Source organism: Pleurodeles waltl, chromosome 11 (assembly GCF_031143425.1).
Source record: "Pleurodeles waltl isolate 20211129_DDA chromosome 11, aPleWal1.hap1.20221129, whole genome shotgun sequence".
In the NCBI taxonomy this organism is placed as follows: Eukaryota; Metazoa; Chordata; class Amphibia; order Caudata; family Salamandridae; genus Pleurodeles; species Pleurodeles waltl.
The window spans coordinates 284,899,459-285,043,637 of NC_090450.1; the positions used below are offsets into that span (position 1 = coordinate 284,899,459).

Genomic DNA, 144,179 nt, shown 5'->3' on the forward strand with positions numbered 1-144,179 from the left:
TGTGCATCTACGCATGAGTATGTGTCCACTTGGGTAAAGCACAGTACAGAGAAGATACTGGTTTCCATTTAGGCGATCCAGGCCGTGCTGAAGGAGCAGGGAGTGGTGGAGATTTACACAAGACAGATTTGTGGATTGCTGCTTTTGCAGGAGCTGGGTGGAAGACACATGGGGAGAAGGAAGAGCCAGGCTCTTTGGTGCACTTCAATAAGAGCTCTTTGATTCTGTGAGGAGGTCACTGGGCAAAGGGACATGGACATATCTGATGAAGGAGATGAGGTTGATGAGAGAATCATAAAGAGTAGGTCTGGCCCCCTTTGGCAACCTTTTGAAGTACATATCACTGAGCATGACATCCAGGTGGGAACTGCTTGTCACCCCCTTTGCCTGTGTTTGGGGCTATCAGGATTAGAGACTGTCCTGCTGTGTTAAACTACTCTCTGGGAGAAGAGCACAACAAAGGATGTAGCACTTTAAAATGAGCACAGAACACTAACTTCAAAAATTGAGACACTAAATCATGAGTATGTCTGGAAATGGATTATTAAAAAGGGAGTTGAGACTCCCAAATTATCAAATTGAAATTGCTAGCGCAGGTTTTTAATAGAGATTATTAATGAGTGTTTATGTATTCTGAATAATAAGTTTGGGTAGGAAATAAAATAACGTAGAAAAATAATGCATGCATTTGAAAATGTGATCACGAAGAATGGCCACCAACATTAATGAAACATACAAATCAATGATTAAATAATATGGAATGTTGAATATGTATTAGTCTAATGCAGTAATGTGTCATATTAAGGGTTATGCAGTACGCTTTAGCTTCATTAATTGTAGGCCTTAACTTAGCGAGTGTCTTGGCCTACTTGCCAGGCCTCATGTAAAAGCTGTATTTCTTAGCGTTTAATAAAATGGCTGATCAAGTGAGATAAACTGTGAATTTCTATTGTATTGTTTAAATGTGCTCATAACGGAATCTTCTCGGGTGAACCGACTGCTAGGAGATGATGTTCCTGCTAATGCAACATTTTATGTGTAATGTGTGTGAGTCTGACTTTCCCAGGACAAGAACAATGAAGATACTGACTAGAGTAGAGGCTGCAACAATATTGTTACCTGACAAACCGGATGATGAGGACCTCTCAAGACAAACCAATCAACGATATGTGAACGTAGTAATAATATAATTCATAGATTTGGGATTTTAGTTTTATAACTTTAGAATGTGTTGTAGTTCAAGCTTTGATTAGATTACATTTCTTCTGCCGCTTTGGACAACCAGTATTGTTTCTGTATGTGTTTCATTTGATATTGAGATTAATCTACATGACCTTAGCATTGTTAAAATAGGGAAATAAATATTCCAAACTTTTACTAAAAGGTGTGGTTATTCATGACTGAAAGGTCATGGTGCGTGACAATTACTGACTCTAATGATTATTGATTTATTGATTACTAATGATTATTGACTATTGTGTAGTTGTTATTGATTATGTACTTGATCTATGGTGAGAACATCCAAAAGCAATGTGACCACAGCACACAGAAATAAATAGTCCAATCGCGTAGCAAGGATTTGTATCCCTGGTGATGTAGTTGAAGTTCGAGAGAACAAAAACGTGAAGATCCCGAATCTGTTGTGAAAAGTGTCTTTATTTGTAGGCACAGTTAGCCAAAGGATTGTGCATTCATCAAGATACAGCCAACATGTGTTTCGTCACTCAGGTGACTTCATCAAGGCTGGGCAATCCGGCCAGAGAGGCAAATCACGGAAGAACCCTACGGTAAGGCAGGTGGGCCTTAGTTGATAGGTGGAAATCTTGTAAAGTAGGGCTTAAAATAGGGGGTAGTACCCAGACAGCAACAGGTGTGGTGGGTCCAAGTGGTAACCACGTAAGGTTGAAGAATGAAGAAGGCCCTGATAAGCCTGAAGTCAAAACCCTTAGAACAGGGCCAGAGCAGTGAAGCAGTCAGTAAAGAGCGCGTATGGTGAGAACATCTTAATTGCGAGTCAAAAGATTCACCAACCTATTTGCGTCCCCTTGTAAGTTTACTTATTAAGGTCAGACGCGCTAACAAAGTTGCACATCAGTAAGGAGAAACTCAACATGAGCTCTGCCTGTTGTGTTCAGGACTGGGGAATACTGTTCTGCTTTCCTCCTATCTCATAGAGGGAGCGAGGTCCAGTGGGGATCCTGGTGCATTGATCCCAGGGGTGGAGTGTGAGATTCTGGTCTGTCAGGACTGTCGCACCAAGTGAGCTGCCATCCCATACACCAAATCTAATCACCCCATTTCCAGGTGAGTCCCACATTGTAAACTAAGAGCTACTGCCTTTGGTCCTGTGCTGTGAGAGATGGAGGGTCATTGCCCAGTACAGCACTGTGACCCAACAGGGATCGTTACCTTGTTCATATCAACTGTGACACCTGTGTGCCAGATGGGGACTGTGGTAAATGGAAAAGAGGTCCGGACCCTGGGGGCCCATCAGAGATGGGCACCCACTGCCGTAAGAGATGGGAGGACATTCGTCGCTGCAGCAAGAAGACGGCGGAGGCTCAGCTGGGGATGGCCTCCCAACGTGGGAGGGGTGCCCGTCGCACCATGACCCCCCTGATGTTCCGGATCCTGGCGGTGGCCTACACGGAGTTGGATGGGCGCTTGAGGGCATCACAGTAGACAAAAGGGGGTGAGTACAACCTCATTCTGCTGACTTTGCCTGCAGTGGAGGTGTCTGGGTGGGGGAGGTGGGCTGTGGGTGTCCCTAGGCCAGGGCGAGTTAGGTAGGCAAGGACCCTCCGTAATGTAGGCCATATGGCACTCTACCCCACCACAGCAGAGTGCCAAGTCGAGGTACAGTTGTCCCTGTGGCATCCATGTGCGCAGATGTCCACCATAGCCATGTAGGCCATATCCCAGAAATTGCATGTGCAGAGGGCAGGAGCACTGCGTAATGCAGGGGGCTGCTGCATCTGTCTTGTCCACCAACGGTAGTGGTAATCCATGCACTAAAACTCTCTTTCTTCTGTCTCCCCCCTTTTTTCTGCTCTCCCTGCCCTTTTGTACATCAACATCAACAGGCGGAGGTACAGTGGCACCGGAGCACGAGGGAGCTGCATCCCACATGGCCATGGAGGGCCACACCACGGACTCTGAATGCACCAGTGGGACGGAGGGCGAGGGGAGCTTCACGTCGGCCACCGGATCACCAAGCAGCGACACGGACTCATTCGCCGATGGGGGCTCCCTTGGGGTGGCGGCACCATCTGTGCCCCCCACCTCTACAGGTACAGCTGCCACCTCCCCTACCAGCACCGCCCTCCCAGCAGCCCCTCAGTGTTCGCCCCGTGCCCGCTCACCCAGGAGGGTGGGCATCACCTTCGCCCAGGCACCTCAGGCCCTGCCCCAGTCACCCCTGCTGCCCTCAGTGAGGAGGCCATTGACCTCTTCAGGTCACTCAATGTTGGGCAGTCTACCATTGTGAATGCCATCCAGGGTGTAGAACGAGAGTTGCAACACGGTAATGCATTCATGGAGAATGAAGAAGGCCCTGATAAGCCTGAAGTCAAAACCCTTAGAACAGGGCCAGAGCAGTGAAGCAGTCAGTAAAGAGCGCGTATGGTGAGAACATCTTAATTGCGAGTCAAAAGATTCACCAACCTATTTGCGTCCCCTTGTAAGTTTACTTATTAAGGTCAGACGCGCTAACAAAGTTGCACATCAGTAAGGAGAAACTCAACATGAGCTCTGCCTGTTGTGTTCAGGACTGGGGAATACTGTTCTGCTTTCCTCCTATCTCATAGAGGGAGCGAGGTCCAGTGGGGATCCTGGTGCATTGATCCCAGGGGTGGAGTGTGAGATTCTGGTCTGTCAGGACTGTCGCACCAAGTGAGCTGCCATCCCATACACCAAATCTAATCACCCCATTTCCAGGTGAGTCCCACATTGTAAACTAAGAGCTACTGCCTTTGGTCCTGTGCTGTGAGAGATGGAGGGTCATTGCCCAGTACAGCACTGTGACCCAACAGGGATCGTTACCTTGTTCATATCAACTGTGACACCTGTGTGCCAGATGGGGACTGTGGTAAATGGAAAAGAGGTCCGGACCCTGGGGGCCCATCAGAGATGGGCACCCACTGCCGTAAGAGATGGGAGGACATTCGTCGCTGCAGCAAGAAGACGGCGGAGGCTCAGCTGGGGATGGCCTCCCAACGTGGGAGGGGTGCCCGTCGCACCATGACCCCCCTGATGTTCCGGATCCTGGCGGTGGCCTACACGGAGTTGGATGGGCGCTTGAGGGCATCACAGTAGACAAAAGGGGGTGAGTACAACCTCATTCTGCTGACTTTGCCTGCAGTGGAGGTGTCTGGGTGGGGGAGGTGGGCTGTGGGTGTCCCTAGGCCAGGGCGAGTTAGGTAGGCAAGGACCCTCCGTAATGTAGGCCATATGGCACTCTACCCCACCACAGCAGAGTGCCAAGTCGAGGTACAGTTGTCCCTGTGGCATCCATGTGCGCAGATGTCCACCATAGCCATGTAGGCCATATCCCAGAAATTGCATGTGCAGAGGGCAGGAGCACTGCGTAATGCAGGGGGCTGCTGCATCTGTCTTGTCCACCAACGGTAGTGGTAATCCATGCACTAAAACTCTCTTTCTTCTGTCTCCCCCCTTTTTTCTGCTCTCCCTGCCCTTTTGTACATCAACATCAACAGGCGGAGGTACAGTGGCACCGGAGCACGAGGGAGCTGCATCCCACATGGCCATGGAGGGCCACACCACGGACTCTGAATGCACCAGTGGGACGGAGGGCGAGGGGAGCTTCACGTCGGCCACCGGATCACCAAGCAGCGACACAGACTCATTCGCCGATGGGGGCTCCCTTGGGGTGGCGGCACCATCTGTGCCCCCCACCTCTACAGGTACAGCTGCCACCTCCCCTACCAGCACCGCCCTCCCAGCAGCCCCTCAGTGTTCGCCCCGTGCCCGCTCACCCAGGAGGGTGGGCATCACCTTCGCCCAGGCACCTCAGGCCCTGCCCCAGTCACCCCTGCTGCCCTCAGTGAGGAGGCCATTGACCTCTTCAGGTCACTCAATGTTGGGCAGTCTACCATTGTGAATGCCATCCAGGGTGTAGAACGAGAGTTGCAACACGGTAATGCATTCATGGAGGGCATTCATTCTGGTCAGGCTGTCCTTCAGCGAACCCTGCAATCTCTGGCCTCAGCACTGATGGCAGCCATTGTCCTTGTGTCTAGCCTCCCCCCTCCAACTTCCTCCACCCAGACCCAATCTCCTGTACCCCAGCCCATCCCAAGCACACCTACAGACCAGCATGCACACAAGTCAACACACACAAGTAGCTCAAGCAAACATAGGCACCACACAACCCACAGGCACTCACGCAAGCCTCACCCACGTACAGACACAGCAACATCCACTGCCTCCACTGTGTCCCCCTCCTCCTCTTCTCCCTCCTCCCTCCCAGTGTCGTCTACACACACACCTGCATGCACCACATCTACAGGCACCATGAATCGCACAAGGAGACCCAGCACCACAAGCCGCTCACCTGCATTCACCACCTCCACTCCCATTTACACGTCCCCTGTGTCCTCTCCCAGTGTGTCTGTGACGCCCCCTCCCAAAGTACACAAACGCCGGCAATCACTCACCCAACATCCATCCACCTCACGACAGCCTCCAGTACCTGCACCTGCACCCAAAACAGCTAAAGTGACACCTCCTACAACCACCTCCTCTTCCTCCACTCCCAGACCCCCTCCACCTACCCATCCCAGTGTTCCTCAGAAACTGTCCCTCTGTAAAGTTGACCTTTTTGCCCCCACCCCCCCTCCAATTCATCAGTCCCGTCGTAGCGCCTCAGCCAAAAAGCCTCGAATACCAGTGGTGCCTGTTCAAGGTTTGTGGAGTGCACCGGCCACCAGGGCAGGCAGTATGACCCGGAGCCAAGGCACTAGCAGCCCACCCCTTGTAAAGGGTCTAAAATTGGAGAGTGGACGACGGGACCGTGTTAATACTCCTGGTTTGAAAACAACTGACATGGGTTCCAAGGGGATTGGAGAGTCAGCTGTGACTCCACCAAAGGTGGGGAAGGGCCAGAGGAAGTCTGCCCAGCCTGTTGTGAGTGTCATGGCGGAGAAGTGCGCCATCATTTCCGGTGGTCGAGACACAACCGGCAGCACCGTTGTCACTGGTCCAGAGACCACCGCCAGAGTCACAGCCCAGGAGGGCACAAGTATCGTCACTGGTCCAGAGACCACCGCCGGAGTCACAGCCCAGGAGGGCACAAGTATCGTCACTGGTCCAGAGACCACCGCCAGAGTCACAGCCCAGGAGGGCACAAGTATCGTCACTGGTCAGGAGACCACCGCCAGAGTCACAGCCCAGGAGGGCACAAGTATCGTCACTGGTCAGGAGACCACCGACACCGCCGGAGTCAGTGCCCTGGAGGGCCCCGGCTGCCACAGCCCCGCTGGCCAATGATGGAACGTCATGCCACACACCAATGCCCAGTGTAGAGAACGTCATGCCACACACCAATGCCCAGTGTAGAGAACGTCTTGCCACACACCAATGTCCGTATCAGAACCGCCATGTCAAAGCACCGCTGAACAGGGCAAAGACCGCCATGGCAAAGCACCGCTGAACAGGGCAAAGACCGCCATGGCAAAGCACCGCTGAACAGGGCAAAGACCGCCATGGCAAAGCACCGCTGAACAGGGCAAAGACCGCAATGGTGAAGATCGCTGAACAGGGCAAAGACCGCCATGGCAAAGCACCGCTGAACAGGGCAAAGACCGCAATGGTGAAGACCGCTGAACAGGGCAAAGACCGCCATGCAAAGCACCGCTGATCAGGGCAAAGACCCCCATGGCAAAGCACCGCTGAACAGGGCAAAGACCGCAATGGTGTAGACCGCTGAACAGAGCAAAGACCGCCATGGCAAAGCACTGCTGAACAGGGCAAAGACCGCCATGGCAAAGTACCGCTGAACAGGGCAAAGACCGCCATGGCAAAGCACCGCTGAACAGTCCTGAACCGCCATTGCAAAACACTGCTTAACAGGGCATGCACCGGGTAGGAATGAATGGACCGCCACATCAGGCATCCTTATCCCATGTGCAGCTGGGACAGTGACAGGACAGGAAATTTCACGGGGAGACTCATCCAGTCTGGGCACCAATACCAGTGGAGACCTGAATCTACTTGAGACACTGTGGCTTTGCACTCCCCAGGATGGCACAGTGGGCCAACCACCCACTGTAGAGACTTGAGAGACTGTGGCTTTGCACTCCCCAGGATACATCAATGGGCATGGAGCCCGGTCGTGGATCTGGCTTTGCAGTCATCCGGCTGAGGTGCCCCCACTTCCCTTTCCCCTGAGGTGCCTGTAGTATTTCTATCTGATGCCCCAGCAGTGTTCTCTCCGATTGTGGTCAGGTATCCTTTGTGGGCCTCGCCCATGCATTTTTGGAGTGTTGGTGCACGGACATTGTTATGTACATATCTGCACTACTTCTCGTATTGTAAATAATTATGAGCATTTGGAGTTCCGGCTCCATGGAGTCCTCGTTCTTTGTGGGATGTGTTCAGGTGAGCGTTTTCCCATAGCAAAAGCTGTTTCCGCCGTGTTTTTATCCACGGTGAATCCGCCCCGGAAAAGGTGGCAGATTGGCGGGTTGTAATACTGTGGGCGGTACTTTGTCTTCCGCCTGTCTGTTGGCGGTGACCGCCGCGCTGCTTGTCTGTACCGCCGTGGCGGTCGGAGTGTTAAAGTGGCTGTCTTTGTTGGCGGTTTCCGCCACGGTCATAATTCCCTTTTTTTGTCCGCCGGCCTGTTTGCGGTATTTCTGCAGCTTTAACACCGTCCGCCAGGGTTGTAATGACCACCTTTATATTTATTTTCTCTCTTTCTCATATTAAGGGTTATGGAGCAGGGATTCAGCATATTACAGACCAGAGGGCTGATTTCACAGCAGAATGGGCTGCCTCAATCCATCCATGAAAGTATCCATGGTCTCACATTCTTCTCTCAGGACAGCTGCGAGCCTGAAGTGCCCCCAGACCACCACAATCTAGAGAAATGAGCAGCAGCTGTTCAAAAACTGCTCCGTGTTTCTCTATGCAGGCAGCAACCTGCCTGCACTTTTCAGAGGGCTTAGAGATCTGCTTGCAGGCTGGTGCAGTAAGTCACTAGACCCGCCTGCAAAGGAATGTCAGGGGAGGTCCATAGGACTCCTTTACAACCCTTTACAGGGCTGCCTTTAGAAGGCACACTGAAAGTAAGTCACCATTTTGTGGCACACTGAAAGTGGCCTTCTAAAGACATGTTTGCCTCTGCACCATTATCAGTAATACAGCACGTGTGCAGAAGCAAAGGGATTCCCTCATTTACATGGGGCCACGCTCCCAGGCAAATGAGGGAACGCCCTCTAATGATAACTTTGATACTATATGTGGACCAGCACTATCTGTACTACAGAAGGGGCTGCACAAGCATTTGCAGCTCCTTCTGTAATACTAAAGTGCCCCGGGTGCGCACAAAGAAGGAACAAACGACCGCTGCGCCCCCAGGGCATTTGTGTAATACAGCAACAGGGCACAATAGGCGTTTGCACCCACTTTGTGTGCCCCCGGAGCACTTTGGTATTACTTCTACTCAACATTCAAAAAGTTGTTGACCAAGTATTGAAATATAAGATTTGTTTTGCTTAAAATGAGTATTGCCATGAAAGTGAAGAAGAGCTTCTTCTGTTATCACGTCAGACATGGCTCTATACCTGCTCTTTTCTTTCTGTGCATACAATTCCACCAAAATCCTACCAAATGAAACGATTTGGTCTCATCCTACAATGTTCTGTATTTTTCTGCGTTTTTTATCGTGAGCTTCTCCCACAAATAAATAAACACCCAAACGGAACATTACTAGACATCTAGCCAGTTCTAATTATGTTTTTGTTGATTGTTAAGTCACAATGTATAAAAAAGTTGGGAATTTGGATTAAGGTGCAGAATCTCTCAGCTGTCAAAAAAATGCAACTTTGCGTTTGGACTTTATGTTGATCTTTATCATTTCTAAAATGTTCTATACAGGCACCCAAGTATTTTGAATGTATTCAGTTGTTTTAAGGAAAAAAGTTCATTACATTTTAGGAGCCTAAATGAAAATTGTGCAGTTAGAAAATTCAGTTTGACCTTCATATATTGAAACTGCAGATAGGTTTAGAACGGAAAAGAAAACAAAAAACAAGGTTATTGCAGTAAAGAAGTATAAATTACAAAAAGTCTCATAAATCTATCCTGATAAACCTCCTGAGCTCACATTGGCTCAAAGCATACATAATTGAAAAATATAGCATTCGGTGTAAAGGAAAATGAATTAACACTTAAAGTTAGTAAGCATTTTTCTTAATAAAAAATATTCTTTGCTAGAGTATTTTAGAGGTATTAATAGCTGATTATTTATGGACATTGTTTATTTTTTATAAATGCAAAAGGTTAGGGTGACCAGATGTTCAGGGAGAAACCCGGGATGGATACAGACTTAGAAATAGGACTAAGGGGGTCATTATGACCCGGGCGGAAGGCGGAGAACCGGCGGTAAGACCGCCAACAGGCTGGCGGTCTTACTTTGTGGAATTATGACCATGGCCATCCGTCGGTTCTCCGTTCCGCCCGCCAGGGCGGAGACGACCGCTGGGCTGGAGACCTGGGTCTACAGCCCGGCAGACGTCACTAGACCGCCGGCGGTATTTGGACCCGGCTTACTGCCGTGGATTTCCAGCGGTTTGAACCGCCTTGAAATCCATGGTGGTAAGCACTATCAGTGCCAGGGAATTCCTTCCCTGGCACTGATAGGGGTCTCCCCCACCCCCCACCTCCACCTGACTCCCTCCCCTACATCCCACCACACCTGCCACCCCCCAAAGGTGGCAGGGCCCCCCTCCCCACCCCGACCCCCAACATCACATCACCCATACCCACACGACACGCACGCAGGCACCACCTACACACTTACACGCACACACACCGACATACATGCCAACATCCACACACACAGTTAGACACGCACACCCACTTTCAAACATACACACACACATCCATACAGACATACCCATAGACATACACGCACTCATTCCCATACACACAACACCCCCGCAAGCTTACACGCACTCACACACCCCCTCTACATACACACACGCACACCCCCATGCACCCACACAACACCCCCCCACCCCCCTCCCCCTCACGGTCGATCGACTTACCTGGTCCGACGATCCTCCGGGAGGGGACGGGAGCCATGGGGGCAGCTCCGCTGACACCACACCGCCAACAGAACACCGCCACAGGACGTGATTCGCTGGGCGGTGTTCTGTTGGCGTGGCGGTGGAAGTGGAGCAACCTCCACTTCCCCGCCTTCCGCCAGTATGGCTGTTGGCGGCTCTCCGTCCGTAAAAGGACAGAGAGCTGCCAACGGTCATAATAGGCTGAGCGGCAAACCGCCACCACTGGCGGTCTTCCGCACGGCGGTCCCTCAGCGGTCTTCAAAAAAGACCGCTGAGGTCAAAATGACCCCCTAAATGTCCTATGTGTGTCCCAAAACGGGTTTTTATCACTCATTTTCCTAAAGGGTCTTTAGACACACCTACAGCCGGAACCACTGAACAGAATTACACCAAATTTGGCACAAAGCTAGATCGTGGTGCGCAGATTGTGCTTTTTGAGATAGGTGTACATTTGTTCAGTAGTTTCTGAGATATTAAAGGTTAAAAAATATAGATATATAGGGACACAGAGGATCCGCAGATTTAACTGTCCTTGTGCAGTGATTGGCTGCCAACACTTCAAACAGGAAGTGTTGACGGGCATTTTGAGCCTCAGCTTCAGCCAAGCCAAAAAAAAGAAAAAGAAGAAAAGTGGGCAGGATACATGAACCCTAACACCCTAACGTCCTAGCCTTAGTGGTACCACACCAAGGCAAAAAAGCTTTTTTTTTTTTAAATCCACAGTGATATTTGTGAATATTTGTGAATTCCATGAATTTCACTGTGTGGCCCCCCTGTGCCCTGGGGACCACGGCCTCCCCAGAACAAGATACAATTGTAATAATAGGGGGGTCAGGCAGACCCCATAGGGCCCCTGGGACGGCCACCTCTCCGGGGCTAACTTTTCATAGTATGCAGGGAACACGTGGACCCCTCGTGCCCCGGAGACCACCACCATCCTAAGGGCAAAATACTGTTAAATTGTCTGTGATCTTAGCCCCGTGATCTGTGTGCCTGCTGCCTGCCTCTCCCTCCTTTTCACTACTCTTCCTTCTCAGCCCTGTCGTCCGCATGCCTACTGCCTGCCTGTCTTTCCTTCTTACCTCTTTCTCCAGGCTCTCATCCCTGTGGTCTGCGTGCCTGCTGCCTGCCTGTCCCTCCTTCTCACAGCTTTCTCTGGGCTTTCAGCTCTAACTATAACTCATGCCCTAAGGTAGCTATAAATAGTGCCCTCACATTGCACGGTTTTTTTGTCGAAAATCTGACTGCAAATATTACAGTGATATTATCAATGATGTTATCAAAGATGCCATGAGTGCCGTAATTTGTGGAGTAATCAACAGTGCATGTCAAGGGCACGAGTAATAGTTACCTTAGGGCACGAGTTAGAATTACTTGAGCTATCGCTAACTATAACTGGTGAATTTCTAAGGTTTTGTACTGTTAGACCTGACAGCCTTAGGGTGGTCATCCCACAACTTTTTGCCTGCCTCCCTCTACTTTTCTGTCTTTGTTTTTGCTGGTTTTGGGACTAACCTGTGCTAAAGTGCATCAACTCTCTCCCCAAACATGGTAACATTGGTTCCTACCCAATTGGCATATTTAATTTACTGCATGTGCCCAGGGCCTGTAAATTGAATACTAGTAGTGGGCCTGCAGCACTGATAGTGCCACCCACATAGGTGGCCACTTAACCATGTCTTAGGCCTGCCATACCAAGGCTTGTATGTACAGTTTCACTACCACTTCGACTTGGCTATGTAGGTAAAAGGCAGGACACATACTATGGCCCTCATTCTGACCCTGGCGGTCGGCGGAGAGACGGCGGTCGGACCGCGAACAGACCGGCGGTATTAAAAATGGCATTCTGACCGCGGCGGTCCCCGCCGCGACCGACCGCCACTTCTCCACTCCGACCGCCACGGCGGTCATGACCGCGGGGCTGGAGTTTGCGCACTCCGGCCCGGCGGTCGTCCCAAGACCGCCAAGGGTATTATGACCCTGCCTACCGCCGCGGTTTCTTGCGGGCGGGAACCGCCGTGCGAACCATGGCGGTAAGCACTATCGGGGCCAGGGAATTCCTTCCCTGGCACTGATAGGGGTCTCCCCCACCCCCCACTACCCACCCGAGTCCTCCCCCCACACCCTCCACCCCCCTGCCACCCCCCAGAGGTGGTACGAACCCCCTCCCCACCCCCACCCCGACATGCACATACATGCACCCCGACATGCACACACCCCCAACATGCACATATACACACCCCCTACACACACATACACAACGGGGACACATACCCGCACACATACATGCAGACATGCGCACCTGCCGAACAGCACACATTACCCATAGACACAGCAGCACCCCCCGCCCGCATACACGCACTCACACACCCCCTCTACACACTCACACGCACACCCCCATGCACGCCCACATCACACAACACCCCCCCACCCCCTCCCCTCACGGACAGTCAACTTACCTTGTGCGTTGGTCCTCCGGGAGGCGACGGGAGCCATGGGGAGGTGACCGCCAACAGAAGACCGCCAACAGAAGACCGCCACACAGAAATGTGGGTCGTAATTCTGTGGGCGGTGTTCTGCTGGCATGGCGGTGGAGGTTGACCAGTCTCCACTTTCCCGCCGACCGCCAGTGTGGCTGCTGGCGGTTTTCCGGCGGAACGCTCCCAGCGGTCAGAATGCGCACAGCGGCATACCGCCGCGGTCGGCGGTCTTCACCGCGGCGGTAACTCGGCGGTCTTGCGAAAAGACCGCCAAGGTCAGAATGAGGGCCTATGTGTTTTCTATGTCCTGGTAGTGAAAAACTCATAAATTCGTTTTCTACTACTGTGAGGCCTGCTCCTCTCAATGACTAGCATTAAAACTGTCCTCATATACCTTTAAGTGGTAGATTCTGATCTGGAAGGAGTTGTCCTGTCATATTTAGTACTGCCATAATGGTCATCAAAAATCTACTGCCAGAATGGTAATAGAAAATCCTGCTTACTGGAGAAGTTGGATTTAATATTACAATTTTAGAAATAACACTTTTTGAAAGTGGGCATTTCTCTGCGCTTACTACCATCTGTGTCTTAGAACCCTGTCTCCAGGCCACATCTGGTCTGTGCTGGTTGACAGCTCCCCTTGAGCATTCCACCCAGACAGCCATAAACACAGGACACTCAGCCTCATCTGCATTCATCTGCAACCTGAATGGGTCTTCCTGGGCTGGAAGGGTGGAGGGGCTCTCGCCTACATTTTAAAGGCCAGTGGCCTGCCCTCACACAAAGGACTGACAACCTCCCATAGGGATTCTGGCAGACAGAGCTGGGCTGAAAGGGGAACTTGTACACTTCAAAACCACTCTTTGAAGTTTCCCCCACTTCAAAGGCATTTTTGAGTATATAAACTGGATCTCTGACCCCATCAAATCAGACACGTCTGAATCTACACCTGAACTCTGTCAGAGGAATTGTCTATCTGCCCAAAGGGCTCATCTGGACTGCTTTGCTGAGAAGGACTGCTGCTTGTTACCCTGATGCCCTGCTGGCTTCTGTCTTTGCTGGAAGGACCCTTCGTTTCCCAAAAGTGCTCTCCAAGGGCTTGGATTGAGCTTGCCTCTTGTTTTGAAGTCTCAGGGATAGCAATGACTTCACCTACTAGGGTTTAACAAGTTTTCTGACTTCAGCGATGCCAGGTACATCTTCAGCGATGCCAGCATTGATGCAGCTTGCTCCCGCTCCGTGGACATTGCAGCATGCGATGACCACTACCAACGTTGCTGCGACACAACTGATGTCACACAGGGTCATCGCGACACATCACGTCTTGACCGACTGGATCCATCGACCCCTCAGGGTCCCAAGGAACTGACACCTCACCACCGAAACTGTACCAGCTCCCCCTGCAACTGGATGGAGCCGACATCTTGCCTATCAGTGTGGAACCAATGCCCCATCTCCCTGAACGCTGTAAGGGACAGGCGCCACACTGGCACCATGGACACCTCATCTCCCCGACTCTGTGCAATCTCTTTGTTTCTTCATTTAAAAAAAAAGACTGTACCTGGGGGTCCGTGCGACTCAGTGACTGGCTCCTGTGGCATCAGATTATTGGGAACGACTCTGACAACGATGCAGTGATAGTCCCAGTTGGAGTTACTGTGTTTCTAAGCGCTATAGTGGGATTTAATCTTAAAAAATTCATAACTTTGCTTGTGTACATTGGATTTTCATTGTTTTGACCTTATTTTATTCAGATAAATAACTATTTTTCTAAACCTGTGTGGTGTGTTTTTGCACTGTGTTGCTGCATGAGTTATTGCACAAATACTTTAAACATTGCCTTCTCAGTTAGGCCTAACTGCTCTAGACCAAGCTACCAGAGGGTGAACACAGGATAATTCAGGTTGTGTTGTGGCTTACCCTAACCAGGAAGGTGGTCCCTACTTAGGCAAGGGTGTATAACTCTGCCAACTAGAGACACAATTTCCAACACGTACATTTAAAATGTGAGCCTGACTATAACATTCCTGTACTATGTTTTTTTAAATTATATTTCCTAACTATAACGTTCCTGTCACGTTTGTTTTTTTCAGTGAATTTCAGTTTTTTTAGTGTATAGTAATTCTCATTACTATAGGTTAACCCAACCACAGCCGTGGCAGCCGTTGGCCACAAGCCTGCCGGGCCCTGATGCCAACCCCCTATAAACACCCAACCTTGAACGATGCACGGCCTTCGCCTGTGCACAGCGCAGGTTGCCAGAAAGGCCTGGCTTGCAGTCAGACACTGCGACCAACCCCCCTAACCACCCATATGCTGTGCACAGCCCTATGGCTGTGAATGGTGAAAGTTGGCCACGTCCTCTTAGAGGTCAGAATAGGTGTGAGAGGTTTATCTGGGGGGTGAGAGTGGCTGTGAGAGTGTCTGTCTGGGTGTGAGAATACATACATCAGTTTTTTATTGGGTGCCTCAGTGTGTGCGTGGGTCTGTGAATGGGTGGATGAGGTTGTCAGTGGGTCTGTGAATGGGTGTGTGAGTTTGAGTGGGTCTGTGAGTGGGTGAATTACTGTCTGAGTGGGTCTGTGAGTGGGTGTGTGAGGGTCTTACTGGGGCTTTGAGTGGGTGCAGGAGGTTCTGAGTGGGTCTGTGTGTGGGTGTGTAAGTGTCTGAGTAGGTGTGTGAGTGGGAGAAAGAGACTGAAAGAGAGCGAGAGAGAGAGAGGATCAGATGGAGAGAGAGAGCAAGTTTTTTTAGGCTTTGATGTATGATATACTTAGAATGAGATATTTCTGCACAATTTAAAAAGAAAAATGTATTTATTTAAAAAGAGTAAGATCGTCTTCGGAGGCTCTACCGCGGTCCCTCCATGTTTTTCAATTCATTTTATAAGAAGCCCTTTATGGGCTGTCAGGGAGCGCAGGGGGAACCTCAAGGCCTCCCCCATGGCCCCTGGACGTTTTTTTTTAGAATTTGCCCTTTCGGGCTATCAGGGACCATAGAGGGGGACTCCCAACCACCATACCCCCCCACCCAGCACCCCCCCCCCCCGCGGTTCCTAGAGATTTTTTTTTTTATTTGCCCTCATGGGCTACCTGGAACCATGGGGAAAGCCTCAAGGCCTTGCTGGAGCAAACTTTCATCTCTGTTCTCTGCACCCATATCTGCATGCAGGTAGCAGAGATGAAAGGTCAGGTTTTTGATAGCGGGGTCTGTTTTAAGAGGTTCCACTGTCAAAAACCGAAATGTTTGCTTGGCTGCAACTTCAAAGCTAAAGCTGCAGCCAAGCCACAACAAACAGCTATGTCCAGGGGGTGGGCACTCCGAGACATAACAGGACCCAGCCCTGGGGGATTGCGGTCCACAGGGCCGTCAGTGGCTCCACGAGGGAGCCGTGCAGCCCTCCTCCAACATGTCAGAAGGACCCCACATAATATTTACAGCCCTGGGAAGGTGCTGTTCTCTGGAGTTGCTGGGGGTGCACCCCCTGCATAAGTATGAACAGCCCCTGGGTGGTGGCTATCCCAGGGGCAGCTGGAAGGGGCCAGACTGCCCCCCCTGCATTATTCAGCAAATGTCCCAGAACTTGGCCTACCCAGCAGCTTTATGATAATGAAGCCCTGGAGCACGCCCTTCTTTTTTTTATTTTTACATCAGATCTGCAAATTTACCATGTCTACGGTCATAAAATTGAAAAAAAATGCTTTTTAGCCCTGGGGTGTCCCTTTGGTACCCCACCACCAGGGCTAAGGGGTCAGGTTGTCTGTATTTTGGCATCTTTTCTTTTTTCCAAGCTTTTTCCTAGGACTTGGTTAAAGAGTCCCATGATGGCTGGCAACACTTCCTGGTTGTAGTGTTGACAGCCAATCAAATCTTTGCACGAGATCAGGAGGGTCGCAAATCCTTGGATCCCTATATATACAATTTTTTCCCCATTCATTTCTCAGAAAGTACTGAATAGGATTACATCAAAATAACAAAAGGTCACTTTCTGGACCAGGACCTCCCTTTCTGCCACATTTGGTGTAATTCTGTCCAGTAGTTTCAGCGATATTGCTGTTCAAACTCCCTATGGAAAAATGAATGGGGAAAACGTGTTTTGGGACCCTCCCTTTTTCTCAGGCCAAGACCTCGCTAAGTTAGGGTCTACAATTAATAAAGCTAATACATAATGCATAACCCTTAATATGGCAGATTACTAAATTAATCAAACATAAGCTCAACATTTCATATTAATAAGCCATTAATAAGTATACTTCGTGAACGTTGGCGGTCACTCTAGTGGGTGCACCTTCAAATGCATGCATTATTTTTCTCTAAGTTAACACATTTTCTATGCAAATCCAACACTCAAAGTACATGAATATTCATTATTAAAATTCATTACAATTCTGCATTAACACTTACATAGAAAGGTTTTTGGTCAGCAGTCGTCATTCAGTGGTCTGTTAAATTGCCACTCACCTTTTCCTTCAGCTCACACAATGTTCAGGTGGGACAATAGATCTGTTCATTTTTCCCTTTAGCTTCCTTCACTGATAAACCTGATTCAAAGTGTGCTTTTTAATTTGAGTTTTTTTTTATATAAACTTTAAATATCAGTTAGTTATATAATTTTTCTTTTTAAAGGTATAAACTATTTAGATGACATTGTAACATTGTATCTGCCTGCCATTTATGTGTTTGATTAGCTGGGGATTAATTCTTGTCTCCTTTACGAATAATAATAAAATGCATGACTGACCGAAAGGTTTTCCTATGAAAACATCACCGGTAAAACAGCCGAATCAGTGAATGTTTAAGTTAGAAAAGCTTAATGCCCTCATATGGTGGCCACGTTTAGGGGGCCAATTGTTTTCTTTCTTTTTGGCACATTATTGCAATAAAAAATAGAAAATTAGCAAGCACACCAGCCCACCAAGGCCAGAACATTTAGCTTTTCCAGTGCCTTTTATTGTTACAAAGGCCTACCAAGACTTAAATCAGTGCAAATGGCGGATAATAGGAAGGAACACAATTTTTCTTTGTTTACTTAATTTTATGTTGTTTCTTTTTGTTTACTTTTTGTTTGATATCAGCTGCATGGGGGAAATTGCAGCAGTGGTTTTTAAATGGGTATAACAGGACACCCATAGGGGCATATTTATACTTTTTTTGCGCCGAATTTGCAAAGTAGGCATTCTTGTGCAATGAATGAATCTATGGCCCTAGCGCCATATTTATCCCCAATGCTAAAATCACGCACGGGAGGAAGGAGGGGTCAAAAAATGGTGCACAGCTTGCTGTGCACCATTTTTTAAGCGTGGGTCAGGGCAGGCGTTAGGGTACCTATGGGCCTATTTCCATGGTGGAACACCATGGAATAAGCCCACAGGTGCCCTCCCCAGGCCCCAGGGACATCCCCACCCACACCAAAGGGACAGCGGAGGTAAGTATAAGTAAGTACAGGTAAGTATTTTCTTTTAAAATTGCCATTGGGGGCCCTGAACTGGGCCCCCCTACATGACACTGGGTGCAATGGCCATGCCCAGGGGACCCTCGTACCCTGCGCTGGCCATTGGGGTGGTGGACATGACTCCTTTCTTTTCTAAGACAGGAGTCATGTGGTATGGATGGTTTTGCATCAGAAAATGACTCTAGGCAGGTTAGAGTAATTTTTTTTACTCTAACATGCCTAACGTCATTTTTTGGTGCACAAACCCCTTCTTGCATACCGCCAGCCCCAAAGGACTAACGTCCTTTTTTTTTACGCTAACCTACCCTTTGCACCGGCTTGCACCATTCCATGAATATGGTGCCCGGCTGGTGCACAGAAACGGTGCAAGTCAGTGCTAAACTTTTTGGTGCAAAACTGCATTAGTGTAGTTTTTCACCAAAAAGTATAAATCATGGCCTTAGTTTCTGTAAAACAGAGGCATAACGCAGGCCCTTACAGCTCCTGTGGCACCACAGGGGGTCCTACCCTTCCGGGGATCCACAAAACATCAGAGGGCACCTTCCAGCAGAAGACCTGTGAATATATGTGGGATAGAAAGACTGAGGGTCCCCTCATCACATTCTGCAGGGGAGACCCATAATTTTGTGTTACACCACTGGTTTAAAAATATATGCAGTGTGGAAAGACTGCTTTGCCGGCGTCTTGAGCATGGTGCAGGACACCCACAAATTTAGATTTAGAGTTTTCAGTGCAGAAGCCCCCTACGATTTGCAGTATTGAAGTGTTGTGTAGGAGGTCACCCATGATAGGGCCATCCTAATGGTGGTGAAATACGGTGCTAGCTCTTGTGTCAGAGATTGTTTTTCTTTTTCCTTTTTGTTTAAAGGACATCATGTTTCTAAAACAGCTGCCGGGAGACAAATATAATCCACTTTCATTATTTATCTAAGGTAAATTAGTGTTCTTTGTTTGGTGCTTTTATAACTTTTTTTAAATCCTTTGCTGCCAGGCCTTTTCACCCTCAGATGCCAGGCCTGTTTTTTGGCTATTTGGGGCAGTTCGCGCTTAGGCCCTCATAACTTTCTGTCCACATACCCACGCCAAATTTGCATCATTTTTTCCAACATCCTAGGGATTCTAGAGGTACCCAGAGTTTGTGGGTTCCCCTGGAGGACACTAAGAAATTAGCCAAAATACAGTGGAAATTGCAGAAGAAGGCTTGTGTTTTTTTCCCTGAAAATGGCATCAACAAAGGGACTGCGGTGCTAAAATCACCATCTTCCAAGCTTCAGGATCAGGCAGACTCAAATCAGAAAATCACACTTTTCAACACAATTTTGGCATTTTACTGGGACATACCCCATTTCTACTATTTCTTGTGCTTTTAGCTTCCTTCCAGTTAGTCACAGAAATGGATGTGAAACCAATGCTGGATCCCAAAAAGATAAACATTTCTGAAAAGTAGATAAAATTCTGAATTCAGCAATGGGTCATTTGTGTAGAGCCTACAAGGTTTTCCTACAGAAAATAACAGGTGAAATAAAACAATATTGAAATTGGGGTAAAAAAAGCAATTTTTCTCCTCATTTCACGCTGTAACTTTTTCCTGCGATGTCATATTTTCAAAAGTAACATAACGTTACGTCTGCTGGACTCTTCTGGTTGCGGGATATATAGGGCTTGTAGGTTCATTAAGAGCCCTAGGTAACCAGAGCCAATAAAGTAGCTGCACCTTGCAATGGGTTTTCATTGAATGCCCGGTATACAGCAATTAATTTGTTGAAATATAAAGAGTAAAAAATAGGTATTAAAGAAACCTTTGTATTTCCTAAATAAGCACAAGATAAGGTATTGAGAAGCAGTGGTTATTTGCACATCTCTGAATTCCAGGGTGCCCATACTAGCATGTGAATTACAGGGCATTTTTCAAATAGATGTCTTTTTTACACACTGTCTTACATTTGGAAGGGGAAAATGTAGAGAAAGTCAAGGGGCAATAACACTTGTTCTGCTATTCTATGTTCCCCCAAGTCTCCCGATACAAATGGCACTTCACTTGCATGGGTAGGCCTAATGCCCGCAACAAGAAACTCAACATGAATACATCACATTTTACATTGAAATCTGATGTGTTTTTTGGAAAGTGCCTAGCTGTGGATTTTGGCCTCTAGCTCAGCCGGCACCTAGGGAAACCTACCAAACCTGTGCATTTGTTAAAACTAGACACCTAGGGAAATCCAGGATGGGGTGCCTTGTTGGACTCTGATCAGGTCCTGTTACCTATCATCCTCTTCAAAACTCAAAATTTGGCACAAAAAACACCTTTTCCTCTCATTTCGGTGACAGAAAGTTCTGGAATCTGAGAGGAGACACACATTTCCTTCCACCCAGTGTTTCTCCATGTCTCCATATAAAAATGGTACCTCACTTGTGTGGGTAGCCCTAGTGCCCGTGACAGGAAATGCCCCAAAACACAAAACAGACACATCACATTTTCCCAAAGAAAACTGACCTGTTTTTTGCAATGTGCCTAGCTGTGGATTTTGGCCTCTAGCTCATCTGGCACCTAGGAAAACCTACCAGACCTGTGCATTTTTTAAACTAGACACCTGGGGGAATCCAAGATGGGGTGACTGGTGCCGCTCTCACCAGGTTTTGTTACCCAGAATCCTTTGAAAACCTCAAAATTTGGCAAAGAGAAACACTTTTTCCACACATTTCGGTGACAGAAAGTTCTGAGATCTGAGAGGAGCCACAAATGTCCTTCCTCCCAGCATCCCCCCAAGTCCCCCGATACAAATGGTACCTCACTTGTGTGGGTTGGCCTAGTGCCCCCGAAAGGAAATGCCCTAAAACACTATGTGGGCACATCAAAATTATCAAATACCAAAATACCTGTTTGCGGGTGGAGGGGCACCTGTATTTTTGCTCCTTCTCCTTACGTTGACCAGATGGGGTGGCTAAGGATAGGGCTGATTAGTTTCTTTGCAAGTCTAGGTGAAGCTTTTTACAATTCTACAGCTATGTATTTGCACTTACTCACAGAGTCCCTGGAATGTCCCCGGGACATGTATAGTACTACCAGTCCAACAGTCACCCTGAACCAGACGTGTATTCCACAGACAGGCAAGAAAAAGCCCACTTTCTAAAAGTGGCAATTCAAACTTACAATCTAAAAGTCAACTTCACCAAAAGATGTATTTTTAAATTGTAAGTTCAGAGACACCAAACTCCACATCTCTCTCCGCTCCCAATGGGAAAATAGAATTAAAATATATTAAAGGCAATCCCCATATTAACCTATGGGAGGGATAGTCCTTGCAAAAGTGAAAAACATATTTAGCAGTATTTCACTATCAGGACATGTAAAACACAACAGAACATATGCTATCTTTTAAATACACTGCAACCTGCCCATGGGGCTGCCCTGGGCCTACCTTAGGGGTGACTTACATGTGGTAAAAGGGAAGGTTTGGGCCTAGCAAGTGGGTACACTTGCCGGGACAACATGGCAGTTTGAAACTGCAAACAAAGTCACTGCAATAGTAGGCCTGGGACATGTTTACTGGGATATTCCTGTGGGGGGGGCAATCAGTGCAGCAAGCCCACTAGTAGCATTTAATTTACAGAACCTGCGCACACATGGTGCTCTATCTTAGGGACTTACAAGTAAATCAAATATACCAATCATGGATAAACCAATCACCAATTTCATTTAGACAAAGAACACTTGCACTTTAGCACTGGTAGTATGTCCAGAGTCCTAAAGCCAGCAAAAACGAAATTCAGCACAGGACCATAAACAGGAGGTCAGAAGCCAAAAAGACAGGGGAAACCCTGCAGAAAGGGCCATTTACAACAAGGCTTCACTCAGGAGAGCCAGGAACAGAGCTAGGAGGAACAGAGGGCAAGGAACAAGGAGACCAGGGCCTGGAGAACCACGAAGAGCAGGAAGACCATGACCTGGTATCGCAGGACCAGGGTTTTGAGGTTCAGGGATGGGCTAACATGACGTGGCCTAGCCCAAGAGGCCCTAATAAGCAGGATCAGGGCCAGTGACACAGTACTAGATGGACTAAGAGGAGAGGGACTATAACCAGGAGGATTAGCCTGCCCCGGTAACCTGTTACTGACTCTCATTTTCCTTTGGTGATTCGGTATTAGTAAGGAGCATGTAAACGGCATCCCTTCCTAATAGCGAGTCGCAGTGGGTGTATGAATGTTTTGCAATCTAGAATACGGTCAAAAAACATTCATATTTTACCGAATCCTTGAAGCAGGCGGTAGCCCATTTGCGAATAGGAAGGGGTCAACATTTTTTGAGGATGGGCAGTGGTCCTACAGAGCACTGCCTACTCTAAAAAAATGAAAAGAAAACTTTTCATTTTTGAAATGCATCTCATTTTCCTTTAAGGAAAACAGGCTGCATTTTTTTAAAAACTGCTTTGTTTAAAAAGCAGTCACAGACATGGCCCCCTGCATGCTACCATCACTGTGTGTGCTGGTCATTCTCAATGGGTCGCAAAATGCAGGTCCTTTGCGACCCATTTGGGAATTGCAAACAGTGTCTCAGACACAGTTGTACATCAGTGTTTGTGACATACAGTTTGTGAGTCGCAAAAAAACACAAATTGCGAGTCGTAAACACTGAGGGTCGTACACCTGGTCCCATTTGAGGAGAGCCAGTCATTCTGTATAAAGTTTCCCTGAAACCTTCTCCACATTTAACTACCAAGTTGCTTTAAAAAGTGCTTTTTTTCATACTTTTGGTATCAATCGTTAGAAAAGGAAACCTTAGTACTTAAAAAAAGGCCTCAAATCTCTTTGTGAAGTCATGGACTCACTTTTACAGAAGTACTACTGGCATAAAAACAATTTGCCACGCAAAACCGAGCGCCAAACAAACTATGAAACTGGTGCCAGATGCTTCTAAGCTGCTTGAAAATGCAAAATATTCTACTACTCATTTTAACAGTTCCCAGAGTTCCTTAGATGCAAACTAGTACGACAGCCTATCACGTTTTTTTTTAACTGGGCCTTACAAATGGTTATGACAGACCTCTGAATCTCATTTATTAAACGTAGGAGGTTGGCTGTGACAGGGTGGGTGAGAACTGCCCATTCAACATGCTTTCTTTGTCAAGGTTCAAAGTTAAGTGATAGAAAGTAAGGTGATGTCATGTTTTGTTTATGTTCACAAAAGACAGTCACACCAGTCCATGCAAACCGGGAAGTCAGTTTGGCTGGTTCCAAATAAAATATGGCAAAACCTGCTTCCTGGGAGTGCTAAAACTGTATTTTACAATATAGCTTGGAAATATAAATACAAACATTTAATCACCCTATGCAGACTAATTTGTATTTACATTAAACCAAAAAATCTCTTTTAGTCCTCAGTCTCTTATCTTTCTCTATGTGGCACTCTCTTGTCTTTCTTTGTATTTTTTACTCACTCCTTTATCCAGCGAGCTTTAACTGCCTCTTAAACATCCCAAAAATATCCTGTAAAATATAGGGTTTACTGTTTTTGCAACCTTACTTCCAATAACATGAGGATAAATGTAAGGCCCATATTTACAAGTGGCCTGCATCGCCGGTGGTCACTTTTTGTGATGCACCGGAGGGGCAGCCTGCTGACCCATATGTACAAGGCCACACAAAGTGACTTTGCATGGCGTTTTAGATATGGAGTAAGGCAGCGCAGCGCAAGTCACTGCATTGTCTTAATTTGCTTCAGGGAGGCAGTTCCATGGGTGCTGCGTGGGTGTTCTTAAGCAACATCTCTGGATTTTGACGCATTCCCAAATTTACAAGGTTTCTTAAACCTGGGAATGCGTCAAAAGCATACACCACCCCAAGGGGGGGTGTAAGAGTGATGCAACGGGGAGAAATATCTCCCCAGTTTTTTCCTCTTTCTATGAGCACTGCATTCTGCAGCACACCTAGAAGGAGGAAATCACCTCCATTGATTGTTTTTTTGCAAGAAGGTGTCCTTTCCTGCATAAAAACAATTATCCCCACAATGGAGGCACCCTTGCACCATGGTGCAAGAGTGCCTGCGTTAGCGCTTGCAGGGGTCTGTGCGCCAGCGTAAGGGAAGAGGACATTAATGCGCTGGATCTTGTAGATAAGGTGCATTTCTGCCCTTTCCCGGTGGCGCAGGGCAGCGCAGCAAGGCACTTGCTGATACGCCCTGTGTCACGGACCTTGTAAAGATGGCCGTAAAGGTATATGAATCACTTGAAACATACTCACAGGTGGTAATCATTTGTGTGCACTGGAAGGTGGGGTTGAAATTCTCAACTCACAGTTTCATACTTGGCAACTATGATTCACAGCATGAGTCATACCAGCTCATACCAGGCTAGTCATAGGTATCCAGGAACGTAGCTTCAGGGTGGGTGTTTGAGGTGTCACACCCCACTCATAAATGTATTTTCTGGTAAAAGCTAGGTACAGGTGCTTTCAGTCGGGTAGGGTGAGGTGTCTGTCAGGATTCACCAGCCGTATTTACACACACACAGACAAAAACGCTCACACATTCTCTCCCTCTCTATTTTGAAAGTCCTCAAAAATGTTGATTATTTTACAAAATATTGTGTTTTCTCTCCCTTAGTACCACTACCAATCTGCATTTGTCTAGCTTACCACTTCCTCGTTAGCCCCTCTCATGGGCCCTGCTTGTCGTAAAATGTATTTTAACATTGTATGCCATTGTGATTGTTGGAAAATCTGCAGCTCACAGCCCCCAGTCTTATTGACCAAGTTAGAGATCCATGAAACTGAGTGGTTGATCTGGGCTGCCTATGGTGTAAATAAAGTAAATTGGCCATAGGCACGCCAACCTTAGCCAAGACTGTCAGACAGATGTAAGAATTAAGGATTTCTTTTATATGTGATGGCCTACAGCATCCCGGTGAATGTAAGGTTGCAGTGGGGTAATTTTATTATGGGAAAGCGAAAGGCATGTGATCCACATGATTCTAACAACCGCAGAAAATTCGTAGCCTCCTTTCATAGTCATATCAAATGCAGTATTTTATATACGTGCCAAGATTTCAATAGTGGATATGAAAGACTGTCTCAGAATGCAGTGTGCTTTAAGTCAGATAGCTAAAACATGATCTGAGCAACCAGTGGAAGACACTGCTTTCATAGAAGTTTTTAAGACATTTCCCCTCAGAAATGTCTTTCCAGATCTCAGGCTACTCTTAAACTAGACTGGTATCACAATGACCATCACTAAAAGGAATTGCTTGACATTTCTCTAGTTGATGAAATACCTAGATAGCGCTGACCAGTGCATGTTTGTGGATCATGTTAGAGACACAAGAAAAACTATTCTTCAAATATGTGTAAAAGCATTAACAAACTGAGGGCCAGATTTACTAGAAACTTATGGGGTGTGGGGCTGCACCAAAGTTTGCAGCGTTGCGCACCATCATTTTCAAAATGCAGGGAAGCGCCATATTTACTAGAATACAGTGCACCCCTGTGTTTCCCATTGCGCTAAATCTGCTGCCGTGAGCCACCACAGCCACCCTTGCGCCATGGTGCAAAGATGGCTGCGTTGGGGGGGGATTGTTTTTGTGCAGGAAGGGACACCTTCCTGCACAAAAGCAATCTTAATTGACGATTTGCCCTTCGTACTCATACCGCAGAATGTAGCACAAATAGAAAGAGCAAAAAACAAGGAGAAATGAAACATTTCTCCTCGTTGTGCCACTCTCATGCGACTCTTGGTGTGGCAGTAAATTTTGGGGCTGCCTCTGGTTTACGAAAAATTGGAAATCTGAGGCAGCATCAAAATGCAATGGGTGTTGCTGTGGTACACCCCCAGCAACACCCATTGCACACCCCTTCCACGCAAAGTGCTGTGTGTGAAGGGACAGTAGGTACAAGGTGGCATTAAGCCACAAAAAGTGGCTTATCACCATCTTGTAAGTACGTCTCAGGGCATTGCGCCACCAGAGCGTCACAAAAAGTGATGCTCGAGTGGTGATAGGGCCTTGTTAATCTGGCCCTAAAATAATTAGCTAACTGATATTCCTTTTGTTACCAGAGTATCTGTACTTGTTGAAAAAAGCACTCGTCTGGTGTAGGGAACGTTATTTAAATGCAATTAGAATACAATAATAATCATAATAATACAATACATGATTCTAGTCTGGACTGGTATGGTATGGAGTTTTGAAGGTAAGTTTTAAGCTGCCAGTCCATCGTTAGTTAAAGTTATGTGAACTGATCTCGAGCTGTCATCGTGAAACACATTAACAACATGGTACATATGGTTTAATTGTTAGTATTCTGATATTAGTAAGATTGTTAGTTTCATGATCCACTGTGGGTTACCTGTACCTAGCCATGAAAATAGGCACAGGTTTTCTGAAAAATAATTTTTGGCCAGTGATGACTATCTGGTTCAAACCAGGAATTTATTTGAGTGGTTGGAGGGTAAAAATAAGCTAGTAAAAATGTCAAATTTTTTCTTTAAATTTTAAAGTCGCGATCACTCCGTCAAATGAGGGAAAATACTTGATTTCTATGTCCGCGCCACAGTAACGGTAACTATGTTGCAGCAAAATAAAATTGGCCCTCCTGGTCACTTCACAACAGCATGAGAAATCAAATCAATAATAACCTGAATAAATAATTTCTTAACCACCTGAGGACATGCAGGATGACAGATTAATTGAAGGTCTGCAACAACTTTATACTAGATGCATGACATATCGAATTGTATAACCTACAAATCATATGGAACTGTGTGGTAAACAACATCACAAATGGATATTCCAAATATAGGACAATGGACCTCATTAAGAGTTTGGCATAGAGAGGTGTTCCTGCACTGCCAAACTTCCAGTATCCCAACTCTTTTGGGATAAATGGGAAGTGCCAGGATTACATGGATGAAGTATTCATTGGTACCACCTGGTTTGACCTGGCGTCTGGTCCGCCAAGGGGTCACTAGTCACAATGACTGTCATTTACCCTATTCAGGGTGGGCCTGGTTCCAATGTGAGAGAGAAAACTCCATGCACATTTAAGCTATTTTGACTTTGCTCAGTGATGAGTTTTCAAGTGATTAGAAATTTGAGCATTCATTAAAGCACTCAGTAACCATAGGTCGAGGCAGGAAGGAGAGAGATGGAATGGCTATTAGAAGAAATATTGAGGTCCAGAGAGGGATTTTTTAAAGAACAGGAATGACTAATGGCAGTTTCCAGGACTTGGGAATGGAGCCTCGAACAAGAGACTAAGGGTCAAATTTATACAAGTATTGTGTCACCCTAGCACAGTGCATGGGGTGCAAGGATGATGCAATATAAAGTCAGATTTATCAAGCCACACAAGGCCACCTTGTGTGGCCTTGAGTGGCATGATAAATCCTGAGTAACTCAAGGTAGCGCAAATCTCTGCCTCGGGACGTGTTTCGTGGGTGCTATGGGGGTGCCCCACGCATTCACCCATGGATTTTGACGCATTCTCAGATTTGCCATTGGTGGTAGACCTGGGAATTCATCATAATGCTATGCCTCCCCAGGGGAGAAGAAATATCTTTATTTCTCCTCGTGTTTTCCTCTTTCTCTTAGTGCTTCATTCTGCAACACATGTAGAAAGAGGAAAAAACCCTTAGGATTGCTTCTGTGCAGGAAGTTGTCCCAGAGTAGGCACCCTTGCACCATGAGGCAAGGGTGCCTGCTTTGGCTCTAGGCAACCAAGAGGGCGTCAACGCAAGGAAAGGACAAGAGTGCACCGTGATGTAATGTTAAATACAGCGCATTCCTGCTCTTTCTCTTTCACGCAGCGCAACGCAGCAAGGTGTCTTGCTGCGTTGCACTGCATGAAAGTTTGAAAAATCTGGCCCTCATTACCAATACAGGTAAAATGTGGAGCAATAAGATGGGTCAACTATTTAGAATATTAATGTGGCATGGATAAAGTAGTGAGCCTGAGAAGAGAGACGTCAGTTTGCTTGAAACAAAGTCAACAATAAGTAAGGATAAAAAAGTGAACTGGTTTGTAGCTGGTGGAATCAGTGAAGAAGTTGTCAAGATGGTGTAATCAAAAGAGGGGAAAAGAGGGAAGCAATAGAAAAAATGGAATAACGACTTTTCTCCTACCAAAAAAATTGAACGATTGGAATACAATGATTGAGTAGGGATACAAGAAGACTTACAGATAACTGATAGTGATATACAATTGAAAATATTGAAGAATTATTTCATGTTATTTGCCAGTTGATACAACTAGAGTATTAGTTATGTTGATGTAGCGAATCAAATATTTTGTCATGCAATACAGGGCATGAAAAATAGGGAGGGGGTGCTGTCGGTACAGATAAACATTAAAAGTCACTTTGGTGTGATATTGGAGCACAAGGAACGAGCCATGCCAACTTTTCAGGCTTATGACTTACAACGCAACAGATTATCATTTGGAATGATCGTTCATTTTTATTAGGTGCATAGTTTGAAAATCTGACATGACTCCTTGCCCTAAGTATCCGTGTTGGAAAACCCTTCGGGAAGGAGTACAGAGTGAGTTTACGGGACATTAGTTGCTGTGGCGAGATGTGCTATAACTTACTGTTGTTGGTCTCAGCTGACATGTCGTGTGGACATATTTTGCGAATATTAATTCTGCAAGTAGCTTAACTCCATCTTGCTCAATATACAAACACAAACCTAACGAAACATATAAAGCAGGGTTCCACCAAAAGATGTGTTTCTAGGTGTGAGTTCAGTTTGTGAAGACGATCACCTCACACAAAATTTCTGAATTCATAATTCCAAAGGTGCTCATATGAAATTCAAAATGAATGTGGCATACATCACTCATTCTGAAAGCAATTGACAATCCTTATGTTGAAACAAGATAGGGTCTACCAAATATCCATGAATGTCAGTTAAGGGTAGCAGTTGCTACGCCTGAATCTGAGCTTGCTCATCCTGTGTCTGCGGCCAGCAAGGCTGCAGCAGGAAGAGAGGAAGCGAAGATAAAGAGGGCCCTTGAACCTTTACCTTGAAGCTTTGTTTACTTTCTGAGTTCCCGATGCCTCTCCTGGAAGCTCAGTAGCAAATAGGAGGCCATCTAGGACCTGGGAATATAACTAGTGGTCAAACCTAAGATGTCATTCAGGGCAAAGAGTACTTGATGTCATTTTGGCTGCTCTTTGCATTTTGGTAAATCGATGTCCATGCAAATATCCCTTAGACAATGGTGCTCCTTACTGTCCTTGCTGGTGCTCAGTACTGTTCTGGTATGGTATCAGACACCTCTGTTTATTTGCATGTCATTTGCAAAAGCCATTCATTGGATTATACATCCACGCTAGCTGTACAAAGCTTACCAAGTGTCTCTATTTCTATTTGTGAACAGTTTTGTTGCGAACCTATAAGGTACAAATTCACTTTAGCTTCACATGATTTATACGTGTTTGAGTTTACCTGAACTCAACAAACTTTCCAAACATGTGTCAACAAACTTCCCAGGCATTTGTTAACCATTTAAGAAATTAGACCATCTAGAACCTCTAGCGACAAAGGCAATTTGTGCTGTCAATCAACTGTTGATGGAGTAAAAGGAAAGACTAGAGCGGGAGAAAGGTGAGCAAACACACACCTCCGTGTAATTTGAAAAGAGATAGGCGTCTCATGGTACCAGCAGCTTTGCTTATCTCATAAAGTTAGATAAAACGGCTGGGCGAGTCAGATTCTCAGTATCACGGTAAGTCGTTATTGTGACGTGTGCTACGCCGCACAGTAAAAATCCTTCTTGTCATAGCTTGAACATTCAGACCAGCACCACAACCCAGAACATTGACATCCTGCGGATAAGAGCTTCGGGAAATCAGAAGAGGACCTTTTCCTGTAGGAATGTCGGTGACACTATGCCAGACCCTGGGCTTCCTCGTTTCTGCACTTGGAACAGCGGGAATAGTGGCTTCCACTGTAATGAACCAGTGGAGCACCCAAGACATGTACAACAATCCAGTGACTGCGGTGTTTAACTATCAAGGTCTCTGGCAGACCTGTGTGCAGGAGAGTTCTGGCTTCACGGAGTGCCGTGCCTACTTCACCATCCTGGGCCTGCCAGGTAAGGGTGTACTGACAATGAGACGTCACTGTGGGGGTGGAGACACTTCAACTGATAGGGAGGGGCGACTCAGGTTGAAGGTAACATATTTTGGTTCCTTAGTTGAAAGAGCCATACTAGAATAGAAAGCATAGAATATCCTATAGAGGGATAATGCCTCATACAGCATTGGATCTCTCTGGGATGAATGATACAGTCACATTTTTTCAGAAAGCATACCAATTTTACCATTGTCTTGGCTCACCAAAGTTTGAGAAGCAACCCCAAAAAGAATATGACATTTTTGTGTATTTTTGTTCCAACCTTCAAATGTATCATTGGGATTGCACATTGATCTTATCTATCCTTATAGCTTTCCGTAGCTTTCTTCATAAGTTGTGACTTTTATCTGAGTGATTTTCCAGTGACCACTATAAAAAGATTGGCTTCATGCTCATATTATATAGACCATAGAGTAGAGGCTCAGTGGGTATGACTGTAGCCATCACCAACCTGGACAGCACTTGATGCTATGACATGGATGTCACATGCACAAATACCAAATGCAAAATAGCCAGCCCACCCAAAAACAGTTGAAAAAGTTAACTACTGAAAGTGTATAATATTTGTCACATGGATGCATGGAAAATTAGCAGACATCCATTGTGGTCAAGAAACTGTTGAAACCAGACATCCAAAATAAACAGTGGCTAATGGTAGACTTCATCGACCCCAAACACTTAGCACTGTTCATTGTAGAACACAACATAACTGTAATTAATATTGCATGATAGAAATATTGAGTCCTAAATATCTTCCCTTTAGGTGAGGATTGTCTGTTATTAATACCACTGAGATTACATTTTTGTAACTGATATTTAGGATGTGATATTTATTACAAATGATCTATTGACTACGATATTCTGCTACCATACCTCATACCGCACCTACCTAGAACTCTCCTCTCACATTTTTCTTCTCTATATATAATTGTTTGTATGACTTCACACATGTGATGGTCAGTGCATAATTTGAGCAGGTTATTGCAGCGGGCCCACATTTTTGTAAACAGGACTTATTTCTCCTCATCAGCCTTTGGCCTAGAACAAGAGAGATAAAGGCCACAAAGGGGAAATAAGGAGGAAAAACAGTGACAAAGGGAGAATGTGTGGTTGGAAAAGAACCTGCTACAGTGAGATGGAAAAACAGGTGAAAAAAGTCTTGGTATTCAGTGTACCGACGTTCGGCAGTGATGCAGCAGAATTCTTAGGAGAACTTTGGGCTTAAGCATTTATTTTACAAATGAAGCACTGGGTATATTGTAACTGTGACAAGAAGATTGTTTAACTTGTGGGAAAACATTTTCCAGTGTCACAGAAAGCATCTTCTTCCTGGGAAAAAATAATTACATTGTAATGGATTTAATGAAATTATACTTAGCAAAGTGACCAACATTTTAACAGTCCTTAGAAGCAAAACTTGATAAAGAGGATCTACACTGACTTCTGATAGTAACACACATAGGGTCTGATTACCAGTTCCTCCTAGTATTCCGTCCCAAGGATAAACTCCTACTTATCCATCGGTCAGAATTATGACTTTGAAGGCATTTAACGTATCCAATAATTATTAGATGCATTAAATAAATCAACATTTGTTAAATTTCGGCTGGTCAAACCTGCCAATATTTAACAGGGGAAAACATACAGAGGCATATTTATACTCTGTTTGCACCGAATTAGCATCTTTTTTTTTACTCTAATTCGGTGCAAAACTACCTCCATATTTATACTTTGGTGCTAGACTTGTGTTTATGGAGTTAAAGCCATTTTTTGGAAGTGGAGACCTAACTTGCCTTAATCAGATGCAAGGTAGGCGTTCTCATACATAAAATGACTCTATGGCCTTAATGCCAAATTTAGTGGCATATTTATACTCTGGTGCATATTTATACTCTGTTTGCACCGAATTAGCGTCTCTAATTCGGTGCAAAACTAACTCCATATTTATACTTTGGTGCTAGACCGGCACCAAGGCCCTGATTTATACTTTTTTTGAGCCGCATTAACGTCATTTTTTGATGCAAAAGTGGTGTAAACTTACAGAATATTGGCCCTTATTTATACTTTTTGCTGCAAAACTGCACTAACTCAGTTTTGCACCAAAAAGTTTAGCACCTGCTTGCACCATTTCTGTCACCAGCGGGCACCATAAATTTGGCGCTAGACGGGGGTAGCACCAAAGTATAAATGTGGAGTTCGTTTTGCACCGAATTAGAGTAAAAAAAAATTACGCTAAATCAGTGCAAACAGAGTATAAATATGCCCCTTAGCGTACAAAAATGACGCTAATCTGGTTAGAGTAATTTATTTTGACTCTAACCTGCCTAATGTCATTTTTTTTACGCTAGCCTACCCTTTGCACTGGCTTGCACCATTCCATAAATATGGTGCCCAGCTGGTGCTGAAAAATGGTGCAAGCCGGTGCAAAACTGCGTTAGTGCAGTTTGCACCAAAAAGTATAAATAAGGCCCACAGTATTTAACGTATTATGCAGTTTTTGGTGCGTTAAGCACAATATTTCCCATGAACTGGTAATAGGTGATATTTAAAGCACCCGATAAATAAAGCACCTCTTGATATCATTATTTGTCGAGGGTGATAAATAACGCCCTAACTCCTAATCAGGCCCATAGATTTTTCTGTCATATAGTTTTCAATTGACAAGCAAATGTTGACTGAAAATGTAAATCTTTCCCTCCACAGGAAAAAAGGTTTACATTTAGAGCTCGCAGTTTTATGATCTTTACATATCCATCTGCATCCGTATTTGTTTATGTTATGCTCGTTATATCTGCAGGTATTGATAATTTTGTGTTTTGTAAAAAAAAATTGAACGGCAATATATGCTTTCTCCATTATTTATGCCGATGAATGTGTGCTAGTTTATGGAAGCCTAATTCGTTTTAATGCCAGAAGAGGCCATACCTAAGCATTGTGGTACAAATATATATACATCTGCAGCAGTTAAAAAAGCTTCAGTAGGAAACATCCTCCTCTTGTTTTTTAACTACCCCGCATGTCATAATTAATAATCACTCAAATAAGCCTTATTTTCAGTTTTTAAAAATACATACAATTAATTGTTTTCTCTCTCGGTTTTTATCAGTTAAAATCAGAAAATAGATTCACATTAGGTAGAGAATGGAGGCCTTGGAAGTGGAGCTAGAAAAGGTCATTTATGTGACAGGCAAGTTTCCTAATTGTGTGACTCACTGGCTGTAGATGCATTTCTCAGCTATAGGTGCAACTGAGAAATTAGAAGATGAAAGCATGAACTCAGGGTGTTCAGAGATTGGCGGCAGTGCGTAATTTGTAAAAGAATAATTGCAGGGGCCCAAAGCTTTTCGTAGAATCCTGTCACTGGTGCGGCCACAAGTCAGGGCTACTGAATGCCAAAGGTGTCTTGATTCCACTCATGCCTCTTCTTTTCACCAGCATACCCTATCTGCTGCTTTATTTCACTCTTGCAGGTTCTTTATCATCCCTACTTTAACCTGTTGTCACTATTTTCCTGTCGTTTTCCTACTCCTTTCTTTCCCCCATTAGTGTCTTTCTCTCTTTTGATCTGGAGCAAGGTTTGAGTATGAGAAATAAGTCCTGGTCCCCAGAAATAAATGCTCATGTGCCCCACCTGTAATTACCATTCAAAATAGGCACTGGGGGGAGGGTGTTAGCTTCTTTGTTGTGAATTTTCTAAAGATTCACTGCAAATCTCGATTCTTTGAAAGATTTTTTTAAGGTTTCTTTCTCAAGCATGATTATGAAATGAATAGGCCAGAAAGAATTTCATAGAATTCTATCCCTCAAAACAAAACAAACATGAAAAATGTCGAGCGAAGCAGATTTTGAGTGGGATAAGTGTGGTAACACGGTTGTCTGCTTAAAGGTAACCACTACGTGCTTCTGCTCAAGCCCAGGGGAAAATGTGGGGAGCTGCCCATTGCACCAGGAACATTGCTGCTGGAAGAAGAGAACACTCTTTGTGAATTAATCCGACACGAAATCACGAGACTGTTCACATTCTGCAGAATTACAGCAACCTTTGCACAGGAGCTAGAAATTTGGTCAAAAGTTATCTCTTCTAAGTACAAATGCATTTAAACATTTTGCAATTCTGGGCAACCTTTTACTATTTACAGAAATGTTTTAAATATCTTTGTGTCGATGGATTTCTTTCTTTAAAAAATGCATACATTTTGTAACTATTGAAGAAAAATCAACTTTTTAACCCAATCGCCCAGCTGACAAAAAGCCAATGAGTCATTGATCTCAATTAGGAGTCTCCAGAGGTAGGAGGTGCTACCTGCGGCTTTGCACCACTAGAACTTCCTTTGATTCCCCTGGTTTTAGTTGTGATTAAGGGAGAGACAGGAACAGAAAGGAGACAGAGCTGTTTATCCTATTTGATTTCTGTAGTTTGCACTTACTCTATCCGATATACTTCTTTATCCGAGTTGGCTAGTAATTATGATTCACCTAGTAATGTGGGCTGCCAGCGGAAAGGAGACAGCAAGGCCCATATTTATACTTTTTGATGCAAAACTGGGCAAACACAGTTTTGCATCTAAAAATATAGCGCAGGCTTGCGTCATTCCAGAGCGCCAGCCGGGAACCAAATCTATGGAATGCCGCAAGCCGGCGCAAAGGGTATGAGAGAAGGGGGTTTTGCACCAAAAAATGACGTTAGTCTGGGTAGAGGCAAGAAAAATGGCTCTAACCAGCATAGCGTCATTTTCTGACGCAAAACCATCCATACCACATGACTCCTGTCTTGGAACAGACAGGAGTTATGCCCACTGCCCCAATGGCCAGCACAGGAGACCAGTGTCCCCTGGGCATGGCCATTGCACCCTGTGACATGCAGGGGGCCCCAAGTTGGGCCACCATTGGCACTTTAATTTAAAAAAAATACCTATACTTACCTGGGATGGGGTACCCCATCCTTTGGTGTCCCTCTGGTGTGGGTGGGGGTGTTCCTGGGGCTTGAAGAGGGCACCTGTGGACCCATTCCGTAGTGTTCAACCATGGAAATGGGTCCACAGGTCCCCTAATGTCTGGTCTGACACAGGCATTAAATAATGGTGTAAAGCAAACTTTGCACCATCATTTAGCACCTCCTCCCACCCATGCATCATTTTAGTATGGGGGATAAATATGGGGCTATGGGGTTAGTACCATTTTGTAGATGAGAACGCCCACCTTACATCTCATTGACGCAAGATAGGTTCACACATCTAAAAAATGGTGCAGACTCCAATATTTTGACGTTAGATGCGTCTAACGTCAAAATATAAATATGGAGTTCGTTTTGCACTGAATTTGCGTCAAAGAAAATGACACAAATTCAGTGCAAATGTATATAAATATGCCCCCAAGTCCCTTGGGAACAATATAGGACAGGAGTATTTCTCTCAGGGATTTCGCCAGCTAAAACAACAAAAAAGGTTCTGGTGAGACTCTTGGAGAAAATAAGGAATGACACGGGGAATCAGTTTTGAAATTGCCTTATGTTATTCCTCGTTTCAAATGTAAATTCACGTAATTGTCAGGAACTAATGCATACATACTGCATTGTGACAGTAATACCACACCCAAAATTACCGTGCCTTCTGTACAAGGCCACTTGTAATGGGCTCTGAGCAGGAAAACCGGATGCTGTTAAAGAGGCTAATGTTGGCACAAGTTCCACTATGTGATGTCATCAGTGGACAACCAGTGCCTGATGCCACTTCCTCTACCCCTGGCATATATTAAATCACCATTCGATGGACTTATTATTAAACGTCAACGGCTGACAGTTCTGGGTGGCTGTTTTGACTCTTAAAAATTATGTATCTGGTTTCTGCAGAGTAAGATATTGGCTTCTCATTTGGGGATAACAACATTGGAGGGATATTTTCATTTTCAATGATCCTGAGAGGTCATATTGCCCCACGGATATTCAGTATCGTTTCACATCCAATAGCTTGATACTCGTAGCAGTAGTTATGCAATACATAAACAAGGAACAAAGGTTGCATTACTGTTCAATGATTCAGTCATGTTTTGCCACTAATCTGAGGGAAAGTTAGATGCGTTCAGCAAAATTTCTGGTCCAGAGAAGCTTATTTTGGCACAGCTAGGTCTATGACTGTCTGAATTATCCAGCACGTATGTTGAGTGGATGAAGAGCCTCTTCCTAACGACATTTTGTTGGCTGTTTCCTACGTTTATGACAAGTAGTGACAGAGCCAATTGGTCTGGCATTAGCTGTCAGCCTTTTGACTTTGTCAGTTAGAGTTGGGCAAACCAACAAATTAACAAGGAGAGCCGAACCAGAACCGAACCAAGGGCCTGGCTCTGCTCTTAGAGCCCGTGCATGAGTTAAGCTGCGAAAATATTTGCTGTGAAAAACATAAAACAAACTTCATATAGAATATGATTGGGTCGCTAGAAAATTTTAAAAAAGTGTTTTTCTATAACATATGGAAGCGTTCATATAAATAAGGCATATTATATCACTGCACTAAGAAGTATTTATAAACAGTGATAGTTTTGTTCACCTGGTAGTCTGAACTCACATATTTGAAAGTGTTTTTATAAACAATAATGAAGGAAAAATAGTTTCAGTGAAATGAAAAATTTCCCTAAGATCACACAATTTAAGCCTGGGGAAGCTGTGATCTATCCAGGTTTTCTGGTTTCACTTTGTACAAATCAGCCTGTAAATTGGTATATATTTGTCTTTCCTTATGTTAAGGCTTTGTTTTTACCTCCTAATTAAAATTTCAAAATCTAGGGCAAACTTGATCAGAAGGTATTGAATCATTTTATGTGAGCACCAGTTACCTAACACAAGGTAACATACAAGAGATTAAGTGATTTGCCTAGAATAACATTACGTTGAGCCAACGTCGAGACTCAAACCTAGTTACCCAGTTCCACAGTCTGCAGCTCTGATTGTAACACATTCCTAGGTATAGGGAGGGAAGTAGGCAGAAGCTACGTGAAAGCTTGGCTCGTTATGAGATCTAGGTTCCAACAGGACCTTGAGCTGAGCCAGAGTTAGGCTTCAGGATCCAGCCTTGTGTAAAGTTTCATTCACTCGTTCACCTCTATAGTCAATGAATGTTTTGCCATGGGTTTTCCAAAACTTTAATATTTAGGAAGCTACCAGGACCTCAGCAAACTAAAAATAATAGTGTGTAAAAGCAAAAATGTTGTTGATCACAATAACATTTGTGCCATGTGGCCCCTATCATGGAAGGGCCTACTTTGTGTGCTCCTTGTGAAAGGGCAAAATGTTGTCATTCGCAATGAATTTAGTCAAAGGCTCAACTGGGCTTCCCCGTGCTGTATAGTATAGTGGGTGGAAGATAAATATAAACGGCGCAATGAGAGACGAATGGCTGGAAAGGCAAGCTGAAAACCTGCATGTAAAAATCATATGTACTATTTAAGTCAAATCAACATGTCTTGGTTCACACCAGACTAAAGAATCATCTGCTGTAGTGTGTTCAAAGAAATACTCTATTCTAGGCAATCTAGACCAAGGTCCTCCAAACCTTTATGTAACAAGAGCTACTTATAATAAAGTACAATTGTCCCCAGCTACTAATGTTAGTGATGTAGTAGTGACCACGCCATTCAAGATTGCCAGCGGTGAGCACATCGATGCATTAGGTAGGATTGCCAACAGTAAAGCAATGGCATTTTTAGTTTAGAATCTCTCTAAATGGGCAGTACATAACAGAAGTAGCTGCAATGCCCCTGCCATCAAGGTAATAATGTGAGTAATAAATCTCTCCAACTCGAATAATAGTTTTAAAAACATTTTGAATATTCAACCATTTTTCTCCAAACAACACTGTATAAGTAGCGAAAATACACACATTTTCTTTCAGAAGATATTTTTTTTTTATTTGGTATACATATAACAATTCATCCAACAAAACCTTCTATTGTAGTCCGAGCTGCACACAGGAGAGCTACTCACAGGATGATGTAGAGCTTCTAGTAGCTCATGAGCTACTGGTTGGAGATGCCTGATCTATATAGCAGCAGTTTGTTTCATTTGGAACAAATACATTGGCTACATCATATTAACTCGAAATGCTGCGAGTTAAGGAAGAATGTTGGTTTGAAGCTTAACTTTGATTTTAAAAACGGTTTTGGTCAGGAATCACCATATCCTCAGCTAGGCTCATATTCATAACATGACCCCTAGTTGTTGTAAGATATATTATGCGCATCTAGGTTGATCACAAAAACATTTAGGTGCGCAAACGGATGTGTAGCCATAGAAATGGGAGAAACAAAGCTGCGCTTGTACAAACGGAGGTGCAGACACCGATGTTTGCACGGGCACAGGTTGTTCATGGTACGGCCCTGTCCTTTATGAACTAACTGAAAACAAACTGGGACCTTTGCCTGCTCCATTAGCGGCTCTCATCTGCCTCACTGAACAGAAATTGCACGTTGCACATATTGCCTCAGGTGAAAATTCTCAAAGCAAAATCCACCTAGACTTTCCTTTTCAAGTGAGATAAGTCCACCCTAATGCACACCAACCCGTTTGAAAGGGCTCATTTCTCTCCGGCTCGTAACTTTGTTAAATAAATACCACAACGCTCAGCAGAATATATTCAATATCTGCCAAGGTGAGCAACTACAAGGTTTGCCGCCCCATCAGAAAGGTTAGGATGGAAGTCGGGCAAAATGATTCCATTTTTGTTTTCTCAGGCAAGCACCTCTTGCCTCACATAAGCATCCAATACTTCAGAGCCTGAGTTAAGAAAAGTGGTGCTGCACCCAGTGCAGCACCACATTTCTTGAGCACCTTAGTGTCACCCTAATACAACCATGTGTTCGCCGTATCTAAGATACGGTCACCATGGTGGTAGTTAGGGGAACTACAGGCAAAATTTATGACGCTAGTTCGGAGCTTTGCAGGATTAGGATCAAAAATGTTAACGATAATCCTGTAAAGCCCATTGAGGCCCATTGTAAACAGTGGTGTGCCTCCTTTTAACGCCTGCTTCGAGCAGGCGTTAAAAGTGGCAAAAATAAATTACACAAAGAAATCTCTTAGATTTCTTTTTGCCATTTTTTTCGGCCCCCTAAAAGGGGAATGCCCCCTTTGCATACATTATGCCTGGCACAGGCATAATGGGACATAAAGATTTACAAAGTAGCGCAATGCATGCATTGTGCCACTTTGTAAATTTGGTGCAGCGATTTTGGCCTCATTGGGCCACATTAGCATTAAAAATTAATTATGCTAATGTGGCGCAAGGAGACGCTAGAGCCTCTTAAGTCAGCCCCTTACTGGGAAAAGGTAAAAGAGAGCAAACAATGTTTGGGGCAATCTCATCTGACCCACAGACTCCGTATTCTATGGGACCAGAAGTGCGTTTGTCTTTTGGTCGCACTATTCAATCCATGAAATGATGAGGCAGTGGAATTCTGCTTGCTTTTGAAAGTCCTTCTGTTGATTTATGGTGTAATGCTTTTACACCCCCTTAGCAGTCCACAGTTCTCCTGATGTAACATTTATCCTTCTCCAGCAAGAACACATGGTGTCACATCCAGCTGTGCTTTTCGACGGGCTCAGCTGGCTATTTGCTGAAACCCTGTGTTTAGGTTAAGCACACAAGCACTCTGACGTATTGTGATCTATTTGTGGGCTTTTAACCATGTCCACTGTATGCCCATCACTATCACTCATTCATTGGCTTGCCTTTCAAAAATCTCTTGTTATCACTGGTAAAGGCCTTATGTTTGTCCTTCCTTTGGGCAGTTTTTTAGGACCTAGGCCATCAACCCTGTTACATGGAAAATTGCACGTTTTCCAATTCATTTGACTGCAAGAAAACGTATTTTTCCTTTTTTGTCTCTCCTTTGCGCTCATGCTCATGGCAGCCATGGCGCTTTGAATCGGTTTGCTTACGTCAACTGTTTTACTTTTACTTTTCAATTTATGTGGCCAGGAAAGTCCAGTTAGGAAATTACAACGCTAAAAGCTCTAACTCAAGCAAACGTGAGACCCATTGCATTGCAAATGCTTATTTTTTCTTATTGTTTGCATGTCATACAGATTACCCACTGTCACAACTCTTACCAAGTCTGAACAACCCCCTTCTGCCATAAAAGTGAAACAGAAGATGATAGGCCAGAATTCTGAATTGACCAATCAATGAGAAAAATCTCAGGTTTTCTAGGTAGCCAATCAGCTAACTGTTGCATGCATTGCTGGAATACCACGGTTTTTGCTGTTGTTTAGGTGCTGATTTATCCAAGTAATTTGGTGATATGTCATAGAAAAGTAATCATTGATGCATTTTACGGAATACGCACAACAAGGAGAAATCGTTTTCAATTTCAGATTAGCTAGGATATGAAGTGTGATTTAATATCATCAACTCACAGATTCCGGACAGACAATGGCACATTTGTAGAGGGGTGTGTCATGCCATGGTTTTTTGCACCATCACCATTTTTACCCATACATGTCTACGAGTTATTCTATCAAAAGGATTGAACATTGGATTTCTAAAGCCTCCTCGTGTGGTCGATACTTTAAGGAAGCATTTCATGTGTATGCACCCACGGAAGCAGACAGCAATCCTGTCAGTTTTAATCCCACCGAGAACACACATTTCGAGTTTATTTTGAATCCAGTTAATGTGTCTGAATGTAGACAAGAAATGGGTATGAAAAGACGAAGCATTACTGCTTGAGTGGAAAAACATAATCATTTTCAGTGTGAGAAGAAAGAACAAGTAATGCATGATAAAAAAAACAAAAATAAGGAGGAGAGAAGGAACGTGAGAAAGGGAAATAATTTATCAACACTCAAGAAACAGAAAAAAAGGAATGTTGATCAAGCCCACAGTTTTGGTCTCTGGAATCGGTTGGTCATTACCTGTTTCAGGTTGTTAATCGTCCCAAGATGTTCCCTATCAAAAGAGGTTTTTTCCTCTTTGATTACGTGGTTCAAATATCTGACCTCTAAAGAAATCTGGAAGTGTAGGATACCGTCTGTTACAGGGTTGATTATGCATACTTTATACACAAGTTTCAAGGCCTACGTCCACATGATACTGCATCAAACCTTTCTTTTAGTAATGCCAAGCATTCCACCAGAAGCCAGGTGACTCAATTTTACTAATTTGTGCATAATAGTGCTTAATAAATTATTAGTGTCATTTAAAAGTAGAATATTCTATATCAGATGATATAGATATTTTCAGGTTCCCGATACCCCTTTGGGGGTTGCAACATTTGCCTTTTTTACAATGCTCTTATCTGCTATAATTGGTGTCTTCTCTGGGCTCTTTGATTGCGGAGCAGTCGTCGGCCCAATGATAGAGTTTTGGCTGGTATTGGTCTGTTTGTGTGGTTTGTCATTAGTAAGAGACACGAGCAACAGAAGGTGAAGGTGAGGAACCAACAAAAGGACCAGTCAGTTTCAAGGCTTGCTGAAGCTTTTCTGTCGATCCAGACCAACCGATCTAGGTGTGACATGTATCTCTCTCAAATTGGACTTAGTAAGCCTTGTCAGCACAGCCACTGATTTTAAGAATGGTTTCAGGGGTTTTCATCTCTGAACCCCTAATCTCCTAAATGTGCTTTCCAGAGATGTGCCCATCTTTACATTTGGTCATCTCTTTTTGAGTCTTGTGCTCCACTATAAGACTAATGATCTCACACTTCTGTGACTCTATAAGGGCCCATTGTTCACAATTAATCAACTGTGACACCTGGAAGACTGGTAACCAGTAATCTTCCCTCCAATTCGGATTTATTTTCATCCCCTAATGGATTCAGGTGCTTATCCACCAGTGGGTCGAGCTGCGATAGGTCTTGCCTGTGGCGTCCTCCTTTTATAAATAGGGAGACTCCTCCTGTGATCTAATCTGTGGAGTTTGGACCTGTTTGTGAATCCTCATCTGGTCATTTTGCCTCAGTGCAATACTCACCTCACTACAGTACGGTGGTTTGCATTAGAAAACTATTGTTTAAGGGCATTGTGATTGACCATGACTGTGAGGTGGATGCATGGATGCCTGCATCCACTGTGTGCCCATGCATCTGAGTTCCATAAAGGGTTGGCCTGACTCTCCAACCTCAGCTACCATCTCCTATTGCTGCTTCTAAACATGACATATCCAGCAAGTTAATGTAAAGATGAGAGTTGCCTCTCTGGCTCGTGTGATTGGTGTACTGCTGAACAACCTCTGGAGGGAGTGGTAGAACTTAGGAAAAGGAATGGCCTTGCCAGATAGGTGTAGTTTTCCTCTGCCAACCTCATCTCAAGGATTAGCATCTTCCTGTGGAGAGAGGGATTTGGCTGAATGGACAAGGAACTCAAAAGATTTGGCCACACCATTTTAGCTGGCTCATAAACACTGAGACTACTTCTTCCCAAAGTAATTTGGTAATGTGGGTCGATGTATTACTTAAGGCTTTGTATGTGTGGTGGTTAGAAATGGGGTCTCTAGTTAGCAGTGGTTTGCACTCTGTCCAAGTAGGGACGCTCACTCTAGTCAGAGTAAGGGAGCCACACAGCTAAAATAACCCCTGCTCACCCCTTTGGTAGCTTGGCTCAAGCAGTCAGGCTTATCTCAAAGGCAATGTGTAAAGTATGTGTGCACACACACACAGTAACACAGTGATCACACCACAAAAGCATTCCACACCAGTTTAGCAAAATAGCCAATATTTATCTGAATAAAACAAGACCAAATTAGAAAAATCGGGGAAATCATGATGTCATTGACAGAGTTGTTCTCAACAGTCTGGAACTACTCGCAATGGAATGCAGGCCGGTCATGGAGACTCATGGGCCCCAGGCACAGTACCTTTGGTAAATGATTGAACCCATGGGGCTGACGTAGGTCTACCTTAGGGGTGGCTTACATGTAGTAAAAGAGAATGTTTGGTCTTGGCAAGTGGGTGCACTTGCCAGGTCAAATTGGCAGTTCCAAACTGCTCACACAGACACTGCAATGGCAGGTCTGAGACATGTTTACGGGGATACTCATGTGGGTGGCACAATCAGTGCCCCAGGCTCACTAGTAGCATTTGATTTTCGGGCCCTGGGCACCTCTCGTGCACTTTACTAGGGACTTACTAGTAAATCAAATAAGCCTGTCATTGAGAAACCCATCACCCATACAATGTAGAAAGAGAAAACTTGCACTTTAGCACGTTCAGCAGTGGTAAAGTGCCCAGAGTCCTAAAGCCAACAAAAACAGGTCAGACAAAATAGGATGAAGGAGGCAAAATGATTGGGAATAAACCTGCAAAAAGGGCCAAGTCCAGCAGTGATAGTTTGTGGTCCTTGAATGAGTCTTGAGACAATAGAGCACATAGGTTTCTCTCTGGTGGTGCTTTTGGCCACTGTGCCATTACATATACTAATCGTGACAGGCAGTGGTGGTATAGTCTTGTGCTTCCCCACATGCTTTCCATGTTCTATATCCAGGTATCACTGCATGGTGGCAGGTAAGGCCCAATGCCACTGAAACTTTTTATAACAGGTTCCTTTGGTTAATCTCCACTTAAGGGAGAGGACATTTTTGCATCTGATTGTTGAAAGGTGCAACTCGACTCTCAGAAACCCCTCTGACCCAACAGGGCACCTAAAAGGCCCCATTTATTTTTATGGTGATTGATTTGGCATGACTTTGTTTAGTAAGGTATTGGCTGCATAAGCATGCGCCCAATCCTTTGCTTTGATGGTCGGAGTTTGTCACCTTATGTGGACTAGAGATGTGGATTTTTCAAGCAGATAAATGCTGGACTAAACTCTTGCATATTTGGGACCGTAATAATGGCTGGTTGTATAAGCTTTTATGGGGTTGTGAGCGAGGCACAAATAAGGATGTGATCACTTCATTGGCAAGAGGAGGGCATCACTGCTGGGTGTATTGGTTATTGTGATTCTTGTAATTCATTCAGGTATCAATTCGAGTCACTCCTGGTTGCCACCACAAGGTATATCGGATTATTATTATTATTACTAAGTGATTTTTTTAAACGATCTGTTTGCATATTTTCTGCTACACAACGCACTTTATAATGTATTTCCCCTTGGCCTTTTTGTATCCGTACTTATTTATCACATGGTGGCTTTAATGTTTTTTTTTTTTTTAAACGACACACAACTACATTGAATTTCCTCTTGCTTTGTTTTCAAGTCGTAGAGAGAGAGAACTGCTGTGTCCTGAGTCATATCAGCATGAGGGCATTTTAAGGTTTACCACAGGAAATGGATGACTCTAACCTTCACTGTGATAAAGTACTTTTATCAACATGAGGTGTAGCTGGGACATTAAGTTAAGGAAGAAGAATTTAACTTCGTTTGGTTCCATGATTCAGAATATAGCATCCGATAAGAGGGCTTAGTCAGCATAGGCTGGGAACTAAAGACTGTTTCCCATTATATTGTAGGTGACAATGAGGAACAATATGACAAGATGTGTGCCGTACAGAGACTGTATTTACAATTAAATCGATATTAAATATCACCATGATGTGTAAACGCAGCCATCCCACCTTGTCGACCGTGGATGTGGTAGAATCCGAACAACTGAGATAGTTCAGTAATTTAAACATTGACTTTCACTTCATTTGTGGTTTCAGTGTGAGATTCTTGGGATGCTGATCCAAAATATTAACACAAAAAACCTACATCGATTTAGGAAGAGACATAACCAACCATCCAGAAATCAAACAGACGAGGGAGCAGATGCGGAAGACAATTTTTGTATCACTAATTTGAGCTGTTTTCAGACACAAGTTGGATCCTAGTAATCCAAAAGCGCTAGAAGACCATTCCTGAACTCTGGCCACCCACCATTGCTATTGGACTTTGAGGTACTTCTCTGGAGCTATAATCCTTGCAATGGTCATATAACGATACTCCGACTTCCATGAGATGTCTGTGTTTATTAGATGCTGCTTTTTGCCTGTTGGGTCATGTGCTATCAAATCATAGTGAGAAAAGAGGTGGGCAAATAAAGGGTGAAACCAAAAAAATCCACTGATGTCAACAGCTCTCGGTTGATAACAATGTAATACGCCATCATGAGACTAAGAGGAGGGTCAGGCTTGTGATAGGCTAACAGGGGACAAAAGTGATCAGGCGAAACTAAGCAACCGGAAAAAAATTCCAGCTGGGGCCGAAACTGTATTATCTTATGAAAACAGAGTGAATAAACAGAAGGAGAACTGGTGATAAGCACAGTTGCCCTTCCTGAGGCAAAGCCAAGGTGGCCATTTGCATTCTCCAGACTCATAGTTTCTGACTTGTGCTTGCTGCTCGTGAAGGACAGGCATGTCGGTAACCATGTGCCAGACCCTGGGCTTCGTGGTGTCTACCATTGGGTTTGCTGGTATTATCGCCGCCACAGGAATTGACATGTGGAGCACCCAAGACCTCTATGATAATCCAGTGACAGCCACCTTCCAGTATCAGGGTCTGTGGAGGAGCTGCGTGAGGCAGAGTTCAGGATTCACCGAGTGCCGGCCATACTTCACCATCCTGGGACTGCCAGGTAGGAGCTTGGCATCAATAAAATTCAGTATTCTAAGGAGCCAGCAGCATTCAATTTGAATTAGGTTTACGAGTATCTACAGAGACAGGACATCATTGACCACTGATAAATAAAAATAAATGTGACAAAAAAGGTTAGTATGGGGAATTTAAAAAATAAACATATAGAGTATTTGATTTTGGAAGCAAGCTACTGTTAAAAAAGGGCACAAACTTTTGGAAGAGAAAATGAAGGGTGGAAAAATAATAGGTTTAATATTTTTATATTTTAGGACATCGCTATCGCAAATTTGGTAAAACCACTGTATGCCTCCTGAGGTTAAACTCATGTTGCAGTCTTGGGGGACTGGATTAGGAGATGCTGAAACAAGTCCATGCATAGGATGCTCTGGTTATTCTGGCGTATCATTTTAACTGTGAAATCAGCAGTGTGTCAGCCTTTACGGCAGAATTACTGAGATTATTGTTCATGGTGACCTCTGTAAAGCTAAAGTACATCTTCACGAGCCTACCAACATTAGCAATTTTGCAGTGCATCCAAAGGACAAAGGGACTAGCCCTGGTCGCTCTTTCCCCATGTCCTTCTGATTCTACACATCTACTGTATAACCGTTTCCCTCCTTTTCTATGTCACCTTAAATCACAGCCTCCCACTCCCTCCAGTCCAATGTCCCTCTCTGATTTTAATTCCCCTCACATCCATTTTCTCCTTTATAACGTATGCTCATTCTCCATGTTTTTACTATTCTTTGCATTTCCTCACTCACCTTTACATTCTGAAAAATCTGCATTCGTTTTCCAAATCCGTAACTCACTTACAATCTCCGTCTGTTTTTCCTCTCACCTTCATCCCTCTTTACTCCTTGTCTTTTTCATTCGTGTCTTTCTTCTCCTCTTCGTTTGACTTCCTCTTCGTCACTCCTTTTTCAACACGTTTTTACACATATCCATGTAGCTGTCCTCTTTAGTTTTACTAACAATTAATCTTTAATGACTCTCTTTCCTAGTGTCACCTAATCATTTTCCTCCATCTTGTTTCCACTCTCCCCCTCCTCCACCCTGACACCTGCCCAATATATCTCTCTCTCTGTTTCTCTCTCTAAAGTATCCTGTTATGAGTAAAAGATGTTAGCTGTATCAAAAAATATTGCTTATCTGTAACGCCCTTACCCACATAGCTTTTTTTGTATCCTCTTGTAGTTTTCATTTGTAAGATTACCAAGGCATTACAGAAGCCATGTTGATTTATTAATTATATAGAGCACGGCTCAGACACAGTGGTAAATAGATTGCAGATTGTGAGCGATGTGCATTTAAACAAATAAGTACAAATAGGTACACATGTAGTAATGAGAATGTTACAAAATACAGTCAAGGTTTCCATCTTTGGTATTGCATGTTATGCAGACATTAAGTTAAACACTGCACATAATATTGACTTACAGCGTCAAAGGGCAGCATGATGTCAGAGAATATTCAAAAGTGTGTATACATATGAGGACCTCACCCTTAATTTACAGGATTTCAGACTTTCCAGAGTGGACTGAACTTGGCATGTGTGATTCCCCAAGAGTGGCAAGTGGCCAGGGCTGCCTCTAGGGCGGTGCGACCTCTGCCACCCACCAGGAGCTGACTTCGGGTGGGGGAGCCGTGTTAGCTAGTATAGTATGATTTAAAAGCGCTTGCTGCAGCGTTCCTTGCCTCCAGTAATTTTCAGGCAACAATAAAAATATCAAGATAGCTCTGATGCTGAATGTTCTGCCTGGAGAGAGATCAGAGTTTTGAGCGGCACTGTTAAAGGGTGTTAGCGACGAAATCTGTGGCAGTGGTGGTCATTGGAGGGCGTCAACCAGCATTGTCGCACAGGACGCCACCAGCGCTAAGGCCGGCCCTGCAAGTGGCAGTGGAATAACAGATATTTTAATTCATTGTTTAAGTTATCATAAGAAGTGGTTCTACTGATAGGAGGTAGGATGGAGATCCTGACCTTTGGGGTAAGTACTCCCAGGGAAAGATTGATTTAGCTTGCATGAAGGCAGATGCATCTGCTTGCAAGATGATGTTGGCCACCAGTGATGGCCAGTTTCCGGGCAAGATAGTTTTTGGATTCTAGAATGGATTGACCTGTGGGTAATGTAGGTTCTCTTGTGGATACACTTTTATTCCTGTGAGATAGTTATAGTTTAAATAATCCTATGAGTAAAGAGTATGAATGGCCAAGGCTCAATAGCACAAGTGATTAAATCAATGATTTAAAACCATTTCCTTGTAGATTTGAAACTTTTTAGGAGCCTGAGCTAAAGCTATGCCTCTTTATCCAAGGAGTTGAAATGTATTTGTAGACAGAAAATCATATTGGTTTGCCTTTAGAGGGCGTAAGGTAACGTCATCTTTTGCACTACAAACTGTCAAAACTGCAACAGTAAGCACTATACAAAAGCACATTTTCCTTCTAATAAATTGTATTTGCTCTCTTACTTGATGTGTTTCCTAGACAGGCCAAGGTGTTTCTTTCCCAGTGTTCTGCTCTGTGGATCAGATAAACTTGAAGTAGGTTATTCTTCTGGCCAGTAACCAGCCCAGCACCTTGACAAATAGGGTGAGGTATAAGCCAGAGATATCTGTGCTATCAATTTAAGCTATTTTAATGTTTCATTATATACTTTCAATTGATGGATTTAATTGGAATTTCTAAGTATGAAAAGTCACAACGGATTCTCCTTAGGAAAAGAGTCTTAAAGAATGATTTTATGAGACATTTTTAGGACCAAACCCGTAGATTAAGGGGCATATTTATACTCTGTTCGCACCGAATTAGCGTCAATTTTTTTTTACTCTAATTTGGTGCAAAACTAACTCCATATTTATACTTTGGTGCTAGACCCGTATAGTGCCAAATTCATGGAGTTAAGGTCATTTTTTGGAAGTGGAGACCTACCTTGCCTTAATGAGATGCAAAGTAGGTGTTCCCATGCAAAAAATGACTCTATGGCCTTAACACCATATTTAGGGGCATATTTATACTCTGCAGCATATTTATACTCTGTTTGCACTGAATTAGCATCATTTTTTTTTTAACTCTAATTCAGTGCAAAACTAACTCCATATTTATACTTTGGTGCTAGACTCATCTAGCGCCAAAACCCTGATTTATACTTTTTTTGCACCACATTAACGTCATTTTTTGATGCAAAAGTGGCTCAAACTTACAAAATATTGCCCCTTAATTATACTTTTTGCTGCAAAACTGCACTAATTCAGTTTTGCACCAAAAAGTTTAGCACGGGCTTGCACCATTTCTGTGCACCAGCCGGGCACCATATTTATGGAATGGTGCAAGCCGGTGGAAAGGGTAGGCTAGTTTAAAAAATAATGGCCCATATTTATACTTTTTTAGCGCCGCATTTGCGTCAGTATAAATATGGGCCAATAAAGTCGGGTGGGGCTGGTGGTATAGAAGAAGAGGGTTTAGCACCAAAAAATGACTTTAGGCAGGTTAGAGTAAAAAAAATGACTGTAACCAGATTAGCGTAATTTTATGGTGCTAAACCTACCATGCCACATGACTCCTACCTTAGAAAAAGCAGGAGTCATGCCCACCACCCCAATGGCAAGCACAGAGGGCAAGGGTCCCCTGGGCATTGCCATTGCACCCTGTGCCATGTATGGGGGCCCATTTCAGGTCCCCCTATGGCACTTTCAAAGATAAAATGCAATCTTACCTGTACTTACCTGGGATGGGGTCCCCCCTCCTCAGCAGTCCCTCTGGTGTGGGTGGGGGTGCGCCTGGGGAGGGCACCTGTGGGCTTATTCCATGGTCTTCCAGCATGGAAATAGGCCCACAGGTCCCGTAACGCCTGCCCTGACCCAGGCTTTAAAAAATGGGGCAAAGCAAGCTTTGCCCCATTTTTTGACCCATCCTCCCTCCCTTGCACCATTTTTGCATGGGAGTATAAATATGGCGTTAAGGCCATAGAGTCTTTTTTGCACGGGAACGCCTTCCTTGCATCTCATTAAGGCAAGGTAGGTTTCCACTTCCAAAAAATGACTTTAACTCCATAAATTTGGCACTTGACGGGTCTAGCACCAAAGTATAAATATGGAGTTAGTTTTGCACTGAATTAGAGTAAAAAAAGAAATTATGCTAATTCAGTGCAAACAGAGTATAAATATGCCCCATAGCGTCAAAAAATAACGCTAATCTGGTTAGAGTCATTTATTTTGACTCTAAACCTACCTAACGTCATTTTTTTTTACACTAGCCTACCCTTTGCACTGGCTTGCACCATTCCATAAATATGGTGCCCAGCTGGTGCTAAAAAATGGTGCAAGCCGGTGCAAAACTTTTTGGTGCAAAACTGCTTTAGTGCAGTTTTGCACCAAAAAGTATAAATAAGGCCCTAAGTACCCATAAGTTCACATCCATGCACTAAAGTATACAAAGAGATTGGCTTGTGACCAACAATTGGAGGCCTTACCTTTCCTTTCATGTAGGATTAGGGATAGATTCCTTGCTTTATGAACAAGTCGAGATTAGTTTATTTCTGACTGACTTTAGTACAAAACCTCTGAAAAGTCTAATATTTTCTTTAAGACAAATTTGAGGCACAGTTTTGAGGAACCCAAGCTGCAAATATCCAGAATCCCTCTTGGTTGTAAGACCCTAGTATGAAAACCCCAGTCCACATATACAGAGCCTTCTTTCTCAAAAGGATTCCTTACTGGCATCCAAATGATGCAAATTACCTGATATCCCACATTCAGTAAACCCTTGCATCAGTTTCTCCAGCACGTTTGAAAACAACCCTTCACTTGCGCCTTCCACCTTTGCTAAGAGCAGATAATGGGCAGGCGGGTCCTGGAACTGCTGTTTGCTTTCCTAAACTGTAGGGGACAACACTGAATGGGCAGGGTTCAACTCTGATAAGCCTTATCACCTCCGCATTATTTCCCAGTGAATAGTCAATGGGCCCCTCCTGGCCATGATTAAGTGAATCGATGGTAGTCTAAGCTGAAAGAAATAGTGTGGGATTGGCCTCTTTCAGACTCAAGAACTCGGTGGTTGCTAACTGATAAGAGTGTGCAGGCTTCCTAAGCTTGACTCACTGCCTTTTGTTTTCTTGTATTCAGACAATTTAATTCTTGCCAGTTGCGTTCTTATAAATGGTTTGATTTTTTCGTTGCGTTAGTGTCCATTTCCTCCCAAGATAGGACAGTGATGTACTTTATTCTTTGAACTTGCTTTTGCAGAATTATGTGAAATTCAGCAAAAATTACATGAAATGAGGTGACATCACCTGAAATGCAAGACACACATTTACAGATACAATGTCGCGCATAATGCATCATGCATCTATTTTGAAGGAGAGGATAGGAAAAAAAGTGCTGGAAAAAAAGTACTAAACCCCTAGGTGCCGCAAACAACAGCCACTCTCTTTCTAGTTGTATGTACTGTTTCACTGTTAGGTGGCACAATAGCATTATTTCGTAAATTTCATGTAACACGCATTAGGATAAATTAGCAAAATTACATGTAATTACACTAGAGTAACATACAATTTGCCGAGGTCTAGATAAGAGTCATGTGCAGTATATTTTGCAGTTCAAAACAACGTTTTCAAGTCAGAATCCCATTGACAGATAATCCTGACCTCCGTTTAGGCTATTCAATTTAATTATGTGCAGGCATGTTATTACATTTTTCAAAATGACTCCAACATCTTCCAATGATACTCTTGGAATATGTTTATTAGTTTATAACACAACCTTTCACCTCTCCCAGACACTTGAGGTCCAAACCCAAATGTTTTCGTCAAGTTATTGCAATTTCAAAAAACTATGTACCTAGAGCAGGCTTCTCAAACAAGTATCTCTTCCGCTACTGGTAGCTCTTCAGCTACCCTTGAGTAGCTCTCGTGTGCTGCCTTTGCTTACTAAATTAGACATTTCTGTTGGTAAAATTAATATATGTATACCAAAATCAAAAAGTGTGTATTCAAGATGAATATGTGTGTATATTTATAACTCACATGCTGACGTTTAGGAAGACATTACTAAAAGTAACTTGCTGCCAAGGGCATTGCTGCTATGACTGTTATGTTTTATCCATATAGAGGCATTCCATATTGACAAAGCATTTTTTACATTAATGCTGGGAATCACACCTGATTCACTCACACTGCTGGTAATCTTGATTATGAGAGCCACAAATGTAAACTTGACATGGTCAGTATTAAAACTCTAATCATATTAGTAGCTATGGATGATTTTCATTGAACACAAGGAGTTGGAAAACCCTGATTTAGAGTATTTGCTTAAGCAACCTCTGTGGCATCTCGTGGCACTTTTTAGTGCCTCACAGTGGAGTCTTCAGAACCTTCCTGTGCCAGCACCACAGCAAAAATGAGAAAATGGATTGTAAAACCGATGTTAAAGCTTCTGTAACAAATGTTTATTATGTATAAATCATTTGGCAAACAATAGAGATTTAGGCCTAACTTAAGTGCAAAAACAAATCTTTTTAATACAAGCATTGGCAAAGTCAATAGATCTGGTGTTGGTCGCCAACCTCTTGGCTTTGTCAACACTTTTTTTCTGGCAATAGTTTTGCAAAACTTTATTGCTGGAGAAGCCTCGGGCGCTCCTGAATCTAAAAGAAAAAACACTGTCTAAAAGCAAAAATACTTTTTTGGTCTCTACATTGCCATAGAGGTCACTGGCACTGAAGGGAACTAATTTGTGCTTGAACATGCTCCTAATAAAAGAACAGAATATTGTCACTCTCAGTGAATTTATCCGATGATTATAGAGGGTTGATTCACTGCCTTATAAAGTATGCTTTAGTTGGGAGGAATTAACATGTGAATTACACAATAGATGGCCAATGGATGAAGAGGGTTGGCTGAAATTCCCTATGAGTAAGATTAATATACATATAACTTTAGTAAAATCAAAAGGTTTGGCTAATGCCAAACCTAAAAATAGAGAGTGAATTGATCTTGGATAGCTTTTGTTTCCAGCGGCAGCTACTCCGCTATGGCAGAGGAGCGTCACTCCGAGCCAGCAGCTGCAAACCTTTTACAATAAAATGAAAACAATCTATATTTATTATTGCTTTATTGTAAAATGGTTGGGGTCATGGGGCATGACATTGACAGGGGAAGTGCACAACACTCCCCTCAGTGCTCATGTATGCTTGGCCAGCCATCTCAGGCCAGCCAAACACACATGCGCACTGGGCACTCTCCAACCCAGCACTGTGGTGCCGGGTTGGAGACAGCAGGCAGAGGTTCCCACTCTGCCTTGAAGCACCAAGCAGGGGAGCTCCGGCCAATCCTAATGCTGCTCTCATGCTGTCTTAATTTTTCCTACCACCCCCCTCGCATGTGCCGCCCCGCCACTTCAGTTTAGCGCGAGCCGCGACTGCTGATACAACTCGCAATTTGTAATATGCAGGTCACAAATTTGTATTTTACATAGAGAACTCATTGGAGCAGTGCTTTTGCTGCACAGATCCTTATGTTACCTCCACTTCACAAGTTATGGCCCATATTTATACTTTTTGACGCTAAACTGCGCTAACGCAGTTTAGCGTCAAAAAATTTTGCGCCGTCTAACGCCATTCTGAAGCGCCATGCGGGCGCCGTATTTATGGAATGGCGTTAGCCGGCGCAAGCAGACCGGCGCTGCCTGGTTTGCGTGGAAAAAAGCCACGTACACCAGACAGCGCCGGCGTAGGGGGAAAATGGCGTATGGGCGTCTTAAAATGGGGCAAGTCAGGTTACGTCGAAAAAATCGTCGTAACCCGACTTGCGCCATTTTTTTTCGACGCCCATCCCCCATCAACATGACTCCTATCATTGTAAAGATAGGAGTCATGCCCCCTTGCCCAATGGCCATGCCCAGGGGACTTCTGTCCCCTGGGCATGGTCATTGGGCATAGTGGCATGTAGGGGGGCACAAATCAGGCCCCCCTATGCCACAAAAAATAAAAAATAAAAACTTACCTGAACTTACCTTAATGTCCATGGGATGGGTCCCTCCATCCTTGGGTGTCCTCCTGGGGTGGCCAAGGGTGGCAGGGGGGGTCCCTGGGGGCAGGGGAGGGCACTCTGGGCTCATTTTGAGCCCACTTGTCCCTTAACGCCATGCCTGACCCAGGCGTTAAAAAGCGGCGCAAATGCGCCGTTTTTGGCCACGCCCACTCCCGGGCGTCATTTTTGCCCGGGAGTATAAATACCACGTAAAGGCCTGGGAGTCATTTTTTAAGACGGGAACGCCTCCCTTGCATATCATTAACGCAAGGAAGGGGTTCACGCTAAAAAATGACGCACACTCCGGGCACTTTGGCGCCCGAAGCGTCTAACGCCATAGTATAAATATGGCGTTAGTTGGTATAGTTTAGCGTCGAATTTGCGTCGAAAAAAACAACGCAAATTCGGCGCAACCAGAGTATAAATACGGCCCTATATTTCTTGTAATATTTTTTAATGATTAATTAGCCGGCAGTGATGTACTGTATGCAAATTGCAATGCATATGTATACACCCTTACTATGTTTCCTCAATTTTTTGTTATTCTAAGGCTGCTAAAATGGTTAATTTGACCAATAATAAGGATTCACTAGTGGTATAATAAATGGTGCAATTACTCCTATGGACTGGTACATCTGACCTTCTTACAGATGCTTCTCTTAAACACTTGTGAAGTAACAATATTGAGGATCTTTGTTTCCTCAAAGGCATTGGAATCAAGGTGTTGGTCTCCAGTTTGACCCCAGCAAGGATGTGACAAACAAAACAAGTGCCAATAGCACTTTTAGTAAGGCATTTGTGTTGGGTCCAGCTGGAACTGAAACTGAGAGACCTCTCTCGCAGTCACGGCTCACGGGTCTTATATGGGACAGGGTGGCGCATGGGGGAGGCAGCAGAGGGGGTTACCTGAACGCTGGTCATGCCGCTCCCCCGTCTCTGCTGCAGCCGGCTACAGGCACAGGCTCCCAGCCTGCCATGCAGCCAATACGTGCGCTGCTCAGAGCAGAATCAGGATTGGCTGGGAGCCATGCAGGCTCTCTCCAGTCTGGCAACTGTTTTGCTGGGCTGAGAGAGTGCTGGGCGCATGTGTGTTTGGCCGACCCGAGATGGCTGGCCAATCACACATGCACTTTGAGGGGGAGTGCTGAGCACTCCCCCTCACACTCGTCACCCCCAAGCCCCCTCCCCTCTAGAAGAAAACGATAATAAACTAAGTTTATTATCAATTTCTTCTGGAGGTTTTGCAGCTGCCGCTGCTGGCAGAGGAGCAACACTCCTCCACCCTAATGGAGGAGCTGCACCTGCTCTCCCATCCCTTACAGGTTGCAGCTCTGAATGTAAAGCATAAAATGTGCAGGTGCCGCTGAATGTGCCCTGCTGTTGGAAAATTGCACCAGGATAAATTCAAATCATTTCACTGGAGCTGGCCTAAATCTTGCTCAATATTAGCTGCTGGATCTGGGATTCGGATTGATCGCACTCATTTCCATTGCTGGCCGATATAAACTTCTTTAGGGGACACAAGTGAAAGCCCTTCACAAGTGTACGTATCATAATGCGTTTCTGGGTAATGCGTGTTTCCGAGTTAACATTGGCTAGGATAAACAGACAGCAGCTGATTACTTCAGCCAGGCTCTTGCAGATTAGATGACTGTGTTGTGGGGTTTCGATTACCCATGTAAAAGACCAAGCAAGTCAGGCAAAAGATTTAAGTAATGCTAACAACCAACCAGAAAATGCTAGGGTCAACACATCAAAGACCAAACAGCCAACTAGAAAATGTTTCAGATCTTGACTTCACAGTAGACAGCAAGAGTATGGCGCCATGTTACTACACACTAACGGGAGTGGCATAATTGTGTAACAGCTTAGCAGGCTCATAAAGAGGGCCTTGGGGGCATGTGGCCGGGATCATAGATCGCACGGCACATCACAGCATACATTCATTCAGAATTAGCGCTACACTGAGAGCAGCAGAATGGGGAGTTTTGCAGCAAGGCATTAGGAAAATTGGCCGTTGGAGTAAAATCTTTAGAAAATGTATTCTATAGCAAAGCCAACCAAAATTAAGAGCTCCTTAAAATGACACCTACAACAACACTCGTTGAAATGTATGGGTCCTTCTAAAATGACCATCCATTCTTGTTTTCCCCTCCAAGATTTTTTTACAAGTGGCAGGATTTTACTCTTAATGTGCAAGATGCCTGTCCTTCCACAATTGGTGGTCCCTTTTTAGCTACCCAATTTAGGCATATAAACAGAAACAGTATTCACTTTATGAAAAAATAGCTTTGCACGTCATGTGAATTTGCAATCAAGAAAGCTCTCGGGTATGGTAGTGAGTTTTCTCATTTGCCGGATTGAGTCTCAAATCTCTGAATTGCAGTGGTTTTAACAGTGGGCGTCCCATCGGCAGCAGTTCTAGTCGTCATCTGATTAGGTTATCGTTTGGGCAATGGCTTGCATCCAGCTAGAAGCAGTGTTACGCCTGTGCAGCCTCGGTTCTTGCCTCTTAATCTTTTTTGAACAATGAGAATTGACTTTTCTTTAAAGTAACCAACAAGCCCTCAAACGTACTGTGGTAGTAGTGTTGAATATTGGTCGAATCGCTGTGTAGCAGAATGTTGTTGGATTACTGGCTCATCTGTTCATTATAATGCTTTCAGTGAACTCAACTACAGCCTGCGTTAAAGCATGCAGCTAAAGATACTCCAGGACTGGGGAAATGTGGTCTGGAAACCTGGTTGTGGCACTATATGGTGTAATTATTTATTCATATATTTATAAGTGCGAAAATGATGTAATGGCGTGGAAGCTGTTTGCACGCAACCCGGAGGAAATGTATTCATACTGAGACCAAACGATAAAAGACCCAGAAAGCAAAATTCATAGTAGCAAAAATCGGACATCCGGTTATTTCTTTACGAAGATGCACTAGAAATAACCTGGCCTTTCTTCTAAGCGACAGCAGCGTAGGAAAGAATCTGACAGATTCTGGCAATGAGTTCCAACGTTTATGGGCTGCTCACTCGAATACCTAGTTTGCTGTTTTTTTTATTATTTTAGTTTTTAGAATGAGCCTTGCTTTTCTTGTTGTTTTATACGAACGACCTACAATCGTCATCGAATAACTTATTCTGGAGTTCCTTTTGTAGTGGGCTGAATTTTCCCCTGTGTGCATGTAAGTTAAGTTAAGAATTCTGCGTTCTTATTATATTTTGATATTTTCTGAATGTTATCCTCTAATATTTCCGTTGCAATTTCCTTATTGTTAAACTTTTAATGTCATATGATGTGAAGAGAGAAAGGCAGAAAAGGAAGAAGAGAAAGATAAGTAATTTAGGTTGGTTGCTCATCAGGTGTCATTGAGGCGCCTAATCTATGTATCAGCGAAAGTACAGTTTGTGATGGTGACAGAAATATGTTTATATTTTTCACTTTTATAAAGAGCCTACAGGGACAAAGGGTATTGCAGCGCTTTACATGAGCACCTGATTGCATCACACTTTTTTGTCAATTGTGACCCCCTGATCGGTGTATCAGAAAAAGTGTGTAACTTTAAGCAGAGAAGTGATAGTGGAAACCTAGACTTAGCACCACCTCGCTTTGCTCTGTTCAATAACAGAGGGAGGGGCTTAAGCCGTTTTCAGTCAGGTTAGTGCCGGGCGGCTGAACGAGGAGCCAGGCTTATTACATTAATCACAAGGCTGTGCTCTGGGCCATACATCATCTCAAGCTATTCGCACTCTCCAGTAGAAGCCAGTCAGTAGTGATTCATGAGGACTAATGACAGAAAGGTGACCTTGAAATGTTCTTGGTTACTTCCGGAACTGTACGGGTGGGGTTTAGTGGGAGTCACTGTCAGGAGTCTGTAAGTAAGGTAAATGCTACATGTGTAGCCACAAAAACCACGAGTACTCCCATTATGTATGTGCTAGCCCGTTCTCATTGTCTTCGGTAAAGAATGATGATTCCACGATAAATAAATACAAGTATTAATATTCGTGGTAATGTTTTTGTCCAACTCTATAAATGGTTGTTATTTTTCACTGGAGCAAATATTTTGTTGCATAATATAAAAGGAGGAATATTCGGGTTCGAATCAATGTAAAAGTGACCCTGCAAGTACTATTTTTGTTTTGAATTACCTATATTGGTGGGGGAAATTTGAGTTTCCCTTTTTAGGGTTGAGCGCGCAAGCGCTCTAGCCTGATGTAATCTCTCTGAGAGCTTTTAACCACGCCCACCGCACGTCCATCAGTTTCGTTGGTTTGTGGGCTTGCCTTTTAAAAATCGCTTGCTTTCATTTGTGAAAGGCATGCATATGTCATGCCTTTTCCAGTGTTTAGCCCTCCTCGAGGGCACCGACCAACTCCTGAAAACATACGAGGCTCCATGTTTACCGTATGGACTTCTGGACTACTTTTTTTTTTTTTTTTCCTATGCAGCGGGATCTGACTGGGCATTAGTCGAGCACTTCGAATGACATTGATCCTGTTACATGGATAATTGCACATTTGTCGATGCGTTTGATGGCGAGCAAACTTTTGTTTCCTTTTGTGTATTCCTTCACGCTCATGGCGTGGTGCTTTAAATCGGCTTGTTTATATATAGCTGTAATACTTTTCATTTTCAGTGTATGTGTCAATAAATGTCCGGTTAGGACTTTACAATGCTAATAGCTCTAAGTTGAGCAAATGCCAGACCCATTGCATTGCAAATGCTTGTTGATAATTGTTAGAAATTGGGTTTCTGGTTGGCTAGGGTATGCACTTCAGCCAGGCAGAACCTACCCACTCTAGTCAAGGTTTGGGAGTTACACGTCCAAGATAACCACTGCTCACCCCCTTGGTAGCTTGCCACGAGCAGTCAGGCTTAACCTGGAGGCAATGTGTAAAGCGTTTGCACAACACACAACACACGTGACGCAAAATGTACACCACAAAGTAAACACAACACTGAGTTATGTAAAAATAATCTATATTGCACAAAACATAATTAGACCAGCATTACACGTAAGTAATACCCTGCTACCTTAGCAGTTGTCAGAAGGTTACACAAGTTACTAATACTCTGCAAGAATATGCAGTTGTCACATTAGAACACATAAGTACTCAGGATTCTGCCACATAAGCAGTAGTCAGGAATTATAGTAAAAGATATATGCACTTGTTATGAACAATTCTTAAATACCCATGAATGGAACATTAGAGAATATACCACAAGTCATATACATACACATCAGCTAGACATGCCTAGAAAAGGAACATTAGCACATATATGTATCACCAGTAAACAGGTAGAAAATAGCAAACATCTGTAAGTTTGTTTTAGGCTCTATAGCCTAGATTTTCTAAAGAGTACCTGGTTCCAGTTGATTCGGGCACTTCCAGTGCCTAAAGGTGAGTGTAGAGGGCCCCCCGGCGCTCCGGCGCGCAAAACAGGGGCCACGCGATGTCTTGGAGGGAAGAGGGGCAGTTGGCACCCTCTCTTCCTGAACGGGCCCCTCTGGGGGCCTCCGTTCTGGATGGGGGCCTGCCTTGGCCTCCGCATAACCTGTCCGTGGGGTGGGGGGCCGGGCGAAGCCCACTAACAATTCTGGGGGCCAAGGCGGGAAGGGACCTCCGTCGAGGTCTCCCTTCCCGATTTAGATGAAAGAAAAATGCCCCTGAAAAAGGAAAGGAGCGTCCCGCTCCTGTCGCAGCGACCGGGGAAGGGGGCGCTCCCTGCACCTCCCCCGAGTCCTGCCTCGCTTGTAGATGGAAACTCGGACACCTCCGGGGGCCCGAGGAAACACTCGCCTGCCACTGATGTGGTGCGCGAGTGAGGGAAGCCCCTCCCGAGCCGCCGGGAGGCTTCCTGTAGGATTGAAGGTGGCTGGTGCCCCGGGGGCGCTCCCGGAAGCGGGAGGTGCCTCGGTGGCGCAGAGAGGAGCACGCTTGCTCCGATTCCTTTGCTGAGGTGCCCCGGGTGCACTAGAATCAGCGCAGAACCGGCACTGAAGAAAAATCAAAAGCCCGGGTTGCGGCGGTGATTTTGGGAAGCAGAACGCAGCGTTTTTTACAGCGCGAAAACCAAACGTGCAGCCTGGGCTGCAGCAGTGATATTTTCTAGCAATTTCAAGAGAGCGCTCTCTACAGCGCTTTAGTGAGAGCCTAGTGAGATCGGTGCAAGGGTCAGGGGCACAGCAGCCTGCCCCTGGGAACAACCAGGAGACCAAGGGGCACAGGGCTGGTGGGCCCAGCTACAGACCAGCACAAGGGTTACAGAGGGTGGCAGTTTCCTCTAGTGACCAGAGGGGTCACAGATCAGCACAGCAGCAGCAGTCCAAGGTGGTTTCCTGGTGAGTCCATTCATCAGCGTTCTGTGTCCAGTTTCAAGTTCCAAGAATGTTCAAATTGTGGGGAAAATTCCCCTGTACTTATAGTCAGTTTTTACAGTGTTTCACAATGGTAGGGAGAGGAGGTTCCAGCCAGTTACAACTGGTTCTGGGAGTGCCCCATCTCTCCTTTCAGCACAGGCTCCAAACATCAGTGGGAGGTTAACGACCCTATTGTGTGAGGCCAGGGCACAGTCTTCACAAATGCAGGTGTGCCCCGCCTCTCCCTTCTCTCAGCCCAGGAAGGCTTTACAAAATGTAGATGCACCTCTGTGTCACCTCCACCCTCCCTGTGTTCAGGGTGTCTGAGAAGTATGCACAAAGCCCCAACTGTCAGTCTACCCATACGTTGATTGGAGACAAGCTGCAAAAACACCAAAGTTATAAGTACAGATAAATGCGCACTTTCTTGAAGTGGCATTTCTGTGATAGTAATAAAAAATACACCTACACCAGTAAGTAGCATTTCTTACCACTGTCACAACCATACCAAACATGCCTACACTACCCCTCATAAATCAGACAATACCCCTTACACAGAAGGCAGGGCATTTCCAAGGCAATCCTATGAGAGGGCAGCACTCACAGTAGTGAGACACCAAGTTAGGCTGTTTGTCACTACCAGGACAGGCCACGCAACATGGCACATGTCCTGCCTTCTACATATATGGCACCCTGCCCAGAAGGATAGCTAGGGCGTACCTTAGGGTTGACTTACATGTAGTAACAGGGGAGTTCTGGGCCTGGCAAGTAAATTTAGATGCCAGGTCCCTGTGGCAGGAAACTGCGCACACAGGCTCTGCGCTAGCAGGCCATAAATAGGTTTGACAGGCTACTTCATGGGTGGCGCAAGCAGCGCTGCAGGCCCACTAGTAGCATTTAATTTACAGGCCCTGGGTATAGGGATACCACTTTACAAGGGACTTATAGGTAAATTAAATATGCCAATCAGGTATAATCCAATCATACCAAATTTGTAGGAGAGAGCACATGCACTTTAGCACTGGTTAGCAGTGAAAAAGTGCTCAGAATCAAAACGTCAGCCAACAAAGGTCAGAAAAATAAGGAGGCAAAAGCAAAAAGTCTGGGGAATGACCCTGTAAAAGGGCCAGGTCCAACAATAATGGTACGTATAACCAAGCAAACATATAGAAGTCGTCAAAACAACTGGTTTACTAAGCTAATTTCGCTGCTGCCATCTCCGGTCATCTGCAAGACAGGGACCAAAATCAGATTTCCTTGGTTAAAATGAGCAATATTATATTGGAGAATATTGACACCTGTCATTTATAGAGCTTTAAAACTGCAAAGGCTAAATAAACACAATTTAGTACTGCAAAAGAGATGGCAGGGGAGTATGAGTGGAAATGAAGAGTAGGGGAAAGGGACTGAGAGAGGGAGATGGATGGATGGATAGACAGAGGGACAGGCCCTGAATACAAGTGAAAATCGCATTTAAATGAATAATGCAAGGGGAAGATCAGCAACAGAATGTAAATCTTAGGAGACTAACTGATAAAAACGAGCGAAGAGAATTTAGGAACGAAGATAGACAGAATGAGAGAAAATGTGAGATACCAGCTACAGATTCAATTCTGATATGTCCTCAGTGAGTGATGAGCCTTGTGAATTTTGGTTACAAACTATTTGACTGCCTAGTTTCAGACTTCTGTCATAGACTCAAACAGATTGGACAATATGATCACCAGTGACTCATCTTTTTCATTTTCTTCCGGTTATAAAATTCGACCTTTCTTATCTCCAGATTTTTATGATTGTATGACGCTATATCGAGGTCGATAATATCGACTTGCAAAAATATTGCATCTATTACTTTGTCAAAGAATAAAATGTTTATTCTTACTGCCACATACCTAGGCTTACATTGCAATGTAGTGGTTGGGTTGATGTGGTGGATGCAATACTGTCAAGCAATATAACTGTGTTATACTGTTAGGTTGTGTCCTAAATCAGAGGTTGCGCCGTGTTTTCCATGTTCAGGCAGTGGAGGCCTTCAGATAAAGCTCTGCCTGAAAGGTAATGTTTCCGGCTGATCAAATCTTCAGCTGACCATCTGTCCATGAGATTTTCCTTAATTAAATACCTTAGCATTTAACCTTGGCTAAGTCCATAGCATCCTTCACAATGATACTGTGTGTGTGAAAACACACACTTAATACCCTACACACACAAATACATGCTTACATCGTATCTCTAACCACCTTACTCATAATTCTACTGAGAACAACAAAACCATTTTTGTGCATTCGCCACACACTGGTTCCTGGGCTGCCGAGGCTGATCACTGACAGAATTTGTCATAAGGTGACAATACGAAAACAATTTATCTAACTATGTGCATTCAAGAAGTTACAGAAAACTGACCTTTTCAGCAGGCATTCAAAGGTTCAGATGAACAGTAACCATCAGGGATCTCCATCACAGCGTACAATTTACCTAGCCAAACCCCAAAATTATCAGTACCATCATTCAAAGTCCAAGGTGTCCCCACTCCTGCCTTGCCTTATCTCCACATTCCAGATCAGCCTATATTTTAACTTTGTGATATTTCCCAAATGCCCATGTCTGCTAGTTAGTTCTGTTAAACAATCAGCATCATGAACTCAGTAAGATGTTGAATGGAAGACAGTCCTTCCCCCAGTGTGTTTTTATACCTTGCCAAAATTTACCTAAGGTCGCTTCAAAGTACAGAAAAATGCAAATATGGTTCTCATCTATCCCCATGTTTGTTATGCGTCGTCATGTACTAAAACATGAATCCACCCACTGAGTGTGGTGGTTCTCTACTATCATAACACATTGATTTGAAAAGTGTATGTTCACACCTTGGGGAAACCTGATGCTGAATAACCGTTATTGTTACTCAACTCGATCATGGGCGTCCACTGAACTTTTTTCAGGTGGGGGCGTCCCAGACTGTTTTTGGCAGGGGCCGTGGCCGTACTAGTGCAGGCCGTGTAACACTACAGCGGCCGTAGTGTTATGTGGCACTGTGAGACTGCATACCAGTCTGTACCTAAATCCAGGGAGGTGGCATGTGCCTCCCCTTGCCCAACCCTGCGGACGCCCATGAACTCGATGTTACTGACGTCAGAGGGAGAAAATGCTAAGTGGACGCATTGGAATTTGAACCTGTGGCCTTGAGGTCAAACGCAGGTCTCTGGAGTGGATGCCACTGTACTACCAAACCCAGCCTCTCTTTAGGCTTAGACAAGCTCCAGATCACAAAATATGTTCATCCCACTATTTTGTGTTTCAGCTGTGTTTGACTCCTTGAAAATAATGTTCTAAGCAGTAAAAACACTCCTGACTGTGTACTTCCTCCCTCTGTTTAGCCATGTTCCAAGCTGTCAGAGCCCTCATGATCGTGGGCATTGTCCTGGCTGCCATCGGCCTCCTCATCTCTATCTTCTCCTTGAAATGCATCCGCATTGGCAGCATGGAGGACTCTGTCAAAGCCAAGATCACCCTGACGTCAGGGATTATGTTCATCTTGGCCGGTAAGTAGCTGTCGCTGGTGTGTCTATTTATTAGGTGTGTATGTATTTGAAGGGTCATTGCTGCGTGTGGCTTAAATTGGTGACAGCTTCAACACCAACAGGAGATTCCCAGTTTGCCCCACAATTTGCAACTGTTGTGCAACTATTGGGATCTGTGAATCTTCACTTAGCCTAGGGTTTCAAACATCCCAGCACCAGTCCTGGCGTTGATATCTATGATTCAGTCACAAGCTTTTCTTCCTAAACATGCAAATGTAACACCAGAGAATGAAAACTCAAAACAAAAAAAAAGTCAGAAAAGAGAGAAATACAACAGTAAATAGGTCAGATAAAATGATGGCTTAGAGAGCTGAAAATACAAAAAAGTTAGAGAGGAGATGATGTAGAATTGAATCGCTTAGAAGAAGTACAGAAAGAATGAGAGACAATAGGTGGTGAACAGATAGAAAAATGGAATTAGATTCCTGTTACATACTAAAATTATTATGCAGTGGGACCGATTATCACTAAATATATTGCTGATGCCAGTCACAGTTGGCTAGAGCCCCAACTGCCAGGCTCTTCATTGCAGGGTGGTGTCTTGAGTTTTCTAACCAGGGCCACAGAAATGGACAGTCCTTAAGATAAAAAGTATGCATTGAAGAAAACCAAAGGGCAGGAATAAGCTTGCTCACACATAGGTTAGATATGTTGATGAATCATCCAAGCGAAAATTACAACCACGCTTGGGTGTAAATGTGATAATTTGCAAAAGTCTTTTTGAGTTGTCTACATTGTTTTTGATGTGGAAGTATATTGTTTCTTCAAGTTTCTTAAATGGTTTTCCCACAAGGGCTGTGTGCTATTATCGGCGTCTCGATCTTCGCCAACATGCTGGTCACTAACTTCTGGATGTCGACAGCCAACATGTACAGCGGTGGAGCGATCAGCGGTATGGGCAGCATGGGTGGAATGCAAACTCTTCAGACAAGGTAACCTTCTTCATGCAATTACATGAAACATACAATAAATTAAACCTACCAAACTTTAGTACATGCATTCGCACAGCGCAAATGTGTGCTTACTGATGCAAAGTCACACAAATGGCAGCTTCGATCGACTTTTTGCGCAAAATGTTTTTTGTGCTTACAATTGAGACAAGCTCAGCACCAAAGCGGCATTAAGTTGCATTGCGTGAAACATCTTATAATTTAAACAAAGTGGGCATAATGGGGGCCACACACATGACATCCGATTAAAGTCAGATCAACTTAAATATCATGAAGTGTCGGTGCATGGAATACTAGTGCCCAAGTAAACCAGTCAGAGAGAATGGGCCAGCAGAATTTCTCATATTTCCATGCATTACGTGTAATTAAAAAAAAAAAAGATTACGAATTTAGCATTGGGTGGTTGTTTGCGCACATACATTTTACGCGAGGGTTTCCCCAAGGACAAATCTCATGCACGATAGCACTCGCTCGCCTTTGTGCTTTGGCACGTGGGCGTGAACACTGCCGATGACATCATTGGCACGCATCGCTTAATAAGTGTAGCCCTGTGCTCCCCTTCATATAACGCAGAGCGGTTTATTTTAATGCAGTGCTTCTCACCCTGATTTTTAGTTATCTTGGGTCGAATCGCCACACTCCCACAAAGCATCACATGCATTCTTTCCAAACAAATACATTTAGATGGAATCGTTGGTAGCCTTCACCTCACCACAAACATATATCGCAATTTAGGATTGAGATCGAGAGTTGGAAAGTTAATTTTAAACAGCCATGGTTTAATCACACATTTTCCTCGTTCTTTCTACTATTTGGCCAGATTTTTACCGCATACTTTACCATCGTTTTCAGTCAATGTGGGTATGATTCTGTCATGAGATAAACATGCAAAAAGCATACTCCACGTTTTCCCGTGGTCAATGCAATTCTGAGGTCCTTAAATGAGGATGCTGATAGCTAAACTGTTTGCCCGAACACATACAAGAGTTCCTCTTTCAAAAGATAACCACACCTAGGTAAGTTCATTTAATATAATCAACAAATGGTGACTGTTCGATAGGTTAGGTGACCGGCCCTGTGGTGCACCCCATCATCAAAATCCATGATCATTGGCCTGGTTGTGAGAAAGCAACACTTGTTATATTTCGTTGGACTAGTCCTTCGAAAGGGGGAATAGTGCGGGATAGTCTCGTTAAAACCGATAAAATCTGAACTACAAATGAAAACATAGAGCCTGGTCTTTGTGTTAAGTTTTAAAAATTCTGAATTGATAAATGCAAAAGCACCAAAATCCATTTGAGTAAAAAAAAAGGTAATAAGTGTTCTAGTAGAAGGCATTTGACCTAACCAAGGTGGTAAATGCAACTAATTGATGCCCTGCAACCTACCCTGGATATCAACTGCTGCCTTCTTGTTGAAAACTGGACATCAGGGAGCACATTTACTAACATGTCACACAACTCAGGGCAGCAAGCAAATTTATGATGCATTGCATTAACTGAGAAAGCAGAAATGTGCCATATCTACTAAGATATGTTGCACTTCAGCTCTCTCCCGTGCTGGCGCACTTGAGGCTGCATAACTAAATTGCAGGCACCTTTGCACCTTGCTTCTATGATGCCTGTGTTATGAACAGGATTATTTTTGCACAGAAAGGGGTGCCTTCTAGCAGAAAAAAAACAATCCTTAAAGCCATTTTCCTTTTTCTATGTGTGATGTGGAATGCATCAAACAGAAAAAGGAAGTTACAAGAAGAAATACATATATTTTTCCTCGTTATGCCTGAGACTGGGCAGCTCACCATTTTGGCATAATCCCAGTTTTGCCGACATTGGTAAATTTGGGATTACATTAAAATCCATGGGTGGATGGATCTGAATGTCCATGTTCCACCCATGAAACGCCTCTCTGAAGCTTAATAACACAAGGCAGCAGTATGCATTTCCTTGCATTCCTTTTGTATTTACTAAACCACGCAAAGCTAGGAAAAATGGCTTTGCATGGCTTACTAAATCCCAAATAAGTGTTGCGATGCTTTATGACGACTTGCATCACACAAGGACAACTCAAGTTTTTTGGTAAATATAGACGCAAATCAGTCTTAGAGAAGACATCCTGAAAGTTTATATTCAAATTTTTTCCTGACTGCCTCATCCACAGTCTGTGCTACATTAAGTCCAGACTAGGAAGCTGTTGTAAGGATTCCCAATAAATGGAAACAAGAGGACGGCAGGCTAGAACAAATAGATTGAAAAATGTTCTCGATGTCAGGTGACATAGTGAGCCAACCAGTAAAACATGATAATATAATCCTCAGTGAATCTGGGCTACCCTAATTATTCCATTCTCCAGCTATTCCGTTCTCCCTCCATCGGAACATGTCTTAACCTCTGAGCTGCTGGGCCTTTCCACCCCCCCCCCCATGCTGAGCCCTTTTTTGGCTATTTGGGGTAGTTCACGCTTAGGCCTTCATAACTTTTTGTCCACATAAGCTATCCATGCCAAATTTGGGTCCTTTTTTTCCAACATCCTAGGGATTCTAAAGGTACCCAGAGTTTGTGGGTTCCCCTGGAGGAGACCAAGAAATTAGCCAAAATACAGCTAACATTTCGTTTTTTTAAAAAAAAATGGGAAAAAAGGGCTGCCAAAGAAGGCTTGTGGTTTTTCCCTAGAAATGGCACCAACAAAGGGTTTGCAATGCTAAAATCACCTTCAGCTTTCAGGAACAGGCAGACTTGAATCAGAAAACCACATTTTCAACACAACTTTGGCATTTTACTGGGACATACTTCATTTTTACTATTTTTGGTGTTTTCAGCCTCCTTCCAGTTAGTGACAGGAATGGGTGTGAAAGCAATCCTGGAAAGCTAATCATTTCTGAAAAGTAGACAACATTCTGTATTTAGCAAGGGTTCATTTGTGTAGATCCTACAAGGTTTTCTTACAGAAAATAACAGCTGCAATAAAAAATATTGAAATTGAGCTGAAAAAAACAGCCAATTTTCTCCACGTTTTACTCTGTAACTTTTTCCTGCAATGTCAGATTTTGTAAAGCAATATACCATTACGTGTGCTGGACTCTTCTGGTTGCAGGAATATATAGGGCTTGTAGGTTCATCAAGATCCCTAGGTACCCAGAACCAATAAATGAGCTGCACCTTGCAATGGGTTTTCATTCTCTACCAGGTATACAGCAATTCATTTGCTCAAATAGAAAGAGTGAAAAATAGGTATCAAGAAAACCTTTGTATTTCCAAAATGAGCATAAAATAAGGTATTGAGAAGTAGTGGTTGTTTGCACATCTCTGAATTCTGGGGTGCCCATACTAGCATGTGAATTACAGGCCATTTCTCAAAAAGACGTCTTTTTTACACACTTTCTTACATTTGGAAGGAAAAAATGTAGAGAAAGACAAGGAGCAATAACACTTGTTGTGCTATTCTGTGTTCCCCCAAGTCTCCCGATAACAATGGTACCTGACTTGTGTGGGTAGGCCTAATGTCCGCGACAGGAAAGGCAACATGGACACATCACATTTTTACATTGAAATCTGACATGTTTTTTGCAAAGTGCCTAGCTGTAGATTTTGGCCTCTAGCTCAGCCGGCACCTAGGGAAAACCTACCAAACCTGCGCATTTTTGAAAACTAGACACCTAGGGGAATCCAGGATGGGCTGGCTTGTGGGGCTCTCAATAGGTTCTGTTACCCAGAAACCTTTGCAAACCTCAAAATGTGACCAAAAAAACACGTTTTCCTCACATTTCGGTGACAGAAAGTTCTGGAATCTGAGAGGAGCCACAAATTTCCTTCCACCCAGCATTCCCCCAAGTCTCCTGATACAAATGGTACCTCAGTTGTGGGGGGTAGGCCTAGCGCCTGCAACAGGAAATGCCCCAAAACACAACGTGGACACATCACATTTTCACAAAGAAAACAGAGCTGTTTTTTGCAAAGTGCCTAGCTGTGGATTTTGGCCTCTAGCCCAGCCGGCTCCTAGGGAAACCTACCAAACCTGAGCATTTTTGAAAAGTAGACACCTAGGGAAATCTAGGATGGGGTGACTTGTGGGGCTCTGATCAGGTCCTGTTACCCAGAATCCTTTGCTAACCTCAATATTTGGAAAAAAAACACGTTTTCCTCACATTTTGGTGATAGAAAGTTCTGGAATCTCAGAGGAGCCACAAATTTCCTTCCACCCAGCATTCCCTCAAGTCTCCCGATAAAAATGGTACCTCACTTGTGTGGGTAGGCCTAGTGCCCGCGACAGGAATAGATCACACAACGGTCAATGTTTGTCCTTACATGAGGCAACTGTTGACCCTGGGGTGATCCATACCTGACACAGGCTCTAGGTATAGGCACTCAAGTGGGGAGTGTTTTTATCAGGACAGGTGAGGAATCACTGGGTGGTAGGAATTTTGTGGATTGCAGCATATTCCTGTAGTTTGTGTGACAGAACTGCAAGAAAAATAGAGTTTTCTTCAACATTTCAGCTTTGCAGGGTATTCTGGGTAAGAAAACTTTGGGGAATCCACACAAGTCACACCTCTGTGGACTCCCCTGGATGTCTAGTTTCCAGAAATGTTTGGGTTTAATATGTTTCCCTAAATGGCCGCCGAACCCAGGTCTAAAAACACAGGTGCCTGCCTTACAAAACCAGTTTGTTTTGTGATAGGTAATTTTGATGTTTCCACAATACAATTTGGGGCTGAACTAAATTGGGGCTCTCCCAAGAGAGCACCCTCTCTGTGCTTGCCGCTGGATTCACCTGCTCTCTGGGTTGGTATCATATGATCTCATAATGCCATTGAGGGGTCCTGCTCACACGTGAAGACTGACCGACTAGTCGGTAAATGTCACCAGAACCCCAGGGAGGCACTGTAGGTCTATATTACACATTACCCCTTATGCAATTTGTATGTTACACGTGTATTTTGGGACTGTTAGCTTGAAAAGCATCTGTTTTTTGTTCAAACAAAGAAATGTTTGTTGAATAGGGTAAGTGAAATATTGTACTATACTTTTTGATCGTCTCCAGGAAAAATATGAAAAAATATTTAATTGTGCTGATATTAACGAGGGAGTTTAGAAAAGAATACCATTTGCTTTGTTAAGAACTCATCCTTCTTTACAAAATGCAGATTATTGTAGTTGTTCTCTGTAAAGTGCATCTGACAATGGCCATTGATTTGCATTAGAATGCTCAGGGTTTGTTTAATTGTAATTATTAAAAAGTTGATTAAGCAAATGGGCAAAAGAAAAAATTTGCAGAGTGGTTTGGGGTTGTTATGAAAATGAAACCCATATTTTACATGGACCATATACTTAACTTCTATAATTCATAGGACCCATGAATTATTTCCCATATTTCAGCGGTCCATATGCTACATGGGGTTTATACTTCACACGCTGTGCAACAAAACACCCAAATATGTATTTATATAAAGGTATTTATAAATATCTATATTTAAGAATATTAAACTATTTAAATCGTGTTTACTCCTAGATACACGTTTGGCTCAGCCCTCTTTGTGGGCTGGGTAGCAGGTGGTCTTACTATGATTGGCGGTGTGATGATGTGTCTCGCCTGCAGAGGACTCACGCCTGAGGACACACAGTGAGTAACAGTTTAGAATGAACAGCGTTCTAGTACTGGTAGTACGATTACAGTTTGTCTTTTCTTTAATACTATAGCTGTCGTATATCAAACTAAAATGTACTTAGTATATCAAAGCGAGGATTGATTTATTGGAGTTATGCAGGAAGCGAAGAAGTCCAAAGACTCAAAAGTAAGTCAGGAAATGTAGATGTAAAATAAAATAGAAGTGGTCCTCCAGGATGGATAATATTGGCATTTAAGTGTTCCCAGATAATATTTTATGTTTGTAAGTTGAGAGAGTTGTCAGTGGGAAAGGTATGTGTCCTATTTGAATAAATTTACTGACGATAACATCCTAATTTATAATGTGTTTGCTGATGAGGGAGGTAAGTCTTTTGGAGGAGAGTATTTTGGAGGAGTGTATACATAAGAGGCTGGAATGAGAAGGAATTTCACGAGAGAAGTTTGCGGTGATGGAAAGGTTCATGAGCAGCTTACACTAAACAATTAAAGGTACTTCATTTTTGTAAGTGGTTTGTACATTTAAGGGGAAATGGGGATAAGGAATGAGAGTAGCATAGTTTGGGGAAGGATGCCTTGAAGATGGAGTGTTAGAAATGCATGGCCAATGATGATTCTCCAAGATCACATAAGGGATTGTGGTTAAGCTTTTACACTAAATAACTGAGTATACCTATATAATCTATGGGCCTCAAGAAGGAACAGCTAGTAATGATGGCTTTGTTATTAAATATCAGAGAATGGAAAACGCTGGAAGTTTAAATCTAAGAAAAATACGTGGATTAAAAATTTTAAAAAAAATAAAGCCCTAGGCTAGAATGATAAAATCACGGAGCCCACTCTCCTTTGTGATTCTGCACAGCTAGGCATTCTTGTGACACAGCCAGGGTGCCATAAATGGGACTTGACAGTTTTGTCTCGAATGGGAGACCTCTGGACCCCGGATGGGATGATTTCCTTTGTTGATTTGCAGAGGGTATATCAATTAGTTCCCACCGAATACTATAGATATTTACAAATACGACACGCACTCCAGCATGCGCTGCCCAGAGACAGTGATCCTGACTCTTTCCCACTAGAAGACGAACTACTCGATGGCCACTGGTCCATAAAAGTGACCTCACTTACCTATTGTAAAATTCTCAATAACTCCCCAGATACACTATTTAGTCTCAGGGAACGGTGGGTGCAGGACCTCCAAGGTATTGAGGAAGATGAATGGGCTGAGACTCTAGCCTCAGCCAGAGAAGTGACCATCAGATTAAGATTCCACCTAATACAGATATAAATTCTGCACAGAGCTTACACTCATGTACGGTCTTAGCCAAAATGGACAGAACAGCCATTCCGGCGTGCCCACTGTGATGTGCGGGACAGGTATCCTTCTTATGATCTGGAGCTGCCCACTTTTACAAAAGTATTGGGAGAAGGTAGTGAACTGCTTAAATGAGGTGTGTGGAGGTAAGGTAGAACTATCAGCAAAATGGTGTCTTAATATCTGGGGCACCACTGATCTGGGTCACCTGGATCAGCTTTGGATGCCGCTAGGGCTAATGATTTCTAAACGCAATATCGCCCAAAAATGGAGAGCAGAGCAGGCACCACTGTTACCGGAGTGGGAATGTCATATGGATTGATGTATGAGGGCAGAGATGGATGTCTACAAAAGTAGGGGCTGGTCTTAAATATGGGGCAAATGGATCACCTACAGAGGTAACTTGTGTGCGCCCATAGTGGGCACTACCAAAACTGATATTCAAGGGAGGTATCCAGACCAGACATTGCTACTCTCCCTTGATTTGACGATTGTGATCAGGGGGAGCAGGGGGAATTGGAGGGAATGCTCACTTCTGTTGCATACGACTGTTATATGGATGCTGCATAATGTCAAGTACAGTTGATGTTGTTTGTTCTGTTGCCTACGGTAAAAATATATTTTTTTAAATAGATAACGTGATGGTTAGTCACCAACTATTTGGAAGTCATGTTTCAAGGTTAAGCACACATAAGAGGTCAGGACCATGGGCGTCCGCAGAATTTTTTTTTGGGATGGGGGCATAATTTTAATGTCATTCATCCTCCGACCCTTTTGAGAATGGCCTTAATAGTGCAAGCAGCGCAACACTACGGCGGCTCTAGTGTGATGCTGCACTGTGAGTCTGCCTCCCCCCTAACCCCCTGGGACCCCATGGTCAGGACTTCAAGAGTTACTAACAGACATAAACATAAATGGCGGATTTACAAAAGTGGGTTAATTTATAATAATTGCAAGGTATGTTTAGGTGCGTCTTTACGTTTTGCCTCATCCTGATTTCCCGAAACCAGGCACGGCAATAAGACATAACTTCAGAATGCCTTAAGACTGAAATTAGGTAGATGGGTATTCCAAAAAAGCAGGTACTTAAGTGGATGACAGTGGATGAAAAGGGATGTAAATTGTGCATTGTGCAACATACGCCAAAATACAATCATGAAACTGAAATGGATAAAATAAGTAAACATTTTTCTCTCGCATGAAAATATTTTTCACCAACACATCATCTCTTTCCCACCTAGTTTTCACTTGAGACTGCTAAGGTGACCAGGTATGTGTTTCAAACTGTTTGTGGGGTTTCTTCTTAAAGTTAAGAACTTGGTGGCTTTGTCCCCAAATTCAAACAACCTTAACTCTCCCATCTAAAGACATGACCATAAACCGTTCCAGAAGCTCTGCTGAAAAGTAGATTTGTACATTTGAAGAGCTTCAACTTGACAGACAGAATCCATCCATTGTCATTGTTCATTTCCACCTTATCAAGAAGTTTTGATAAAACATTGCTATCTATCTTACACAATCATAATAGAATATACATATTTTGAATGCCTATTCTGCCCTCTCATGTATTTTACAAATGCATATGTAGGACATGCACACTTGTATTGTTGGTGTCAGTGTCAAATAATTCATGGTGTGACATATGCATACATACAACCTGGTATACAATAACTTTTTTATGTTTCCTGGGCATGTGCATTGTTCATGCATGTCACAGAGTAGGCACCTTGACACCTAGCCTGCCACTTTCCTCTGGCTTCCAATTCCTGCTTGTTCCAGACTGATCCAGTGACACCGCAGATGCCTGGGTTTTCCCACTCACCATTCTGCCTGCTAACAGAAGCCCCACCAACTCCATGACCCACTTAATGCCGCACCCCAAAGGTGCACCAAAGGCAAGCCCATCGGTGCCCATCTGTGCCTGGACTGCTCCCAGCGCCACGACCCATGGCCCTCCTTTCACCCGAAGATATACCATGGCGAGCTCTACACCCTCGACCCTGGATGCCGCAACAAACACTGCCACCGCACGGACCCATGCTCCACGTTAGAGCCTTTCATCTGCACTCACTGGCACGTCACCTTTCCACAGCATAAACACCACTAGCCTCACTCCGAACATACCACAGACACCACCTGAACAAAAACACCAAATCACAAGCGCCCTTCTCATCGCACATTCTCTATGCAAGCATTCCACCGAATTATGGGACCTCATTGCCACCTTCGCACCTGACATTGTCACCCTCACAGAGACCTGGCTCAACCCCATATCTGCCCCAGTCATTGGCACAGCGATCCCCGATGGATGTAAATCACTCACCAGGAGTGCACCACCAATCCAGAAGGAGGAACAGCCATCATCCACAAAGAGAATATACAGTGCACCACCACCATGGACAACACCACCACCCCCTTGAAAATTCCACTCACATGACAAAACAACCATCAGAGGCACCCTTCCATGCCAACTGCCAGGCCCATGCTCCAGCTTCTGCAATACCATTACAGACTTCATTGTGGCCTTAGCCTTAGACTCCAAGGACTACATCTTCATTGGCGACCTACATTTCCACATTGACAACCCCAACAACAATGCACCCCTCCTCAACAGTATGAGCAGCCTCAGATTGACCCAGATCATCCATGACTCTACACACACTGCAGGACACACCCTGGACCCATTATCACCTCCAGCAACTGTGTGAAATGCAGCCATGTCACAGAATTCACATGGACTAATCACTCCATCATCCACTTCAGCATCTCCAGCCCCGCACCTCCACCCTCAAGATCACCAGCACTCCCCCCAGAGGTGGAAAAAATCTCAGAGACCAGCTGGTCGGATGCCCTCAACACCTCCAGCTCCACTACCACAACCAACCTCAAACAGGGAGTGCAAAACGTCAATGCCTGGATCACTAATTGCAGCAGCAGTATTGTCCTCATCAAGAGCAACACCCAGAGAAAATCCTTCAAAAAAGCTAGCTGGTACACCCAGGAACTCAGAACAGTGAAATGAGACAGCAAACATCTGGAGAGGAGATGGTACTCCAGCAAGGACACCTCCGACAGAGCAGCCTTCAAGACCTTCCTTATCCTCTATTACCGCATGATAAGAGCAACAAAGAAGACAGCCCTTGCCGCATACCAGTGCCAACACCAAGGAACTTTTCAACATCATTAAGGAATTCTCCAACCCAGTTGACTGCAAAGACAGCACCGAAGCGTGCAACACCCTTGCCCACCTCTTTTACGACAAGATCACAACCATATACAGAAACTTCAAACCTCAATTCAAACCTACGGACCTCCTCGAAAGATACACCACCACCATAACTGATATATACCACACACTGGCCACCCGGAACATCCTTTCCACTCAGGATTTCACCTTCACCATGAAATCCATCTACTCTGGAGCTTCCACAGACCAATGCTTGCACCACATCTTCAAACTTGGAAACCAAAGGATCGGCCAAGAACTCACCACCCTTATCAACACCTCGATCACCACCGCAACATTTCCTGAGGCCTGAAAACACACCAAAGTCAGACCACTCCTTAAAAAACCCTCCGCTGACCCCATCAAACCCAAAAACTACCGGCTAATCTCACTTCTTCCATTCCCATCAAAGGTACTAGAAAAGATCATCAACAAACAACTCATGGCATACCTGGAGCATAACGAGGTACTCAACGCCTCCCAGTCTGGTTTCCACAGCAATCACAGCACTGACACTGCCTTCATGGAAGCCACAGATGACATCTGAACCCTCCTCAACTGAGAAGAAACAGCAGTTTTAATCCTCCTTGACCTCTCGGCAGCCTTCAACATCATATCCCACCACATGCTGATCAAAAATCTCCACCACATCACATCCAAGGGGACACATATGGATGGATCATCTCCTTCCTCACCAGAAGAACTCAGAGGATCCACCTCCCACCTTTCAACTCAGAACCCAAGGAGATCACCTGCAGTGTCACCCAGGGCTCATCCGTCAGCCCAATTGTTAGACCTAACAGCCCCCAACTTTTTGCCTGCCTCCTTCCACTTTACTGACACTATTTTTGTTGGTTTTAGAACTCTGCACACTTTACCATGGCTAGCCAGTGCTAAAGTGCATATGCTCTCTCCCTTAAACATGGTAACATTGGTTTATCCCCAATTGGCATGTTTGGTTTCCTTCTAAGTCCCTAGTAAAGTGCATTACATGTGCCCAAGATCTGTAAATTAAATACTACTAGTGGGCCTGCAGCATTGATTGAATCACCCACATAAGTAGCCCATTAACCAGGTCTCGGGCCTGCCATTGCAAGACCTGTGTGTGCAGTTTCACTGACACTTTGATTTGGCATTTAAATGTACTTGTTGAGCCCTACACTCCCCTTTTTGCTACATATAAGTCATCCCTTAGGAAGGCCCTAGGTAACCCATATGGGAGGGTGCTATGTAGGTAAAAGGCAGGACATGTACATATGTATTTTATATGTCTTGGTAGTGAAAAACTCCTAAATTCGTTTTCCACTACTGTGAGGCCGGCTTCTTTCATAGACTAGCATTAGGACTGCCCTCATAAACTTTTTGAGTGGTAGATTATGATCTGAAAGAGGGTAACCAGGTCATATTTAGAATGACCAGAATGGTATTTGAAAATCCTGCTTATTGGTGAGGTTGGATGTTATAGTACTGTTTTAGAAGTGCCACTTTTAGAAAGTGAGCATTACTCTGCACTTAAACCCATCTGTGCCTTACAGCCTGTCTCCAATCAACGTCTGATCTGTGCTGGTTGACAGCTCCCTTGTGCATTTTACCCAGACAACCACAACAGGACACTCAGTCACATCTGCATTCATTTGCCTATCCTACAGCACCTGGTATTCCCAGGCGGTCTCCCATCCAAGTACTAACCAGGCCTGACCCAGCTTTGTTTCTGAGATCAGAAGACATCGGGTGCATTCAGGGTGGTATGGCCGTAGGTAACCCATAGGGCAAGGGTACTTTGTAGCTAAAAGGCAGGAAATATACATATATGTTTTGTATGTCCTGCTAGTGAAAAACTTCTAAATTCGTTTTCCGCTGCAGTGAGGCTTGCTCCTTTCATAGAAAAGCATTAGGACTGCCCTCATATACTTTTTGAGTGGTAGATTCTGATCTGAAAGGGATACCCAGGTCATATTTAGTATGGCCAGAAGTGCCACTTTTAGAAAGTGAGCATTTCTCTGCACTTAAAACCATCTGTGCCTTACAGCCTGTCTCCAATCATAGTCTGGTCTGTGCTGGTTGACAGCTCCCTTGTGCATTTCACCCAGATGATCACAAACACAAGACACTCAGTCACATCTGCATTCACCTGCATACTGAATGGGTCTTCCTGGGCTGGAAGGGTGGAAGGCCTGACGCTTACATTTCAAAGGCCAGTAGCCTGCTCTCACACAAAAGACTGATAATTTCCCACAAGGACCCTGGCATACAAGACTGGGCTGAAAGGGGATCTTGTGGACTTCAAAACCACTCTTTTAAGTCTCCCCCACTTCAAAGGCATTTTTGCGTATATGAACTGGGTCTCTGACCCAACCAACTCAGACACTTCTGGACCTGCACCTGAACTCTGTCAGAAGACTTGCCTGGCTGCCAAAGGACTCTCTGGACTGCTTTACTGAGAAGGAATGCTGCCCTGCTGCTGCCCTGTTGTTACCCTGCTGGCCTCCTACTGTACTGGAACGACTCTGCCTTCCTCCAAAAGTGCTCTCCAAGGGTTTGCATTGAGTTTTCCTCCTCTTCTGAAGAGTCAGGGACAGCAAAGACTTCAACTGCTAGCTTTTTGCTAGTACCCTACTCTAGTGACTCCGGAATGACTTCAGCAACGCCAACGACCTGCTCCTGCTCTGTGGCCCCTGCTGCTCGCAACAACTGCAGCCTGCAATGCGAGTCTGATATTGCAGCAACTCCACTGACGTCACTCAGTGTCATCGCGACACTGCAAGGTCGACACATCACGTCCTGACGGACCAGGTCACCGGGTCACAGGGAATCGACGCATTGCGAACTATGCCACATCATCTCCTCCTGAATCTGGATGAAACCAAAGCCTCTGCTTCAGCTGCTCCGTAGTGAGGACCAAACGCCTCTCTCCTCGGAAGTCGTAAGGGACTGACACCATACCGACTCCAACAACACCTCTTTCCAACTCTGTGCGACGTCCTTGTTCTTCGTTTCCAAATGTTACTGTACCTTGAGGTCCATGTGACTCTGTAACCGGCACCGGTGGTGTCGGATTGTTAGGAACAACTTAGTCAAAAACGATGGGATAGCCCCAGTTGGAGCTATTGTGTTTCCTAGGCGCTTTAATTGGATTCAATCTTTAGAAATTCATAACTTTGCTTGCGTACATTGGATTTTCATCCTTTCAAGAGTATTTTATTCAGATAAGTGTGATCTATTTATCCAGACCTATGTGCTATATTTTTGTGTTTTTTTCACTGTGTTACTGTATGATTTATTGCACAAATACTTTACACATTGCCTTCTACGTTAAGCCTCACTGCTACCAGAGGGTGGGTATAGGATAATTAGGATTGCGTTGTGATTTACCCTGATTAGGATTGTGGTCCCTACTTGAACAAGGGTGCATACCTCTGCCAACCACAGACCCCATTTCTAACACCCATGCTCTTCAAAGCATATATGACCCTGCTAGCCAACATCGTCATATCCCATGCTCTCAACATAATTTCGGACGCAGATGACACCCAACTCATCCACTCACTCGCCAACATCCCCTGCACCAATAGAACCAACTTCCACAGACCCATGACAAGTGTTTCTGCCCGGATGAAGAACAACTGCCTGCAGCTGAACACAGACAAGGCAGAAGAACTGATCTTTGGCAACAGCAGCAACACATGGAATGACTCCTGGTGACCATCAGACCTAGAACCCACACCCACTCACTCCGACCAAACCAGGAACCTCAGAATCATCATTGACAACAAGCTCACCATGAAATGACAGATCAACGCTGTCTCCTCTACCTGCGTCCTCACTTTGCGCATGCTACGCAAGATCTTCAAGTGGCTACCCCTACATATGAGCTGCACTGTGACACATGCCCTCCTCACCAACAAACTGGACTACGGCAACGCCCTCTATGTAGACATCGCCACACACCTCCTACAGAGAATTCAGACCATAAAGAACGCTGCAGCCAGACTCATCCTCGGCCTTCTCGGATGAACTCACATCACACCCCACCTCAGGTAACTCCACTGGCTTCCTGTACAGAAGAGATGCCAATTCAAGCTGATGACCCACACACACAAGGCTCTACACAACCAAGAACCAGCGTACATTAACCACCATCTGAACTTCCACCAACCATAAAGAAGACTACGTTCTGCCTCCTTTTCACTAGCCCATACTCACTGCATCTACCAAAGCAGAAGTGGAGGACACGTCTTCTCTTACATTGCAGACAAAGCCTGAAACAGCCTCCGCACGCACTTCCAGACCATCACCTCACTTCCGGAATTCCGAATGGCCCTCAAGAACTGGCTGTTTGAAAAGCCTTCAGGACCTGCACACGCCTGGATACCATATTGGGTGATTAGTCATGCTTTATAAATCCTGATTGATTGATTGATATATGACTGTTAATGTGTGTGTTGGTGCATATGTACCCTTGGATCTGACTAACAGTCATTCTTGGAAAGTTGATGTGGCATGTTTCTTGGGCTCGAGGATGGTCTCAGATGGTGGACCTGACTGTAAATTTCTGAAGCTCGACCCACAAGCCATGTGTGATATTAATATTTTATTGCTTTTTTCTCAGTATTTTATTTAATTTGTTGTGTTGTGGGGATTTAAGAAGGCATAATGTATACTACCATGCTTAAGAGATGCAGCTTCTTAAGATTATATTCAAGGAGTTTCAAGCAATTGTATGACACTTAGTCAACTCCAAAAATAACAGCAGGACTAGATTAATGGTTTTACATACTTAGGAGACTCAGAAGGCTGGATTACTCCCTTGTAAACTTACCCCAAACAAAGAACAAATAAGTGTTGGTTGCGCTTGAAGGTTAAAGTTATTGTAACATACTCTGAGGTTAAAGTAATTAGGGTTAGACTTTATCATTTAAGGAAGTGGACGTTAGACCTTGTGTTTAATTAGGTGCAAAATAGATCTTAAGTATAATATAAGTGTAGTTTAGATCTGAATATTGATGCAAATGTAGGCTGGGTGGGACCATGGAGTTCAGTTGGGTGAAAATTAGAAACTTATTTCAAGCATGTGTAGATTAGATCTCAAATTGGAAGGCAGTGAAGATTCATCTTAGATGATGGTTTGCATGGAGAACCATTATAAGATCAAAATTATTGCATGTTAGATGTACAAACTACCTATCAAACAGTGAATTTTTCTAGAACTAACCCCCCTGCGTGTATTTCACGCATTAAATATACTATTATGCAATGATCTTATCACATGTTTGAACTGACACTATGGTGGTGACAATTGAAATAAGCGTCGGCAAAATATATGTCTGGCATTCAATATGAGACTGCCGAGCTGTTGGCTTTGCCACTGGTTGTTTGATTTGGCACTCTTTATTAAACAAAAAAAGCCAGAGTATGTCAGACCCATTCAAAGACATCTCTCTGGGTACATGCATGCATATGTGTTTTGCTTTTCACTAATGACTGAGCTGACAAAATGTTTTCATTTCATTGCTGTGACTATTTTTAAACCTGTGCTTTCAACATGCTAATCTCCTTTTAGGGACCTCACATAGAGAAATACAAAATGTCTTCTTTGGACTAAGAAGTGCACTCCAGAGATTTTTGTCAGCTCGGTCATTAGTGAATAGCAAAATAATGTGTGACAATCTAGGGATGGCCAAAAACATTTCAGGAAGACTGCCACCCCACACATTATATGGGTGGACATCTTTGAATGTTTATTTTTTAAACTTTGACAAGCTAAAAACCCAAATCCAACTTGGTGAATTCAAGAAAAACATTGGGAGGAAACTAATAAAGACATTTTAGACTTTAAGGAGCTGTTTACTCGATCTAAATCTAATAAACCTCAGAGAGACATCAAAATTGTATCTTGTGTTTGTGTACCTGTATTTATTCTGATTCTGGAAGAGATACATATGACAAAGGGAATACTGGACTCAACAACAAACCATTTTTCCTCCCTTCAGGCACTAACATACCCACGGAGGTGCTTGCCTTTGAACAGGTGGTAAGAGATGACATGCAAGCAATGGAAATATCTAATATATCTTTCTTTCATAATCTGAACAGAAAAGGGAAAACAACTTTAGATGAACTGAGGTCCAGTCCTAATATGTTACTGAAACCAGCTGATAAAGGTGGAGCCATCATTCTCCAAACTAAGGAAACCTGCTAAGAGGAATGGTTATCCCTACTTGTCAACACTAGGAATTACAAAGTTCTGAACACAGACAGCGTTACTTAACCACACAACCCAATGAAGGAAACAGTGGACATGACTATGGTTAACAAGTGGTTCTCAACAAATGAAGTAGCCTATTAAGTGAACACAGATCCTTAGACATCTTATTTTCACGCCCTCTAGAAAATCCATAAATCCATTAGGCCAACACCTGGCCGTCCAATTGTTTCTGGAAGAGGCTCCATCCAGGAACCATTATCACAATTTTTAAATTATTTCTTGAAGCCATTAGTTGAAATAATGTCCTATTTTCTGAAAAATACATAGGAGTTCTCAATGACAACAACAAAATGCTCTTTAATCAAGGTTTGGAATTGTTTATCGGTTTAAATAGCCAATCACTGTATACCAGCATTCCCATAGAAAAACACTAGGTGTAATTGAGGAACTTTTATGTAGCTCTGGTTGGGACTATTATGGCCCTAAACAACTCATACTTAGGGGGTTATTACAACTTTGGAGGAGGTGTTAATCCATCCCAAAAGTGACAGTAAAGTGACGGATATACCACCAGCCGTATTATGAGTTCCATAGGATATAATGGACTCGTAATACGGCTGCTGGTATATCCGTCACTTTACTGTCACTTTTGGGATGGATTAACACCTCCTCCAAAGTTGTAATAACCCCCTTAGTTTGGTAAGAATTGCCCTCGCTCAACATTTCTTTGAAATGAATGAGCCTTTGTACTCCAAATACATGGAACAACAATAGGCAACACTTTTGCGCCAAGCTTGGCCTGTCTTTGTAGTTAAACATTTGATGGTGATTTTATTTATTCTGACCGGAACCCATTTGAGGTCAATATCAAATCATGGTGCCAGTACACAGATTACATCCTGCTCATCAGGCATGGCAGGCCTCATAGGCAGTGGAATTAATTAAGTTTGCTTAATGGATGAAACACGTTTTTAAAGTACACACATACTATGTCTAAATCAGTATTAGCATTCCCTGACCTAATGATTGTATTCAGAGACAGATTCCTTGATACAAAGGTCTATCACAAACTCACCGGCAAAGATAGACTACTATCATTCAAGACCTTTCACCCTCACATCATGAGGGAAAATCTTCTGATCGGCCTGTACCTTTTGGAAAGCCATATCAATGCTTCCGTCACTGATTAAGATATTGAACAGTAGCGGCTCCCTTCGCTCGGGTGGGGCACGGGGTGCGGTGCGCTGGGATGTGGGTGGGGTGGGAGAGGATAAAATGTAATAAAAACTATTTTTAAAAATGAAAACATACCTGATCCGCTGCACCGCTCCTCTTTCTCCCATCACTGCAGGCTGGCAGAGGCTCCCAGCCTGCCCTGCGGCCAATCCTAATGCTGCTTAAAGCAGCATTCGGATTGGCTGAGAGTGCCCAGCCAGGGTGCTCCCTGGCAGAGTGGGAGTGGGAGCCTGTCAATGCACTCTCCAGCCCAGCAACTGTGTGGCTGGGCTAGAGAGAGCCTACTGCGCATGTGTGTTTGGCCGGCCCAAGACGGCCGGCCAAACATACATGCGCACTGAGCGGAGTGCACAGTGCACTCCATCACTGCTCGTCACCCCTCGTGGCCCGCCCTTTTAACAAACAAAATGATAATAAACATGATGGAGCGTCTGTTGCTGGCAGGGGGAAACGCTCCTCCGCCCTAACGGAGGAGCTGCTGCTGATATTGAAGATAGTGCACTAGCAGCAAAACTGGCAAGGCATGATTACCAGTGCATATTACAAGGAGGGCATCCAAACAAGCTGGGAAAAATCACCAGTAGTGCCTACTTGAGAACCCCACAAAACATCTGAGGAATGACTCCTATGAGTGACAAACCATACTAAAGCATTCAGTATTATGAAAAAGTGATCATCAATTACTGGTATACAGTGAGTTTAACAGTCTGATTTTACACAAACCAATGTTCTTATTAAAAACAAGTGCAAACCTGCACAATATTGTGGTCCGTACTAGACCCTTAGTAAGCAAACCACAATCAGACCATACCCTACTGGAGTTTGTTGTCTAGTAATACGCACCACCCATGTGGGAACTGCAGTACTTGACACCTTGCATTGGTCATCAAAAATAACATACTTGACTTGAACTCACCTTGAGGTCTGAATCAACATACTACCTGTAATTCCGAGAATGTGATTTATCTGATTGCATGCCCCTGTGGTCTTAGGTATGTTGGAATTTAATACGTATCAGTGAACACAGAAACAATATACAGTGAAAAAAATGATGTCAAATCTCACTAACCACTGACAGATACGGGCTTTTGTTGGATATTTCGATTACTACCATTACTACAGGATGTATAATATAGGATGACATAGAGAATTGTCACTCGTTCTCATGACACGCACAATTATTTTTGTTTGGGACTAGTTACCTTTACAACTACTTTTAACAAAAAATTGGTTTCCATTGAGTGTTACCATACCGTCCTAACGATACATACAAAAGCCATGTATTGGGGCCAAGTGCAGTCCTATCTTTAAGTAAGATTACACAGCTAAATGTAACCTTTAATTTATACTGAATGCAGCTTTTTTTATCCCATAGTGTGTAACAACAGGGAGATGGTCCCCCTAAATTCCACGAATACGAAAGTTCCTTATTTGTGCAAGAGGACCTTGTTTTTCCTCCACACTTTTGTCACTTTTTTGTGCAGTGACTCACTCTGTGCTGAGCGTTACTCAATAATGCATGATTGAAGTTCCCTATACTAACTACTATGTCCCTGATTACGAGTCTTGAGACTGCGACGGACCCACCACAGTTAGACCGTCCTCCGCCAGGTTGCCGGCAGTCTGGCGGTCCCGGCAGTTGTAATCCGCAAGCAGTGCTGCCCTCTGGATTACGTGTCCCCATAAAGCCAGCCTTTTCACAGCAGTTCTGCCACCATGGAAAGCCTGGCGGAATGGGAGCACTGGGGTTCCCTTGGGTGCCCCTGCACTGTCCTTGCACTTAGCATAGGCAGTGAGAGGCCCCCATGCACAGCCCTGTCATGCATTCCACTGCCCGAATTGCGGGCAGTGGAATGCGCGACGGGTGCTGCTGCACCCGCTGCACTGCCACATTGCCGCCAGCTCAATTACGAGCCGGCTGCAATGTTAAGGCCCTGTTCACCACACTGCTGTTTCCACCCGCGGGCCCTGTCGTGAACTCCAAATAGGGCTGGCGATGCTTGGACCGCACAAGCGGTCCCTTGGCAGTATGAATTTGGTGGGTGGCTTCTGCCGTCCGCCAAACTCATATTGAGGGCCTAGGTGTCTATATTGGTAGCCAAGGTTCTTCAATGTTGTTTTGCCTACAGAAAAATTCAGTGGCAAACAATTGAGCAGGTATTTTTTGCTATTTGTGTGAGTTTTGATGCCTGTCCACATACATGACTGAGTTACTCAGGGACATGACAGGTATAGGGAGATCTTAGATTCTGATGAAGGCCGCTGATCCAGTTGGACACTAGTGTCCAGACGAACTATGTTGACTAGTAATTATCAAGGATGATGGGGCATTAATTATCCACTTCCATCCTATCTGTTGTCTTCTTCTTTCAATCCTGTCAGGTTCCACCTGAATGAAGTAACGGTGCAGGATGATGCCCTAGGCAGTTTTAACTGTAAATATGTTTCAATTATTCTGATCCCTAATTATAGTATTCTAAACTCCCACTACATGGAAGAGCCCTTCCTAACACAAACATGTGTCTTGGTTGTGGGAAAAGTGCTATGATGAAGCACACCACAAGCTGTAGGTGATGATTTATTTTCCTAACAGAGAGATCTCCTTCATCTAATTAGAATAGCACTGAGGCTATTGCTGTTTGATACTCGCTATTCTTTTTGTGTTAAATACTTTGATAAAAGCCATTCCAGTGCACACACATGAATAGTCATCCTTTTGTGGTGCTAAAGTTGCCATAAGTGGGAGGGGTATGCCCAGACGTGGGTCCCTTGCTCACTGTGCCACTGGATTCAAGCTAGCCTGGCTGATGAAGGGTGAAACCCTGAAACCGGTTCAAGGATCCTTGTTTCCGGTCCAGTGAGGACCTGGCTTGGCAGTTCGGGCTGGACTGTTCCCATGAGGAATAGGGTAAAGATTTGCATATGGCTGGGTTCAACCTGGGGTGGCATGGTGAGCAAAAGAACGATGAATTAAACCCAGATCTGTGACTGGGGGTGAGTGTTTGCATTGTTCAGCACTCCGTCCATCATCCTTTTGTGTTGCTAACGTTGCCCTAAGTGGGAAGGGTATGCCCAGACGTGGGTCCCTTGCTCACTGTGCCACTGGATTCAAGCTAGCCTGGCTGAAAAAGGGTGAAACCCTGAAACCGGTCCCAGGATGCTTGTTTCCGGTCCAGGGAGGACCTGGTCTGGCAGTTCGGGCTGGACTGTTCTCATGAGAAACAGGGTCAAGACTGATTTGTATATGGCTGGGTCCAAACTGGAGTGGCATGGTGAGCAAAAGAACGATGGATTAAACCCAGATCTGTGACTGGGGGTGACTGTTTGCATTGTCAGCACTGCATCCATCATCCTTTTGTGTTGCTAAAGTTGCCCTAAGTGGGAAGGGTATGCCCAGACGTGGGTCCCTTGCTCACTGTGCCACTGGAATCAAGCTAGCCTGGCAGAAGAAGGGTAAAACCCTGAAACCGGTCCCAGGATGCTTGTTTCCGGTCCAGTGAGGACCAGGCTTGGCAGTTCGGACTGGACTGTTCCCATGAGGAACAGAGTCAAGACTGATTTGCTTATGGCTGGGTCCAAACTGGGGTGGCATGGTGAGCAAAAGAACAATGGATTAAACACAGATGTATGACTGGGGGTGAGTGTTTGCATTGTTCAGCATTCCGTCCATCATCCTTTTGTGTTGCTAAAGTGGCCCTAAGTGGGAAGGGTATGCCCAGACGTGGGTCCCTTGCTCACTGTGCCACTGGATTCAAGCTAGCCTGGCTGATGAAGGGTGAAACCCTGAAACCGGTTCAAGGATCCTTGTTTCCGGTCCAGTGAGGACCTGGCTTGGCAGCTCGGGCTGGACTGTCCCCACGAGGAATAGGGTAAAGACTGATTTGCATATGGCTGGGTTCAACCTGGGGTTGCATGGTGAGCAAAAGAACGATGGATTAAACCCAGATCTGCGACGGGGGTGAGTGTTTGCATTGTTCAGCACTCCGTCCATCATCCTTTTGTGTTGCTAAAGTTGCCCTAAGTGGGAAGGGTATGCCCAGATGTGGGTCCCTTGCTCACTGTGCCACTGGATTCAAGCTAGCCTGGCTGATGAAAGGTGAAACCCTGAAACCGGACCCAGGATGGTTGTTTCTGGTCCAGTGAGGACCTGGCTTGGCAGTTCGGGCTGGACTGTTCCCACGAGGAACAGGGTCAAGACTGATTTCCATATGGCTGGGTCCAAACTGGGGTGGCGTGGTGAGCAAAAGAACGATGGATTAAACCCAGATCTGCAACTGGGGGTGACTGTTTGCATTGTTCAGCACTCCGTCCATCATCCTTTTGTGTTGCTAACGTTGCCCTAAGTGGGAAGGGTATGCCCAGACGTGGGTCCCTTGCTCACTGTGCCACTGGATTCAAGCTAGCCTGGCTGAAGAAGGGTGAAACCCTGAAACCGGTCCCAGGATGCTTGTTTCCGGTCCAGGGAGGACCTGGTCTGGCAGTTCGGGCTGGACTGTTCTCATGAGAAACAGGGTCAAGACTGATTTGTATATGGCTGGGTCCAAACTGGAGTGGCATGGTGAGCAAAAGAACGATGGATTAAACCCAGATCTGTGACTGGGGGTGACTGTTTGCATTGTCAGCACTCCATCCATCATCCTTTTGTGTTGCTAAAGTTGCCCTAAGTGGGAAGGGTATGCCCAGATGTGGGTCCCTTGCTCACTGTGCCACTGGAATCAAGCTAGCCTGGCAGAAGAAGGGTAAAACCCTGAAACCGGTCCCAGGATGCTTGTTTCCGGTCCAGTGAGGACCAGGCTTGGCAGTTCGGACTGGACTGTTCCCATGAGGAACAGAGTCAAGACTGATTTGCTTATGGCTGGGTCCAAACTGGGGTGGCATGGTGAGCAAAAGAACAATGGATTAAACACAGATGTATGACTGGGGGTGAGTGTTTGCATTGTTCAGCATTCCGTCCATCATCCTTTTGTGTTGCTAAAGTGGCCCTAAGTGGGAAGGGTATGCCCAGACGTGGGTCCCTTCCTCACTGTGCCACTGGATTCAAGCTAGCCTGGCTGATGAAGGGTGAAACCCTGAAACCGGTTCAAGGATCCTTGTTTCCGGTCCAGTGAGGACCTGGCTTGGCAGCTCGGGCTGGACTGTCCCCACGAGGAATAGGGTAAAGACTGATTTGCATACGGCTGGGTTCAACCTGGGGTTGCATGGTGAGCAAAAGAACGATGGATTAAACCCAGATCTGTGACGGGGGTGAGTGTTTGCATTGTTCAGCACTCCGTCCATCATCCTTTTGTGTTGCTAAAGTTGCCCTAAGTGGGAAGGGTATGCCCAGATGTGGGTCCCTTGCTCACTGTGCCACTGGATTCAAGCTAGCCTGGCTGATGAAGGGTGAAACCCTGAAACCGGTCCCAGGATGCTTGTTTCTGGTCCAGTGAGGACCTGGCTTGGCAGTTCGGGCTGGACTGTTCCCACGAGGAACAGGGTCAAGACTGATTTCCATATGGCTGGGTCCAAACTGGGGTGGCGTGGTGAGCAAAAGAACGATGGATTAAACCCAGATCTGCAACTGGGGGTGACTGTTTGCATTGTCAGCACTCCATCCATCATCCTTTTGTGTTGCTAAAGTTGCCCTAAGTGGGAAGGGTATGCCCAGACGTGGGTCCCTTGCTCACTGTGCCACTGGAATCAAGCTAGCCTGGCAGAAGAAGGGTAAAACCCTGAAACCGGTCCCAGGATGCTTGTTTCCGGTCCAGTGAGGACCAGGCTTGGCAGTTCGGACTGGACTGTTCCCATGAGGAACAGAGTCAAGACTGATTTGCTTATGGCTGGGTCCAAACTGGGGTGGCATGGTGAGCAAAAGAACAATGGATTAAACACAGATGTATGACTGGGGGTGAGTGTTTGCATTGTTCAGCATTCCGTCCATCATCCTTTTGTGTTGCTAAAGTTGCCCTAAGTGGGAAGGGTATGCCCAGACGTGGGTCCCTTGCTCACTGTGCCACTGGATTCAAGCTAGCCTGGCTGATGAAGGGTGAAACCCTGAAACCGGTTCAAGGATCCTTGTTTCCGGTCCAGTGAGGACCTGGCTTGGCAGCTCGGGCTGGACTGTCCCCACGAGGAATAGGGTAAAGACTGATTTGCATATGGCTGGGTTCAACCTGGGGTTGCATGGTGAGCAAAAGAACGATGGATTAAACCCAGATCTGTGACGGGGGTGAGTGTTTGCATTGTTCAGCACTCCGTCCATCATCCTTTTGTGTTGCTAAAGTTGCCCTAAGTGGGAAGGGTATGCCCAGACGTGGGTCCCTTGCTCACTGTGCCACTGGATTCAAGCTAGCCTGGCTGATGAAGGGTGAAACCCTGAAACCGGTTCAAGGATCCTTGTTTCCGGTCCAGTGAGGACCTGGCTTGGCAGCTCGGGCTGGACTGTCCCCACGAGGAATAGGGTAAAGACTGATTTGCATATGGCTGGGTTCAACCTGGGGTTGCATGGTGAGCAAAAGAACGATGGATTAAACCCAGATCTGTGACGGGGGTGAGTGTTTGCATTGTTCAGCACTCCGTCCATCATCCTTTTGTGTTGCTAAAGTTGCCCTAAGTGGGAAGGGTATGCCCAGATGTGGGTCCCTTGCTCACTGTGCCACTGGATTCAAGCTAGCCTGGCTGATGAAGGGTGAAACCCTGAAACCGGTCCCAGGATGGTTGTGTCCGGTCCAGTGAGGACCTGGCTTGGCAGTTCGGGCTGGACTGTTCCCACGAGGAACAGGGTCAAGACTGATTTCCATATGGCTGGGTCCAAACTGGGGTGGCGTGGTGAGCAAAAGAACGATGGATTAAACCCAGATCTGCAACTGGGGGTGAGTGTTTGCATTGTTCAGCACTCCGTCCATCATCCTTTTGTGTGGTTAAAGTTGCCCTAAGTGGGAAGGGTATGCCCAGACGTGGGTTTCTTGCTCACTGTGCCACTGGATTCAAGCTAGCCTGGCTGATGAAGGGTGAAACCCTGAAACTGGTCCCAGGATGCTTGTTTCCGGTTCAGTGAGGACCTGGCTTGGCAGTTTGGGCAGGAATGTTCCCATGAGGAACAGGGTCAAGACTGATTTGCATATGGCTGGGTCCAAACAGGGGTGGCATGGTGAGCAAAAGAACAATGGATTAAACCCAGATCTGTGACTAGGGGTGAGCGTTTGCATTGTTCAGCACTCCGTCCATCATCCTTTCGTGTTGCTAAAGTTGCCCTAAGTGGGAAAGGTATGCCCAGATGTGGGTCCCTTGCTCACTGTGCCACTGGATTCAAGCTAGCCTGGCTGATGAAGGGTAAAACCCTGAAACCGTTCCCAGGATGGTTGTTTCCGGTCCAGTGAGGACCTGGCTTGGCAGTTCGGGCTGGACTGTTCCCATGAGGAACAGGGTCAAGACTGATTTGCATATGGCTGGGTTCAAACTAGGGTAGCATGGTGAGCAAAAGAACGATGGATGAAACCCAGATCTGTGACTGAGGAAGAGCATTTGCATTGTTCAGCACCCCGTCCATCATCCTTTTGTGTTGCTAAAGTTGCAGTAAGTGGGAAGGGTATGCTCAGATGTGGGTCCCTTGCTCACTGTGCCAATGGATTCAAGCTAGCCTGGCTGATGAAGAGTGAAACCCTGAAACTGGTCCCAGGATGGTTGTTTCCAGTCCAGTGAGGACCTGGCTTGGCAGTTCGGGCTGGACTGTTCCCACGAGGAACAGGGTCAAGACTGATTTGCATATGGCTGGCTCCAAACTGGGGTGGCGTGGTGAGCAAAAGAACAATGGATTAAACCCAGATCTGTGACTGGGGTGAGTGTTTGCTTTGTTCAGCACTCTGTCCATCATCCTTTTGTGTGGTTAAAGTTGCCCTAAGTGGGAAGGGTATGCCCAGACGTGGGTCTCTTGCTCACTGTGCCACTTGATTCAAGCTAGCCTGGCTGATGAAGGGTGAAACCCTGAAACTGGTCCCAGGATGCTTGTTTCCGGTCCAGTGAGGACCTGTCTTGGCAGTTTGGGCAGGAATGTTCCCATGGGGAACAGGGTCAAGACTGATTTGCATATGGCTGGGTCCAAACAGGGGTGGCATGGTGAGCAAAAGAACAATGGATTAAACCCAGATCTGTGACTAGGGGTGAGCGTTTGCATTGTTCAGCACTCCGTCCATCAACCTTTTGTGTTGCTAAAGTTGCCCTAAGTGGGAAGGGTATGCCCAGATGTGGGTCCCTTGCTCACTGTGCCACTGGATTCAAGCTAGCCTGGCTGATGAAGGGTAAAACTCTGAAACCGGTCCCAGGATGGTTGTTTCTGGTCCAGTGAGGACCTGGCTTGGCAGTTCGGGCTGGACTGTTCCCATGAGGAACAGGGTCAAGACTGATTTGCATATGGCTGGGTTCAAACTGGGGTAGCATGGTAGGCAAAAGAACGATGGATGAAACCCAGATCTGTGACTGAGGGAGAGCGTTTGCATTGTTCAGCACCCTGTCCATCATCCTTTTGTATTGCTAAAGTTGCAGTAAGTGGGAAGGGTATGTTCAGATGTGGGTCCCTTGCTCACTGTGCCACTGGATTCAAGCTAGCCTGGCTGATGAAGGGTGAAACCCTGAAACCGGTCCCAGGACGGTTGTTTCCGGTCCAGTGAGGACCTGGCTTGGCAGTTCGGGCTGGACTGTTCCCACGAGGAACAGGGTCAAGACTGATTTGCATATGGCTGGGTCCAAACTGGGGTCGCATGGTGAGCAAAAGAACAATGGATTAAACCCAGATCTGTGACTGGGGGTGAGTGTTTGCATTGTTCATCACTCCGTCCATCATCTTTTTGTGTTGCTAACGTTGCCCTAAGTGGGAAGGGTATGCCCAGACGTGGGTCCCTTGCTCACTGTGCCATTGGATTCAAGCTAGCCTGGCTGATGAAGGGTGAAACCCTGAAACCGGTTCAAGGATCCTTGTTTCCGGTCCAGTGAGGACCTGGCTTGGCAGCTCGGGCTGGACTGTCCCCACGAGGAATAGGGTAAAGACTGATTTGCATATGGCTGGGTTCAACCTGGGGTTGCATGGTGAGCAAAAGAACGATGGATTAAACCCAGATCTGTGACGGGGGTGAGTGTTTGCATTGTTCAGCACTCCGTCCATCATCCTTTTGTGTTGCTAAAGTTGCCCTAAGTGGGAAGGGTATGCCCAGATGTGGGTCCCTTGCTCACTGTGCCACTGGATTCAAGCTAGCCTGGCTGATGAAAGGTGAAACCCTGAAACCGGACCCAGGATGGTTGTTTCTGGTCCAGTGAGGACCTGGCTTGGCAGTTCGGGCTGGACTGTTCCCACGAGGAACAGGGTCAAGACTGATTTCCATATGGCTGGGTCCAAACTGGGGTGGCGTGGTGAGCAAAAGAACGATGGATTAAACCCAGATCTGCAACTGGGGGTGACTGTTTGCATTGTTCAGCACTCCGTCCATCATCCTTTTGTGTTGCTAACGTTGCCCTAAGTGGGAAGGGTATGCCCAGACGTGGGTCCCTTGCTCACTGTGCCACTGGATTCAAGCTAGCCTGGCTGAAGAAGGGTGAAACCCTGAAACCGGTCCCAGGATGCTTGTTTCCGGTCCAGGGAGGACCTGGTCTGGCAGTTCGGGCTGGACTGTTCTCATGAGAAACAGGGTCAAGACTGATTTGTATATGGCTGGGTCCAAACTGGAGTGGCATGGTGAGCAAAAGAACGATGGATTAAACCCAGATCTGTGACTGGGGGTGACTGTTTGCATTGTCAGCACTCCATCCATCATCCTTTTGTGTTGCTAAAGTTGCCCTAAGTGGGAAGGGTATGCCCAGACGTGGGTCCCTTGCTCACTGTGCCACTGGAATCAAGCTAGCCTGGCAGAAGAAGGGTAAAACCCTGAAACCGGTCCCAGGATGCTTGTTTCCGGTCCAGTGAGGACCAGGCTTGGCAGTTCGGACTGGACTGTTCCCATGAGGAACAGAGTCAAGACTGATTTGCTTATGGCTGGGTCCAAACTGGGGTGGCATGGTGAGCAAAAGAACAATGGATTAAACACAGATGTATGACTGGGGGTGAGTGTTTGCATTGTTCAGCATTCCGTCCATCATCCTTTTGTGTTGCTAAAGTGGCCCTAAGTGGGAAGGGTATGCCCAGACGTGGGTCCCTTGCTCACTGTGCCACTGGATTCAAGCTAGCCTGGCTGATGAAGGGTGAAACCCTGAAACTGGTTCAAGGATCCTTGTTTCCGGTCCAGTGAGGACCTGGCTTGGCAGCTCGGGCTGGACTGTCCCCACGAGGAATAGGGTAAAGACTGATTTGCATATGGCTGGGTTCAACCTGGGGTTGCATGGTGAGCAAAAGAACGATGGATTAAACCCAGATCTGTGACGGGGGTGAGTGTTTGCATTGTTCAGCACTCCGTCCATCATCCTTTTGTGTTGCTAAAGTTGCCCTAAGTGGGAAGGGTATGCCCAGATGTGGGTCCCTTGCTCACTGTGCCACTGGATTCAAGCTAGCCTGGCTGATGAAGGGTGAAACCCTGAAACCGGTCCCAGGATGCTTGTTTCTGGTCCAGTGAGGACCTGGCTTGGCAGTTCGGGCTGGACTGTTCCCACGAGGAACAGGGTCAAGACTGATTTCCATATGGCTAGGTCCAAACTGGGGTGGCGTGGTGAGCAAAAGAACGATGGATTAAACCCAGATCTGCAACTGGGGGTGACTGTTTGCATTGTCAGCACTCCATCCATCATCCTTTTGTGTTGCTAAAGTTGCCCTAAGTGGGAAGGGTATGCCCAGACGTGGGTCCCTTGCTCACTGTGCCACTGGAATCAAGCTAGCCTGGCAGAAGAAGGGTAAAACCCTGAAACCGGTCCCAGGATGCTTGTTTCCGGTCCAGTGAGGACCAGGCTTGGCAGTTCGGACTGGACTGTTCCCATGAGGAACAGAGTCAAGACTGATTTGCTTATGCCTGGGTCCAAACTGGGGTGGCATGGTGAGCAAAAGAACAATGGATTAAACACAGATGTATGACTGGGGGTGAGTGTTTGCATTGTTCAGCATTCCGTCCATCATCCTTTTGTGTTGCTAAAGTGGCCCTAAGTGGGAAGGGTATGCCCAGACGTGGGTCCCTTGCTCACTGTGCCACTGGATTCAAGCTAGCCTGGCTGATGAAGGGTGAAACCCTGAAACCGGTTCAAGGATCCTTGTTTCCGGTCCAGTGAGGACCTGGCTTGGCAGCTCGGGCTGGACTGTCCCCACGAGGAATAGGGTAAAGACTGATTTGCATATGGCTGGGTTCAACCTGGGGTTGCATGGTGAGCAAAAGAACGATGGATTAAACCCAGATCTGTGACGGGGGTGAGTGTTTGCATTGTTCAGCACTCCGTCCATCATCCTTTTGTGTTGCTAAAGTTGTCCTAAGTGGGAAGGGTATGCCCAGATGTGGGTCCCTTGCTCACTGTGCCACTGGATTCAAGCTAGCCTGGCTGATGAAGGGTGAAACCCTGAAACCGGTCCCAGGATGGTTGTGTCCGGTCCAGTGAGGACCTGGCTTGGCAGTTCGGGCTGGACTGTTCCCACGAGGAACAGGGTCAAGACTGATTTCCATATGGCTGGGTCCAAACTGGGGTGGCGTGGTGAGCAAAAGAACGATGGATTAAACCCAGATCTGCAACTGGGGGTGAGTGTTTGCAGTGTTCAGCACTCCGTCCATCATCCTTTTGTGTGGCTAAAGTTGCCCTAAGTGGGAAGGGTATGCCCAGACGTGGGTTTCTTGCTCACTGTGCCACTGGATTCAAGCTAGCCTGGCTGATGAAGGGTGAAACCCTGAAACTGGTCCCAGGATGCTTGTTTCCGGTCCAGTGAGGACCTGGCTTGGCAGTTTGGGCAGGAATGTTCCCATGAGGAACAGGGTCAAGACTGATTTGCATATGGCTGGGTCCAAACAGGGGTGGCATGGTGAGCAAAAGAACAATGGATTAAACCCAGATCTGTGACTAGGGGTGAGCGTTTGCATTGTTCAGCACTCCGTCCATCATCCTTTCGTGTTGCTAAAGTTGCCCTAAGTGGGAAAGGTATGCCCAGATGTGGGTCCCTTGCTCACTGTGCCACTGGATTCAAGCTAGCCTGGCTGATGAAGGGTAAAACCCTGAAACCGTTCCCAGGATGGTTGTTTCCGGTCCAGTGAGGACCTGGCTTGGCAGTTCGGGCTGGACTGTTCCCATGAGGAACAGGGTCAAGACTGATTTGCATATGGCTGGGTTCAAACTAGGGTAGCATGGTGAGCAAAAGAACGATGGATGAAACCCAGATCTGTGACTGAGGAAGAGCATTTGCATTGTTCAGCACCCCGTCCATCATCCTTTTGTGTTGCTAAAGTTGCAGTAAGTGGGAAGGGTATGCTCAGATGTGGGTCCCTTGCTCACTGTGCCAATGGATTCAAGCTAGCCTGGCTGATGAAGAGTGAAACCCTGAAACTGGTCCCAGGATGGTTGTTTCCAGTCCAGTGAGGACCTGGCTTGGCAGTTCGGGCTGGACTGTTCCCACGAGGAACAGGGTCAAGACTGATTTGCATATGGCTGGCTCCAAACTGGGGTGGCGTGGTGAGCAAAAGAACAATGGATTAAACCCAGATCTGTGACTGGGGTGAGTGTTTGCTTTGTTCAGCACTCTGTCCATCATCCTTTTGTGTGGTTAAAGTTGCCCTAAGTGGGAAGGGTATGCCCAGACGTGGGTCTCTTGCTCACTGTGCCACTTGATTCAAGCTAGCCTGGCTGATGAAGGGTGAAACCCTGAAACTGGTCCCAGGATGCTTGTTTCCGGTCCAGTGAGGACCTGTCTTGGCAGTTTGGGCAGGAATGTTCCCATGGGGAACAGGGTCAAGACTGATTTGCATATGGCTGGGTCCAAACAGGGGTGGCATGGTGAGCAAAAGAACAATGGATTAAACCCAGATCTGTGACTAGGGGTGAGCGTTTGCATTGTTCAGCACTCCGTCCATCAACCTTTTGTGTTGCTAAAGTTGCCCTAAGTGGGAAGGGTATGCCCAGATGTGGGTCCCTTGCTCACTGTGCCACTGGATTCAAGCTAGCCTGGCTGATGAAGGGTAAAACTCTGAAACCGGTCCCAGGATGGTTGTTTCTGGTCCAGTGAGGACCTGGCTTGGCAGTTCGGGCTGGACTGTTCCCATGAGGAACAGGGTCAAGACTGATTTGCATATGGCTGGGTTCAAACTGGGGTAGCATGGTAGGCAAAAGAACGATGGATGAAACCCAGATCTGTGACTGAGGGAGAGCGTTTGCATTGTTCAGCACCCTGTCCATCATCCTTTTGTATTGCTAAAGTTGCAGTAAGTGGGAAGGGTATGTTCAGATGTGGGTCCCTTGCTCACTGTGCCACTGGATTCAAGCTAGCCTGGCTGATGAAGGGTGAAACCCTGAAACCGGTCCCAGGACGGTTGTTTCCGGTCCAGTGAGGACCTGGCTTGGCAGTTCGGGCTGGACTGTTCCCACGAGGAACAGGGTCAAGACTGATTTGCATATGGCTGGGTCCAAACTGGGGTCGCATGGTGAGCAAAAGAACAATGGATTAAACCCAGATCTGTGACTGGGGGTGAGTGTTTGCATTGTTCATCACTCCGTCCATCATCTTTTTGTGTTGCTAACGTTGCCCTAAGTGGGAAGGGTATGCCCAGACGTGGGTCCCTTGCTCACTGTGCCATTGGATTCAAGCTAGCCTGGCTGATGAAGGGTGAAACCCTGAAACCGGTTCAAGGATCCTTGTTTCCGGTCCAGTGAGGACCTGGCTTGGCAGCTCGGGCTGGACTGTCCCCACGAGGAATAGGGTAAAGACTGATTTGCATATGGCTGGGTTCAACCTGGGGTTGCATGGTGAGCAAAAGAACGATGGATTAAACCCAGATCTGTGACGGGGGTGAGTGTTTGCATTGTTCAGCACTCCGTCCATCATCCTTTTGTGTTGCTAAAGTTGCCCTAAGTGGGAAGGGTATGCCCAGATGTGGGTCCCTTGCTCACTGTGCCACTGGATTCAAGCTAGCCTGGCTGATGAAAGGTGAAACCCTGAAACCGGACCCAGGATGGTTGTTTCTGGTCCAGTGAGGACCTGGCTTGGCAGTTCGGGCTGGACTGTTCCCACGAGGAACAGGGTCAAGACTGATTTCCATATGGCTGGGTCCAAACTGGGGTGGCGTGGTGAGCAAAAGAACGATGGATTAAACCCAGATCTGCAACTGGGGGTGACTGTTTGCATTGTTCAGCACTCCGTCCATCATCCTTTTGTGTTGCTAACGTTGCCCTAAGTGGGAAGGGTATGCCCAGACGTGGGTCCCTTGCTCACTGTGCCACTGGATTCAAGCTAGCCTGGCTGAAGAAGGGTGAAACCCTGAAACCGGTCCCAGGATGCTTGTTTCCGGTCCAGGGAGGACCTGGTCTGGCAGTTCGGGCTGGACTGTTCTCATGAGAAACAGGGTCAAGACTGATTTGTATATGGCTGGGTCCAAACTGGAGTGGCATGGTGAGCAAAAGAACGATGGATTAAACCCAGATCTGTGACTGGGGGTGACTGTTTGCATTGTCAGCACTCCATCCATCATCCTTTTGTGTTGCTAAAGTTGCCCTAAGTGGGAAGGGTATGCCCAGACGTGGGTCCCTTGCTCACTGTGCCACTGGAATCAAGCTAGCCTGGCAGAAGAAGGGTAAAACCCTGAAACCGGTCCCAGGATGCTTGTTTCCGGTCCAGTGAGGACCAGGCTTGGCAGTTCGGACTGGACTGTTCCCATGAGGAACAGAGTCAAGACTGATTTGCTTATGGCTGGGTCCAAACTGGGGTGGCATGGTGAGCAAAAGAACAATGGATTAAACACAGATGTATGACTGGGGGTGAGTGTTTGCATTGTTCAGCATTCCGTCCATCATCCTTTTGTGTTGCTAAAGTGGCCCTAAGTGGGAAGGGTATGCCCAGACGTGGGTCCCTTGCTCACTGTGCCACTGGATTCAAGCTAGCCTGGCTGATGAAGGGTGAAACCCTGAAACTGGTTCAAGGATCCTTGTTTCCGGTCCAGTGAGGACCTGGCTTGGCAGCTCGGGCTGGACTGTCCCCACGAGGAATAGGGTAAAGACTGATTTGCATATGGCTGGGTTCAACCTGGGGTTGCATGGTGAGCAAAAGAACGATGGATTAAACCCAGATCTGTGACGGGGGTGAGTGTTTGCATTGTTCAGCACTCCGTCCATCATCCTTTTGTGTTGCTAAAGTTGCCCTAAGTGGGAAGGGTATGCCCAGATGTGGGTCCCTTGCTCACTGTGCCACTGGATTCAAGCTAGCCTGGCTGATGAAGGGTGAAACCCTGAAACCGGTCCCAGGATGCTTGTTTCTGGTCCAGTGAGGACCTGGCTTGGCAGTTCGGGCTGGACTGTTCCCACGAGGAACAGGGTCAAGACTGATTTCCATATGGCTAGGTCCAAACTGGGGTGGCGTGGTGAGCAAAAGAACGATGGATTAAACCCAGATCTGCAACTGGGGGTGACTGTTTGCATTGTCAGCACTCCATCCATCATCCTTTTGTGTTGCTAAAGTTGCCCTAAGTGGGAAGGGTATGCCCAGACGTGGGTCCCTTGCTCACTGTGCCACTGGAATCAAGCTAGCCTGGCAGAAGAAGGGTAAAACCCTGAAACCGGTCCCAGGATGCTTGTTTCCGGTCCAGTGAGGACCAGGCTTGGCAGTTCGGACTGGACTGTTCCCATGAGGAACAGAGTCAAGACTGATTTGCTTATGCCTGGGTCCAAACTGGGGTGGCATGGTGAGCAAAAGAACAATGGATTAAACACAGATGTATGACTGGGGGTGAGTGTTTGCATTGTTCAGCATTCCGTCCATCATCCTTTTGTGTTGCTAAAGTGGCCCTAAGTGGGAAGGGTATGCCCAGACGTGGGTCCCTTGCTCACTGTGCCACTGGATTCAAGCTAGCCTGGCTGATGAAGGGTGAAACCCTGAAACCGGTTCAAGGATCCTTGTTTCCGGTCCAGTGAGGACCTGGCTTGGCAGCTCGGGCTGGACTGTCCCCACGAGGAATAGGGTAAAGACTGATTTGCATATGGCTGGGTTCAACCTGGGGTTGCATGGTGAGCAAAAGAACGATGGATTAAACCCAGATCTGTGACGGGGGTGAGTGTTTGCATTGTTCAGCACTCCGTCCATCATCCTTTTGTGTTGCTAAAGTTGTCCTAAGTGGGAAGGGTATGCCCAGATGTGGGTCCCTTGCTCACTGTGCCACTGGATTCAAGCTAGCCTGGCTGATGAAGGGTGAAACCCTGAAACCGGTCCCAGGATGGTTGTGTCCGGTCCAGTGAGGACCTGGCTTGGCAGTTCGGGCTGGACTGTTCCCACGAGGAACAGGGTCAAGACTGATTTCCATATGGCTGGGTCCAAACTGGGGTGGCGTGGTGAGCAAAAGAACGATGGATTAAACCCAGATCTGCAACTGGGGGTGAGTGTTTGCATTGTTCAGCACTCCGTCCATCATCCTTTTGTGTGGTTAAAGTTGCCCTAAGTGGGAAGGGTATGCCCAGACGTGGGTTTCTTGCTCACTGTGCCACTGGATTCAAGCTAGCCTGGCTGATGAAGGGTGAAACCCTGAAACTGGTCCCAGGATGCTTGTTTCCGGTCCAGTGAGGACCTGGCTTGGCAGTTTGGGCAGGAATGTTCCCATGAGGAACAGGGTCAAGACTGATTTGCATATGGCTGGGTCCAAACAGGGGTGGCATGGTGAGCAAAAGAACAATGGATTAAACCCAGATCTGTGACTAGGGGTGAGCGTTTGCATTGTTCAGCACTCCGTCCATCATCCTTTCGTGTTGCTAAAGTTGCCCTAAGTGGGAAAGGTATGCCCAGATGTGGGTCCCTTGCTCACTGTGCCACTGGATTCAAGCTAGCCTGGCTGATGAAGGGTAAAACCCTGAAACCGGTCCCAGGATGGTTGTTTCCGGTCCAGTGAGGACCTGGCTTGGCAGTTCGGGCTGGACTGTTCCCATGAGGAACAGGGTCAAGACTGATTTGCATATGGCTGGGTTCAAACTAGGGTAGCATGGTGAGCAAAAGAACGATGGATGAAACCCAGATCTGTGACTGAGGAAGAGCATTTGCATTGTTCAGCACCCCGTCCATCATCCTTTTGTGTTGCTAAAGTTGCAGTAAGTGGGAAGGGTATGCTCAGATGTGGGTCCCTTGCTCACTGTGCCAATGGATTCAAGCTAGCCTGGCTGATGAAGAGTGAAACCCTGAAACTGGTCCCAGGATGGTTGTTTCCGGTCCAGTGAGGACCTGGCTTGGCAGTTCGGGCTGGACTGTTCCCACGAGGAACAGGGTCAAGACTGATTTGCATATGGCTGGCTCCAAACTGGGGTGGCGTGGTGAGCAAAAGAACAATGGATTAAACCCAGATCTGTGACTGGGGTGAGTGTTTGCTTTGTTCAGCACTCTGTCCATCATCCTTTTGTGTGGTTAAAGTTGCCCTAAGTGGGAAGGGTATGCCCAGACGTGGGTCTCTTGCTCACTGTGCCACTTGATTCAAGCTAGCCTGGCTGATGAAGGGTGAAACCCTGAAACTGGTCCCAGGATGCTTGTTTCCGGTCCAGTGAGGACCTGTCTTGGCAGTTTGGGCAGGAATGTTCCCATGGGGAACAGGGTCAAGACTGATTTGCATATGGCTGGGTCCAAACAGGGGTGGCATGGTGAGCAAAAGAACAATGGATTAAACCCAGATCTGTGACTAGGGGTGAGCGTTTGCATTGTTCAGCACTCCGTCCATCAACCTTTTGTGTTGCTAAAGTTGCCCTAAGTGGGAAGGGTATGCCCAGATGTGGGTCCCTTGCTCACTGTGCCACTGGATTCAAGCTAGCCTGGCTGATGAAGGGTAAAACTCTGAAACCGGTCCCAGGATGGTTGTTTCTGGTCCAGTGAGGACCTGGCTTGGCAGTTCGGGCTGGACTGTTCCCATGAGGAACAGGGTCAAGACTGATTTGCATATGGCTGGGTTCAAACTGGGGTAGCATGGTAGGCAAAAGAACGATGGATGAAACCCAGATCTGTGACTGAGGGAGAGCGTTTGCATTGTTCAGCACCCTGTCCATCATCCTTTTGTGTTGCTAAAGTTGCAGTAAGTGGGAAGGGTATGTTCAGATGTGGGTCCCTTGCTCACTGTGCCACTGGATTCAAGCTAGCCTGGCTGATGAAGGGTGAAACCCTGAAACCGGTCCCAGGATGGTTGTTTCCGGTCCAGTGAGGACCTGGCTTGGCAGTTCGGGCTGGACTGTTCCCACGAGGAACAGGGTCAAGACTGATTTGCATATGGCTGGGTCCAAACTGGGGTGGCATGGTGAGCAAAAGAACAATGGATTAAACCCAGATCTGTGACTGGGGGTGAGTGTTTGCATTGTTCATCACTCCGTCCATCATCCTTTTGTGTTGCTAACGTTGCCCTAAGTGGGAAGGGTATGCCCAGACGTGGGTCCCTTGCTCACTGTGCCATTGGATTCAAGCTAGCCTGGCTGATGAAGGGTGAAACCCTGAAACCAGTCCCAGGATGCTTGTTTCCGGTCCAGTGAGGACCTGTCTTGGCAGTTTGGGCAGGAATGTTCCCATGGGGAACAGGGTCAAGACTGATTTGCATATGGCTGGGTCCAAACAGGGGTGGCATGGTGAGCAAAAGAACAATGGATTAAACCCAGATCTGTGACTAGGGGTGAGCGTTTGCATTGTTCAGCACTCCGTCCATCAACCTTTTGTGTTGCTAAAGTTGCCCTAAGTGGGAAGGGTATGCCCAGATGTGGGTCCCTTGCTCACTGTGCCACTGGATTCAAGCTAGCCTGGCTGATGAAGGGTAAAACTCTGAAACCGGTCCCAGGATGGTTGTTTCTGGTCCAGTGAGGACCTGGCTTGGCAGTTCGGGCTGGACTGTTCCCATGAGGAACAGGGTCAAGACTGATTTGCATATGGCTGGGTTCAAACTGGGGTAGCATGGTAGGCAAAAGAACGATGGATGAAACCCAGATCTGTGACTGAGGGAGAGCGTTTGCATTGTTCAGCACCCTGTCCATCATCCTTTTGTGTTGCTAAAGTTGCAGTAAGTGGGAAGGGTATGTTCAGATGTGGGTCCCTTGCTCACTGTGCCACTGGATTCAAGCTAGCCTGGCTGATGAAGGGTGAAACCCTGAAACCGGTCCCAGGATGGTTGTTTCCGGTCCAGTGAGGACCTGGCTTGGCAGTTCGGGCTGGACTGTTCCCACGAGGAACAGGGTCAAGACTGATTTGCATATGGCTGGGTCCAAACTGGGGTGGCATGGTGAGCAAAAGAACAATGGATTAAACCCAGATCTGTGACTGGGGGTGAGTGTTTGCATTGTTCATCACTCCGTCCATCATCCTTTTGTGTTGCTAACGTTGCCCTAAGTGGGAAGGGTATGCCCAGACGTGGGTCCCTTGCTCACTGTGCCATTGGATTCAAGCTAGCCTGGCTGATGAAGGGTGAAACCCTGAAACCAGTCCCAGGATGCTTGTTTACGGTCCAGTGAGGACCTGGCTTGGCAGTTCGGGCTGGACTGTTCCCATGAGAAATAGGGTAAAGACTGATTTGCATATGGCTGGGTCCAAACTGGGGTGGCGTGGTGAGCAAAAGAACGATGGATTAAACCCAAATCTGTGACTGGGGGTGAGTGTTTGCATTGTTCAGCACTCCGTCCATCATCCTTTTGTGTTGTGAAAGTAATACAAAGCCCATTAAAAATGACAAAACCTGAGCCCACAGGTATGACCGCCATCTTGGATTGATTGATGTCAAAGTATAACAAAAATGAATCAAAGGTGGCCATCGGTACGTCTTCACAGGTACGCACATGTGCACACCCATGGTGACCATCTTAGAATGGTGGTGGCCCTTTTCTATGTCTAACAAAAAATATAGAGGCCAGTATAGATGGCCACTCCTAGCAGTACCCACTCAATATGTGAAGCACTGTGAGTTTTAGCAAGGAACTGGTAGATGCATATGGCGAGTTCAGAGATGTTCAAAAGGAAAAAAAGGTTTAAAAGGAAAAAACATATTTTCAAACTACATCACGTAGTCTCCCTAGGCATGGTATTGAAAGGAACTATATTGATGGTGAATGTGCACATTTTGCAGCAGCAAAATACCATCCTTCTCTCAGAAGGGCAGCTCTGGCTGAAAAGACTGATCCACTTGCCCCATGCAGTATCCTGTGGTGTACAAAAGAAGAGTGAATTACAATTTAACAGATCAATCGATGAAGACTATTGACAAATCACCCGTTATGCATATATATTACATATTATTAAAGAAAAAGCTTTCATTGAGGTGAAACAGTCATAGCTGTCTCAAAGGCCAGACTTAAAAATGTTTTAACTTAGTCATAAAGAATGCGTTTATGTAATAAGCATCAACCGTAAGGCTTTACTTCGTTAAGCATGTTATTTGATCATAATGCCTCTTGATGTCCTCTAACAGAGCATATTTCTTCTTAATTCTTCTAGCTACAAATCTGTAGCATACCACACATCTGGGAAGACCTCTGGATACAAGACTGCGGGATACAAGTCATCAGCGGCCTACACCACAGAGGATAAGAGTAAAAAGTCAATTTACAATGAATCCAAACGAAGCGATGATGGGAAGAGCTACCCTTCCAAATATGATTATGTCTAATCATCCATCCAGATACCTGGACAACTAAGCAAGAAGATATTCCTGATGCCTTGGTGTGTTTTTAGAATTCGACAAGTGGGCTGGAAATGCATTTTATACACGATCTTCATTTTGTACCAGGGTCCAGTTCGTCTGGTTAGTGAATTTGGGGCAGGATTGAGGTAGGAAGGAAAATGTATAGTGGAAGGGAAGAGATGGTTTAATTCAAATGCATTTCTCTACTGTTTTTGGCTATCAGGGCTCTATGCAGATTCTTTACAGCCCATGCTCCTCATATTGCAAAGGGATACAACTAGTACAAATATAGAACCAGAATATTTTGTGGTGGTACAATACATACATCTTTTGACGTGTCCGATCTCTTCTGATGCCCACACTCACATATGATTAAGCTACATGAGTATAGTCAAATAAAGACACGTTAAATGAAATCAATTGAAACTGACTTAAAAAAATAAGGGTTTTATTTAGAGTTTGGGGGTAAGAATACTCCTTCTCAAACGTGGCAGACATAGGTGTGTTGCATTGCAAGAGTGAAACGACGGATGGGTTATCCATCACGTTTCGTCAGAATATCCCGTCTGGCACGATGTAAATAAGTCCCTACAAAGAGACTAGGCCATGTTAATCCAAGTTTCAAGTAACACCATCCTCGAACCGCCTAGCTGTGTGGCCACCACTGCATCCCACTTCACTACTGTGGTAATACTAAATGTTTTACCTGATAGAGACATTCTGTACATCCATAGCGGTAAGAATCCAGTGGATTTTGATTGCAAAAATCATTGACAAAACAAGATCAGCCTGTTCCGAGTTTCGGTAAACAAGCATGTGGTGCTGAATTTAGTGTTATTTAAGCTCTGCAACAGTGGCTTTAAAGAGTCTAAGCAATTTGGTGTATAAAAATAGGAGGTTGTAGGGTGCTATGTTTACTTCAAGTCCGAACAGCATTCTGTTTACATTTTCTTTAAGGCGTTTACTAGAATGTAACAGAAAAAAATCTAATAATCTTCCATATGCCATACCCTTCAGCCAGGTAAAATCTGCCAGTCACTATATTTGGCAAAGTATAGATAAATTGTAATCCTACATCAACTATGGTACAAGTGCCACTCCTCTTTTACTGTATATTTCGTAAAACTATACTTCACTTTTTGAGTAGTTTTTTCTTGTTTTCTTTTTGTAAAGTAAAGACTAAATAGCCTTAATATTTGGATACAAGATTTTGTATTTTGCTTTTTAACTTTTGCTAAACTGGGCTAAAATGTTTGTGAGTAAATAAATACTTTATTGCTTAGCTCTATGGTCATTGTTCTGTGATTTGTCTTAGAACAAAGGATGCTTACATTTTAATGTTAGGGAAACTGCATTTTTAACTACATCTTCTAACAGAGAGATGTTGCTTCAACTCTCATTATACATCTTCAACCATCGTCAGTTAAATTCCTACTCCAAATCTACCTCCCAGCGGAGAAGAACCATAGCCTTTACCATCAAAACGTAAGCTCCGATATCAAAGGTCCTAAATTACTCCCTATTTTAACTTCACTTTCCACATGCTGATTTTTGCGTTCTCTTTTAGCTTTGGCTTTCAAATTGCAAGCTAAAGCCCTTTTGCAGTCCAACCAGATGTCTTTGAGAGGGACTGTCTGGTGAAGTATTGGTATTTTTTTAAATTGTTCTTTATTGAGCTTTTAACAGGTAAAGGAAGACATAGGCCCAGGTCGTACAATTGCCCGTTGCAATACATTTACATAATGACGTTGATACAATGAGGTAGCGAAGAGCGAAGTGGACCGAAGTCAATGGCGTAAAGAAACGTAAGGGCCTCCCCCCCTGCAAAGTACATGAAGAGGCGCTCTCAGGCCAGGGTGCAGTGCTGACGGGGCACCCTGAAGCTCGGCTGCCCCCTGCACCGCAGGGGCTCCGGGGGCCTTTGTTACACCACTGGCTGAAGTCACGAATTCCACAGTTCTATGTGGTGCAGACGAGTCACGGCCCTGTCTCATGTTGTGCCTTGTGAAAGCGGGAAAGATGTGGGTCAGAGGGACCTCCTGCACATTTTCTGGTGTTGCCAGAGGGGATCTTGTGGTGGACAGAGAGAAAGGAACCCGATTATGCCCCCGCACGGATGTGTTAGATCAGCACACTCTGGTCCATATTTATACTTTTTAGCGCCGCATTTGCGCCGCTTTTTGACGCAAAAACGGCACAAACTTACAAAATACAATTGTATTGTGTACGTTTGCGCCGTTTTTGCGTCAAAAAGTGGCGCAAATGCGGCGCTAAAAAAGTATAAATATGGGCCGGAGAGTGCATCCCTGCACAAGTCTTAGTGATGTTTCACAGGAATGCCAGCTCAGGGCAGTCACCAGTCTAGGTCAGGCACCAGGAGCAATATCCCATCCCGTGATCTAGGTGGCCACCTCCGTATGCTGGTGAATCACCTGACTCGTACAGTCCGCCTGTTCAGAACAGCTCATTGCACTTGCTTTGTCATGCCAATATCAAACATATGAGCTTGATGACCTCTGTGTCCATCTGGAGTGAGGCATCAAGCCCAGCAGACATGTCTTGGGCGAACTGATGTTTGATGTAGGCACGGATTGCAGTTCAGAATAGATGGAGCTCTGCACAGTGCCACGTCATATGGTAAAATACAGCGTTGTCTGTTCCACAGTAGGGGACACAAGTTCAATGCTGTGCTGAATATCGTGTGGAGGCACAAATGGGTGAGATATATGAGGTGTACATAATTGAATTGCAAGAGCTTAAGCCAAATCTTTTGAGAGACCCTTGAAATGTGATTCAGGATGTTGTCAGCGTAGGTGAATTTGATCTGCAGGTCCTGGCTATAGAGGTCTTTCAGGCTGGTAAGCTGCATTCGCACCGCTTACCCAATGCTTAAATAAATGGTAAAACCATGTAGTATGACCAGTTATTAAACAAGATCGAAGAAGTCCGTTGAAGAAATTGAGGTGTTTGGTCCACAAAGAACACGCAGCCAACATATGTTTCGTCATTGACAACTTTTTCAAGGCTGTAAGAATACACAAAGCATCACAAAACATATTGGCATGCAATAATAAAGCCTGATAAATGTAACAAAAACCTACAGCCACTCATGTAGCTAGTATATACCAAGAACAACATACATTGTAAGATATAAATGACAAAGTACGCCAATGATATGTACCAACAGTTCTAGCAAGTGGTGCACTGAATAGATGTGAAAAAGTGAAAAAAAAATCAAGAAACGTCCAAGAGAGAGACCCACAGATATCAAACCGGAGGGAGAGAGACATGTCCAACACTACAAAGACAGCCTTATAAAGCAAGAGTATCCAAAACAAATATATGTAAAGATTACACTGATGTCTCCTGTAAATAACTAATAGAGGTAATATAGATGTCGAAAGTTCATGAAGACCAAATAGTACAATTAACAGAGTAAGTAGGATGCTGCACGACCAATGAAGTTGCATCCCAAAATACAGTAGAGTCAAATTAAAATCTGCAAAAACACAGTCCAGACTGTTTGTTTTTCTGCTCTGGGTCTGATTGATGTATGTGTAGGTGTGGGAGTCTCTCTCACACTTTTTTGACACTGGTTGGGTGGCATAGTGTCTTTACCTGTGGAGCAGGTTATGTGAGCTTTATAAGAAAAACATTTTTTGATTACTTATGGGAAGTGTATTCACTTCACCACTGCTACCTCTCTTTCTCTTTTGTTCGTAGTTAGGACCTACTTTCTTTGGAAAAAGCACTTTTTGACTTGCCATTATCTTTGGTGCCAGTTGGTGAATCTTCATGAAATTTTCAAAAAAAATTTGACGCTCACTTCAGCTGCTGGAAAGTTTTGGGGTGATCTGTCAAGCGGGGGCTGAGAAAAAGGAGTGGGTCCCAAAATGTGTTTTCCCAATGTTAATTCCCTTAGGGTTGTTGAACATGACTACAGCCCGAAACACTGTACGGAATTACACCAAACTTGGCAGAAAGGTAGCTCTTTTTCCAGAAAGCACCTTTTTTGTTATTTAGTATAAACCTTTTCAGTAGTTTTTGAGATTTTAAAAGAAATTGTATATCTAGGGATGCAGATCCTCCCAGGATCCAACAGTCCCCCTGTTGAAGTCTGATTGTCTACCAACATTTCAACCAGGAAGGGTTGGCAGCCGTCTTGGGACTCTGCTTCAGCTGAGTCCCTGTAAAAACGTTAAAAAAAGGAGGGGCAGGGTAGAAATACCCTGACCCTTTAGCTCTGGTGCTGGGGTTCCTTAGGGACCACACCAAGGCAAAAAATCATTTTTTGTGAAATCTTCACTGAAAATCATGGCGGATTCGCAACTGTGGTAACATTTTTTTTAAAACAAGCACAGGCTCCAGTGCTTGTTTTGAGATGTCGGGTGGGCCAGTTTGGGGGGCATTGTTTAAAAAAAGAGGGGTCACATGGGGCCATCCAGAGGCTCTTGGTGCCCTGGGGTCCACCACCTCCCCTGGGCTTTATTTATTAAAAAAGGAGGGGGGCACACTGGCCCCCTACTGAGGCTCTATACAACCTTGGGACAACCACCTACCTTGGGCTAATGAAACAGTAACTGGGGACCGCGTGGACCCCCGTACCCCAGGGACCACCATCACCACGGAGCTAAATATCAGATAGTGGGGCCTCAAGGGCCACTGCCTTCCTGGAGCTGAATATTTTATAAATAATGGGAGAGATGCCACGTGGCTCCTCTACTGGGCCACATATGGCCCCCAGGGACTACTACCTCCCCAGAGCTGGACCTGAAAAGGAGAGGAGGGTGGTTGTGTGGCCCTCCGGCTGGAGCCGAAAATTGCTCTAAGGACTGCAACCCCCGCTCCCCCCCCCCCATGGCCGACAACTGCTATGGCTCTGGGATGTACCCCAGGGTATAGGTGTTTGCTTTTGTTCGGCAGGAGCTTTGACAACTCCCACCAAGCAAAAGCAAACCCTCTGATTCCAGTCGGGAAGGCGCTGTCAAAGTGCTCCTGCCCGCTGGAAGTCGAGGTTTCTCTTCCCCTGCCTGCATGTCTGCGGGCAGCGAAAGAGATTAAACAATTGCTCTTGCTCACAGGGAGCTGCATGTTTAGCAGCTCCTGGTGTGCAATAGCAAAGCTGGCTCCTGCAGGGGGTGGAAAGTCAGTTTGGACCGTGGGGGTCTTAAGGCTCCCCCACGGTCCTGATCCTGCTCACTGGGTGCTAAAGGGCACCCCAGAGACTTGGTCTGGCCTTGGGTAATTGGGTCCCCTGGGCCAAAATCAGCCGGGAAGGAGGCCGCACAGCTCCCCTCCCCCATTTGTTTTTGGCCGGGCCCACGGGATGGGATCCCATGGCCCCCTCCCCCATTAAGTGTTTTTTCTCTGCAATTCCATATTGAAAAATTATCTAAAATCCTTTGTGGAGGAGAATGCATCATTGATCTATTGAAGTGTAATCTGTTTGTGACTGTGAAGAGTGGGTTTTTTCTTGTTCCTTCGAGGTAAGAACAGAGTACTTGGTTCTCCTTTTAAAGTGCTATGAGTATGCAAATGACCTGGAAGCTCAGCCAATTTGGCCCCACACTGTCCACCTTAGTGATATGCAAAGACCTTACTGCCTTTTGGCAGGATGATGGACAGCTTACCAAAGGTCCCCCCAGTGCGGTTTCCATAGATTTTAGTGGGGCTTTCTTAAAACTAAGGAATATCAGGACATCTCCATAAAACAAAGAAGCACTTACATCATATAGATAACAGGAAGGGCCCTGGTTTGTTGGAGATTTACGTCTTTGTAGTCTTGTGGGCCTCTCTATAAGAGAATTCATGATATCACACATTACGGGATAAAGAGCATCAGAACAATCATATTGCCAAAACACATACAAGGTCACTGGTGACATTTCCTTGTGCTCCATTATGCAGCTGTAGTGTAGAATACATACTGGACATTCACCCAAGGAGGCAGAAAAAACTCCACTTAGGTCGATAGTTTGTGCAAAACTGTGGGCACTTGTTGGATAAAAGGGCAGGTGAGGCTCCTTTGTGGCTGAGTCACTTACACACTTATTTACACAACCCCACAGACACTCACACACCCTCTCACAGACACACTCAGACACTCATGCACCCACTCACAGACCTACTCAGAGACTCATCTGGCCATTCACATACCTACTCAGACACTCACATACCCAATCACAAACCCACTTGGCCCCTCAAGAACCTGCTCATAGACCCACTCGGACTCTCACTCACCCACTCACAGACCCAGTCAGACCCAAACGCACCCATTCACAGACCCACTCAGATACTCATTTACCCAATCACAGACCCACTCAGACAATCACATGCCTACTCAGAGACCTACTCAGACAGTCATGCATCCCCTCACAGAACTACTCAAAGAGTCATGCATCCACTCATACATCCACTTAGAGATTCATAAATCCACTCATAGACCTACTCGGAGATCCATGCAAACACTGACAGTCCCACTGAGGTACTCATGCACACAGACCCACTCAGATATGATGCAGGGCTGGGTGGCTATAAGAGGTTGGCCACAGGGCCTGTCCATAAGTCAGGCCCTGCAGGCAACCCTGCCACGTAGAGCCAAAGAGCATGCATGGTGCAGGGTTTTGTGGTTATAGGGGGTTGGGTTTTGGGTCTGGCCTGGCCGCAGGGCAGGTCCCGTGGCCAACCCTAGTTGTGCATGGCCAAAGGCCATGCATGGTGCGGGGTTGGGTAGTTATAGCTGGTTGGCTGCAATGCCTGGTTGCAGGTCAGGCCCTGTGGCCACCCCCTCATGACTCCCTTATGGCTTCCCAGAAGAATTGTCCCTCTGAGGTGTTGTTTGCCTCATGGAGTTCTTCAAATGAGAGTGTTATCCTGTTCTCAAACAGCTGCCTCATGGTCACTATAGATGCAGACCGCCACTGAGACTGGTTCAACAACAATTAGCACAGGCCGAGAGACACCAAAAAAGGCAAGTCCAGTGAGTAGTCAATGCCCGCGCACAGGCTTTGCCGGTAGCGGGACCAGCAATGATGGACTACACTCATCAAAAGTGGGGTGCGTCTTACTCCTTGGTCACCACCAACACCTCACCCAATATGCCCTCCTGCGTCCATCTGGGCTATATGGTTCTTGCATCCTAATATGCCTCTGGTGCTAACCATGTCTTCAACCACTGTAACTGACCCACTAAGTAATACAGTTCATAATCCGGTGCCTCCAATCCACCCGTCTCCATCAGGTTTCATAGTTTCTCCAGGGCCAACTGATGGTTGCCTGTGGCCCAGATCAAGGGTCTGATTTAGAGGTTGGCAAAGGGGTTAGGCCATCACAGGGGCGATGTATATCCCGTCCGCCGAAATATAAATCCCATAGGATATAATGGGATTTATATTTTGGCAGGCGGGATATCCGTCACCGTTGTGATGGAGTAACCTATCCGCCAACCTCAAAATCAAACCCTACATTTGAGAGTCAGCTGTCAGGATCCCTCAACACCCCTAAAGACACTAGAAGGGCTATGTTTGATAATACGTAAAGGAGCTGCAGGACAGCCACCATTTGTGCCAGTGCCACGTGTCCCATAGGCGACACAAGTAGCATCTTCCAGATCATTGATGACACTCGGAGGGAGGCGGACACTCTAGCCAGGATACCCTTGTGGGCACCCTGGGGTCCAGGTACACCTCTATCCCCAAGCACCAGAAGGTGGTTGCAGCTATCGGGATAATATGGGGCCTGGACCCTTCTGATAGCGTGAGGCTCAGATCAGACAGCTGAAAGAGGTAGGTTGTCCATGCAATCATGCATAGCCTAGACAGCTGGCCAAACAAGTTCAGTTATGGCAGAGTAGTGCCTAGGCTAGTGGTGACATAATGCAGGTATATCAGAATATCATCTGCTTAGAATGAAGTGATGTGTGACACTCCACCTGCCTTTAGTCCTTGCTCTCCAGCTACAGTTCGCAGTTGACGTGTGTGAGGATTTGGGTGTACTAAATTGTATGGTTGGGAAGCCCTACCCTGCAATACACTCATAAATACCATCTTGGGTTCAGACAGGTATGATTAATTAACCGTAGCTCAATCCTGGATAGCTGTGGCTTCGAACAGTAAGGTTTAGCAAAGAAACAATGCGTAAAGCATTTCACAGCACCAAACAACAAAATAAGAAAGTTACATTACACTAAAGAAACAAGCCACCAATTTATAAAAATAGAGCAGATCTTTAGAAATGTTTAGAGACCTTAATTATCAAAATCCACCAGGGGGTTCCAGTGATACAGATTTGAGAAATAATAAATAACTTTTATATCAACCGCAAACAAGTGTTGGCCAACAAAAAAGTTTGGAAACTTTGGAAAAGTTTGTAAATGTTAGTCTGACAACTCCATTCCGAGTTGGGCAACCATGTCTGGCAGGGCAGAGGTCTAGGGGCCCAGAAAGCATACTTTGAACAGTTACCTGCCCACCAGAATGTTTTTAGAGCAGGATCCAAACTTTACAGGATGACCACCATAGATGTCAATTGAGTGGTCCTCATGCTGAGGGATTCAGGCTCAAAGATGTTCAATGAAGCTCCTGATATGGTGCGGTCAATGGGGGTGAAGTCTGGTTAAGTCCTCGGTCCACAGGTGAGAGGAGGCAACTCTGTCCATGGAACTCGGGATTCCACAAAGTCCTTCTTGCAGGGTTCCAAGGGCTTCCGATGCAGACCTTGCATTTTGAAACACAGTAGTAACAGTGCAAATCTGTGGTGGAGGATGGTGTCCCACTTGGGCGGTGAATCCTGTTACAACCAACACACATGGGTCCAGCCGACATGGGTGCATCTTTTAGCTCTCTCCAAACTGTCATTTGCAGTGCCTGGCATCCAGTAGCAGCAAAACATCTGTGGTGGCTACCAGAGATGCGACTTGGACTCTTTCAGCTTTAATGGCCCAAATGCCATTCTGGGAGGTCAGCCAACTGACACTTGGATTCTTTGCTTTGTTAGTTCAGGGGTGTGCCCACATAACTCCACTAAAACTGTGCCACAAATCCATATCTACATATAAAGAGAAAAGTGGTAGTGGGAACTAATTGGTCTAAAAAATAAGCCAACAAACTGAGTATATTACTTACTCACAGACAAAATTTAAAGCTATTGCTTAGGCAAAAATAATTTCCAAAACATCTGAAAAATGAATAATTCACATTCTCAGATATCATCTAATTCATGCATGTTTATATTTTACACAATCACAAATGGGTCAGACAAATTTTCTCTAGTGTTTCCAACAAGCGTGTGCCCCTTTAGACTCTGCTTTAAGGTTAGGTTGGCTCCTCCAAGACAAGTTTTGACGTGATTTGGTCCCTAGATTTAAGTCCTCCTTAGGACAGATAGGAAGACATGTGAATCTGACTCAAAAAGGGGAGAATCATACCTAAGGCACCCAAGTCATGAGAGGGTCCTATTTCTATATACACGCAAGCCAGCCATGCAACCGTCAGGCAGGTAACTAAATTATCTTGTGTTATAGCTATGTCCGTAGTTTCAGGGAAAAGCGAGGGAAGGAATCCATCTCCCATGTGAAAAACCACAGTGAATGTGTCGACTTGGAGTCTTTGCTTCAGACTGAGGCCAGGAATCATCTTTTGCCCAAGCCAGGCACGCAGATCAGGGTCCAAACTCTGCTAGCCTAAAGTGCAGCAGGTGCAGCCATTCCAATGTTGCAGCCTCTCTTTGTGCACTTCAACAGGTGCGAAGTGATCTTCTTTTCGTCCTCCTTCCAAGTCCACCGAGTACTGAGGGTCAACATTCCAGGAGTGCCATATTGATCCTATACAAGTGCCCTGAAGGGACCATGTCGTCACTAGCCAATGAGCTACTGGGCCCCCTCCTATCTAATGATGAAATTCCTGTGATGTGTGGCATCTGGCTATCCCAGAATGCCACATTCTTGCCCCTTTCAAGATGGCACAACCCTTCTTCAGTCACCAGGAACAAGGTAGCCCACCATAGAGGTGTGGCTACCTTTGGACACTGCACCCACAGTAAAACAGGTTTTTGGGTGGGTTTCCCCCTCTCTGGCTTTGCCTCCATGCTGTCTACAGGAACAAAAGGCATCCTGCTCTGGGTTGTCAAACCAAGCAGCTCATTAAAGGTGTTTTCCCCTTCCTTGGGCTAACCCCCTGAGCAGCAATCCTGGCAGAGGAGGTGAGACTTTGCTGCTGCAAATCTGCCATTGATTTTGTGCTTGGAAGTCGTTCACATGTCACCCAGGAGGTCAGAAAGCGGTCTGTGTGTGTATGTCTTTCTGAGGGTACTGGACAAGCAGAGTTACCTATCTTTAAGAGTGACATTAATTTTGACCTGGTCATCAGGTTGCATTTAATGACACGATTGATTTGATACCTCACATGACCCAGTTTAGTAGGCCCATTTAAAAGTTAGCCAGGTTGGGATGCCATCTTTACCAACAACAAAAGGACAATTTGGAGGTGTTGCTGCTGAGACACGTCGAACAAAATATATCTCATTTAACAAAATAAAGCTCCCTGCCATAGAACTCTATAGGCCATCTTTAGGGGAGCTGCTAACTTTGGAGCTGGGAAACAAGGTTCGAGCCTCGGCATCGGCTCATCTGTAGGAAAGTAGCCTCTTGCTAACATGGCTACCCACATTTTTGGCCTGTTTGTCAGTGTGTTTTGACTGTGTCACTGGGATCCTGCTAGTCAGGACCCCAGTGCTTATGGTTTGTGGCCTACTTGTCAGTATGTTTCACTGTTTTTGTCAGTATGCTTAACTGTGTCATTGTAGTCCTGCTAACCAGAACTCCAGTGCTTATGCTCTCTCTGGTTCCAAATTTGTCCTTACATATTGGTAATCCGGTATTTCAGTCCAAATTGGCATACTGCACCCCCGTTATAAGTCCCAAGTATATGGTACCTGGGTACCCAGGTCATTGGGGTTCCAGGGGATCGTTATGGGCTGCAGCATTTCTTTTGAGACCCATAAGGAGCCCGTACAAAGGCTTCTACAGGACTGCCATTGCAGCCTTTTATGAAATAGTGCATGCACTATTTCACAGCCATTTACACTGCACCAGGTCATTTAGAGGTCACCTATATGTCAGGCCTTCAGCCCCTGAACGCTGGGTCCAAAGTACCTGCGTGTGAGAGCACCCCTGCACTAGCAGAGGTACCCCCACATTGCCCAGGCCCATTTTCCTGGACTTTGTGAGTGCTGGGACGCCATTTTAATTGTACACTGGACATAGGTCAATACCTATATTCAACTTTACAATGGTAACTCCGAATATGGCCATGTAAGGTGTCTACGAACTGGGAATTGTACCCCAGTACTGACTCCAGTATTGGTTTTACAATTCAATGCACCCTGGGGGCTCCACTATAGACCCCCAGTACTGTCTTACCAGCCTTCTGAGGTTTTCCAGGCAGCCCCAGCTGCTGCCACCTCACAGACAGTCTTCTGCCCTACTGGGGCTTAAGCAGCTCAATCCCAGGAAGGCAGAACAATGCATTTCTTTTAGGAGAGGGGTGTTACACCCTCTCCCTTTGGACATAGGTGTTACAGCCATGGGAGGGGTAGCCTCCCAGAGCCTCTGGAAATGCTTTGAAGGGCACAGATGGTGCCCTCCTTGCACAATCCAATCTAAACTGGTTCAGGGACCCCCAGTCCCTGATCTGGCATGAAACTGGACAAAGGAAAGGGAAGTGTGCACTCCCTTGTCCATCACCACCCCAGGGGTAGTGCCCAGAGCTCCTCCAGAGTGTCCATGGGTTCTGCCATCTTGTTTTCAGGATGGTCAGGGAACTCTGGGAGCATCTGAGTGGCCGGTGCCAGCAGATGATGTCAGAGACCCCTCCTGATAGGTGCTTACCTGGTTAGGTGACCAACCCCCCCCAGGGCTATTTAGGGTCTCTCCTCTGTGTGTTTCTTCAGATTTGGATTGCAAGACTCCAGCAGGGATCCTCTGCATCCTTTACATCATCTGCTACAGACGGATTAAACACTGACTGCTCCAGGAACTTCACAAAACTGCAACAGAGAAGCAAAGACAACTTCTGCCACATTGTAACTTCAGCTCCTGCCAGCAACTGCTACAGTTTTCAGGTTGTGCACGCTCTGAGGATTGCCTGTCTTCAGCCTGCACCAGAAGAACCGAAGGAATCTCCAGTGGAGTGAAGGAGTTACTTCCCTGCTTTAGCAGGCACCTCTCTGCAGTGACGACTGGTGGCTTGGATCCCCTCTCCAGATGACAGGTGTAGATCCAGTGACACAGGTGGTGAACCAAAGTGACTCTGACAGTCCCAACGTCCAGCTGTCCAGTTTTGGTGGGGGTAAGAGCTTGCCTCCCCAAGCAAGACAGTACCACCGTGCACCATGTGACTTGCAGCTACCAAGGCTTGTGTGCGACCTTACAAGACGTTCTTCATGCACAGCATAGCTTAGGTCCCCAGCACTCCATCCTGTGATGCACAGCTTCCTGGGTGGCTCTCTAGCGGCATGGAAATCCTTTGTGTCATGATGCATGGGCCTCCATTAGCACCTTCTTTGTCCCTGGGCTGTGGGACTACTGTGCACGCTGCCTGGTCTACTGAGGGCTCTCTGAGTTGCTGAGAGCCCCTTCTGACTGCCCCCCCACCCCGGGTAGAGTTAACCTGGTCCTTCCCGGTCCCGGCTAGAGGCATTTTCCATGAACCGCAAGCTTTGCATTTGCCAAGGCTTGTTGGCAGAATCCAGCGATGCAAACCAGACTGCATTCATCCATGTGCATTGGACATCTTCAATGCCAACCAGGAACCCACATCTATCTTCTTTGGTGGAATACTGACTTTGTCTTCTCACCGGTGGTTCTTCTTTTGCACCTTCATCCGGGTTAGCGGGGGCTCCTGTTCTCCCTGGACTCTTCAGTGCTTCTTGGACATGGTCCCCTTCTTCCACGGGTCTTCAGGTCCAGGAATCCATCATTGGTGTCTTGCAGTCTCTTCTGGTTCTTGCTCTGTCATCTATCACGACTTCTAGTGTGTTTTAGGAAACTTGCTGTGTTTTACTCCTGCTTTCCTGTGATCTGGGGTGGGGTATTTTTCTTACCTTTGATGTTTTCTTACACTCCCAGACCCCCTCTACACACTATACTTGCCTAGGTGGGAAACCAAATTTCACAGTCCACTATTTTAGTATATGGTTTGTGTTCCCCCTAGACCCATTGCAACCTATTGTGATTTTCACTATTTGCACTGTTTTCTTACTGTGTACTTACCTGTTTATAGTTGCTAGTGTATATATTGTGTAATTTACTTACCTCCTAAGGATCCTAAAGATTGCCTTTTTTAGAACCCTTAGTCAATTTTACCACACCGTTTTGCACAATCCCTCAGCCTTGCACTCCCTTCCGCAAATTTATCAAAGATCTCTGGCAAAGAGTCCTCTAGCAGGGACGGTCAGGCATTGCAGATCCGGCCTGATGAGGAGCATGGCCCAATGATGAAGCATGTCACCTATTGGTGAGTGAGGTCTCTTCTTCCTAGTAAACAAATGCTTCCAGGGACCATGAGACTCCTGCCATAGTAGGTAGCGTGGAGCCTCATTTACTGGAACTGTGCATCTCATTTTATATATGTATCCTGGGAGACTGATGAATGGGACCATTTAAATCTCTGTTTGTTCACCCCCCTTTTCTTTTCTGTGGCCATGAGTGGACACTCCGTCTTACATGCCCTGGGTACTGTATACTAGGGACTTATAGGGAAGCCAAGCCTTGCCAATTGGGTGCATCCAATTCAACATCCAATGTGTGTAGGGTTAAAACAATGGCACTAAGGTCTTGTTAGCAGACCTCAGTGCACTCTCAGAGTCGAAAAACCAGCATTATCAGTCCAAAAATGTGGGTTGAACATGCAAAAAGAGGCATTTTCTTACAACATGCCTGCAATTTCATTGAAGAGTGCCTCTGTGTATCTGCCATTGATCTGAGTATTTGCACTGTACCCACATTTTCACCTTGGGTTCTGTGCATAACACATCAATCCAAGCCAGTGTACATCCCTGAAACTCATGTGGTGAAGAACTGTGAGCAGGTTGGCCTATGAGATGATGTTGAAAGCCTTTTCTATAGCTACAGAGACCGCCAATGCATTAATATAAAATGGAAAATGTCCCCTATGTTCAGAGAGGCACTTCTTCTGGGAACAAAGCTGCTCTGGTCCGTATGGACCACAGATGATAAGTAGGAGTAGATGCGGTTTGCAATAACCTTCCAGATGATCTTGCAGTCAAGATTAATGAGGGATAGAGGTCAGGATACGCTTATGTCTAGCTTGTCGCTCACCGCTTTGGGAGTATTACTATTTGGGCCTCACACAATGACTCTGGCAATTGACCGCCACATGTGCCACCTCGTACATCTTGGCCAGATGTGGAAGAAGTTTTTGTGGTTAGCATTTGTAAAATTCCAAGTTAAGGCCATTGCCACTGTCCATCTTGCCCATCACCAGCTGTTTAATCACCAGCACTATCTCGCCCTCTGTAATGGGGCTCTCCATTTGTATTCTCCCTTCAAGGGGTTAGTTAGCCATGGGTGTGGCGGCCAGGAAGGACACCGTCTGTTCTGTTCTCACTGCTGGCATTGGTCCACATAGAGACTTGTAATAGTCAGAAAACACCTCTACCATGTCTGCCTCCAGGTATTGTATAGTAGTGATTGTAGTATGGCCTCTTTCTGTATGCAAAAGACCAGTGTGCAAGTGCCATGTGAGATCTCTATCTGCATGTGTTAGCGCCATGTCCTCCCCGTAATCATGCAGGGCTAGCCGGGTCCCCAGCTCAATATGCTCCCTCCTTTGCTTCACCAGTTCCCAGCAAGCCTGGATCTCCATGATGGCACAGAGCTCCAGCATTCGGAAGTCACTCTGCACGCAACTCGGTTGGGAGGTAGAGGTCTTTATATAAATTCCCTCATACATAGACCCTGCAGGCATCCCACTCAATCAGTGGTGAGGTTGCCAAGCCTGCACTGAGTTAGAAATAGCGCTGTCTACTCCTTCACAGTGCCCCAATATGCAGCATACTCCATTTCAAAGCACTGCATTTGCCAGTAGGGTGCTTGGTTCAACTTTGAGCCCCAACATAATGTCAACAGTAGTGGGTTGTGGTCCAAGCAGCTTTTGGTGAGATATCCTACATTATGTGTCACCCCTGCCAACTGTCGGAATGTGAGGAAAATGTCTAGAGTCCTATGCCTATGCAATGATTGTATGTGGGAGAAGTGGGAGTATTCCCTCGCAAATGGGGAGTGTGTCTTCACTTGTCTAGTAAGTGCCAATTTGATATCCAGTTACATAGTTGCTCTGCCATAATATGTGCAGCTGCACCCACAGCGGTGGATGTGAGCGATCCATTAAGCTGTTGACTGCACTCCTGACGTCGCTCCCCACCTTCAGCAATCCGGTCAGTGATTTCTCATAGAGCTTCATAAGGTATTTTAAGTACGCCACCTGGCCCACATTTGTGGCATAGAGACCCAGTATATGTATCAGGAAGCCATCTAGAATGCCATTCGCAAACATCGACCTGCCCTCTGAGTCAACCCTCTGCAACTGCATCTGGAATGGCACCCCAGGTGCCGCCCACATCAGAACTCCTGTAACATATGCAGTATAAGTGGTATGAAAGATCTGCCCCTCCTCCAGGCATGCAGCCATCTCCTGTCTTGCTCAGTCAGGGTGGCCTCCCGCAATATGGTGATGTGTGCTGTATGTCACATTAGGTAAGAACTAACCCTATGGCACTTGGCAAGTGACTCCATACTTCATATGTCCCACGTGATGAAAGTGCAAGTGGATTGTTGTGCCGTGCTACGTACAATTCTGCCCTGTGTGAGTGGTCTGTGAAACACTGCCACCACACATCCTCCCCTCCTGCCCTCCCAGGATCCGAGTCTCCTAGGTGGCTGCAAGTATTCCATGGACAGTGCCAAGAGTAGCAAGGTGTGAGTGGACCTGCTGTCTTCCACAAACAATACTGAACCAGTGAACACAACTTTACTTCCCCTCCCCAGGCCCTGCTAGAGAATAGACCCCGCACATGGATATGCAAAGATAAAACAACAAACAGAGAAATTAAGCGCTTTCATGGATAGCAGACTTTGAGAAAGAGAGAGATTAGACCGAGAATGGACAGAGGGGACATGGATGCATCCAGCACCACACTGGCCATGCAAGCATGGAGATAACAGGTAGAGAGAAGAGAAACAAGAATTCCCAAACATAAAATGAAAATCTTGTGGGGCGAGCCCGGAGGAGCTGCTTGCATAATGGCTGTTGTGGCAGGTCAAAGCAGTCCCACACATCTCATGACATCTCCGTACTGAGCGGGAGGGAGAGTATTTTCTCCCTTTGTGTGGTGCCTCAGCATCCCCATGGCATTTTGTGCAGCCATCAGCCCCGGTCAGCCATCCTCAGACAAGTGGCAACTTAATGTCAGATCAGTACCTCCATGGATTGCAGTATGCCCCTGGGAAGCCCTTGTGTTACATCATCTTAACTATTCTGAAGACCTCCTGTCTCCTCACTGATGCTGGTCTTGGAGGCAAACGCAGAGGAAGGATCCCACAGCACTGCCACCACCCTCAGCAACACAGTTTTGTCCATGTCCGTTTGTAACTTGTCTGGGTTTTGACAGTGTGGCCCACAGGACCCCTCTGCTGTCTTCTCTGCAATCTGAATGAGCCTCTGGAGCTCTGCGACTGCTCCTGCCCATGAGGATGCTCTTAGTGTCACAGTCCAACCCCACGAAATCCAGGAAGATGACAATGAAATGGCCAGCAAGCCTGGCTGCTCAAAGTATGGCATCTCCATTGCGGAAATGTAGGTGTTTAGCAGTCTCTGTAGTTGGCGCTGCTCCTGGTGGCAGCTCCATAGCAGATACATGATGAGCCTCCTTGAGGGTGAAGTAAGGAGAGAGGCCCTGAGAGACCACCTCATTCCATAGCCAGTCCTCCAGGTAGGCAACCATGTCCTGGCATTTAGCGCTCTTGGGTTGCCCACCACATAGATGTTGCTGTGGTGAGCTCAGCCCTCTGACTCTTCAGCCCTGTCCTCCAGGATGTGGAAACAGTGCATGAGCTCAAGCACCTGATGCTGCAAATATTCAATTTTGGGCTGTAGTTGTTCAATGATTGCTTCCATCAGGGTCACTATCCCTGGCAGCTTACGTTATTTCTGTGGAATAGACCAAAGTCCACTGCATAGAAATTTGCCTCTAGTGATGTACACAAGGAACTCACCTCCTCCAGGGTCTGTGCGACCGTGTCATTGTCCAGCACCCAGATATGCCTTTGTGGTCCAGCCACCCCACATGCGCCAGGCATGGTCAAGAGCAGCCTACTCTGTCTCTGTTTCCCAATGCGCAGTTCGGGAACCCTGAGGGGTGGCAGGGAGGAAGGGGGCCAGCAACATCCAGGCTCATGTGATCCAGCGGGATTCTCAAATGTGCTCCTGTGCAGTCATAAACCCCAGTGGGGCTATAGATAGAATGTGCTCAAACCAATGAAGCCCAGGCAGCCAGCTTGCCAGCAGAGTGCAACCACGTAGCACAAGCAGCATCCAGATTCCTGTTGTGGGTTGTCCCTCCAAGGACATCTGGTTCACCACAGTGACACCACCAGTGGTCAGCAGATGCTCCGTCCAGTGGAGTGTTAAAGAGAAAGCACCTTCTCTGCTATCTCAGGGCCCCCGTCGCCCTACAGCCCCATGTGACAGATTTGGGTCTCCAGAGGCTGCATGGCTGGTCATCAAGCTTCCCACCCAGGTATGGCTGGGCAGCTTGAGCAGTCACCTGTCTCCTGTGGCAAAGGGTTCCCCCGGGATGTCACCTGATGCTCGAAGGCTCAAGGCTGCCCCAAAAGGCCCAGGTAAGAGCTGAACACTGTCCCACATTCGGATGCAGTGCACTCAAAGGGTTCCACCACAAGTTTCATTGGCAGTCACAGGTGCTACCACTCCCTTGCACAGGAAGGGATCTTCAGTTGGGGCACATGCAATCAGGCCTCTCTTGCTGCTCATGCGAAGAACTGGTCCTGCCTAAAGAGTGCCCCCCTTTATCCTGTCATCTTTCTCTGCATCTCCTTTGTGGGGGAATGTTGCTTCTAACCCCCTCTAAGGTCTGCCCCACTGGCCAGGCCACCACAGACAATCCGTGCTGCAAGCCTTTGTAGGCCTGTCACACCTCTGCAGTACTCTAACTCCTTGCGGCTGCCCTTGATGCTGCAGCTAACACAAGGGATGTAGTGGTATTCTCCAGAACCAACTAGACAACAGGGGCTTCTCGTGCCATTGCCTGAGATCTGGATTATTGAGAATGAGTGAGGATAAAGAGCAGCAGCCCGGTGGAGCTCAAAGTGATGAGACCGCCTTCTTCTTCATCATAACCTTGCCACACAGTGTATTAGTATTTATATACCACTTTCCATAACCTTGCAAAGTCTAATGTGCTTTCCAGTTTCTGAGTATCCGCTCTATATGTGTCAGTCATATGGTTGAAACAGTGTTTACTAGAACCTTGTCCTATGTGGGAAAAAGTGAGAGTAATGGTGAGGTTAAGTTTCAGGGTGGAGCTACATACACAGAGATATTGCTGAATGTAAGGATAGGTACTAAAGCATGGACTGGTAGTTACAATTTTATTGGTTAGATTATCATAGGTTGGGTTGTCTGTGGTCAGGATCTTTCTAATACACAGTTTGGTATCCTGTATTGTAAGGCATGTGACTGTGCCAGAGTCCTCCAAGTTTCAAATCGGTCATCTGGTACTGGCAGTTTCCTCCAGATACATCTCTTTTTTGCTGATACTATTGGTGCATCATTTAGATGGAATAGACATTGACAGTCCCTGAGATTGTTTATGATATTTGGTAAGTTGTCATGTTTGGGATAACAGCCAGAATGGACGTCCTGCAGGGTTTGCCAAGGGTCACAGCTTTGACTCTTGGCTTGCCATTTGCTACCTCTAGCCCTGCCTCTGTGATCCCTAGCTTTGGAGTAAGCAGGAGCAGTGCATCACAGGCACAAAGGAAACAGTCAATTCCATCATCTCGAAGTGGCTGGGTAGCTGTAGGATGGGGTTGGAACCATTTATATTGATCTAGTGGACTTCACTGTACCTAAAAGCCTTAGTATAGTCATTGTATGGGCCTTTGGTTGCCACTGGAAGTGTATGAAAGGAGCTAGCTTCTCCAACATCGTGGTCTGAACACCTGGACCTGAGGGGATGGTACATTTGCCTGAGTTACTCTCGGGGGCTCAGCACTAGGCCACTGTACCAACACCTTGAATCCAGCCCATAGGCCACTAGGAGCCACAGTCTTGAAAATGGTATTCAAGTACGTCCATAAAGCCTTTGAAATCTTCACAAACCACTCAACCTGGGTGCACCACTAGACAGGATAATCCTTCAATTTAAGGAATTGATTTTTAAATGTGATAAGATCTTCAGAGCGCATGCACATATCTCCCTCTATGCACTTCTCTGAAAGGGAAAGCACCCTTATTTGTGTCATATTGCGGGGTTGCTTTCTTTGTTCTTCCAATGTCCTGCTTTTAATTCCTTTTTAGCCACATTTTTCATCCATCTGTTTCTTATCCTGTTCCATCTCCTCCCTCTCTCTACGGTTACATTCAATTCCCTGATATGTAGCCCAGAAGTTTGCATACTGGCAATCATTTCTTCACCACTGTGTGCCCTAAAACTATTTTGCAATCCGTGGCTCCTGAATATATCAATATTATCCACAATTGGTAAGTCTGCCAATTTTCCATGTGCTTTTCCAGCACACTAAGGCCCATATTTATACTTTTTGACGCAAAACTGCGCTAACGCAGTTTAGCGACAAAAAAATTAGCGCCGGCTAACGCCATTCTGAAGCACCATGCGGGCGCCGTATTTATTGAATGGCGTTAGCCGGCGTTAGCCGGCGTTAGCCGACCGGCGCTGCCAGGTGTGCGTGAAAAAAAACGACGTACACCAGGCAGCGCCGGCGTAGGGAAAAATGGCGTTTGGGCGTCCCAAAATGGGGCAAGTCAGGCTGAGGCAAAAAAATCGTCTTAACCCGATTTGCGCCATTTTTTTGGGGCACCCAGACGCCATTAACATGACTCCTGTCTTTGCAAAGACAGGAGTCATGCCCCCTTGCCCAATGGCCATGCCCAGGTGACTTATGTCCCCTGGGCATGGTCATTGGGCATAGTGGCATGTAGGGGGGCACAAATCAGGCCCCCCTATGCCACAAAAAAAAATTAAAAAAATACTTACCACAACTTACCTTTTCTTCCCTGGGATGGGTCCCTCCATCCTTGGGTGTCCTCCTGGGGTGGGCAAGGGTGGCAGGGGGTGTCCCTGGGGGCAGGGGAGGGCACCTCTGGGCTCATTCTGAGCCACAGGTCCCTTAACACCTGCCCTGACCCAGGCGTTAAAAAGAGGCGCAAATGCGGGGTTTTTTGCCCCGCCCACTCCCGGGCGTCATTTTTGCCCGGGAGTATAAATACCACGCACATGCCTGGGAGTCATTTTTTAAGACGGGAACGCCTACCTTGCATCTCATTAACGCAAGGAAGGTGTTCACGCCAAAAAATGACGCTAACTCCATGAACTTTGGCGCTAGACGCGTCTAACGCCAAAGTATAAATATGGAGTTAGTTTTGCGTCGAATTTGCGTCGAAAAAAACGACGCAAATTCGGCGCAAACGGAGTATAAATATACCCCTAAATTACTTCTTTACTTAAAATTTGGAGCTTGCGTTCATGACATGCCGTATCCAAATTTCCATTAATGAGTTCATCCAACTCCACAGCCAAACCAGGGATATCTAAAGGCCTTAAAATAATTTCATCTAGTGGACTATCACCTATCTCTACTGTTTCTCCACCAGCTGGGGAGACTCCCTCTATTCTGGGCCATGCTCTTAAACCCCCAAAAAACAGTAGCACCCTGAGCAATTGGTTTTGTGAACACTAAGGTTGGCTCTGTTAACGGATTGGTACGCCATACACTGCTCATTAGTTTTGAGTAGTGGGAACCACAGAGGTAACCAGAACTTCTTCTCTTGCTCCTCAAACTACAGGAAATAGGTCTATTGTGGTTAGAGCAGTCACAACTGAAATAGTGGCAGTCAGTGTTGTTACTGTAGCAGTAGTCACTACTGGAATTGGCATGACTGGGGCAGTAGTAATAGGAACCTTCACAGCAAGAGTCGTTTGAATCTGAACAGTCACAGCAGAAACTATCAGAGTAGGCCTTCCTACATGAGTTGGAGCAGGCCAATTAGTGCAGTTGTGCCATTGCCCTTACCCGAGAGATTTACACCTGGGAGGACAGAAAATCCTCCAGGAAGACATCACTAGAGTCACTATCATTGTTAGATCCGTTCTGGGGGCCAGTATCTTTCTCTCTCTTTGCTTTAATTTTCTTTGGCTTATCATTCATCAGTAAAAAAAACTGTTTAACTCCCTCAACCATGTCTCTCCTCCACACTTGCTGCTCAGCATCCCAATTAGCATCTATCCAACTACGAACTGTCCTCTTAGCTTTCTTCTGATACTTTTCTTTACGCTTTGTGTTTGCAGCATGCTCCCAAGCATTCAAAGCTTCATACTGTATACGTCTAGGTGGAGGTTTCATGTCATACAACACCTGTCTCATATTCTCTATGATATTCCAATTAAAGGCACTACATTGGAGAAATTGCAAGGAATCTTCTTTCTCTGTGGTCTTGTACCATTGGTTAAATCAAAGGTATTTGTGGAGCTCGATGGACTGGGATGTGGCCAGAGTAATTACCAGCTGCTGAGATTAATTAAAACATTTCATCTGTCACTTTTTGTATACTTTAGTATGTCACTTAAGTGAGACGGCTATGATCAGACGTGCGTCTGTGCACATTGTGTCATTGGAACCCAGCTACACTTGGCTGATGAGCCTATAACAAGGGTGAAACCAGTCCTGGGTTGCTTGTATTTGCTTCCTTGAGCAGTTGGCTTAGCAGCTTGGACTGGATTTTTCCCATCGGAACAGGATCAAGACTGATTTGCAGATAGCTGGGTTCAGACTGAGGTAGCATGGTGTGCAAAATAACAATGGATTGGAATGGAGCACAGATTAATTACCAGTGGCTGACATTAATCCAAGGATTCCGTCACCTTTGTATCCTTCAGTATGGAGCCCAACATTAGTCACCATGTAATGACCTGGTGTTCCTTCCAGAAGAGCTTTTTTGCCCTTTGGGACAGGAACGCTCACAAAATCTCTCATTACCCTAGAGCATTCATTTTGGGCATCAGGAGTAAATAATCTCAATTTAAATAACCAGTGGTTCTCAATCAATCACAATGTAATATGTAGCAATACCAGTGTCCTATTTCAGTGTGGCACCTTCAAGTTGAACCTTTCATACAGCGTCACTCAATGACACAATAAACAATCTTAGCACTTATAAGAAATGGGGTCTCTAGTTGGCAGTCGGTTTGCACCCTGTCCAAGTAGGGACCCTCACTCTAGTCAGGATAATGGAGATACCCGCTCAGATAACCCCTGCTCACCCCCTTGGTAGCTTGGCCCGAGCAGTCAGGCTTATCTCAGAAGCACTGTGTAAAGCATTTGCACATAGCACACAGTAATACAGTGAAAACACTACAAAAGGACACCACGCCAGTTTTTGAAAAATAGCCAATATGTATCTGTGTAAAACAAGATCAAAACAATAATAATTCAACATTCAGTAATAAAGATATACATTTTGTAAGATATAACTTAAAAATACTGTTCCTTGAAGTCAATAGCTTCACCTGGGGCTATCTCAGTGTTGTGATCAACAAAACCAACAGTTCAGGCCGGCCGTGGCATTGCAGGCCAACTACAATGTTGTGAAGACCCGCAAACAGTATCTTTGGATTTGCAGGGTGTTGTGATCCTTGCGGTGATCTCCGGAGAGCAGTGTCGCTGGTGTCACTGTGTCAGTTCCGGAGTTGGTGTGGGGTCATCGGGTCCTTGAAGTCACATATGTTGCGGATAGAACACCGGGCTGACGAAGTCAGGTGCGCTGGCGTGGATGGTGTCGGGCTGTGTTGCGAAGAAGGATGATGCGACGTGCGGTGCCCACAGGTTACAGTGCAGGCAGCAGCTCATTGACAGTCATCCAGTGGCATTAGTGAGACCAGGGCTGTGGTGTGAAGTGGGGCGGTGCAACGTGTGGTCTCACCAGGTCACAGTGCAGTCAGTGTCGACGTCACTGCTGAAGCACTGTTGTCGATAGGGCTAAGTCGGTGTTGCGGCACGGGACGGCTCTGGGTGGCGTCTATGGGTCGCGGTGCAGAAAGGGACATCTGTTGATGACACTGGAGTTGATGGTGCTGGTGCTGGTGGACCAGAGCTGCGATGCGGGACGGGATGGTGCTTCATGATTCTCACGAGCGGTGTCCACAGGCCACAGTGCAGACAGTGGCGCCAGTGTCAGCAGGAGCTGCATTGTTTGGGATGTCCAGGCTGTGGTGTGAGCAGGGGATGCCGTAGTGCGGGGCCCACAGGTCGTGATGCAAGCAGCAGCTCAGTGAAGTCATCTGATGACGGCGTCGGTGAGACCAGGGTTGCAGTGCAAAGCAGGACAGTGCGGCTCCGTGCGGCATCGGCAGGTCACGGTGCAGGCCAGCGGCGGCGTTGACAGCGTTGCAGTGGTTTTTCTTCTTTACAGCACAGAACCCACAGTTCCCAGTGCTGCAGGTCGAGGAAACTGAGGTCTTTGGTGTCCCTGAGACTTCCAACAGGAGGCAAGCTCTACTCCAGGCCCTTGGAGGACTTTCTCTATCAGGATACACAACAAAGATCATCCTTTGCTCTCTTTTAAGGCAGAAGCAGCAAACTGCAGGCCAATCCAGCAAAGCAACACAGCAAAGGGACAGTACTCCTCCTCCAGCTCTTTACCTCTTCTCCTTGGCAGAGTTTCCTCTTGATTCCATAAAGATTCTAAAAGTCTGGGCTTTTGGGTCCAATACTTATACCCCTTTCTGCCTTTGAAGTTGGCAAACTTAAAAGAAAAGTCAAAATTATTTACAAGATCCATCCTTGTTGAAGCCAGGCCCCAGACAAACACCAGGGGGTTGGAGACTGCATTGTGTGAGGGCAGGCACAGCCCTTTCAGGTGTGAGTGACAACTCCTCCCCACTCCTCCCTCCACTCTAGCTCAGATGGCTCATCAGGAGATGCAGGCTACACCACAGCTCCCTTTGTGTAAATGTATGGAGGGAATTCACAACAGCCCAACTGTCAAACTGACCCAGACGGGGAATCCACAAACAGGTAGAGGGACAGAATGGTTTAAGCAAGAAAATGCCTACTTTCTAAAAGTGGCATTTTCAAACTAGCAATCTAAAAACCAACTTCAGTAAAAGATGTATTTTAAAATTGTGATTCCAGAGACCCTAAACTCCACATTTCTATCTGCTCTAAAAGGAAAGCTGCACTTTAAGTTATTTAAACGCAGCCCCCATGTTAACCTATGAGAGAGATAGGCCTTGCAACAGTGAAACACGATTTTGGCAGTATTTCATGGTTAGGACATGTAATACACATCAGTACATGTCCCATCTTTAACATACACTGCACCCTGCCCATGGGGCTACCTAGGGCCTACCTTAGGGGTGCCTTGCATGTAGTAAAAAAGAAGGTTTAGGCCTGGCAAGTGGGTACAGTTGCCAAGTCTAATTAACAGTTTAAAACTGCACACACAGACACTGCAGTGGGAGGTCTGAGCCATCTTTACAGGGCTACTCATGTGGGTGGCACAATCAGTGCTGCAGGCCCACTACTAGCATTTGATTTACAGGCCCTGGTCACCTCTAGGGCACTTTACTAGGGACTTATTAGTAAATCAAATATGCCAATCATGGATAAACCAATCAACAGTACCATTAATATAGGGAACACTTGCACTTTAGCACTGATTAGCAATGATAAAGTGTGTAGAGACAATAACCCAGCAAAAACAGATTCCAGTACACCATAAAAACAGGAGGTCAGAAAGCAAAAAGACAGGGGAGACATGCCAAAAAGCTGCCAGGTCTAACAGCGCTGCACTCACACCAACCAACCAATACCAGCAAAGCACCTAATAGTGTAGGTTTCAGCTCCCCGCAGAGGCTCTCTTTGCTTTACATTCATTTTTTTCAACTGGAACTTTTACAAAGATGCTAACGCAAGCATGATTAACAAAAATAACTAGTCTGTTCTACTGAAGAACATCAAAGCACTCACTCAGTCAAAGGGGGAAATGGGGAATAACACTTTCCAACGTTATCTCACACAAAAGTGAAATCTCGACCAGCAGGAATTCACCCTGACTAATGCAGCTACTGCTTGGCGCAACTGAATCTTCTATCACCAGTCACTATTAGTAGACTCACAACAGTCAGTTACAGTTCCCTATCTTAAATGTGTGACCAATGGTAGCTCATGGACTGACACCACAAACCTTAACAAAAAAGATAAATTACTTTTTATCGACCCTGCTATCTTAGAATACAATGAGTCTGATAACAACTTCAGCTGCTCAATACCAAGCGCATATGCATTTTGACATAAAAAACAATGTACATTGCAAATTAGTCTTTCTGCCCAGCTTCACAGCCTTCTTTGACTTGTAATGGACACTACACCGCAAGACCACAATATTAGCACATACACAATGACATAACCAATTTCTTACGCACAACCCTACCTATCCTCACTCCTCGGACAATGCGACCACCTTCAGAGCTGCTGAAACACTTCAATACTCCAAATTTGGCTATGGACTTTAGCGACATGGGCTGGAATTAGGCAAGTTCTGGATTTTTACTGGAATGTTCTGACTCTCTACACTTCAGTGACAAACCATCCTCCATTACTACCAATTGATATGGGGGACTTTGTTGTATATGATAGCCGAAGCATTGTCACGGTGCAGGTTCCTCCACAGGTTGAATGGACTTCAGTTGTCAATTGGAAGCATTTGAAAGGAGCTAGCATCCGCAATACATTTCAACTACAGTGAAACCAATTTGGCTCTACAAAAATGACTGAGAAGATGGTGCACGGATTCCTGTGTCAGGGTCTTTATCTCCTCCTCTCCCAGTGATAGTGACGACCGATGCCAGCCTCTCCGGTTGGGGCACTTGGATGGGGTCAGCTCAGGTCCAGGGGTTTTGGTCGCCTCTGGAAGCCAGACTTTCCTGGAATTGGCGGGAGTTGAAGGCGGTGCTTCCAGCTCTGATTCTTTTTCAGGACTCCATAAAAGGTTTAGCGGTTCTTATTCGGACAGACAACTTGGTGACCAAAGCTTACGTGAACCGGCGGGGGGACCAGGTCGCGGGCACTGTTCCACATTGCATGGAAAATATTTGTTTGGGCACAAAAGTGGGTTCTTTCCCTGCGAGCCACCTACATTCAGGGGGTGGTCAATGTTTGGGCGGATCATCTGAGACGGGTTATTCCTTCGTCTCAGCCTTTCTCCCTCGGGTTGTCTCAGTTTCATCACCTGGTTCACCTGTGGGGTCTTCTGGTGGTGGATGTGTTTGCCTCTCCAGAGAATGCAAAAGTCAGTCGCTTTTGCTCCCGGTTTCGTTGTCCTCAGGCTTGGGTGGTGGACAGGATGTTGTGTCCTTGGCCTCAGGGTCTTTTGTACGCATTCCCGCCCTTCCAGTTGCTCCGCGCATTTCTGGTGAGGGTACGTCTTCTGAAGGCCAGGGTTCTCTTGATCGCGCCCCATTGGCCGAGGGCAAATTGGTTTCCGTTGCTTCGGTTGATGGCTTCGGATCACGTGTGGACTCTTCCTCTCTGTCCCTCGCCTCTGGAGTTTCCTTCCCTCCCGATGGGGTCATTGAGGCGGTTGCACTTGACGGCCTGGAAGTTGAACAACGGGGTTTGACGGGTTTAGGGGTTCCGGTAGTTTTGTGTTCTACTTCACTGGCTTCGCGTCGGCGGTCCACTTTGATGTCTTATGGTCGGCAGTGGAAGGTTTTTTCTTCTTGGTGTTTGCGGCATAGGTTAGATCCTATGTCTGCTTCTCTATTTGAGGTGATGCAGTTTTTACAGGATGGAGCCCAGTTGGGTTTGTCTGTGGCTTCCCTGAGGGTGCAGTGGGCGGTGATTCAGGCTTTTAGGGGTCCATGGCGTAATCTGTCTGATGAAGGTCATTTGATGTCTAGGTTTTTCCAGGGTCTTCTTAACTTGTTTCCTCGTCCGGTGCGGTCCCTTCCTTCCTGGGATCTTTCTTTGGTGTTGGATGCTTTGACTGTTTCTCCCTTTGAACCTCTGGGTTCCTGTGACTTGCGTCATCTTTCTTTGAAAACTTTTTTTCTGGTGGCCATTACTTCGGCCCGCCGTTTGGAGGAGTTGGGGGCCTTGGCCTGCTCTTTTCCTTTTTGTAGGTTTTTCCGGATCGGGTGGCGCTTATACCGGTTCCTTCGTTTGTTCCCAAAGTGAATTCATCTTTCCATGCTCACAAGGAGGTTATCCTTCCTTCTTTTTGTCCCGAACCCTCCTCGGATGAGAAGGTTCGGTTGCATTCGTTGGATGTGCGGCGGGCTTTGTTGGAGTATCTACAGGTGGTTGCTCCTTTCCGGAAAGGTGATTCTCTATTTGTGAATTTCGGTCCGGCTCGCAAAGGGGAAAAGCCGTCCACTGCTTCCTTGAGTCGGTGGGTTCGCTCTCTGATTTTGATGGCTTATTCTTTGAAAGGGGTGGTTCCGCCCCAAGGGATTCAGGACCGTTCTACCAGGGGTATGGCTGCTACGGTGGCGGAGCTGCAGTGCGCTTCTGTGGTGGAAATTTGCAGGGCCGCTACTTGGGCCTCACCTTCGACTTTTGTTTGTCATTACAGACTGGCGGACTTGGGCAGTTTGGAGTCGGTATTGGGTCACCGTGTCTTGTCCTCTATGATGTAATAGGAGGGTGGTTATCCGGTGTCCTTTTGTTAGTTGTGATTAAACTTATTGCAACTCAGTGTCCGTCTCCTGTTTTCTCTTGCTATGTCTCATTGGTTGAAAGGAAGGCGAGGGAGGGACGGGAGGTAATACATCCATTACTTACGTTAATGACATTACTCCTAGTCCTACTCCCTCCGCCTTCCTTTCCGTTCCCTTCCGCCCTCCCGGTACAGACCACCGGAATTGCTGCTTGGGCTTGTTTTTGTACAGGAGGTGGTGGGGGGGTTTTAGGGGAAGGGAGGGGTCTAGGGGGAGGCAGGGAACCTCATTGGTTGAAAGGAAGGCGAGGGAGTAGGACTAGGAGTAATGCTGTTAACATAAGTAATGGACGCATAAGGCAGTGAGTGGGGTGAATTTTAAACGGATGGCTTCTCTTTAAAAACGGGCTCTTTATTATACCCCACATCCTTTCCGAAGTTGTCCGCTAAATGTTTCAGATGTGGGCCTGTGTGCAGGGATTGGCTGCATGTGGGGTTTTTATGTCCCAAACTATGGGATTTTTGGAACATAATCATAGCTTCATTGCTTGAAAAATTAAAAGCTCAAATGGAACCTGACTTGCAGGGGGTGCTATTTGGAACCTCGCCCGCCAACTGTTATTTAAGATTGCACCAGCAACAGTAATTTTTTATTGGGTCATTAGTCTCCAAGTCACTTATTCTCCAACGGGGGAAATCCCCTAATGCTCCTACATTTGAGAGTTCGACATTGAAAATGGATCGTGTTAGAAAATTAGAGGAGTTGAACGCTCAGAGGGTAGGCACATTGAAGAAGGGTCAGGGAATTTGGTATTTTCCTTGCTAAGATGTCATTGATGATGATTGTGTATATTCTTTGTTGGCATGTGATGTACACGTGTAAATCAAGAGTTTGTACTATATCTATAAGTATAAGGTGACAATTGTGCTTCCTTTAATACATCAAACCAGCTTTTTTGGTACTAGTAGGTGGATGAATTTAAATAAAATGTGTTGCCTAGTTTTCTTGTAAGTACTCTCTTTGGCACATTTATGTACTAATGGTGTGTATCTGATTATCAACCAAAAATACAAATTAAAAAAAAGAAAGAAGCAGAACATGGAAACTGATCAGAAACTTTACTTAGCACTTAGCCAGTAAAACTAACATTTTACATTTACGAAATCTGAAATCGAAAACAACCCTCATTCCCACGATTCACTAAATAATGCACTTGAAACCTACTATACAAAATATGCATGAGAGAAAACTATATTTGGAAGTAGCCTCTTTCCAGCTTTAACTCTTCCACCTTAAGCCTTAATACTGCTTACCTGACACTGATGTGTTTTATTTTTGTGTTGGAGTCAAAAGTTTAGGAAAAAGCATAATGCTAATAAATATGCATTAAGAATGTGGTCAAATTCTTTTGGGGGGCGCAAAGACATGTGGATGGAAAGAAAGCAAAAGATTGAGATGTTCAAGGTTATAACTAGATGATGATTTCACATCATGATATGCAATGCCACATGATGCTTTGTTGCATAATTTGACTGAAACACTGTGAGTATTTTGCCTTTCATACGATGAGGATCTCACAGGAGCAGCTTGCAGGGTGCGGAAGGGTCAGGGCGGCGCATAGAGGGTTATGAGGGAGGAAATAAAAATTACATTTATTAAATTAAAAAAACACTTACCTTTTCTGCCGCCGTGCCGCTCCTCTGCTGCAGGCAGGCACAGGCTCCCAGCCTGCCCTACGGACAATCCTGACGCTGCTCAGAGCAGCATCAGGATTGGCTGGGAACACAGCCAGGGAATTCCCAGGCAGACTGGGAGCCAGTGCAGGCTCTCTCCAGCCACCCCACTGTGATGCTAGGTTGGAGAGAGCCTACTGCCCATGTGTGTTTGATCAGCCAAACACACATGTGCTTTCAGGGGGAATGCTATGCATTCCCCCTCACTGCTCGTCTCCCCCATGACCCCGCCTCTTTTAAAGAAAACAGCAACAAACAAAGTTTATCATTGTTTTCTTTTATAGGTTTTGCAGCTAGCGCTGCTCGCCGCGCAGCAACGCTCCTCCACCCTAATGGAGGAGCCGCCCCTGGAATCTCAAGATCAAGATGCAGTCTAGCAAGCCCCCCCAGATGCCCACCAATTGATAATTCCAAATTGTATGATAAATCTTAAAATTAATTAAAAACATGGACACAATCAATGAGCAGCATTCACGCGATAAAGCCTTAGAATGACACGAATACTGGATTGGCTAGCTGCCTCATTCAACTACAGTTTCAACCACGTTGCCTCTCACAATCCAGCACTCTCTAAATAATTCAAGTGTTTACATATTTATTCATTTTGGGAAATGACGTATGTCAATGATATTATACTCCTTTCAGTCCCGACATCACATTCACCTTTTAAGTTCCTTTTTCTTACTTTCAACTCCCTCTTCTCTTACACCTTTAGAGTACATAATGCAGCAGTAGAAACTGGCTGGGCCTACTCAGACTTTAAGCCTACTTAGAGCTTTAAGATGAATACCACAGCGCGGTATATAAACACTAGTTTCTAGCACTTGTATATGGGGCAAAATAAGAAAATGTTACTGATGTTACTACATCACTTGGCCTACGATGGTGTAAGAATTGTAGAGTAACAGGAAAGGGGTGCCGCTAGTGAGGCATTCTGCATTGGCGCATTATTTTTATTATAATATGACCATTCATTTTCACTTATTTGTAAAGGCAGGCGAAGAGATGAGATAGAAGGGGGATTACTGACGAGGAGCTATGAAAGTACGTTTTGAGGAGGTACAAATGAAGAGGTAATAGACACATTGGGGAAAGGAAATGAGAGAGGCGAAGGAAGGAGAACCGCTATGATGTCCTGAAAGAGGATGCTGGGGTGGGAACCACAGTAATGTCAAATTCGCCCCTTTCAAACGGAAAGCTATAACTCGAACAGCATTTTCAGGTGAAATGATCTGTGTCACTCCACAGTCTAGATTGGTGTGCCCATTTTAGATCATCCACGTTTTTATATATACGATAGAGAAAAATGAAATATTATATTACTTGATGCAGCGTTTCTCAATTTGTTTCAAACAGTCCTTGGAGGAACACCTTCCCACCTTACAAGCTCGCTAGAGGTAAATGACAAAAATTGCCCGCGGTGCCTTTGGGTATCAGGCAAGTTAACTGCAGGCATACGTCTCTGTGGTGATAAGAGACTGTGGTAGGAAGCAGAAAATCGTGGCTGAAGCTAGTGTAAAAGTATATATGTAACTGCAGCTGACCCACGGCTCGAAGGGCCAGATGTAGCAAAGGGTTTTTTCCCATTCTGTGTCAATGGGGAAATGTGTTCGTACATAGGGACCGAAGTCTCTTAACAGTAATGGTCCCTGCGGGCTCCCCGTCTGCCAGCCAGTAACAATCAGACGGCAACAGGGAAGGAAAGGGGAAAATAAAATAACCTGAAAATCTGACAGAGTAATTCTCTTACATTCACCAGAGAATGCCGTACTTGAAAAAGTCTTGAAGTTATTCACAAACAGTGATATGGGCATGATGATCTTATATGGAAAGGGTGCACTTAAATATACAAATGACGCACATACGGTAAGCTGAGTGTAGGGCCTTTACAGTGATGCTGCAGCGGTGTCGTGATCTAGCAATGGTATGTTCAGTGAATGGCATGCTTGTAATGATGTGTTAACTTTACTTTGATTTAGCAGTTATGAAAAAACAGTGACCTGGCTATGTTCTGCGTTTCGAACTGGCAAGTGATACACTTATGCTAATTTAGAAATCGGGCACTTTTAAAAATCAGGAAAAGAGGCCTTTTCATTGAGGTAGAAATGATAACCTTATTGTAATGCCATTTTCATTCTGTGACACATATAGAAGCAAATCAAGTATAAAAGTCGACTTAATGGAAATAAAACATAACGTGTGAGATAAGTGAGCGGCAGCTGAAGCAACTAAAGGTTTCTAAAACAATTGAATCTATTTGCAGTTTGGCACCATTTATGTGCTGTGCATTCACAGACTGAATTGTGATTAATATTACTATATTTCCTGTCGAAATCAATTCACACCTAGAAAGAGCACAAAAAGGTACCATTCAACTGTCCTGATCAACAGCATTTGATCAGAAAAGTTTGCTGGGAGTTGGGATGCGTATTATTTTGATATTTCTATCTTTCCAAATATATTCATATTTTTACATCCGCTATGCAGTTTCAGTGGCTTCATCAGATCAATCGTCACTTGACATAACTTCTAGTAATGTTATCATAGTTAAAATATTAGGTGATGTCACTTCCTGTGATACCATACAGGGGTCATAAAGCCTGTGACATCACTTCTACTACCAGGAGCATTTTGGCGAGTTAACGACCATGACAACCAGGTTTTTATTTCTTCTCTGAATTCCTAGTGGTTTCATATTATTCTTATTTTTATGGACACAGGATTTCATAGTTTACAGATTTATTTAGAAAAAAAACCTGCCTATTTCTTTTCTTTTGTATGGAGGGATGGCTATAAGCATTGCAAATCTTGGGCTAAAGTTCCTCCTTTCGGTGTGGGATTTAAGTTTGCGACATAGAAAAATTGTTCCAATTCTATGGGTGGCGATGCAGTGAGCCTTGGATGAGATCCTTATTGCACCAGGTTGCCAGTACAGGGCCTTGAGAAGCGATATGGTTATCTTGTTTCAGGTTCAGAACTTTCCTGGTGGCATTCAGGATTCATTGAATTTGTTAATCTGGTGTCTTGTAAGCCACCTGTAGAGCCCGTTGATATAGTCTAGGTGAAACAGCAATTATGCAGTCTAGGCCTGTATTGTACAGGGATAGGCTAGATAGGGGAAAATCTATCATAATGTTCTGATAGGGGCTTATTTAAAAGCGGCTTGCGCCGCCAGTGCGTCACTTTTTTTGTGATGCACCAGCGGCGAAGGCTGCTGACCCATATCTACAAGGACACGCAAAGCCACTTTGCATGAATTTACATGGCCTTAAAGATATGGAGTAAGGCAACCTAGCCAAGTCGGTGCCTTGCCTTACTTTGTGTCATGGAGGGTGTTCCAGTGGGTGTTCCCACAAAACACCCATGAATTTTGACACATTCCCAGATTTACAAGGTTTTGTAAATCTGGGAACGTGTCAAAAGCCTACACCTTCACTGGGGTGGAGAAAGGGGGGTGCAACGGGGAGAAATAACATTATTTCTCCCTGTTTTTTTCTTCTTTCTTTGTGGGCTGCATTCTGAAGCACACATCGGAGTAAATCGCATCTTGTGATTGTTTTTATGCAGGAAGGTGTCCCTTTCGGCACTAAAAATATCATTCTCGCAATGCAGGCATCCTTGCACCATTGTGCAAGGGTGCCTGTGTCGGTGCATGCCAGTAATTTGTACACCAGCTCAAGGGGCAAGGACAGGAATGTTCTGCATCTTGTAGATATGGCACATTCCTGCCATTTTCTTTTGACGTAGGGCAGCACAGCAAGAAGTCTTGCAGTGCTGCCCTGCACCAAAAGTTTGTAAATGAGGCCCAAAGTATTGAAAGCACCTCCTCTTCCATTGTTGATATGAGATTAAAGGGAGAGTTTGGAGTCCATAGTCTTATCCACCTATGGGCAGTGCACGCGTAAAATGGTGCCTCCACATTCATGAAGTCTGGGAAAATGGGCCTGGATGACGTGGGGGCACCTCTGCTAGTGCAGGGGTGCCCTCTAACACAGGTAATTTGTACCCTGGCTTCAAGGTTGGAAGACCTGACATATAGGTGACTTATAAGTGACCTGGTGCAGTGAGAATGGCTGTGAAATAGTGCATGCGTCCAGCTTAATATAAGTGCAGTGTAGTCTATTACACTTGTAATATGGCAGACAGGATATCTATCACATTTTGACGGAGTATCCCATCTGCCAAACTCTATACATAGCACTATGTCAATGATCAGTTATATTCCTACAAAGAAAAGATATCTGGTGAACCATGCAACATCTGTATCACCATATTAGTTCAGTTTCTTAAACTTCAAGATGTCAAGGAAGGTCTGCATTCCAACAACTTTTTATGACTCCATATAGTGATTTGATATTCTGTGTGCCCACACTTTCTTACAAGTTAACCACTAAGGGGGTCATTCTGACCCCGGCGGTCTAAGACCGCCGGGGCCAGGGTCGGCGGGAGCACCGCCGACAGGCCGGCGGTGCCCCGCAGGGCATTCTGACCGTGGCGGTTCGGCCGCGGTCAGAAGAGGCAAACCGGCGGTCTCCCGCCGGTTTACCGCTGCCCTTAGAATCCCCCATGGCGGCGCAGCTTGCTGCGCCGCCATGGGGGATTCTGACACCCCCTACCGCCATCCTGTTCCTGGCGGTTCGCCCGCCAGGAACAGGATGGCGGTAGGGGGTGCCGCGGGGCCCCTGGGGGCCCCTGCCGTGCCCATGCCAATGGCATGGGCACGGCAGGGGCCCCCGTAAGAGGGCCCCGAAAAGTATTTCAGTGTCTGCTAAGCAGACACTGAAATATGCGACGGGTGCAACTGCACCCGTCGCACCCCTGCAACTACGCCGGCTCAATTCTGAGCCGGCGTCCTCGTTGCAGGGGCATTTCCTCTGGGCCGGCGGGCGCTCTTTTGGAGAGCGCCCGCCGGCCCAGAGGAAATGTCTGAATGGCCGCCGCGGTCTTTTGACCGCGGTGCGGTCATTCAGCGGCGGTACCCTGGCGGACGGCCTCCGCCGTCCGCCAGGGTCAGAATGAGGCCCTAAGTGTATTGCCATTTTCTATTGCAATGCTGATATTTACATTCCTCTTTGTAAACATACCCCAAGAATGTGGTCTAATTTTCTGATTCAAGGAGCAAAGCAGAGCAGCAACACTCTGTTGCAGAGTAGATTGCATTATCAACATTGTATTCAACATCGAAGAGAATTAACATCTTCTCTGTTATTATTCAAAGCAAGCTCAGTACATACCTGAGCAGCCTTTTTACACTCTCAGTTACAGTATCATTCTGAAAGTCTCATGACTGAAGAACAAAACTTTAAATTTTGAGGAATTAACAATGGCCCTATGTTTAGAGGACAAAAAGATGGTCCATCAGGATTGAAGGCATTTCGCCCAATAGCAATCATGATACCCTCCCTGCTTATCTGACACACCTACATTTATCTAGTCATGGTACAAGTTTGTAGTCACTAATTGGAACAGTGTGGGTTTTCACTTAAGGTCTTGGCTAACAGATCTCGTTTCTCTACCAAATATCACGATCAACTGATCTCAGTATCTCGATAGACTAATTAAAAGGCAAATCAATGAAAGAGAGACAGATTTAATCCATGCTAAAGTGTGGCCCCATCTTTAACAGAAATAGGATTCTAGCACCACACACACAAAGGTATTGGACCTTGTTCCATTTTGATGCGGTGCCTTCATGTCCTTATCACGCTTTGCAGGCTTAGACTCTGCAGAAGCTTTGTTGAAAAGGCAGGGGGTGGGGGGTTCTAAGAAGACTAGATTGGCTTAGAGTCATTATGAAGGCAACCACCACTCCCAGTAGCCAAGGCCTCCACCAGCGGTCTAACATCTCACTTAACTATCTCAGATAGTTCAATTGCCAACCCTCAACCAACCAAATAAAGCAAGTGCCTCTGCAGCCCCTGTGGCGCAAGTGGGTCCAGAACCTTTGGTGGGGGTGGGGAGCACCGGCCCACGCCTTCAAAGGGAACCCTATTTAGTTCAACGTCAATGAATATTAGTGAGATATGGCAGATTCAACTCTCTCATTTCATTAAGTAGTGGGGCCGGACGCCACCGAAACGGCTGGACACAGTGCAAAATTAGTATTTTGAAAGCTGGTTTTATGGGCAGCCAGGGAGCCAGCTGTCATTTAAACCAGTGTTTTTCCAACTGTGCTTTATTTCGTGGGTGCAGTGAAGATGCAAGGGCCCCAGCTCATGGAAAACGTTTGCATATATTCAGGGTTTGAATACATGCCTTGCATGAAACTTCTGAATGGAAATCTAACAAGCATTTGCAATGCACTAGGGTCTCGCATTTCTCCGAGTAACAGTAACTGCTACAGTTCACTTGTAATGAAACCTATCGGCAAAAGTGCAATTATCTACGTAACCGGCAAAAGTACAATTAACTATGTAACATCGTCGATGTTATGCAAAGCGCTCCGCTTCTGCCAAGCGAGATCGCGCTGCGAACAAAAGATAAAAAGTAGTCCACAACCGGATGGTAAACAGTGAGCCTCGCAAGTTTTCAGTACTTGGTTGCTGCGCTCGAGGAGGGCTAACCACCGGTAAAGGCATGACATATGCGTGCTTTCCACTAATGAAAGAAAGCAGATTTTAACAGGCAAGCCCATGAACCTTCTGAGGCAGCTGTAGAGTATTTGCTAAATTCCTTCATCCACAGTCGGGCCCAGGTCCCCAGCACTCTATCCTGTGATGGTCAACTCACTGATTTGTTCTCCGGCAGCATGGGACCTTCCTTTGTTGTGCTGCACCAACTGCGTTGTGCACCTCCTTTGTCACCATGTCCTGGGACTCCAGTGGGTGCTGTCTGCCATCCTGAGGTGTTGAGAGCCCTCTCTTCCTCCTCACACAGAGTTGAGGCCCCCAGGTCCCTCCTGGGTCCATCCAGGATCATTTTGACGTAAAATGCACGTTTGTCGTAGCGACTTCCAACACGAAATCACATCTTCATCCATCTTCACGTTGTGAGATATCCTTTGCATTATGCAGGAACCCGCTGGCATCTTCCTAGGGTGCAGTACTGCAGTCTTTGACGAACCGGGGACTCTTCTTTTACACCCTCTTCTGGGTTGGCAGGGGCTCCTGTCCTTCCTGGAACTTCTTTCGACTTCTCAACTTGGTCCCCTTCCTTTGCAGGTCTTCAGGTCCAGGAATCCAGCAGTTGTTGTTTGCAGACTTAGTTGGTTGCTGCAAAATCCCAATCACGAGGTGTAGTGTGTCCTAAGGAAACTTGCAGTACTTTATTCCTGGTTTTCTGGGCTCTGGGGTGAGGTAATTTACTTACTTTTACTATATTCTTACTCTCCCAGCGATTCTGCACACACTACACTTGTCAAGGGGGGAATTTGTGATTCGCATTCCACTTTCTTAGTATATGGATTATGTTGCCCCTAGACCTATTTTCTCCCATTGCATTCTATAGCATTTCCTATTGTTTGCATTGTTCTATGACTACTTACTTGTCTAATTCTGGTGTCTAGTATATATATTGTGTATAATACTTATCTCCAGTAGTAGTGTGATATTTGTGGTACTGTGTCACCCAAATAAATAACTTTATTTTTGGTAACACTGAGTACTGTCTTTACTTCTGTATAATAACTGGACCTGGTATAAGGTGTAAGTACCCAATGTACCCACTACAAACCAAGCCAGCGTCCTACATTGGTGGTGCAGCGGTGGGATAAGCACTTGCAATTGCTTTACCACTTTGTTACCTGTGCTTTTCACAAGAACAGCTTTCTCCAATACTTAGAGCATATATAATATATACCTAGAAACAATTTTCTAACTTGTTAAAAAGTTCTTTAAACTTTTCAAAAGTTTTTACAGAGTTCTGAAAAGGTTTCCTCTTTTCTCTAAAAAGTTAGCTATTTTATTCTACTAACGTTTTACTCACTTTCCTAAAGTTTTTTTTCTTTCAATATGTCTTCCATAGATGCTACCCCTAGAGGTGTGAAAATAACATATGAAAATCTTAACTTTAAAAGTTTGAGGGGTCTCTGTATTGAAAGAAGTTTAGGGATTGGGAGGAACCCCAATAAGGAGTTCCTCTTAAATCTTCTCCTACAAGATGACCAGGGACTCAGCACTGGTCCAGATGAGACAGGGGAATCGGTAGAGGATGATTCCAACCAGGAAGGCTCAGAGGAGCAAAATGACAATCCTGGGGAGGGTACTTCCACAGATCTATCTGTCAATAAGCCACTTAGTACAACTGGTAGTGGGAAGGGTTCACACACAAGTAGGGCTCCCCTTACCCCTAGAGGCCAGGTCACCAGAGTGGCCCCTGTAAGAGATAGATCTGCCTCTGCACACTCTCATGTTACCTCTGTTTCAGAGGCTTCACATAATTCTAACCCTGAGGACCAGTCCCTAGATAGGGAACTCAGAAAGGTGAGGTTAGAGGAGGCCAGGGTGAAGCTAATGCAGCAACAGTTGGCCTTAGACAGGGAGTCCCTGGCTGTGGAGAAAGAGAGGCAGGGTTTGGGGTTAGTTCCCCATGGTGGCAGCAGCAGATTTAGAAATACAAATGTTAGGGAACCTTCATTTGATTCTAGAAATCTGCACAAACTTGTCCCTCCTTACAAGAATGGTGATGACATCTACAAGTGGTTTGCTGCACTTGAGAGGGCCTGTAAAGTTCAGAGGGTCCCTCGTGTACAGTGGGTTGCTATCCTTTGGTTATCCTTCTCTGGCAAGGGGAGAGACAGACTTCTTATTGTCAGAGAGGATGATGCAGATAATTATCAAATTCTTAAAGGTGCACTCTGAGATGGTCTGGGCTTAACCACTGAACAGTATAGACTTAAGTTCAGAGAGACCAGAAAGGAGTCATCACAGGACTGGACAGACTTTGTAGACAGCTCTGTGAAGGCCCTAGAAGGCTGATTAAATGGCAGTAAGGTGACTGCCTATGAAAGCCGGTATAACTTTATTCTGAGAGAGCATATCTTGCATACTGTTGTGTCTGACTTGTTGCGTCAGTATCTTGTGGACTCAGATCGGACCTCTCCCCAAGAATTGGGAAAGAAGTCAAACAAGTGGGTCAGAACAAGGGTGAACAGAAAAGTTCATACAGGGGGTGACAAGGATGGCAAGAAGAAGGATGGTAAGTCACATGACAAAGGTGAAGACAAAGATAAAAAATCATCAGAGTCTTCATCAGGCCCACAAAAATATTCTGGGGTGGTGGGTACAAATCCTCTTCTCACAAAGATAAGAAACCTTGGTGTTATATGTGTAAAGACATAGGCCATTGGGAAACTGACAGTCATTGTCCAAAGAAAAACACCAAACCTCCCACCATCACAACCCCAACTGCAACCACTAGTGCCCCTAGTAATAGCAGTGGTGGTGGGAAGAGCACTAATAATAGGCAATCAAAGGGTGTAGATGGGCTCACCATTGATAATGTAGTTGGGGTTGGTCTAGTTAGGGAGATCACTGAGGCTGTTTTAGTCTCTGATGGTGGCATTGACCTAGCCACCTTAGTTGCTTGTCCCCTTAATATTGATACGTACAAGCAGCTACCCCTGATTAATGGTGTTCAGTTTGAGGCCTACAGGGACACAGATGCCAGTGTCACCATGGTGGTGGAAAAACTGGTTGCCCCTGAGCAGCACCTACTTGGTCACCAGTACCAAGTGACAGACGCCCATAGCAACACTGTTAGCCACCCATCGGCTGTTGTGAATCTCGACTGGGGGGGGGGGGTCTAACGGTCCAAAGAAAGTTGTGATAGCCACTGATTTACCTGTAGAATGTCTGCTAGGCAATGATTTGGAGACTTCAGCTTGGGCTGAAGTGGAGTTGGATGCCCATGCAGCAAAGCTGGCCATTTCTGGGCATCTCATTGCTCTCACCAGGGCTCAGGCCAAGAGGCAAAGGGGGCAGGGAAACTTGGATCCTGGAACAATGGCCGAAGTGCTCCCAAAAACTAGGGGTAGGAAGGGCAAACCCTTCTCCACTATCCCTCCCTCCACAGATGATTTCCCTTTTGAGGAAGAGGAATTCTCTCCCTGTGCAGAACCTACACCAGAGGAACTGGAAGCTGATACACCTGAGCTTTTGGGTGCAGGGGGGGCCTTCCAGGGAAGAGCTGAGTGTGGCACAGCAAACCTGTCCCACATTGGAGGGTCTCAGACAGCAAGCTGTCAAGCAGCAAAATGGTGATGTCGCTGACACACCCAGAGTTTATTGGGAGAATAATCTCCTTTATACTGGAGCAAGGGACCCTAAACCTGTTGCTACCAGAAGACTGGTCATCCCCTTTCAGTACAGGGAATTCCTCCTAACCCTGGCTCATGACATCCCTTTAGCTGGGCATTTAGGTCAGAGCAAAACATGTGACAGACTTGTTCCACATTTTCACTGGGCCCATATGTCAGAAGACACAAAGGAGTTTTGTCGCTCCTGTGTCACCTGCCAAGCCAGTGCAAGACTGGTGGCATCCCAAAGGCCCCCTTGATCCTAGTGCCAGTGGTTGGGGTTCCCTTTGAAAGGGCAGGGGTTGATATTGTTGGCCCCCTTGACCCTCCAACAGCTTCTGGCAATAGATTTATCCTTGTGGTGGTGGACCATGCCACAAGGTACCCAGAAGCTATCACCTTAAGGACCACTAAAGCTCCTGCAGTGGCAAAGGCCCTCCTGGGAATCTTTTCCGGGGTGGGTTTCCCCAAGGAAGTGGTGTCAGACAGAGGTAGTAACTTCATGTCTGCATACCTAAAAGCAATGTGGAAGGAGTGTGGTGTTACCTACAAGTTCACCACCCCTTATCATCCACACTGGTTGAGAGGTTTAATAAAATTCTCAAAGGCATGATTATGGGACTCTCTGAAAAACTCAGAAGGAGATGGGGTATCCTATTACCATGCCTCCTTTTTGCCTACAGGGAGGTACCCCAAAAAGGTGTGGGCAACAGCCCCTTTGAACTCCTATTTGGTCACCCTGTTAGGTGTCCCTTTGTTCCTGTTAAGGAGGGTTGGGAACAACCTTTAAAAGGAAAAGTAGAATGGCTGAGTACATGAAAAAGGCCATCAAAAACCTTCAGGCCAGCCAAGAGCTCCAAAAGCAATGGTTTGACCAGAAGGCTGTCCTGACAGAGTACCAACCAGGACAGAAGGTGTGGGTATTGGAGCCTGTGGCCCCAAGAGCACTCCAGGACAAATGGAGTGGACCCCATCAAATTGTAGAAAAGAAAGGTGAGGTCACTTACCTGGTGGACCTGGGCATTGCCAGAAGCCCCCTTA

The 144,179-nt window shown here is 45.7% G+C and overlaps 1 protein-coding gene and 1 pseudogene across 2 annotated transcripts; one reads left to right on the plus strand and one right to left on the minus strand.

Moving 5' to 3' along the window:
• The first annotated feature begins 30,040 nt into the window (after nt 1–30,040).
• Nucleotides 30,041–104,279, plus strand: CLDN18 (claudin 18). Of its 2 annotated transcripts, none has more exons than XM_069215437.1 (5): nt 30,041–30,326; nt 63,677–63,841; nt 64,674–64,812; nt 70,339–70,449; nt 102,992–104,279. In XM_069215437.1, the coding sequence occupies exons 1-5, from the start codon at nt 30,107–30,109 to the stop codon at nt 103,161–103,163; spliced, it is 807 nt and encodes a 268-aa protein (XP_069071538.1). In that variant the 5' UTR covers nt 30,041–30,106; the 3' UTR covers nt 103,164–104,279. The 2 variants fall into 2 exon arrangements, with proteins under 2 accessions (XP_069071538.1, XP_069071537.1); XM_069215436.1 differs by lacking the exon at nt 30,041–30,326 and adding an exon at nt 45,688–45,909.
• Nucleotides 76,634–76,752, minus strand: LOC138266679 (5S ribosomal RNA; annotated as a pseudogene).
• Nucleotides 104,280–144,179: the final 39,900 nt, after the last annotated feature.

Bases quoted from the DNA above. Each gene is read 5' to 3' on its own strand.
- CLDN18 (XM_069215437.1), top strand. From the start codon at position 30,107: ATGTCGGTGACACTATGCCAGACCCTGGGCTTCCTCGTTTCTGCACTT. The intron at 64,813-70,338 runs GTAACCTTCTTC...GTTTACTCCTAG, and splicing joins ATGCAAACTCTTCAGACAAG to ATACACGTTTGGCTCAGCCC. The intron at 70,450-102,991 runs GTGAGTAACAGT...TAATTCTTCTAG, and splicing joins CTCACGCCTGAGGACACACA to CTACAAATCTGTAGCATACC.